Genomic DNA, 132,373 nt, shown 5'->3' with positions numbered 1-132,373 from the left:
CAATTCCATGTAAATTTTAAAATCAGCTTGTTAATTTCTACAAAGAAGCCAGCTGGAATTCTGGTAGGGATTGTGCTCAATCTGTAGATCAATCTGGGGAGTACTGCCATCTTAGTAATATTAAGTTTTTGACCCATGAATGTGAGATGCTTTCCCACTGACTTAGATCTACGTTAGTGTTTCAACCATGTTTTTGTAATTTTCAGAGTATAAATTTTGCACTTCTTTAGTCAAATTTATTCCCAAATATTTTATTCTTTTGATGTTATTGTAAATGGAATTGTTTTCTTAATTTCATTGCTAATGTATAGGACTTTTTAATATTGATCTTGTATCCTGCAACCTTGCTGAACTCCTTTATTAATTTTAATAGCTTTTTCATGAACTCCTTTGGATTTTCTGTATAAAATATCATGTCATCTGCAAATATAGTTTTTTTTTTAAATTTTTACTGGAGCATGGTTGATTTACAATGTTGTGTTAGTTTCAGGTGTACAGTAAAGAGAATCAGTTATAATATACATATATCCACTCTTTTTTAGATTCTTTTCCCATACAGGCCATTATAGAGTATTGAGTAGAGTTCCCTGTGCTATATAGTAGGTCCTTATTAGTTATATATCTTGTATATAATAGTGTGTATATGTCAATCCCAATCTTCCGATTTATCTCTACCCCAATTACCCCCGGTAACCATAAGTTTGCTTTCTACCTCTGTAAGTTTGTTTCTGTTTTGTAGATAAGTTCATTTGTACCTTTTTTTTAGATTCCACATGTAAACACTATCATATGATATTTGTCTTTCTCTGTCTGACTTACTTCACTCAGTATGACAATCTCTAGGTCCACCCATGTTGCTGCAAATGGCATTATTCTGTTCTTATTTTATGGCTGAGTAATATTCCATTGCATATATGTACCACAACTTCTTTATCCATTCTTCTGTCGATGGACATTTAGGTTGCTTCCATGTCAAACAGAGACAGTTTTAATTCTTCCTTTCCAGCCTAGATGCTTTTTGTTTCTTCTTGTCTAACTGCCCTAGCTAGAACCTCCAGTATAATGTTGAATGGAGGTGGTAAGGTGGATATCCTTGTCTTATTCTTGATATTAGGAGAAAAACATCCAGTCTTTCACCATTAAGTATGATGTTAGCTGTGGGTTTTTCATAGCTGCCCTATCAGGTTAAGGACGTTCCATTCTTTTTTTTTTTTTTTTTTTTAAGATTTTTTGATGTGGACCATTTTTTTTTTCTAAATTTACTTTTTAAAAATTTTCATACTTTTTAATGGCTGAGTATTTATTCCATTATATATATGAATAATAATTATATATACTTTATTCCATTATATATATAATGGATCTTTTTTAAAAAAATAAATTTATTTATTTATTTTTGGCTGGGTTGGGTCTTTGTTGCTGCGTGTGGGCTTTCTCTACTTGCGGTGAGCCGGGGCAACTCTTCGTGTGGTATGCATGCTTCTCATTGTGGTGGCTTCTCTTGTTGCAGAGCACAGGCTCTAGGTGCGCGGGCTTCAGTAGTTGTGGCTCAAAGGCTCTAGAGCACAGGCTCCGTAGTTGTGGCGCATGGGCTTAGTTGCTCCACAGCATGTGGGACCTTCCCAGATCAGGGATCGAAACCATGCCCTCTGCACTGGCAGGCAGATTCTCTTTTTTTTTTTCTGGCAGGCGGATTCTTAACCACTGTGCCACCAAGGACGTCCTGATGTGGACCATTTTTAAAGTCTTTATTGAATTTGTTACAATACTGCTTCTGTTTTTATGTTTTGGTTTTTTGGCCCCGAGGTATGTGGGCTTTTACCCCCTGTGTTGGAAGGCAAAGTCTTAACCACTGGACCACCAGGGAAGTCCCAAGGAAGTTCCATTCTATTCCTAGTTTGTTGAGTATTTTTATCATGAAAGTGTGTTCGATTTTTATCAAATGCTTTTTCTGCATCTATTGAGAGGATCATTTTTTTTTGGTTTGTTTTTTTATTCCATTAATATGGTGCATTACATTAATTGATTATCAGATGTTAAACCAACTTTTCATTCTTAGGATAAATCCTACTTGATCATGGCACATAATTATATATATAATATATGTATATTTATTATATTATATAATATATAATTATATATAATATATATAATATATGTTGCTGGATTTGGTTTACTGGTTTGGAGAGTTTGCATCCATATTCATAAGAGATTTTGGTCTGTAGTTTTCTCGTGATGTTTTTTCCGGTTTGGGTATAGGGTAGTAGTGACTACAGAGAATGAGTTGGGAAGTGTTCCCTCTTCTATTTTTTGGAAGTGTTTGTAAAGAATTAACATTCTTTTTAAAATGTTTGGTAGTAGTCACCAGTGAAATCATCTGGGCCTGGGCTTTTTTTTTTTTTTTTTTTTTTTGCGGTACGCGGGCCTCTCACTGTTGTGGCCTCTCCCCTTGCGGAGCACAGGCTCCGGATGCGTAGGCTCAGGGGCCGTGGCTCACGGGCTCAGCCGCTCCGCGGCATGTGGGATCTTCCCGGACCGGGGCACGAACCCGTGTCCCCTGCATCGGCAGGCGGACTCTCAACCACTGTGCCACCAGGGAAGCCCTGGACTTTCCTTTGCATGTAGTTTTTTGGGTTTTGTTTGTTTGTTTACTTTTTGGCCACACTGTGCAGCTTGTGGGATCTTAGTTCCCTGACCAGGGATCGAAGCCGCGTCCCCTGCATTGGAAGTATGGAGTCTTAACCACTGGACTACCAGGGAAGTCCTTGGTGTGTAGTTTTTTTGCTTCCTGTGTGGTGGCTTTTTTATTTATTTATTTTTTGATTGATTGCTAATTCAATCTCAACTTGTTATAGATCTATTCACATTGTTTCTTTCTTCTTGAGTCAATTTTGGGAGTTTGTATATTTCTAGAAATTTGTCCATTTCATCTAAGTTATCTAGTTTATTGGCATACAATTACTTATAGTGTTCCTTTATAATCCTTTTAATTGCTATGAAGTCATTAGTAAAGTTCCTTCTTTCACTCTGATTCTAGTAATTTGAGTCTTCTCTCATTTTTTTTCTCAGTCAACCTAGCTAAAGCTTTGTCAAGTTTACTGATATTTTCAAAGAACTAGATTTTGGTTTCATTATTTTTTCTCTATTGTTTTTCTATTTCATTAATTTCCACACTTTAAAAAATAATTGATTTTTTCCAGTTTTATTGAGAAATAGACTTAATTTTTTAAAGTTTCAGGTGTACAACATAATGATTCAATATTTGCATATATTGCAAAATGATCACCACAATAGTCCAGTTAACATCCATCACCATACATAGTTACAAAACATTATTTTCTTGTAATGAGCACTTTCAAGATCCACTCCCCTAGCTACTTTCAAATATGCAAGACAGTATTAGAAGCTGTAGTCACCATGCTGTACATTACCTCCCCATGTCTTATTCATTTTATAACTGGAAATTTGTACCTTTCAACCCCCTTCTACCAATTTGCCCACCCCACCCAATTTCCATTCTTAACTTTATTATTTCCTTCCTTCCACTTGCTGGAGGCTTAGTTTTCTCTTCTTTTTCTAGTGTTTTAAGATAGAAGTTTAGGTTATTGATTTGAGATGTTTCTTCTTTTTTAATATAGGCATTTATAGCAATAAATTTCCCTCTAAGCACTGCTTTGGCTGCATCCCATAAGTTTTGGTATGTTTTGTCTTCATTTTTTTTTTATTAATTTATTTTTTAGTTTTGGCTGTGTTGGGTCTTTGTTTCTGTGCGAGGGTTTTCTCTAGTTGTGGCAAGTGGGGGCCACTCTTCATCGCGGTGCACGGGCCTCTCACTATCGCGGCCTCTCTTGTTGCGGAGCACAGGCTCCAGACGTGCAGGCTCAGTAGTTGTGGCTCACGGGCCTAGTCGCTCTGCGGCATGTGGGATCTTCCCAGACCAGGGCTCGAACCCATGCCCCCTGCATTAGCAGGCAGATTCTCAACTACTGCACCACCAGGGAAGCCCTGTCTTCATCTCAAAATATTTTCTAGTTTCCCTTTTGATTCTTCCTTATTTAGGAGTTTGTTAGTTTTAATTTCTACATATTTAAATTTCCAAAATTTCTTTCTGTAACTCATTTCTAATTTCATTTGATTGTGTTCAGAGAACACACTTTATTTTTTTATTTTATTTTTTCAGAGAACACACTTTATTTTTTTTATTTTATTTTTTCAGAGAACACACTTTATATTATTTACATACTTTTAAATTTATCGAGGCTTATTTTTCAGCCTAGCATATACTTTATTCTGAACACTGTGCCATGTATATTTGAGAAGAATATATATTCTGCTGCATTGTATTTCTTTAATTTCAAGGACTCTTGTGATTACACTGGGCCCACCAGGAAAATCTAGCATAATCTATCTTTTTTTTTTTTTTAACATCTTTATTGGGGTATAATTGCTTTACAATGGTGGGTTAGTTTCTGCTTTATAGCAAAGTGAATCAGTTATACATATACATATGTTCCCATATCTCTTCCCTCTTGCGTCTCCCTCCCTCCCACCCTCCCTATCCCACCCCTCCAGGCGGTCACAAAACACGGAACCGATATCCCTGTGCCATGCAGCTGCTTCCCACTAGCTATCCACCTTACTAGCATAATCTATCTTAAGGTCAGGTGATTAGTAAGCTTAATTCCATCTACAACCTTAATTCCCCCTTTGTCAAGTAACATATTCACAGGTTTTGAGGATTAGGATATGGACATTTTTAGGGGGTCATTATTCTGCCTGCCACAACAGGCCAGAATCATGAACAGCTTCTTTTTTTAAAGCATTGTATTTACTAAACAAACAAGCATAAAAACAAAACAAAAACCACAGAACAATTTTTTGAAATGTAATAGTAATGAAGGCAAAGTAACTTTTACCTTAAGTTATTCTCATACAATTTTGCAGGCTTTTAAATTTTTACTTTTTTTTTTTTCTTTTTGACCACATCACGCAGCTTGCAGGATCTTTAGTTCCTCAACCAAGGATTGAACCCCAGCCCACAGCAGTGAAAGTGCCAAGTCCTAACCACTGGACCACCAGGGAATTCCCTAAATGTTTCTTTAATTATCAATTTTTAGACTTAGACTTAATTCTAAAATTAAATTTGGGTAACTGCCACATAAGATCCACCATTGTTTAATAGCAGTTTTTCTGTTTTCATGACTAAATCTCCTAAAATAAGTAGAAAAAACACAACTGATCATTTTATCCTGTGGTAAGTCATCAAGAAACAAAGCATGGACCACTAGCAAGTGGCTTTCAGAATCTTGCAGTGAGTTGAACAAGAAATATTTTTCCCTGAAGTCTTTGGAGCCCTGATAGCTAAACTTAAAGTTTTTATTTTATTGTAGGGAAATATACCTCAACTGGCAAAAGACAGGTGGAGGGAGGATTTTCCAAAGCATTCATACATGCATACATAGTATGTACATTTATATTATATATATGTTTTTATAATGAAAAATATATAATTACACATATATAATGAAATTACACATATACATATGTATGTGTGTAAGTATATATATACATATATAGTTTCCTGTTTACAAAAGGAATTCACTTATTGTGAAAACTTCAAACATCACATCAAAGAAATAAATATTATGTTGAACTGTATGAATTTACCAATATTTCGCTATTTTTGACATATAAAGACAGCAATTTCACTGTTCAATCTAATAATACAGCAAGGAGAACTCCCTGTAATCCCCATGTCCTGGAGGAAACCACTGCCGTTCGGTATGTATTCCTTCATGCTGGAGAGTATGTCTGTGCATATTTATGGTTGGTGGAGTTATTACCACAATGACATAACATGGATAATTTTGCAATCGGCTTTCTAAGCACTTTGTAGAGCAAAGCAAATCCTAGCACTGGTTGTGCTGCTTCCCCTCTACGGATCCTCCGTTTTCTCACCTGCAAAAGTGAAACTAATGATTCTGTGCCAGTTATTAATTTATTGACTCTCAGCTCCAAATTCATCATGTTTGCCCGCTTTGTGAATATGAATCCGGGCCCTTTAAATAATTTTCCTTTGCCAGATGGCACAATGTTAAATTTTACCAGTAGAGGGCGCTAACAGACACTGCTTGATGAAGGTTTTACTTCCGGGTTTGAAGGCGTTCCTCTCGGCGGGCTTCTGCAGCGCGGCCAGTTTCTCCACTCACCTCCCCAGGGCAGCTTTTCTAGCAACGGGTTCCTGCAGTGCAGGTGGCCAGCAGCCCTCAGCCCCCACCCTAGGAGAAGTGGACCGCTTCTAGTGAGTCACTTCCCCATGAACAGCTTTCCCCAGCACCCTAGAGGGTGGTTTTCCAGCAAGTTCCATGGGGTGTGCACAGCACTTGAGCAACTTCTCTCCTATCCACTGAGCCCCAGCCATTCCCTCTCCAGCCAAATCTGGATCTCAGACTTGGGGCAGGAGGCGGGCTCTATCTCAGCCCTAGGGTTGGGGGCTCTGTATACTTGTTATTCCCGTATTCTTTAGAGTTCTGTCTCTCTCTCTCTCTCTCTCTCTCTCTCTCTCTCTCTCTCTCTCTCTCTCTCTCTCTTTTTTAATACATCTTTTTCTTTTCTTTAAAAAATTTTTTAAAATTTTTATTTATTTTTATACAGCAGATTCTTATTCGTTATCTATTTTATACATACTGGTGTATATATGTCAATCCCAATCTCCCAATCTTTTTCTTTTTCTTTTGTTTTTTTTTCTTTTGGCCTCGCCATGGGGCATGCGGGACCTTAGTTCCCTGACCAGGGTTGGAATGCGTGCCCCCTGCAATGGGAAGTGTGGAGTCTTAACCACTGGACCACCAGGGAAGTCCCTAGAGTTCTCTGTACTTCTTACTAGCCAATTCCTTGTTATTCCAATCCTGTTACAGTTAATAATTCTTTACATTAGACTTTCCTTGTTCAAATCACTTTGTGGTTTCTCTCTGACTGGCGCAGAGCCCCCATATTGTTATGAAGATCAGACAAGATCCTGTAGGGAGAGCACCTAGCTCAGTGCCTGCCATGCAGGGGGCACTCAGAAAACAGCTGTAGTATCTCTACCATAATCATCATTTCTCCATGTCAGAACCTGTAGAGAAGCAGCCTCTTTCTTACCAACTGTTGTTGTGGTTCCATAGTATGGATGGAATTTTGAATCACTCCATTCCTGATGGACATTTGGATTTTTCTAGTTTTCCATGATTACGAACAGCCTTACGATCCACAGAAGAGATGTCATTTATTGAACACTTGCTGCATCCTAGGCACTGAAGCAATTACATATACTAACTCACGAATCCTCACAACATGCCTAAGTGTATTAGCTCCTACGGCTGCTCTAACAAATTGCCACAAACTTTGTGGCTTAAAACAACACACATTCATTATCTTACAGTCTGGATGTCAGAAGTCTAAAATGAAGGTGACAGCAGGGCTGTGTCCTTCTGGAGGCTGCAGGGGAGAATCTGTTTCCTTGTCTTTTTCAGCTTCTAGAGGCCACCTGCATTCCTTGGCTCATGACCCCTTCCTCCCATCATTCCACCCTCTTGCTCCCATTGTCCACCTCCTACTACTCACTGTGATCTTCCTGCCTTCCTCTTACAAGGACCCTTGTAACTACATCAGGCCCATCCAGATAATCCAGGATAATCTCCCCATTTCAAGACCCTTAACTTAATCAAAACAGTAAAGACCCTTTTACTATGTAAGGTAACATATTCACAGGTTCCAGGGATTAGGATGTGGATATCTTTGAGCATACCACACCTATGAACTAGATACTATTATTCCACCCATTTTACAGGTAAGAAAACTGAGGCACAAAGAGAGTAAGTAACTTGCCCAAAGTCACACAGCTCATAAGCAGAGAGCTAGGATACAGGAGGTCTGGCTTGATAATCCAGGCTCTAACAATTACATTGCTTTGTATAAATCTTTGCATACCTGAATGAGGGTTTGTGTAGGATACATTTCTAGAAGTGGAATGACTGGGGGAAACTGCTTAACAGGTATTGCCAACTTGTCCTTCACTACAGCTGTGCCAATTAATTCCCAGCAGCAGTGCCTGAAATCCCAAATTCTTCCTCATCCCAACTCTTGATGCTCTGAGGGCAGAATGTTACGTGAATACAAAGGATTTGTATTCAGAACCAAAGGATTTTGACTGCTTATCAACGTAGGAACTGAAAAATGTTTCTCTTCGTGAAATGAGAGGAACATTACTTACCTAATAATAAACAAAAAATTACAGTTGTAATAAAGAGCCATCAGTTTCCTGGAGAAAATAAAATCATTTCATTACCTTAATGTATTGCAAGACTGAAAACACTGGCCTAGCACTGACCGTGATTCCAGCTTCCTTTCCTCACCGAGACTTGTTGTCGGAGGCAACACTTCTGAGAGTTTTATTGATATTTTCCGCCTCCATGGGTTGTTTTCATCTCCCATGTCATCTCCTGAAGATCTCTGGTTAATAAATCACTTCCATCTTTGAGCCTTTCCAATCACCCTCTCTTCTTCTTGCATCCATGCCACAATTGTTGTTTACAGCTTCCTTTTCAAGGCTTTCCATTTCCCTTCCCAGTGTGCTATTTAGATGGGGCCGAATACTTCTACTCACCACAGTGGCAAACACTTACATAGTTACTTTTATAATCTTCATTTTACACATGAGGAAAAGAAGTGAAGTGACTGGCCCAAGATCTCACAGATATGGGATTCGAACTGAGGCATCTGCCTACAGGTTCTCCTGCTTGACATCCTACTGTATCTCCTCTGGAGCAACGGGCCTCCTGATGCACCCGTGAACCCCAGGCCTGCCTGCCCTGGGGCCTCCTAGGGTCATGGCAGGGCTGCAGGGCTGTGTGCGCTCGTCCTGGCAGGTGAGGGAAGCAGCCAGCAGCACTCAGGCACTGCCACTTCCTACTGCGTAAGCCTTCAGAGCCTCAGTTTCCTCATCTGTAAGGTGGGAACAACATTGGTCCCCCACATAGGGCAGTGATGAGGAACTGGTATTATCCTCATTTTCTAGTTGATGAAATGGAGGGCTCACAATGTGAGGACAGGCTCAAAGTGAGAACTTGGGAAAGGGATGCTGTTCCTTCCTAGGCTGCCAGCCTCTCTGCGCCAAGCTTTGCTGGAGAAGCAGGTTACTTAGAGAATCTGGGAGGCAAATCCCTTTCTGGCTCTTCATTTGTAACTATGCTTCCTGTTGTCCTCTGCCCAGTCTGTTTTACCTCCTCGCTGTTCTTCTGTGCACTGGGACTCCACGATCTCCCCCCAGCCCAGTGGCCCTGCCCTTCCTGCACTGGTTTCCTCTCCAGATGAGGCGCCCTGCTTGGCACAGGCCTAACATTTGGCAGGTGCATAGAGAATGTGCCACTAACTAAACACTACCACGTGAACCCTGTGTTCTTAAACCCTCCCCTCCAACCGTGATCTCTACCCCAAAGCATCACCCCGCCCCAGCCTGCCATGTTCCATCATTCCACACTCACAAACTCATAGCTCAGCCTTCGGTAGGGTAAAGTTCCAGACTCTGGGACTTCCCTGGCGGCCCGGTGGTTAAGACTCCACGCTTCCAGTACGGGGGGCACGGGTTCAATCCCTGGTCGGGGAACTAAGATCCCACAGGCCACGCGGTGAGGCCAAAAAGTAAAAAAAAACCAGAAAAACAGTTTCAGACTCTGTATTCTGGCATTCAAGCCCTCTGCTTGCCCCCCTCCCATGACAAGATGCTCCCCACGCTCCAACCTTGCAAATTCCATATTCACAGTGTTGTCAGCATCTTCCTAGCGAAGCCGCAGAAGAACCTCTAGTTACTATTTCTATTTGGCCCCGAGCAGCCAACACTGTGTCTGATCCTCCCTCTGAGTGTCCTGCACAGGTACTTGGACAAGAAAAGGGAGACTAAGTCTCCGCTGAGCAGCTGTTTTATGTTAGGTGAGGCACCCCAATTTATAGATAGAGGAACTGAGGCTCCCAGGTAAGGTGAGTTCTCACAGCTGGTGAGGGGGGCTGGGCTGGGATTCAAACCCAGCTCTACTGACTTTGGCATCCCTGCCCTTGAATCCACTCCCAAAGGCATCCCCACCAGACGTTTCATAATCAGTCCCAGAATCTATCCATGCTCCGTAGGGTGTGGTTGCGGGTCTGTCCCCAACCCTGGGTCCCCTGAGACCTTACCTGCAGAGGAGCCATTGCCAGCCCAGCAGCTTCTGGACATTGGGCTCTGTCCAGCTAAGGGGCTGGGTCTCCATCAGTAGGAATGGCATTTGAGCTTCTGACACCACTTTGCCACAGACAGCCCCTATCTGCACAGGCAACTGGGGGACCTGGAGGAGATTCTGGCCCTGAAGACCAGACAGCCAAGTCTGCTGGGCCCAGGAGAGCAGGGGCCCCTCCTGGCCCCCTGACTTCTTCTAGACTTGCTGGGCTGTTCCTCCTCTATCCTTCTCCTTTCCTGGGGTCACTGCTTTTTCCCTCCCCCAGGTCCCCTCCCCCATCCCAGGGTTCCTAGACTTTCCCAGGGCCTTTGCTTCACTCTCTGCTCCCCAACCACGCTCATTTTCCGGGGCTCTGCTTCCTTGTGCCTCTCTCCGCTGGTCACTTCCTCATTCCACCAACACGATGCCTCATCGGATCCTGGAGGTGCCCACTGGCTGGTGGGGTAGAGAGTCTGGCTTGGGTACAATCGCCCTCCCTAAGCCTTTTCCCCACTGAACAGTGCACCCCCTTCATGTCTGTCTGTCGACTTCGTCTTCCAGCTGTCTCCCTATCTCTCAGCTTCCTTGCCTCGGTTTCCCCATCCTCAGCCCCTTCTCAAGCTCTAATCCTTATATAACGCTGGGAGGTGGACTCTATTACCACCCACATTTTAGATTTAAGGACACAGAGGCGCTGAGAGTTTGTGTGACCTGCCAGGGCGCCAAAGCTGGTAACTGGCGGCTCCCAGCCCACCCGCTCTACCTAGGCCCGGTGGCCAGCCGAGGGGTGGTCTCCCGGCTCCCCTCCGCCCCTGCTCCGCCCACAGGCTCCGCCCCCACCGACCGTAGCCCCGCCCCCGATCCGGCCCCGCCCTCGCCCCGCCCCGCCCCGGCTCGGGCCGCCGGAGGACCAGGAGCTGAGGACCCCGATCCCGCGGCGGCGGCGGGGACGATGTGGTTCTTTGCTCGGGACCCGGTCCGGGATTTCCCGTTTGAGCTCAGCCCGGAACTCCCCGAGGGCGGCCCTCCCGGGCCCTGGGTCCTGCACCGCGGCCGTAAGAAGGTAAGAGCGACCCCGCTCCGCAGGCCGCAGCGGACCTCGGTCTCGCCTAGTCAGCGCCGCCGGCTCCGCCGCGTCGCGCCCGCCTGACGTGGCTGCGGAGCCTCTAGGGCTACGGGCCGGGCGGGGGGACGGGCAGTGCCGACGTGGCGGGCGGAAGGACCGAGGGACCGACAGGCGGACCCAACCAGGGTTACGTGGGCCCGACTCTGTCCCCAAGGGTTGACTTGGGGAGAGACCAGGCCGGCGGCCCTTCCTTTCCGGCACTGAACCAGCTCCGGGGACCATCTCGGAGGTGGAGTGGTCTGCCCAGGACCCGGCCCACACACCTGAGGCCGCTCCGCCCTCCCACAGGCCACAGGCAGCCCGGTGTCCATCTTCGTGTATGACGTGAAGCCCGGCGTCGAAGAGCAGACCCAGGTGGCCAAAGCTGCCTTCAAGCGCCTCAAAACTCTCCGGCACCCCAACATCCTGGCCTACATCGATGGGCTGGAGGTACCTACCTGCTGCTCAGTCTGCCCCGTCTCTGCCCCTCACCTTTTCCCAGTCTCCCACTCCTGGCTTCTGCCTTCCTGCCAGTTTCCAGCCCTTCTGCCCCAGCGCCCCCCAGATTTGACTTCCTCTTCTCCACCCCTCTCCCCATCATGTCTCTCATCTCGCCTTCCTCTCGCCCCATCCCTCCCTGATCCCCCGTGTCCCCTTCAGACAGACAGATGCCTCCACATAGTGACAGAGGCTGTGACTCCGCTGGGAGCGTACCTCAAGGCGCGAGCAGAGGCTGGTGACCTGAGGGAACTGGAGCTCTCCTGGGGGCTACACCAGATTGTGGTGAGGTGGGGGGCAGTGGTGATGAGAGCAGGGATGGGGGGCTGCAGCTACTGGGCTGTGATGGCTCCTTCTGCCCCCAGAAAGCCCTCAGCTTCCTGGTCAACGACTGCAGCCTCATCCACAACAATGTCTGCATGGCCGCTGTGTTCGTGGACCGCGCTGGCGAGTGGAAGCTTGGGGGCCTGGACTACATGTATTCCGCCCAGGGCAATGGCGGGGGACCTCCCCGCAAGGGGATCCCCGAGCTTGAGCAGTACGATCCCCCGGAGTTGGCCGATGGCAGTGGCAGAGCGGTCAGAGAGAAGTGGTGGGTGACTGTGGGGGGGTGGTGGTGGCATGCCCCACCCTGCCCTATTCTGGAAGCCCCTGCAGCCTCAGGACCCCTAGATTAGCTGGTACTCCCCTATCCCCTGCCACCTGACTGAGGAGGAAACTAGGGTCCTCAGGGTGGGGCCCACTCCTTGCTCCCAGGATCCTCGGGGAGGTAGGGCAGGATAAACACAGGCTTTGGGGTCAGGTGGTTCTGAATTTTAAAGTTGTGTGACCTGGGGTGGATGTCCTTGCTCTTCTGAGCCTCAGTTTCCTTATCTGTCAAATGGGGCTAATGAAACGTGCTTCTCGGGGCTGATGGGAGGATTAGCTGAGGAACACAGCCCAGGGTTTGCCATGCAGTGAGTGCCTAGTGCCCAGGGTAGATTGGAGGCCTATGCTGGCAGGTGGCAGGGCCTTGAGCAGCTCTGGTCACTGCCTCAGGTCAGCTGACATGTGGCGCTTGGGCTGCCTCATCTGGGAAGTCTTCAACGGGCCCCTACCTCGTGCAGCCGCCCTACGAAACCCTGGGAAGGTGAGTGTCTGACCCCACCCGGCCCCTCTCCACCAGCCAGCCAGCCCCTGCCCTGACCCTGACGCTTCTCCCACAGATCCCCAAGTCACTGGTGCCCCATTACTGTGAGCTGGTTGGAGCCAACCCCAAGGTACGTCCCAACCCAGCCCGCTTCCTGCAGAACTGCCGGGCACCTGGTGGCTTCATGAACAACCGCTTTGTGGAGACCAACCTCTTCCTGGAAGAGATTCAGGTGAGTCCCCTGCCCCACCCTGGGCTCTGGCCCTACGTTCCTCACCCCTGTGTCCCGTCCCCACTTTATAGGCTCCCTGATCATTAGACCCCAGGAGACAAGCACAGACTGTGGAGCTAGGCTGTCTGGGTTCAAACCCTGCCTCCAACTGTCATTTATGTGTGACTTCTCTTGGCTGAAGTTCAGTCCTAATAACAGCACCTACTTCAAAGGAGCAGGGTGAGGAGTCAGTGAGTTTGGCTTGCAGTGTAGTTTCTGGCACATAGTGGGGCTTAGTGGCTGCTCCGGCCACTCTGTTAACGGGCACTGGCCCTGAATGTTGGGCTGTGGTGTGGGTAGCAGGGTGGGGAGGGAGAGTCAGACCCAGATCCCTGCTCTCAAGGATCTAGTGGGGGGTAAATGGACCAGGCCCCCAGCCTTGGGGACTCTCACTGGGGGAAAGGGACAGAAAAACCCATAAATGAGGAAAGCTGTGCTTCCTGGAATGTGGATAAGTGCCGGGAAGGAAAACACTGAGGGTTGGGTGTTTAGGGAAGGGCTCTCTCAAGGGTGATGTTTGAGCTGTGACCTGAAGGGTGTGAAGGTGGGAGTCATGGGGATGGTAACTGGTGAAGAATGTTCCAGGCAGAGGGAACAGCAAATGGAAAGATGGTAAGGAGGGACCCCTCAGCTTAACCTCATTGAACCTCAGTTTCCATATCTGCCCAGTGAGAATAACTATAGTATCTGCTGACCCATAGCACTGTTGTAGGGAATGAAGGAGGGAGGCTCTGCCCTCGACACCCGTTCTGACCCGGCCTTGTGTGGGGCACACAGAGAGGTGACGGAGAATCCGGAATGGGGGAGGAGTGACAGACACTTCCACAGACCTCGATGGTCTGTGGAATCTTGACTCAGATAGGGGCTGGGAGGCCTTCCGAGGATGGGAACATGAGCTGAAGAAGGTGCTGGAAACGCTGAGCCCTGTTGCCTCCTGGGCAGTGTAGGGACAGCAGGAGCTCTGTTACGTGGAGTTCTTCTTCTCACATGGCTGGCTCTGCCGGGCTGCCCTTCTCCGTAATATGTGCCCCACAGGAAATAGGCTGTTTCTGGCAGGTCCCGATGAGAGCGTGGGAGGGCAGTGCCCAGTGGCCCCTCTTCCCATCATTGAGCGCAGCGGTGGAGAGAGCCCGGCTGTGACTCTCAGTATGCGACCTTGGATGCGGTTTGGCCTCTCTCTGGGCCTTTGCTCCCCTGAACCCTGTCGTCAGAGCACCAAGCCTGCCTCCCACACTAGATTGAGCTGCTCAAGGGCCAACCAGGTCCTCCCCAACCCCAGTTAGAGATCACCTCTTCTGGCCCAGGCAGCAGCTCTGGCGGTGCGGGTACAGCAGAGAGCACAGGGACTTTGGAAGCGTACAGGACAGGGTTATAATCCATGCCCTACCATTCCTGCCTGGTGACCTTGAGCCTCAGTCTCCTCCTTTGTAAATGGGGGGATGACAGCACTTCTTCACAGCCTGTAGCACAGCAGAGGTGCCACACCACCGGGTCATACCCTTCCTTGACGGCTTCTTAGCTGTGTAACTTTGGACAGGCTCCTTGCCCTCTCTGTGCCTCAGCTTCCTCATTGGATTATTTCATCCGAGTAAAGGTTTTAGCATGTAACCTGCCTGGCACGTAGTTTGTGCTCAGGAAGTGTGAGTTGTGGGTATTACAGCCTCGGGGAGGTTAGGAGGACTGAAGGAGACCATCGAGCTGACAGCCTGGCCTGTTCGGGCCCAGTGGGAGGACGAGCTCTGGGGGTAAACTGCACCTCATCCCTGCCTTTCCACAGCCTGCCACGACCTCCACCCACGGAGCTGCAGGTGTGCCCAACCCAGCCAGGCCCAGGGTGCCAGAGTGAGCCCCTTGGCCTCACTAAGCCTGCCTTGTCGTCTGTGCTTTGGGGTTAGTGGTGCTCACACCTTGTGTCGTCCTGAGGAGCAGAGGCGACGCTGATAAAGGGCTTGATCCCCCTAGTGGCTGCTTTCACAGCAGCAGGCCAGGTGGCAGTGACAATAATGACGCTCACTGACTGAGCGCCTCCAGTGTGCCGGGCAGCTTTCATGTGCGTTTTCTGGTTGAATCCTCGGCACGGTCCTGTGAGACGGTACAGTTAGTACCCCATTCTACAGGTGGGGGAACTCGCCTAAGGTCACACGGCTAATAAATGGGAGAGTTGGGATTTGAACCCAGCCCATCTGGCACCCCAAGCTTAAGTTTACCTTCGGGTTGGAGGTGACCCCCGTCCTTGCCCGTGGCTGACGAGACCGTGACCAGGCTGATTTCCCGTTCCCTGCATCCTGTCCATGCTCCACCAGATCAAAGAGCCAGCCGAGAAGCAAAAGTTCTTCCAAGAGCTGAGCAAGAGCCTAGACTCGTTCCCTGAGGATTTCTGCCGCCACAAGGTGCTGCCCCAGCTGTTGACCGCCTTCGAGTTTGGCAGCGCAGGGGCTGTTGTCCTCACGCCCCTGTTCAAGGTGAGTGGGGCCTGGAGCCTCAGGAACTGTGGGCCCAGAGACTGGCTGAGTAGGTCTGAAGGGCAGAAGAGAGGCCAAGGGCGTGGCCAGCCTCGCTGGTGTCCTGGCAGGGGCAGCCTGGTCAGGGAGATCCAAGCCCACGTGACGGGGAGCTTTTTTTTAATATATGTACTTTTTTTTTTTTTAATTTTATTTATTTTGGCTGTGTTGGGTCTTTGCTGCTGCGCGCGGGCTTTCTCTAGTTGCGGCGAGCGGGGGCTACTCTTCGTTGCGGTGCGCAGGCTTCTCACTGTGGTGTCTTCTCTTGTTGCGGAGCATGGGCTCTAGGCACACGGGCTTCAGTGGTGTGGCTCGCGGGCTCTAGAGCGCAGGCTCAGTAGTTGTGGTGCACACGGGCTCTAGAGCGCAGGCTCAGTAGTTGTGGCGCACGGGCTTAGTTGCTCCACGGTATGTGGGATCCTCCCGGACAGGGCTCGAACCCGTGTCCCCTGTATTGGCAGGCGGATTCTTAACTGCTTCCCACCAGGGAGGTCCGAGGAGGAGCTTTGACATCCAGTGGTTCAGCAAGTCAGGGTCACCTGACCAGCTGTCAGGGAGGTGGTGGGGACTTCTTGTCCCTGGGGAAGGGACACCCTGTGCCTCCAAAATTCTTTTTCCAAACACTCCTTCCTTCAGAGCCTATAGCCCTTCCTCCATTTCCTCAAGACAGCCTCCCTGGTCTGACCTGGGCACTCTGGTTCCCAGGGCCCAGGGGATCACCTGCTCACCACCTCACTTTCCTTCCTTCCTGACCACTCAGCGCTTAGCTCTCCTGCTTCTAGGGGCTGGATCCTCTCCCCCTCCTCAGACCCCAGCCCACTGTTACTGGGGCGCCTGCCATTTCCCGCTCGGTGGGAGAACCCTTTCCCCAAACGAACTTGGCATGCGGGAAGCGGGGAAGACGGCAAGTGAATCTTGTGGAGCTGAGAACCCCCAGAAATCACAGGCAGAATTCTGTGTGCATGTGGTGTCTAGGTGCTTGATTATACGGAAGGGCACAGAGCCTTTGTGAGCCTCCTAAGAAAGGCCTTGACGCAGAAGGGTTAAGGGCAGCGCTGACTGAGACGGAGTACGGGCAGAGGGGCTGCTGGGGATGTGCCTGCCCCACCCCACCGCCCTCACCCAGTTCCACCCTGGGAAATCAGCAGGGAGCCTGAGGGAGTTAAATGAGCCCAGTGAAGTCATCTCAGCCCTGTGGACGGAGCTGAGCCCCTCTTCCCGCGCCTTCTCTCAGGTGGGTAAGTTCCTCGGCGCTGCGGAGTATCAGCGGAAGATCATCCCTGTCGTGGTCAAGATGTTCTCATCGACTGACCGGGCCATGCGTATCCGCCTCTTACAACAGGTAGGGGCCACGGCACACCCTGCCTGCTTCCACCCCACCCGGACCCCACCCTGGCTGCACGGGAGGCCCCCTCCTCACCTCCAGCCCCAGGCAGGTAGCTCAAGCCCCTGCGCCGGCTACACAGGGACCCCAGAAACCCCTCCCTGAAACATACACACCGGTGAGGAACAAGCGGGGCTGTGCTCTCAGGAAGTCAAGATAATCACAGGGCTCGTTGGCAGCTTTGGGAATGCCCCGCCCGCCCGGGCTGCAGGGCTTAAACGCCTCCCCCTGCGCCGCCCAATCTCCTGGCTCGGTCCCCTCTAGAGTGGGGATAATGTCTCTCTTGCCAACCCCAGGGCAGCTGGGAGCATCATACAGGACTGATGGGATCGAGGGTGGGGGCCACCCGTGCTTCCAGGCAACATTCCCTCTCCGGTGCTCAACACACCAGCCTTTCTCACAGCGCTTCTCTGGACGGGGGTTGCACTCCTTTTTATAGACAGGCGGTGGAGGCTCTAAGAGGGGGTGTGACCAGTTAGCCTGCTGAGCAGGACCAGAGGCCAGGCCTTCCACCTCCCATTCCCAGGCTCTTCTCAGCACCCTCCTTGCAGCCTCACCAGTCCACATGGGCCTGAGGCCAGATGCGAGGTGGGGGCCTCAGGAGACTCCCCTGGCCAGCCAGTGCCTGCCAGGTGGAGAAACCATGTTAAGGCTGATCCCATGTCTCTGGTGAGGGGTAGAAGGGCTGACTGCCTTCTCATGCCCCAACCCGGACCACAGATGGAGCAGTTCATCCAGTACCTTGATGAGCCAACAGTCAACACCCAGATCTTTCCCCATGTCGTGCATGGCTTCCTGGACACCAACCCTGCCATCCGGGAGCAGACAGTCAAGGTGGGTGTAACCAGGCCCAGAGGGGCCACCCCTGGTTTTCTGAGGCTTAGAGGGGGCTCATCAGAGGACACACAGGCCTTGGTTTTGGCCTGTGGGTCGAGCAGGTTACGGGAGGGGCAAACACTGTTCTGCATGTAGGTCCAGGCTGTGGGTACAGCTCGGCAGGTGGTGGGGGCAACAGGATGGGCATGACCAATAGTCCTCCATTCAGCAGACACGCTTTGTGCCCGGCCCTGTGTCCCATGCTGGGGTGCAGTATGCACAGGCAGACCAAGCTCCCTGCCTTCTTGGAGCTTCTTTTCGAGGAGAGGGGGAGGGGGCTTGGCAGACAATAAACAGAATTAGAAAAAAGTATATTATGTTAGAAAGCAATGGAGAGTGTGAAGAGTTTGCAGTTCTAAAAACAGTGATCAGGGAAGACCTTGCAGAGGAGATGTTGTTTAAGGAAAAAAGGTGAAAAGGGGTGAAGGAGGAGATTTGGAGGAAATATGTTGCCTGCAGAAGGAACAACATGTGCAAAGGTCCTGAGGCTGGCGTGTACCTGGAGTGTAGGAGTAGCAGCAAGAGGTTCAGCATGGCTGAAGGGGCATGATTGTGGGCAGTGTAGTCTGAGAGGTCATGGTAGGGCCAGGGCCTCGTAGGGCATGGCAGGGACCTGTTGCATTCATGGGAGTGAGACAGGAACCCTGGGGGATTGAGCAGAGCACTGACCTGATCTGACCTGTTGCAAAACACTGTGTTGCTGTGTGGAGAACTAACTGTCAGGGCAAGGGTGGAAGCTGGGACACTGTTAAGTGCTATTACAGTGGCCCAAATGAAAGATGACAGTAGCTCAGACCTGAGTGGTAGCAGCAGGTGGAGAGAAGGGGCAGCATTGTGAAGGTGGAGCTGACAGTATTTGGTGATGGGTAGATATGGAGTCAAGGATGGCTCCAAGGTTTCTGGCCTGAGCAACTGGAAGGTTCAGTTGCCATTTACTGAGAAGACTGGGAGGAACAGTTTTTTTGTTTTGTTTCGTTTCGTTTTCTAAATACTTATTTATTTGGCTGTGTCGGGTCTTAGTTGTAGCATGCGGGATCTTTCGTTGCGGCGCATGGGCTTCTCTCTAGCTGTGGTGCGCGGGCTCCAGAGTTCACAGGCTCAGTAGTTGTGGCTTTTGGGCTTAGTTGCCCTGCGGCATGTGGGATCTTAGTTCTCCGACCAGTGATGGAACCCGCGTCCCCTGCATTGGAAGGCACATTCTTAACCACTGGACCACCAGGGAAGTCCCTGGGAGGAACAGTTTTGCGGGAGGAGGTCAGGCCCAGTCTTGGCATGTCTGTTAGCCAGGTGGACATGCACTGGTTATGTGTGTGTGAGGTTTAGGGGAGAAGTCTGGGCTGCAGGTGCGCATCTGGGCACGGTCAGCTAACAAGGGCATTCGAAGCCGTGAGATGGGTGAGCTCGCCTAGGCTGAGGTGTAAAAGATACGAGGCTTGAGGAGTAGCTCTGGGGTGTCTGAACAGTAAGATCTCAGCAAAAGGAGACTGAGAAGCAGCAGTAGGTGAGGTCAGAGAACCAGGAGAGGGCGGTGTCCTGGAAGAACAAGAGACCAAAGTTGCGAGGAGGAGGGAGAATTCGGGGCTGTCAAAGCTGCTGAGGGGTCAAGTTTGGTGAGGATGGAGAATTGGCCTTTGGATTTAGCAACATGGAGATCATTGGTGACCTCAACCCAAGCTAATTGGTAGAGAGTGTATGTGGAGGTGTTTTTGTGAAAGTCTGAGTAGAGTGCACGCAACAGAGAGCTGACGGAGAGGGATGGGAGACAGGAGTGCAAAGCAGTGGGGGTCACCTTCCTCAGCATTCTGGGTAGGGGCCAGGACCAGGTTGGGGGTCGGTTGGGGAGGGCTTTGGCGGGCTTTGTCTCCTCAGTGCCCAGGGCCACTGGTGGCCTCCAGAGTATGCCCGCTCCAGCCCACACTTTCCGCCGTCTCCCGCCCTGCAGTCCATGCTGCTCCTGGCCCCGAAGCTGAACGAGACCAACCTCAACGTGGAGCTGATGAAGCACTTCGCGCGGCTGCAGGCTAAGGATGAGCAGGGCCCCATCCGCTGCAACACCACCGTCTGCCTGGGCAAAATCGGCTCCTACCTCAGTGCCGGCGTGAGTGCCCTGCACGAGTGCCGGGAGCTCTGTCACCGTCACGGGACCACAGCCAGGTCCCCCAGAGCCAGGTCTCCTTGTGTGGGGCCTGTCATCCTCCCAGAGACCTAGGCCCTGGGTGCTCCAGCCCAGTGTCTGAGGGTGGAGTGAGTTGAACCGGGTCACACCGCCAGTAGGTGGTGGGTCTGGGAACCAAACCCAGGCCTGCTTGCCTCCACGGCCTTGCATCCCCTCCCCTCAGCCAGGGCCTGTGAATGCAGACGCCTGCAGCTCCCAAGCCCTTAACAGGAATGAATGAGTCGGTCTGCGGTGCAGGTGGGGAGGGAGGCACTGGCCTCAGCCCTGAGGCAGCTGCTGCTCTGGCCCCTGTCACTCTGAGGCAGCGTGAGCCCAGTGATTTGGGAGGAGAAGCCAAGGTCTAGAGGTTTAAGTAAATTCTCCCCATTTGTTAGTGATTAACTCCCATTTCTTAGACTCTGGAGACCCCGTGGATGGCCTCTGTTCTGGGAAGTAAGGCCTGTCAGTTCTGGGCCCCGCACTGATCCTATACTCAGGAGCCCTCTTCCCGCCCCACCCCAGACCAGACACAGGGTCCTCACCTCCGCCTTTAGCCGGGCCACTAAGGACCCGTTTGCACCATCCCGGGTCGCGGGTGTTTTGGGCTTCGCCGCCACCCACAACCTCTACTCGATGACTGATTGCGCCCACAAGATCCTGCCTGTGCTCTGCAGCCTCACTGTGGATCCTGAGAGATCCGTGCGGGACCAGGTAGGGCACAGCTGGGGCTGGGCCCTGGAGCTGGGGCTCTGGGGGATACCTGGGCCCTAGCTGGCCTGGCAGGCTCACGGGAACCTTGGAGGCCCCAGCTCTGCCCCTTGCTACTCCACAGGCCTTCAAGGCCATTCGAAGCTTCCTGTCCAAACTGGAGTCTGTGTCGGAGGACCCCACCCAGCTGGCCGAAGCCGGTGAGTGGCCCACACTCGTGTTCCCTGTGACTCTTGCCACATTCTTAACTGTCACCTGTCATGGTCCCCTTCTACCTCATTGGAGCGTCCGAAAGCTGGAAGAACCCTAGAGGACAGACTGTACATCACTCCCCCACCCCCATCTCACAGTTGGGAGAACACAGTACCTGGAGAAGGGGGACGCCCACTGCAGGTTGCTCTGTTTCAGTTCTTGCCCTCCTACCACCCTCCCCATGGAAGCCTGAGGTGTCCATACCTGTCTCTCCTGTCACTGCCCAGAGAAGGACGTCCATGCAGCCTCCAGCCCTGGAATGGGAGGAGCCGCAGCCAGCTGGGCAGGCTGGGCCGTGACAGGGGTCTCCTCACTCACCTCTAAGCTGATCCGTGCGCACCCCACGGCTGCCCCAGCTGAGACCAATGTTCCCCAGAGACCCGTGCCTGAGGGTGAGTGTCCCAGATCGGCTGTATCGGTGACTGAGAGGGCCTGGGGTTGCTGGCACCTAGGACCTGTTACTGATCGACTTCCCCCCGGGATGGTGATGGGGACATAGGAGACGGTACGGTCTAGTCCCCTTGTGAGCTTCCACTCTACACACCCCCAGCAACCTCGGCCCTGCTCTGAGACCTTCCTGGGGCCCGGTGTGTGGCAACTCTGTGGCCTCTGCTCCCCAGGACTTCCTGCCCCAGCCCCTGTCCCTGCCACACCCACGACCTCAGACCACTGGGAGACACAAGAGGAGAGCAAGGACACAGAAGAGGACAGCACTGCTGCCGACAGATGGGATGATGAAGACTGGGGTAGCTTGGAGGTAAGTGGGGCTGAGGAGGCCTACCCGGGCGACCCCAGCTTCAAGGTCACAGGCTTCCCTGCCATTCAAGGAACTCATGTGGGCTTGGCTGGAGTCAGACCTGTCCTCATCTGCACAGCATCCTGGGCAAGTAGGTGTCATGGAGCAGCCGTTGCGGGTTAGAGCTGACAGCTGAGCCCCCACTCAACTCCAGAGGCCAGGCTGCTGGTGATTGGCTCAGCCCACTGACCCTCCTTCCTCTCCTCCACTCCCCGTCCCTCCTATACCTGTTCTAGGGCCCACCCCACCCTGTGACCAGCAAGGAGAAGTCACTCCCAGGCCTGCAACCAACCAGTCCTCCCTGGGGCTGGGCTCAGCATGGGCTGAGGTTGGAGTGGGGCTGTTCTGAAGGGAATGGGGGCAGAGCTCTGGGTGAGACCCCTGAGGCCACAGGCAGGGGTGTGGAACTCTAGATCTCATTACCCAGCTTCATAGAGGAGTGATGACAGGCCAGGTTCAGCGTGTCCACTTTACTGATGGGAGACAGGGCCTAAGGAGAAAACGAGAGGGAAGGCAAAAGAAGAAAGGGTGGAGCCCATGGCTGGGCAGGGGCTAGGGGGCTTCCTTGCCCTTTTGGGTGGAGTACAGGGGGCCCTATGGTCATGCTCTCCTCCCCACACTGCAGCAGGAGGCCGAATCTGTGTTGGCCCAGCAGGACAACTGGAGTACTGGGGGCCAAGCCAGCTGGGCTGGGCAGGTGAGCTGGGTGGGACAGGGTACATGTATGTGGGGTGGAGCCCTGCCCCTCCCTCCCTGCCCCTCCCTGCCCCTCCCTCCCTTTCTCTGGCACTATCTCCTCCTTCTCTTTGCAGACCAGCAACCCTGGTCACAAATCCCAGGAGTCAGACTGGAGCAGCTGGGAAGCCGAGGACGCATGGGAGCAGGGCTGGCAGGAGCCAAGCCCCCCGGAGCCACCCCCTGAGGGCACACGGCTGGCCAGCGAGTATAACTGGGGTGGACCGGAGCCTAGTGACAAAGGCGACCCCTTTGCTGCCCTGTCAGTGCGTCGGGAGGCTGGTGCCCAGGTACTCGGCACCTGTCCAGTGGGAGGGTGCAGGCCTGGGGTGGACCTCAACTGAGAGTAGGCCTCCACTCCAGCCCACACTTCCCTTTCCAGCCGAGGCGGGACTCGTGGGGTGATGACAACTGGGAGGGCCTGGAGGCCGAGAGCCGTAAGTGTTTCCCCTGGGCTGGCTGGCTGATGGGCTAGGGCTACCCTCCTCTGGGGCAGGCATGGGCTGGGAAGCTGAGACTCAGGTTGTCCTGACGCCGTAGCCCTCCTCCCCTTCTTGTTCCCAGGACAGGCCAAGGCAGAGCTAGCCCGGAAGAAGCGCGAGGAGCGTAGGCGGGAGATGGAGGCGAAACGCGCTGAGAAAAAGACAGCCAAGGGCCCCATGAAGCTGGGAACCCGGAAGCTGGACTGAACCGCGGGTGTGGGCGCTTCCCAGCCTCGGAGAGCAGGCCCCGCAGATGTATTTATTGTACAAACCCTGGGAGCCCGGCCAGCCTGGCCAGGCACATTTCACATATACATAATCAGAGCCACAATAAATTCTATTTCGCACCCCCTGTGCTGGGCTCAGTCTAGCCCCTCCAAGGAGGCTGGGGTCTGGTGCTGCCCTTCGGAGACTGCGCCCACCACGGACATGAACATCAATTTACTTCGAAAACCCAGAGTAAAGAGGCACGATCTGATTTATCAGTTTCTGGGAAACGCCCTCTGGAAGGAAGGCCGGCAGCGCCAGAGAGACCCAACATCTGCCTATGAACCGGGTGGAGCTGGTATGGGCACCCTTGGAACACGGGGCTCGGGGAAGGGGTCTGCGGGCCCCGAAGGGTCCCTGGGTCCGAGCCCCGAGTCAGGGCACAAGCGAGAGGCGGAGCTCGCCCCAAGTGTCGGTCAGAAACTCCTCGGTGATTGCCGAGGTCCAGACCGAGGGTGGTGTCAGCGGCGGCGCTGGGGCACGCAAGCTCCATGTGGGCGGCTGCGCGCGAAGCCAGCTTTGCAGACGCAGCGGAAGGAACCGCTCGTGTTCACGCAGCGCTCGCTCTTGCATAGTAGCCCGCGCTGGTTCAGCTCTCGGCACTCGTCGATGTCTGGGTGTGGGGGTTAACAGGTGCGGACTTCGCGACGGAGCCGGAGCCGCGCGGCGCGCTGGGCTTCCGGTCCAGGCGGGGTTCTGCAGGGCCCCGCCCCGCCCCGCCCGCCCGCCTCTGGCCCCGCCCGCCTCTGGCCCCGCCCCTCCGCTGCCCCGCCCCTCGGCCCAGCTCACCGACGCAGCGCGCGCGGGAGGCGTCTAGCTGGAAGCCACCAGGACATTCGCACACTGCGCCGCCCGGCCGAGGCACACAGCGGCCGCTCACGCAGCGGCACTCGTCTGAATCCTCCTCCGAGCTGTCCTCTTCTGCGCCGGGAGAATGCAGACGTCAACACCAATCCCAGCGATGGCCGCGGACCCCGCCTCTGTCCCTCCCTTTACACTCACCTCGCGGGGGCTTTCCCAGCAGCAGGGGACTCGCGTCCCAGAAGGAATTGCTCTCACTCTGCGACGTCGGGCAGTGGGACCCTGAGAGGGCAGGGGGCGGTCAGACGTCTGCGGCGTCGATTCACCCCGGCTCCCGCCCCAAACTCCGTCCCGGGCAACCCCTCCCGGGCCGGCTCACCGGCGCCGCGCGGCGGGCACGGGCGGCACTGGGCTCCCCAACCTCGGCCCTGGCGACAGCAGCAGTCGTCGAAGGTGAGGGCGGGCCCGGCCAGGGGGCCCGCACACATGCCGTCCTCTCCGCGCTGGCTCCAGCACACGTCCCGCCGCTCCGGGGCACGCTCTGCGGAGGGGGACCCGGCGTCAGGGAGGAGCGCCCTCCCCCGCTCCAACCCACCCTCGGGGGAACCGCGGCCCCGGGTCTCCAGGCGGCGGACAGGGCTCTGGAGAGCCCAAGATGACCCTTGCCCTCACCGGCCGGGCTCTCGGGGAGCTGGCAGTCGCGGCCAGAGGGCCCGGGCACCCAGGGCGGGCGGCACTCGCAGCGGTAGGAGCCCGGCAGGTTGACGCAGCGGCCAGGGCGGCAGGCTGCGGGGTCCTGGCACTCGTCCACGTCTACGGGCAGCGAGGGTATGATGGGTGTGTAGGGGTGGAAGTCACAGCTCGGCTCGGCCAGCCTCCCTCCTATTTCCCCAGCTGGCCGACCCGAGCCTCACCCATCTCCTCTGGGCTCAGACACTGGCGCTGCGCCGGGCTGTACTCGGCCGGGGGCGTGCAGGCGCAGCGGTAGCCACCGCGCGTGTTCTCACACACTCCATTCCGGCAGTTAGACTCGTCCAAGCACTCGTCCACGTCTGAGGGGAGGAAAAGCGCGAGTGGTAGGAACCGGCCCCGAGTCGGGTGGTTGTGCGTGTCTCCCGGCTGCTTTCCCGCGGCCACGGGGGCCGGCTGCACTCACCCACGCATTCCAGCAGGTTCCCGTCGTAGTAGAAGCCTTGCTTGCAATAGCACTCGTAGCCGGGCTGCGTGTTCACGCACTTGCCCTCCTTGCAGATCTCCGCCCCAAACAATATGCATTCGTCGATGTCTGCGGAGTGACAGGCCGTGGGCGCCCTCGCCCTCTACCTGCGGGGCCACTTAGGCCCCGCAGCAGAGAACGTGTGGGTGGGGCTTACGGTGGAAGGGACGAAAACTCTGTACGAGGGGCTTTTCCGAACGCTGACGTAAGAGTGGTGGGGCGGGGCTTTGTGGAGGGGCGGGGCAGTCGGTGAGGGAGTGGGCGGGCCTTACCCCACTACCCGCCACTGACAAGCACTGGCGGGATCGGGGCAGTCCAAACCTCGGCGGGCGGAGCAGGGCATGCCAGGTGGGCGGAGCCGTGTTGGGGCTTACCACGGTGGGTTGGGATGCCGTAGTTGACAATGTTGTTGTCCTGGGTGTAGCCCTTCCCGTCCGGGCAAAGGCTGTGGAACTCAGCTACAGCGAGATAGTGGCCGTGGGGAAGGAAGGAGGCAGGATTGAGCGCGTGTGTGCTGGCTGTCGGGCACAGGTCAGAGCTCTCGCCTCATTTCCCACCTACCCAGGGAGGGGCTCTCTCCCCCAGTCCGTTTCCAAATGAAGAAACTAAGGCTCAGAAAAAGGAAAGGGCCTGCCCGGCTCCTGACCTGAGCTGTAGACTGGGCAGGGATAGATCTCGCAGTGGTCTCCCCAGCCAGCCCCCAGGGAGCAGCAGCACTCCTGCTGGGTGACATTGGTGGCCAGTACACTGTCGCAGAACACGGTGTCATCGAAGTTAAGGTAGCACTCCTTCTTGTGGTGGGGCTGCTCCACCTCTGAGGGGAGGGGAGAGCAGCTCAGGTTCCTGCAGAATGTCTTTGCCTGTCCATGCTGCCCACCAACCTCATCCCTCTATTCCCCCACATCCCCTGGCTCCCCTTAGCTGCACTGTGAAAGCCAAGCTCCATCCTCAATGTGGCATTCAGGGCCCTCCTGCGAGGTCTGGCCCCACCAGGCTCTCCCAGGCAAAAAGAGATTTCTTCCTGTTCACCACATTCCAGAGGGTGGGACCAGGATGCAACTCTGAGCCCCAGCTGCAGCTCAAGGGAGTTGTCTAGATTGAGGAGGAATCCGAGAGGGCACTCACCCTCACAGCCGTGCTGGTCCTGGGTGGGCATGAAGCCTTCATCGCAGACGCAAACGTAGGAGCCCTGCAGGTTCTCACAGGCCCCATGGGGAAGGCACAGACCCGGGTCCTGGCTGCACTCATCTATGTCTTCAGGGAGTGAGGTGAGCAGAAAGAATCACTCAGAGGGAAATGAGCCCCTCTTTCCCCGGGAGTATGCCTCAAGGGCCTCACACAAGATCAGAACCTGAATTTCCACTGTGACTTCAAAGTACACATGACAGGAAATCCACTCGCATCTGTCTGTGCATGTGGGTAGTTGTGTGCACACTCGATGTATTTTTCTTCATAAAACCTAACAGAATGAAGTCCTAACTCTCAGCTCAGCATTTGGGGACTTTCAGTTTGGTCTCCCAATATCTTTAAGTCTCATCACCCTTTACTCTAAACCACCAACACCCTCAGCTCTGTGTTTAGGGCATAGGTGTCTACTCTCCCTTAAAACACAACTAGTTTCTTCCGGATCTCTGTGCTTTGCAAATACTGTTCTTTGGGCCTGGAATACCATCCCATGCTTTTCTCTGCTTAGGGAATCTATTTATGCTTTAGGAAACCCTATTTATGCTTCAAGTTCCAATTCAACTGTTGGAATAAATCGCTAGTCCAGACCTCTTTTGGCACCCAGCACCCTGAACTGTAAGAATCAATTTACATGTCAGTCTCCCCTAGCTGGGAGCCCTGGGTCATTGCTCAATATCTAGTATATAGCACAGAACCTGGAAAATATTAGCTGCTCAGTAAACTCTTGTTGGATGAATGCATATAGAGGTGATTTGGCACATAGTAATAAGCACCGTTAATTACTGTCATTATCACTGTTGTTATTTTCAGTGAAAGAGTAGAAGGATGAGTGAGTGGATGGATGGATGGAAAGACAGATCAATAGTGTGTCTAGGAGATTACTGCTGCCTGCCATTGCTCCTCGGGAGCTCTCAGCCAATCCCCCCATACCTTGGCACTTCCGGCCGCCTACCAGCCGATGCCCCTGGGGACAGAGACATCGATAGGAGCCATTGGTGTTGATGCAATCACCCCCAATGCAGGCTGCGGGAAAGTCACACTCATCAATGTCTGTAGGGAACCAAAGAGGGGGAGAATCTCAGGGGCTAAGCCCAATCACACACAGCCTGAGGCTTCCAAGGCTTCCCAAAGAGCCCTGGGTAGGGCCCACACCCCAGGCCTCATCTTGCATCTGGATGGGGGCTGGCCATGGGAGTGCCTGGCTTGTTTACAGGTAGCCCCTGGGCTTGGGGCCTGGGCAGTGGAGGTCTTGGGGTAGGGAGGAACAGGTCAGCCCCCCAACTCAAGGGCCCCCTCACCCTCACAGTGGCTCCGGTCCCTTGACAGATGGTAGCCAGAGAGGCACTGACACTGGAAGGAGCCTGGCGTGTTGGTGCAGATGCCGTTGTCACACACGTCCCCAGCCTCACACTCATCCACATCTATGGGGCACAGGGGCTGTCAGAGGGCCAGGATGGGACGGTCTTGGGCCTCTGCTACCCTTTTCCCACTCCTGCCCATGGCCTGGAGCACCAGAGCTGAGGTGAGTGGAGCTGGAGAAAAGCATGGGACCCTCACTCTGCTCCTGTGTGGCACACTATGCCCTAACGACCAGACCAGGTGCTGCCAGGAACCCTGGGCCACGTATGATTTCAAAGAACTCAGGCCTCCCCATCCTTCATCTGTTCTCACCAAACAATCCCATTCTGTCCTGGGCTTCCTTTTGCCCCAACTGCTCTCACAGCTGCTCTTGCCCTTCCCCCACCTGCCATGGCTGCCTTCCTTCCCATGTAAATAAGCTCCCCTATATCTTTGGTCTCACAGAATAAACTTGTTCTGCTTGTGCAGTAAAGGGACTTGGCTCTGAGAGCATGCTTCTCTGCAGTCCTTTCTGGTGGAAGCTGGTCGTTGCCCACACCCCAGACCCCTTTCAAACCACACTCTTCCTCTGAGGTGCACTTGGCCCCCAAGCCAGCCTCTCTATTGCTGTCAGCACCCACCTTCCTAGCCCCTCTCCCTCTCTCTTCCTCCCCATCCTACGAGTTTTCAACGTCCATTTGGACAGCCAGGCCCAGCCTCTGACCTTACAGTCCTTCATCCCTCAGTTTCTGTGACCTTCACCTCAATGCCAGCCACTCACTCTCGGTCCAAGGGGCTGGGATCTGCCCCCTCTTGGACACCTCAGATGCAGCTGCCTCCGCTGTTCTCAAGCCCCCAACTCTACCTCCTCTAGCAAGGGCCCATGAACACCTCTCCTTCCTCCTCACTGGCCTGGCAAAGTCAGAGCCCTAGCCTGCTTCTCAGGATCCTGGGTGCTGAGCGGGGCTGGAGCCAGCCACCAAGCTGAGCACCCTGGGCCACTCCACTCCCTCTGGCCTCCAGCCCAGCCAGATCCTCAGCATGGCTAGCGCTACCCTCTCCTCCTCCTCTCAAGCCTTGACACTCGAAAGCCCCTAGGTAGCCCCTGTGCTCTTGGGCAGTTCCAAACCTCTACTGTTCTCCTCAGCCAACATCCTACACCCCACTCTGGTGATCCCAGGTCTCACTCCTCCTCACTTGCTGCCTGCATCTTCTGGCCTCCCGTCATGCCACGGAAGCTCCCCTGCCAAGGCCAACAAGGACCTTCTCGTCTCCCCAGCTAGTCCTTATTTTACAAGAAGCTCTCTGTTGCATTTACCTCATCCTCCTCTTCCCTGCATGCCTCCGCTCCCCAGCTTCTCAGCTAGTGCTCCCTGGGCCCTCCCACCACCTCTGCTCCGCCACCTCCTGCTCCGATTCCCCTGCCTTCTACCGACGTGGCAGTACACACAAGGCTCTGTCAAGGCTCCCCTCACCGGACCCACCATCCTTGACTGCACCCCAAGGCTCCACAGCTCTCCCCAGTGCCTACCCCGAGGCTCCATACACCCCCAGTGACACCTCAAGTCTCCGCAGCTCCTCCCAGGGCACACCCCCAAGGCTTCACACCCTCCCAGTGACACCCCAAGGATCCACACCCCCACAATACACAGTTCCAGTTGGGTGTGTCTGGCCCAAGGTTTCCAATCAGTATGGCCCACCCTCTGCTGGCATTGCCAGCTGAAAGGCCCACAGGGACCACCTGCTCAACTGTCCAACATGAAACTTAATGTCTTCCTTCTCAAACATGCCCCACCCCAGGGGACCCTATCCCGGTGAGCAGAACCCACTGACTCACCCAAACTGGAAACCTAAGGATCCCTTACTCCCCTCTCTCCTTCACCTTGACATCCAGTTCACAAGCAGCCCAGGTAACGCGTTCTAATATTTCTCTAATATCACATAACCTCATGACCATCCTTAGGCCTCTATTCTCATCAGGTCCACCACTGTCTCTGTCCTGAGTCCCCACCAGACCTCCAGCCACTCTCCACAATGGGCATCAGGGAACTTTCTAAAACAAATGGCCAGTCTTGCCATTCTTCCCCTTAAAATGCTTCAGGTGCCTCCTAATAACCTCAGGGTGAAGCTCAACCTCCTGGGCAGGGCTTAGGTGGGCCCTTCAGGGCGTGGGGACCTGCCCCTCACCGGCCAGCCTCAGCCCCCATCCCCTGCTTACACCTTACATTCCCTGTACACTCCGTGCTGGTGTTTGCCTCTGGCTTCGCTGGCGCTGCGCCTGGCATGCTCTTCCCTCTCACCTTTCTTCGCTTGGTTAACTCCTGTTGATCCTTTAAGAGCACTCAGACCTCCCCTTCTCCCAGCCCTGCTGAGGTTTCCCAGGAACACCCAAACTCCATCCAGTCCTACAGCCCTGCGCTCTACAGTTGGTGTCTACTGTTCTCCAGTTTCTCTGAATCCCAGCCCTCAGCCTTCCTCCTGATACATAAGAAATATTAGTGTCGGGGGGACTACTAACATCCCCTTTCTTTTATATCTTTTTTCCCCCCTCAAATTTAAGTAACGTGCTTTGCAAACGCAGCTTCAAGCTTTGCCTCCTAAGATCCTTCCTACGTAGAAATTCTGGTCGCCCCCTCCTCCGCCAGGTCCGCTGAGGAAAGTAGTGAGTGGATCAGTGAAGGGGCGGTGTCTGTGAATTAGCTACCTCCTGCCCACCCGTCCGACAGACGGGGTGACCCAGTCCCCAGCTTCGGCGTGTGAATGGGTGGCGGGTAGCAGGGCGGGGAGGGCTGGAGCTCACCCAGGCAACTGCGGCCGTCCGGCGCGGGCGCATAGCCCTGGGCGCACGTGCAGCGGAAGGAGCCCGGGAGGTTCTCGCACCAGCCGGGAGAGCAGGGGCTGCCCTCGGCGCACTCGTTCACGTCTGCAGCGGAGAAGGTTCGCCTCGGATTCCGCCCCACCGGATGATGCACTATGAGGGGGTGGGAGCCCCCTCCGCCCGGGATGGGGGGTGTCCTCTACTCCCAGGAAGGACGCCCAGTCTGGAGGTGACTTCCACCGCCATTACCCCCGCTCCATCACAGGAGCGACTCCCGAAGGGCCCCGTCCATTTGCTTTCGAGGCCCCGCCCCCTACCCTACCCCGAACCATGCCTCGCCCTTACCGCGGCAGGCCCCGCCCCCCTGGCTGCGGTAGCCAGGCAGACAGGCAATGCACTTGAAGCTCCCAGGTTTGTTCTCGCATTTGCCATCTGGGCAGGAACTAGGGTCTCGGCACTCGTCGATGTCTGCACAGTAGGAAGGAATAGGACTCGTTTGGGGACAACGTGGCCGGCCAGGCGCTCAGCGTCCTCGGCAGGGCCTCCCTTCGTCACAAATCGACAAGGCGAAGCAGGCCCTCTGGGCTCCGGACCGAAACCTCTGAGAGGCCCAGAGCTGGGCAGAGACGGGGGTGAGGCCCTCCGCCCCCACCCCAGGCCGAGGGACCGCTGAGGACCCCCGGCGGTCTGGATGGAGTCGTCCCCACCTTCGCACACGGGCGGTCGAGAGGTTTTGAGCCGGTAGCCGGAGTAGCAGTTGCACTTGTAGTGACCGGGAAAGTTGATGCAGAAGCCGCCGTCGCCGCACAGGTGGGGCTTGGCACACTCGTTCAGGTCTGAGCGGGAGGAAGGGGGCGCGAGGGGAGTGCAAGGTGGCGGAGGGGATTACTTGCGGTCGGGAGAGCCCCCCAGGTCCACCTAGCCCCAGCGCCACCCCCGGCCCGGCCGCGCTCACCCACGCACGAGCGCCCCCCGGCGCCAACGTGCAGGCGGTAGCCGCGGTTGCAGTGGCAGTTGTAGGAGCCGCCGGTGTTCATGCAGATTCCCCTCCCGGCGCCGCACGGCTCCGCCTCGCACTCGTTCACGTCTGAGAAGGGCGCGCGGGCGGGGAGGCATCAGAGGTCTGTCGGGAGCCAGGGCCGCCCCGCGCCACCCACTCGCCACGCTCACCCACGCAGTAGCGGTGCTGCGGATGCGACCGGTAGCCCGGGTTACAATGGCAAGAATAGTCCGAGGGTCCCGGGACGCACTCCCCGTGGCCACAGATGTTCTGGTTCAGTCGGCACTCGTCCGTCTCTGCCGGGGTTGGGGGGTGGGGCGGTAGGTCAGGGGTCCAGGCAGGGAGCATTCACTTTCTGCCACGTCCCCAGGGAGGACCTGGATAGCCCATTACTAACGACCCGGATACCTGGGCCGGGTCGCACCCTAAGCTCGGGTGCTCCAATCCTAGGATTCCCTACACCTCCATCACAGATAACCCCAACATCACAACCTCCGGCAGCCCCAAACCATGACCCCAGGTCCCTGACATCCCTATCTCCTCAACTCCAGGAAACCTTGATACTTCTATCCCCACTTATGATACCCTGACCCCAGTAACCTCAATACCTCAAACCCTGCAGCCTCACCCACACAAACATCCTCTAGATCAGTGAACCAACACCCTTTGCCTTAGGGACCTGCCCCCCCCATTCCAGAACAGTGGTTTTCCTCCCCCTCCCAAGGCAGAAAGGAGCTGGTTTCCTGGGAATCCTGGCTCGCACATGGTTGTGCATAAGTGGTCAGATCCAGGAATCCTCCTCACCCTATTTCCTACGATTCCTAGTACTTCGTGCCTCCACCTCTCCCCGTTGTGGTCCCTCCCCTGAGCCCTGCCCCATGCAGCCCAGGCCTTGATGCTGAACTCTACCCGTTCCCAAACACACCTGGCCAGTGGGCTCTTGCAGGCTGTTCTCTTTGAGATGCCTCTCCCTAGGCATCCTTAACACCCCCTCCTCTGAGAAACCTCAGCATGTGTCTCTTCCTCCATATTCCCACAGCCCCCAGACTGTCCCTGGGTGGTTCCTAGCCTGTGCAGACTTCCAGGGCAGTCACCTTCCACCAGGAGCTCATCTAACCTCCGGTTTTCAACCAGGCTGGTGGCTTCCTTGTGGCTTTGGAGTCCACAGAGACATGGGCTTGAATCTGGCTCAGCTGTGTGACCTGGGACCAGTCCCTGAACCTCCCTTAGCCGCAATTTTCTCATCTGGAAAACGAGGCTGACAGTGCCCACTTCACAGAGTATGAGAAGGGTAAACGGTATTTAGTATGTAAAACTCTTCAGTCAGTGCCTGGCCCAGGGCAACTGTTCAGCCATAACTAGCAATTATTACGATGCCCAAAACCCTGCAGACACTTCCCACAGCCTTTGGGATCAAACCCAAGCCTCTTAACAAGGCTCCCTGAGCCAGTCCTCCCCTAGTTCATAAACACTGATGTGTGTGTGTGGTTTCTCCCTGCTCCATGAAACCAGGGTTTCATGTTTCCATGCCTTTGCCCAAACTTCTGCCCAAACTGGAACGTCCTTTTTCCCAACCCGCCCATTTCTTTCCCACTTCTCGTTGTTAATTTCTAACAATCTTTAAAGCCCTTCTCAGAAAGCCTTCTCTCATTGCCACCGTGCATATTATCACCCCCACCCCCTCCGCCCAGACTTCCTTCCTTCTCTATTTTTTTTTTTCATAGCATTTATGAGACATACCAGATTTGGACTCATTGATCTGTTTGTTGTCTGTCTACTCCACGAGGATAGGGAACTTTTGTCTGTTTTGCTTATTACTGTATCCCCAGCACTTAAACAGTGCCTACACATAGTAGGTGCTCAATAAATAGTTGTAGAATATATGAATAAATGCCTTTGGCCTGGGCTGACCACCATAATACCCGGATCAGTTGAGGGCAGAGTGGGATCTCTGCTGCACACCGAGGCTTCCACAGCGCCCAGCCCAGGGCCTGGCACACAGTAAACCCTGGATGTTTTAGTGCTCGGGAATGATTGAAGGGGGTAAGGGAGGAGAAAAACTGTTAGGGGCGTGGCTTACCTCGGGCGTGGCCTAGGTGGGCGGGTCTTACCTGTGACCTGAGTAGGGGCGATCTCTACCGCACTTCGGGACGGGGGCAAGTCGGGCAGGAACCAGGGCGGCGAGGGCCGGGAGATCAGCTCTGCGGGCAGCAGGGCACACTCGTCAGCTGGTGAGGAAGCTGAGAGCGCCACCCCTCTCTCCGCAGGTCACCGGCTGGGAACTTCACACCCAGCTTCACCGCCCCCTGGTGCCTAGACTGTGAACTTCCCTGGCAGTGACAGCCCCTGAGGACTGGTTCCTACGGTGTCCAGCTCACCAGGGTAGGGCCGGGCAGGAGATGTGGTGACAGTCAGGTGGCTCTGCTGCGAGGACTGCTCTTCGATCACTGGCTGAGGGTGACAGCAACATGAGCCCTCTGTGTCTCCTTGGCCTCCCTGCCCCTCCCACCTGGGCTCTCATACTCACTGAGTCTGTGCTCACCCCTAGAAGGGAAGAAGATGGGGCCATTAAGTGTTGGGCTGGGAGAAGGGAGTCAGATCTGGGATTGGCACTTGGGTATTTGTGGTCAGGGTCCCTAAGAGTTCAGCGATCATGTCTGGATCAAGCATCAAGGGTTAGATCCTGAGGTCAAGGAGTGTTTCCATCACAGGTCAGTGAAGCAATGGTTGGACAAGGTCCTTGGCTTGGGAGGTTATAGCCAGGGTCAAATCCCTGGGGCAGCGGTCAGAAGGTCAGATCTAGGGGCAGCATTTGAGCTGCATTAGTGCCCTGGTCTGGAAATCAAAGGGGTCCTGGAGTCAGAGGATTGAATCTGGAGGGCAATAAATGGTCAAATTCTGTTGATCAGGGGTTAATTCTGGGGTTAGTTACAACATTGGTTAGGGGTCAGAGTATCAGCTCTGGGGGTCAGTGCTGGTCTGGGACTAGGACTTAGACGTTAGACTCAGGTCATATCTGTGGATCAAGGGTCAAGGTGTCAGACCTAGGGGCTCAGCAACTGTCAGGTAACAGGAGGGGTCAGGCCAGACCTCTCTCTTCCTCTGTGTCCTCAGGTGGTGGTGCCCGGCTGGGGCTCTCAGGGAGCTGCTGGGGCTTGGGTGGCCCATCAGGGTGCAGGAAAAGGGAGAAGTCACTTTCACCCTGAATGGTGAGCGTCTGGTGGGAGGTGAGGATGTGGTACCCCTTCCCAGCTGGACAGATCTCCTTGAAGGCAGCTGCGGCCAGAGCAAGGGGCAGAGAAGTGAGCATTTCCTGGATAGGCACACAGACAGCCCCCCAGCCACAAATGCCCCAGGCTCACCAGTGCCATCAGCTGGGCAGCGCTGGCACCTGGTGCCCCAGGCCTTGCCAACACTGCAGCAGCAGAGTTGGCGGGTGAGGCGCGTGGTCAGCGGGTGCTGGCACTGGTGCTCAGGGCTGACCAGGCGGAAGCATAGGCTCTTCTCCTCTGGCTTGTCCGCTGCAGGGGCCAGTGGTGGGCATGGGCATCTGGGCCTGAACACTGCCCACATCCCCCTTCCCGTCTGCTCCAGACCTTGCCTCTCTGGCCCAGACAACGCTTAATCCTCACGTGGCCCCTGATCGCACGTGACCCTGAATTCATATGACCCCTGAAACCTGTGTTATTCTGACCTCATGTAACACCTGAAACTTCGGTGACCACTGACCCCATTGACCCCTGATTCTAGCTGCTCTAGACTTTATTCCTCCCACTCATCAAGCCCATGGTCTCATATGACCTTGACTCCATATAATCCCTGACCCCATGTGACCTCTAACCCCAGATCTCATGCAACTCCTGAACCCACTGATCCCTGACCCTATCTGCTCTGGGCCTTGTTTCACCTGCAGTCAGCCCTTGACCTCACTCTGACTTCTGTGACCTCTGATCCTTACTGTTTGGAGGCTTAACCTCCCACCCATGCTTTGTGACCTCCAAGGATCCCCCAGTCTCACCAATGCACTGTGTGCGGGAGGGGCCCAAGCTATGGCCAGGTGGGCAGACACAGCGATAGGAGCCGGGGTTGTTGAGGCAGTCACCATGGCGACACATGCCTGGCATCGCGCACTCATTGATGTCTGTGGTTAAGTGAGAGTTTGGTCCCTCCAGTCTGGGGCCATAGGGTGACAGCAAGATGCTCCAAGAACCTCAGGGTTCTGCCCCTGCCCCACCCACCCCCGTCCACCGCAGGGCCTCCCCCAGTTACCCCTCCAGCCCACAGAGTCTCCAGCCGGCTGTACCCTGGCAGTGTGTGCTGTTGAGCCTCTTGTAGCCCTGGGGGCAGTCAGTGCCCACCTCCCCACGTACAGGCCCTGGCTTCTGCACCCCTGTGTCTGCAGAGAGAGGAGAGCATGGCAGGAGAGGACCTTGGGGGGCCTGCAGAGAGGGAAGGGAGGGCACTGGAGACAGGCAGGGTGGGACGCTGAGGGGAATTGGATGGGCAGTGAGAGGCTCAGGCTGCTTGGACTGGAGTCTCCCACTGCAGGGCTGAGAGGGGTGTGGGCGGAACCACCCTGTGGGGAGTGGGAGGGAGGTCTCACTGAGCCAAGGCACTCACACTGCAGCTGGGGGCACTTGTGGCACTTGCTCTGGCCCCAGGCTGTGCCGATGCTTCCACAGCAGTCTTCCTGCTTGGTGAGGCCGGGGAGGGGATTGCTGCCACACTAGGGAGAGGAGTGTGGACAGGGGTCACAGGGTGCCCAGCCCCGACCTGGCCTCCCTCCTGAGGTCCTTTTCCTCCTCCACTCAACCTGCAGGACACCCCCAGTTTTGAGCAATCCGGGTGGGTTGGAACAGGGCAGCCCTGAGAGACTGAAGGGCCGGTCCAGCGGCGACTGTGGATTCACTCACGGGTTGCTTGGGCAGCGTGTCCTGGAAGCAGCGGCCCAGGGGCTTCTGGGTGGGTGGCCGAGGATGCGGGGGCTTGGGGTGCGGCAGCAGGTGCTGGGAGGGGGCTGGGCCCTCGGCGTTGGGCCCTTCGATGCGGTGCACTTGGACGGAGGCCTCGGGCGGGTGGTGGACGCGCACGTTCACCACAGGGGGTGGGGCCTGCACTGGGGGGCGGGGCACAGCGGCTTCAGGGCTGCCCCGCAGGGCAGGTTGGCAGTGTGGCGGTCCTCCAGGGCTGGCTTCCGCCCGGGACCTGCCACCCTACTGCCCGCCCGCCTCGGCCTACCGGGGTCTGCCCGTTGCCTGGTACCTTCCGCTGAGATCTGTCCTGGCCCGAGGGGCACCAGGAAGGCTGCATGCTGGGCAGGGGGCCCCTCCCCGGGCCCCGGCGGATCGGCGATCACCTGGACCGCGTAGATGGCGTGCTTGCTGGCCACAGACTCGCCTTCCTGAGCCAGGGGAGGCAGCGCGCCTGTGGACAGGGCCCCAGCCCGACCAAGCCCAGGGCCTGAGCCGCCAGTGCCCCCGCCGGTTCCTCCAGCGGGCACCTGGCAGAAGCGACCGGTGAAGTCCGGAGGACACAGGCACTGGTTTCGGGAGGAGCACTGGCCGCCGTTCATGCAGGGCAGAGGGCACACCACTGGGGAGGAAAGGCGGATCAGGGCCCAGGCAGACCCCTGTCCCAGCCCCCAGGCCCAGTCCCTCACCCACATCCTGTCTCTTCCCCTCCTCCCTGCTTCCTTGCCACCCACCAGTTCTGTCCTCCCTGGGAAGCTGGTTTTTGTAACACATCACACACACACACACACACACACACACACACACACACACACACACACACTACCCTGTAAGTCCCCCAACATCCTTATACCCATGGGGCCACTGGAGTCTTAAGTCTTGGACTTAAATCCTAGATAGGAGGCCATGTGCCAACTGTGTGGCCCTGAGCAACTTACTTCCCCTCTCTGTGCCTCAGTGTCCTCATCTGTAGGACTGTCCTGTCTATTGAATGGGGCGATGCTTAGCGTAGTGCCTAATACACAGTGGGTCCTTAATAAGTAGTAGCAAATGATGATGATGATGATGATGACGACGGAATAGCCTTTCCCTCCCTTAGGCCTTTCCTGGAAATCCAATCTCTCTCTGGTGCTTCCTCCTTCTCACCCCTAAATTCTTCCCCTGATTCAGCCCTCTCTGGGCTCTCTCTCCCTCTTTGTCTTGCCATCCCAGGGCCCACACCTCACCATTGCCAACTTGAGCTATCCCTCTCCAGGACCTCTCTTAAGCACCTCCACCCAGGGGACTCTGTCAGAAATCAGCATCTTGCCTCCCCACCTCCACTTGGCCTTGAACAACCACTGGGAATCCCCACCTGCCCAGTCACTCATAACTGAGCCTTGATACTCCATCTCTCCTGCTCCCACTCGGGCCAGTTCTGGCCTCTGTAATAGCTCATAATCCATCGTCCCTCCTCCCCATGCCCTCTGCCACTCCCCTGCCTGTCAACATCCCAAGCGCCCCCAGAGAGACTTGCTTCAGGCAAAGCTCTGGCACAGCCACACCCCTGCTCACAGCTTGCTTCCTTGCTCTCCCGTGGCCCAGAAGGAACCTTCTTTCAGCCCACCCCCCCGCTCTTTCCATGTGCACCCTATGCTCCAGGACTCATGTCCCGTCCCCTACAAATGTACCACATCTTCTGCCTCCCTGACTTTAATCATGCCTTTCCCGCCCCCTCAGAGCCTTGTCCCCCATCTCTGCATATTCACATCTTATCCTTCCAGGCTCAGCTCCTCCCCCAGGAAGAGAGCCTTTCCTCAGATCCTACCCACCCTCTGCCTCAGCTCTGGGTGCCAGAGGAGGTGCTGGGGAATGAATGAAGGAGTGGCTCAGTGAGAGGATGGGGTCTCTGTCTTTCTGTCACACACTCATATCTGAAATCCAGCCTTGGGGACCTGAGCTCACACACCAGGCCCAGCCCCTCTCCTGCCTGCCACATAGCTGCCCTCACTTCCCAGGATGGGAAGGTGGGGCTGAGGCTCTCTGGACACCTCAAGGGCCTCAGAGGGATGGCCCACATGCATGGCCATCGGGGCCTGGCTAAGAGCATCCCAGCCCAGCCCAGCCCATCCTGCCCGGCCTCTTGGGGCCAGTCTCTCAGGGCAGAAGGGGTGTGCCCTGGGCCGGGGGAGGCAGGATCCTCTCCTTCCTGCCTCCCAGTGAGTCACCCATAGCGGTGAGGGTGACCTCCCTGTGACACCCGCCCACTGTGGCCTGGGCGCCGAGCCTGGGGGATGTGGGCAGCACGGATGGAGACAGCAGCCTGGGCAGGATGGCCAGGGGGCTTGGGAGGCCGGGCCCATGTATACTCACATGCACAGCCATCTCATCACACACACATGCACAGACTCATTCTGACACCAACACAGGCTTACATAAACACTCCCATAGTGATTGCAGACATGCACCCCAGACAACACAAAGAAACAAGTACTTGATCCCAGTGTGCCACTCCAAAGCCGGGCATACCCCCGTGGGTGTGTCACGTGCAAGCACGCACGTGCACACTCGCACACAGACAGACACACATGCACGTCTCATGAGAACCCCACATCTGTGGGGTTCCTCAGGTCTGAGTGGGTACATGAGTATAGGAATGTGTAAGAGGGGCTGTTTTGCTGGTACCATCCTGGGCCTGGCCTAATTACCCTGTCCGGGAGGGTAATTACTGCTGGGACACCTCCCCCAGCCTGGCCCACAGGGCCCTGAGGGAGGAGAGCTGAGCCCAGGCCTGGCCCTCTGCAGAGAGATGTTGGGGAAGGGGTGGACTCCAGGTGGAACTGGGAAGTTATCACGGCTTGTTGGGGGGAGACTCTGAGGCAGAGCTGTTAAGATTTATGGGGGAAGCATAGATGGGGCATCAGGAAGAGGAGAGGCTGAGGACCCAAACCAGCCCCTACCTCCAGGCCTGCTCCCCACTTGTTAGGCCTCAACACCCCTCCCCTCTAAGACCTTGCCAGTAACTAATTCCCTCACTCCCAGCCCTGACCTCAGCTCCTCCTCCCAGAGAACGCAGGTGTCTACCACTGGCAGGCCCTACTTTAGACAGTTTTTAAAGACTTTTCCTGTTTCTTCCAGCAAGACTGTTTCTCGGGGGAATACTTATCCCTTCTCTGAGACCTCCTGCCCCCGGCTCACATCCCTCAAAAGCCCCTGCTGCAGGCCCTGGCTCCCTCTCAGGACCCAGCACTTTCCTAGAGGCCTGTGTCATCCAGGACCCCAGCATCACCCCACACCTTAGGCCTCAACGCCAACCCACAGCTGTAAAGTCCAGGCTTCCATGCAGCCCTCCCAACTCTGGCCCCAGCACTCCAGCCTCCCAAGCCCCCTGAAGCCCCTGGGGCCCCAGGCCCTCAGGCTCAGCTCTCTCAACCCACGACCCCCAGGGTCACGTGGCCTACGTGGCTTACGCTGCCATGTACCCCGCATTTGTCCAGGTGCCTGCCTTCCCCGCTCCCCCTGCCCGTGTCCCCGGCCCTCACCCACGCGGAAGCCGGAGCCCGTGAGCGTATCGGTGCTGTGGCCGTTCTCTCCGATGAGCGTCATGTTGGAGCCCTGCTGACAACTGTCCCGACACTGGCCCTTGAGACAGGTCCGCTTGCAGATCACCGGCGCAAAGACCACCTTGAAGCGCTCGCGGGCCAGCGCCCCGCCCCCGCCAGCGCCCCTCTCGCCCGCCGGCCCCCCCTCGGCCCCGCCGCCCGGGCCCAGCAGCAGTAGCAGCAGCAGCAGCAGCAGCAGCGCCAGCAGCCCCGCCGCCCCGGCCCCGCGCATCTCAGGGGCCAGGCCGCCAGCAGCCCCACGGGGCCCGGGCATCCGGGGCCGCAGAACCCGGGGGGCGCGCCCGGGCAGGGGCGATGGTGCCGGCGCCCGAGGGCAACAGCAAGCCGGGAGCCCCGGGAGAGGAGTAGAGAGGGCAGCGAGGGAGAGGATGGGAGGAAGCGCGCGGGGAGGGGACAGCAGGCGCGGGCGCGGGCCCAGTGAGAGGCAAAGAGATGGAGGCTGGACTGCGGGGAGCCCAGAAACTTCCACCGCCCCGGGAAGAAGCCCAGCCACGAGACGGGGCCGAGGGCCTGCGGAGGCCCCAACCTGAGGCCGGAGCGAGGAGGCCGGAGCAAGTTGAAGCGGAGAGGAGGAGCGAGGGGAGAGGAAGGCCGGGCGGCCGGCCCGCTCCGCGCCTCCCCCGGCCGGGCTGGGCTCCCGCGGCCGCCGGGAAGCAGGGAGCGCGCGGGGCGGACTCAGGGAGAAGTGAGCAGTTGTTTTCCCTGGCTGGAGCACGGCGCGGCGGCGGCGAGGGGGGCTGGGATGCTGGCCCCGAGCCAGGGAGACAGTTTTTTTCTGTTTAAAGCGTCGTCGCTGCCGCCTGGGGGAGCGAGGGTGTGCGGGCGGGTGGAGGCTGGGGGGCGGTCCCCGCCCCAGATGCCCGCCCCGCCGGAACCCGCCGCCGCCGCCGCGCTGGGCCCGCTCCAGAGAGCCCTCACCTGGGACCGCTGGCCGCCCCGCCGGATTCCTCCGGGCGGGGCTGGAAGGCCCGCGCCCACCTCCGCCCGGCAGCATCAAAGTGGGAAACCGAGGCTGGGGTAGGAAGATGGGCCTTGCCCCAGGGTCGCGCGGATAGTGGGAGCAGGTGGGGCTGGAACCCACGCCCCTCAGCCCTGGCGCAGCCTCCCTTGCACATGTGGGGGTCTCACCACCCCGAAGTCACTTCTCATTAGTACTGGTCCACTCCCCCTGGAGGAGAGGACTCGAGGAGGGGGCACCCCTTAGCCAGGGCCCCAGCGGGGTCCCAGGAAGAAGCCCGCGGGGTCCAGAAAAGGAGCAGATGGAACAAAGCTTGAAATCCAGGTCCCCTGCCAACCCCCCTCTAAATGGCTTCCTGATGCCCACCCCGCCCCCGCCCCTTCGCCTTGTCTGGCCGGGCTGGCGGGGCTGGCTCTGGGCCTCAGACACTCTGGAATCGCCAAGGTCTGAGCTCAGGGCCTGGCCCCCTTCCCAGGCTAACAGCCGGGAGGAGGGGGGTGATGCTTGAGGGCCCCAGGGCTGGGGAGGGGCACAGAAGGGCCCCAGGGCAGGGCTTGGCAGGGGCTGGCGGGGGGCCTTGAGTTTGGTCAGGGCTGGAGAGGAGCCAGGCCTGTCCGCTAGTCTGGAAGGGAGGCCCTTGAGGGCTGCAGTGCCCTGGGGCCCAGGCCATATCCCGGGCACCTAGCCAGGAGACCCCAGGATTCAGTCTCTGACTCACAGAATTCAGCAGGGGGTGGGTGTGACCAGGGCACAACCAGAGTGGGACACAGCCAAGTCAGGGTGACACTCTCTCTCCGAGGGGAACGGGGGCTGCAGGCTGACTGAGGGAAAGGGAGTTCAGGGACGTGCCTCCAGGCACACCCGTGCAAGGAACTCATGGTTTTCACTTTGAGGGTGGGCTCATTTGGGGGAACTGAGGGAGACTCTTTGGTGGACCCCTGCCCGAATTGCTCAGTGGGCTCAGGCCCTGTTCACATAGACAGGTATTGCAGAGGTAGGATGGGGGCAATCCCATGTCCCCAGGGGGGCTGGGAGGGTGTGTAAGGGCTGCCCACACACTCCCTCGGGGCTCTGGTCCCACACTGAGGCAGGGAGTAGTACTGAGTGCTCACCACTTGCCACGTGTAGGGCTGAGCATTTTCTAGTCATTTTTCCCCCATACTCATCTGAACTTGGCCCTTGGAACACAGCATAAACAGACCAGGGTTAGAGTCCTAATCTCTCTGAGTCTCAGTTTTCTCACCTGTGAAATGGGGATCTATTCACTCAACAGACTAGGAACCTCCCGTGTGCTCCTGCTAACAAGTAGGACGAATCTCTGCCCTGCCGGAGCTTCTGTACTAGAGGAGACAGACATCTGACACATCAATTCATACGTGGCTGAGGCTGGGACAGAGACGACTAAGGAGCTGGGAACAAGAGAGGTGGTGGGACCTGGAGGTCCAGGAAGCCCTTCTGACGAAGGGACTTTTTTTTTTTTTTTGCAGTACGCGGGCCTCTCATTGCTGCGGCCTTTCCCATTGCGGAGCACAGGCTCCGGACGCGCAGGCTCAGCGGCCATGGCTCACGGGCCCAGCCACTCCGCGGCATGTGGGATCTTCCCGGACCGGGGCACGAACCCGTGTCCCCTGCATCGGCAGGCGGACTCTCAACCACTGCGCCACCAGGGAAGCCCGAAGGGACTTTTGAGCCAGGAGCTGGAGAAGGAGCAGGAGTTAACAGCCAGGCGGTGGGGAGAGCCTGTAGGACGCCCGAGGAGTCGAGGGGCCTGTGTTGAGGAGACAATTTACACAGGGGCATGCGGGGTGAAGGGTAGGAAAGAGATTCATTTCTTCTAGGAGCTGAGAGAAGGCCAGCGGAGCAACGGGGTGGGGAGGTGGAGAGAGGGCATCCGGAGGCGGAGGCGGGAGGCCACGGTGAGGAATCTGAGTTTTATTTTCATTGCCATGGGGCTGTATCAGAAAGAGGGGATGCTGATGCCATCGTCCGAGGAGAGAGGACTCGGCTTGGACGCGGTGGAGATGTGTTTGGGGAGTGGAATCTAGAGACTAGGTAAAGTGGAGGGTGCACAAGAGGCTGGTGGTGTGAATGGCTCCCAGGTGTTTGGCCTGAGCCCCTGGGTGGGTGAGGAAGGCGGCAGAAGAGAGGGAGACCTGGGGGAGAGTGTGGGGCTCTGTTTGCAACTTGCCGAGTTTGAGATGCTTGTGTCATCCACGTGGAGACGTCTCAATCCAGGGGTCTGGAGCTCAAACAGAATGTCTGCCCTGGAGACACAGACTTGGGGTCCTCCGCCTACAGGGGCATTTATGGCCATGGGAAAGGGTGGGCTCGGCTGGGGAGAGAAGAGGGCCCAAGGCGAACCAGGGAGGTCACCACTCCCAGATCAGAAAGAAGAGGCAGCGTCAGAAGTGACTTAGAAGGAGCAGCTGGAGGGAGCAGAGAGGAAAACCAGGAGTGTGATGCAGGAAGAACCCAGAGGAGCGAGTGTCTTGGGAGGAGGGCACGGCCAAGGCTGTCTGATGCTGCTGAGAGTAGGATGCGGGGAAGGCAGCCCTTGCTGGGGGGCTGTTGAGGGGACTGAGCCGCCGGGAGCCGTGAGGGCAAGCGGCACACAGTGAGTGCTCCTTGAGTTTACCTACTGTGGGTACCAAACTCCTCAGCTCATCAGGACCCCAGCAGTGGGCACCCTCCCACGGGTGATGAACATTAACCTAAGTCTGCAGCCACGGGAGCTGGAGCCGGAAGGGGGGCAGCCCTGGGGAGCGGCGGTCTTTAGCACAATCCGGTGGGACCTGTCCTCGTGCAGCCTGCGGGGAGGGAGCTGCGGAAATAAATATTACCCCCGGTCTCTTCCTGTCCAGCTGGGCCCCCCAGGGGCCGAACCCCAAAGGAAGCCTGCGGGCAGGGGGGGCTGGGGAGGGAACACAGCAGGCAAGGTGAGCCTCGGGGCATGAGGCAGGGCGGACAAGGATGCAGAGTGGATCCGCAGGGCTACTGCGACAGTCCAACGCAGGTAGTGTCCGTGGCCTGTGCACCTTTTCCCTCCGCATCTCCTGTGTCACCACACCCAGCCACCCCATCTTCCTTGAATCGACCAGCATGCCTCCTAGATGTAAGTTCTCCTGCAAGTCCAAGGAGACCATGACCTCTGTGGTCAGTCCAGATCACTTCTGTTGCCTAACGGGTCTCCCCATTGCCATTTCTGCCTGGTCCTGTCCCTCCTCCACCTGGTGCCAGAGTCACCTCTTAAAACCTAATTCCAGGGCTTCCCTGGTGGCGCAGGGGTTAAGAATCCACCTGCCAATGCAGGGGACACGGGTTCGATCCCTGGTCCGGGAAGATCCCACATGCCGCAGAGCAACTAAGCCTGTGCGCCACAACTACTGAGCCTGCACACCTAGAGCCCATGCTCCGCAGCAAGAGAAGCCACTGCAGTGAGAAACCCGCGCAGCGCAACGAAGGGTAGCCCCCGCTCGCTGCAACTAGAGAAAGCCTGCGTGCAGCAACAAAGACCCAATGCAGCCAAAAATAAAAACAAACAAACAACCCCCCTTAATTCCAGGGACTTCTCTGGTGACTCCCCCCTTAATTCCAGGGACTTCTCTGGTGGGGCAGTGGTTAAGACTCCGCACTCTCAATGCAGGGGGCCTGCGTTGGATCCCTGTTCAGGGAACTAGATTTCACATGCCACAACCAAGGAGCCCACCTGCTGCAACTATGAGCCAGTGCAACCAAATAAATAAATTAATTTAAAAAAAAAACAACAAAAACCTAATTCCAACCTTGATCCTTCTTGGCTTATAAAACCTCCAACAATTAATTTAAAAACAAAACAAAACAACAACAACAAAACCGTCCAGCAGCTTCTGTCTGCTCACCTGGGCCTGCAAGGTCCTCGGCGTGGCCTGATCCTTCATGTCTTGGGGTCCTGCCTCCAGAAGGCATTTCTCTAAAACAGCCGTCCCCGGCCCTTTGGGTCACATCCTCGCTTTGTCTCCTGCTGGTCTTCAGCACAGCCTGAAACATTCTTCTTTGTGGGCTTGGTTACTTACGGTGCGTCTCACCGCCCTCTCAGGGAGGTACAACCTTGCCTCCAGATCCTAGTACAGGGCCTGGCAGGCAGAGGGTGCTGAAGTTGGCTGATTGACTGATGGACTGAGACCACGGAACTCTGAAAGACGGAACAATTAGACTTGCATCATCTGGTGAGTAAGATGTGGGGATTGAACTTAAGCCGGCCTGATCCAAAACCTACACAGTGCTCCTGGGAGGGAGGAATGAGAGGGGTCCCACAAATGTCCTAAAGATAGGAGGGCAATGAGGGGCTTTGCTAGAATGTGGCAAGGAAGAGCCCTGGGACCCCAGCCCCGGGGAATGATCAGACGGCTTAAATGTTAGGGAAGGGTTCCTTTGTGCAGAGGGGTTCTTGATGCTCAGAGATGGCAAGGGACTTGGCCAAGGTTGCATGGCTGGTTAACGGCAGAGCCAGAACCCAAACCCAGGGCTCCCGATGCCTCCTTAGGGGAACTGGCTGGACGAGGCAGCAGCAGCCTGCGTAAGGGACGTTTCATTTCAGGAGGCAGCATAACATGGTGGTGGTTTTCTGGCATTCGATCTTCCTGCACCAGCTGTGTGCATTGGGGAAATTCTTCATCTCCTCTAGGCCTCCTTTCCTCATTTTTAGACAACGAAGCAAAGGAGCTAACATTCATGAAGCCTTGTTGGATGCTGGGCACATTGGCAAGTCCTCAGTGTATGTTAGCTCTTTTCACCATTATCTGGGTCTGGGGTCCACAGTGGGCTGTGGGTGGGAGCTGGCTGCCTGTGGGGAGGGGGAGAATAACATTGAAAGAGGGCTGACCATGCGCCAGGCTCTGTGTCACCTCTCTGAGTTCTGAATGTCTTTGGGAAGCTTCTAGACTCTGAAGAAAGAAATGGCTCTAAGGGTTGTAGGTTCTAAAGATGACGGTTGGAAGTTTCAGAAGCCTGGAGGGGACCATTCTGCCCTGAAGCATTTCTCTCCAAAAACACTTTACTGAAAGTGACTGTCACTGAGCCTCTCTGATGTGCCCCTGCTGTGATGAAGGGCACTGAGAGATGGGATTGGAAAACGCAATGAACCAGTCTTCATGCTTGATCAGTCAGAGAGGATCTTCAGCCCTGCCCCTCGTCTCCACCTTCCGAACCCAGGAAAAGTCCACTGGTGGGAATCCAGCTCTGGACGTGCGCTGACCAGATGGGGTCACAGCCCTGCCACATCCCAGCAGGGTGACTGTGACTAAATCTCTTAACCTGTCCAGGCTTCAGCTTCTCCATCTGCACATTGGGAGACATAACTCACAGACTGGTCCTGAGGATTAAAGGAGATAATTCAAGCTCTTAGTATAGTGCCCGGCCCCAAGAAAAAATACACCAAAAGGAGTATTATTATTATTTTGTTGCTGTTTCTTTTTTTTTTTTTTTTGCGGTACGCGGGCCTCTCACTGTTGTGGCCTCTCCCGTTGCGGAGCAACAGGCTCCGGACGCGCAGGCTCAGCGGCCATGGCTCACGGGCACAGCTGCTCCGCGGCATGCGGGATCTTCCCGGACCGGGGCACGAACACGTGTCCCCTGCATCGGCAGGCAGACTCTCAACCACTGCGCCACCAGGGAAGCCCGAGTATTATTATTTTTGCTATTGTATCATCTAGTCCTTTCTTGTTTCCCAGAAACGTCAGGTCAATTCACATTGCAGTGAAAGACAAGAAGAAAAGTCGACCCCTTCCGGAGGCCTGTTGCCGTGATGATAAAATAATGCCAGTTACGATTTTCAGAGCCTCGGCTACACAGCATAGGCCACTCGTTGTCACGTGAACCTGATTCACCAGATGAGGCAGTCAAGTGGGACCTGTAACTGAGCTGTGTGTGAATATGCTGCCGTGGGGTGTGCTGTTACTCAGGGACAGGCCTAACTACTGCCACATCCACTGTGCCACAGGTAGGGACAGATGTTGGGCTGGCTCACATGAGGGTAGGGAAGGGTCCCACACTTCCCAAACAGCTAGTCTACCCACCATTACTGGTCTGAATGGGCTTTACCACCAGCACTTCTGAGACCTTCTATGTGCTTGCTCCCTTGTCAAGGACTATGATGGGTCTGAGGTTTTTTGTTTAATTTTTTACATATTTATTTGGTTGCTCCAGGTCTTAGTTGCAGGAGGCAGGTTCCTTAGTTGTGGCTTGTGGGCTCCTTAGTTGCAGCATGGGAACTCTTAGTTGCGACATGCATGTGGGATCTAGTTCCCCGACCAGCGATCGAACCCGGGCCCCATGCATTAGGAGTGTGGAGTCTTTTTTTTTTTTTTTAATTAATTTATTTTGGCTGCGTTGGATCTTCGTTGCTGTGCACGGGCTTTCTCAGTTGCGGAAAGCGGGGACTACCCTTCGTTGCGGTGCGCTGACTTCTCATTGCGGTGGCTTCTCTTTGTTGCGGAGCACAGGCTCTAGGCACATAGGCTTCAGTAGTTGAGGCATACGGGCTCAATAGTTGTGGCGCAGGGGCTTAGTTGCTCCGTGGCATGTGGGATCTTCCTGGACCAGGGCTCGAACCTGTATCCCCTGCATTGGCAGGTGGATTCTTAACCACTGCGCCACCAGGGAAGTCCCGGGTCTGAGGTTTTACCTTACTTGCAAACACAAGTGAGCCTGCCACAGGTTCGTGCATGCTGGCAGAAGACAGGAGATTCCTGGGTCAGAGACAAAGGACCATTATTCATGGCACAGTAAATAGCATGATCATCAGCATATTAACATCAGTCCTCTTGTCCCCAGGTCCCGTGGGGGTGGCACCAATGACCTAGATAGACTCCTGCACACAGTGGACTGTGGTATGGAAGAGGATGCTAAACTCAAGAACGCAAGTCTTTTCTAATGACTGCCCTTTGCACTGGAGGGAGATTCTGTCTCGATCTTCCATGGCTATTCACTGTACCAATATCCTTGAGAAGAGAGTCCAGGACAAAGGCAGTCAGTTGCCTCGCTTGCAAAATGCTCAGAAACTCAAGAGATCCCTGGAGAATTGTCTTACAGTAATATCCACCCCTCATTTCTACACTATCTTGGCTTTGGGCGAATTTTCCCATGAGTTCACCACTCTGTTGGCAAATCTGATCGACAGAGGCTAGGACCAAATCTGTTCAATTTGTGTCATACAGCATTTAATTAAAGCTACTACCAACAGAACTACAAGCAGCAGGATGAAGCCAAGTTGCAGTACTGACCTCAACTATGCCTCCCAGATGAACAAATCCATAGAGCATCATACCTACCTTAGAAAGCCAGGTGGCTCGCTCCTTAGTTCTCTGCATCAACCTTTCCTTGGCTCAGAAGGCATTCAGGAGAGCCTCAATTCACTGACCAAGGTTGCTATGGGTGATGGATTTCTCCTGTACTTCCTTGCAGACTAGAGTCTGTGCAATCAATATATCTGCTGTACCTGGATTAATGCTTCCAGCCATGAGTAAGAAGGTCCTTTTTCTCTGACTCAGGAGTCTCCTATCTTCTGCCAGCATGCATGAACCTGTGGCAGGCTCATGTGTTAGTTTGCAAGTAGGCTAAAGTCAAGGATAAATTTCAAGTCACTCTGTTTTCTGGAGAGAGACAAGTTAATGTGTGACTTCCACGTCAATCATGCAGTCTCAAGGGTACTAGTGGTGCTTCTGGGAAAAAACATGGCGCCCCCAAGTGGGACTTACATCAGCTAGAGGGGGCCCAGGTTGACAGTGCCTCCCTTCAAGTCCATAGGCCTTAGGGCTTCCAGCCCAATCCAAATAATTAAGTCTAGTCCTTGTTTTTGGAGGGCTTGGCTAAGGGCAGTTAGTCCTGTTTGCCCATGCCACCAGCCAGATGCCATTCATCTACTCCATGGCATGACTGAGTGGTGATAGCTTCAGGATTGGGCCTGGGATCTGTATCTGGAGGTGATGTTGTTGACAGGTATTTTATGTAGGAGGTACAGGAGCTGAGGCTACCCGCTGCTGCTTCCAATCTCTTGGTGAGGTTAAGCAGAATGGCAGTCGAATCCAGGTCAGAACTGTCTAGTGGAGCATGGCAGACTCAGCAGTCAGTTAAATTTAAGTCACTTGAAATAGTTTGGGCAAGTTGGACCAAGATGTTGTCCTCAGTGAAGAAGGCTCCAAGTGGTTTGGAAAGACAAAGACTATAAGTGTCTTTCTTTCCCCCATTTCTCCCAGGGTCTGAGGTGTCCCCTCCCCAAGTGCCAAGGTTGTTATTCTCCCTCCAGTGTCACAAAATCGATGTGTTCTATTCTAGTAGTTAGAACTTCACCTTTTTTCCAATCACCTCCTACTTACACTTTTCATCTGGAAGGGTCAGGTGCAAGAAGGACAAGGACATTTTTATAAAACATACAGGAGCCCACTATGTCCCCCACTCTACGTGTAGGCCACTGTTCGGGGACTCAGAGAGAGAGGTGTGCGTGCCAAGCGCTCCAGGTATTCTCATGATCTAGGACCGTGTCAGTCAAATAAGAGAATCCAGGTAGTTGAGAATCCCCTAGGCCCCTTTCTGACTGGGCTATCTCCCGGAGTTGCACCAATCAGGCTGACCTGGGGTTGCTGTTAAGGGAAAGAGAGAAGCATTATGTCCAGGAATGGTGAACGTGGAACCCTAAATTTTCAAAACTGGTCTATATAAACCCCACCCCTCTCATCTCAATCATTATGAAGGACATGGCCTAGATGAGATGGTCCCATCCTGGGGACAGCCACATTCAGTTATTTAACTGCTGTACTAAGGTGTGTGGACCAGGAGGGAGAGCCAGAAATCTCTTTGAGCTAATTTTTGAGGAGCTATTTCAGTGCTCAACAGTACCACATGCTTGTGGATGACAGGGAGGATAGAAGGATCACCAAATACCTAGACTATCAGCCCACTGTTGAGTGGCCTGAGATGAAAGGTGCACCATTGTTAGACTTCAATTGGTCCAGAAAGCCAAAAACATGACACAGATTCGTCTCAAGAACCACAATGGGGTGACCAAAGTTGGCTGATTGGCCTGAAACAGCACCACTGTAACCTGAAAAAGTGTGAGACACCATCCATAGCCCCAGGAAGGAGTCAAAGGTCCCATGCATTCAATCTCTCAGGAGTGGGCAGGGGCAATGCCACATACACTGTAGCCTCCTCTTCACAGGACAAACAGATGAACTTTTGACCGGGATCACAAATCTGGCATGGAGTGGTGGCTTCTGCATCAGCAGCATAGAGTCCTTCACTTCGTGCCCACTCCTTGATGGTGGACGTGTTGCCATATCTGGTATCATGATGGGTCCAGGCAGAAATGGAGACAATCTGGGCAGTGCAGGCTCGAACAACAGCTTGATTCATGTCAGTCTCATCAGAGAATGGGCCTTTAGCATGGGCATCTGCATAAGTGATCTAGAGAGTTTGATCAGCCACGATTTGTTTCCACAGTTAGCTGAGAACATTGCCGTCCAAAGCCCTCTATTAGGCGGCAGGGTCCTGACATTATCTATCTCACATTTGGGGACTCCTTGACTCAGCAACCACAGCAACATTGCTTTCCAGCTGGAGCGGCAAGGTTCACACCCTTTGGCTGACCTGGGCTTGAGTTGGTCAGTCTTGCTAATGGTTTGGCAATTTTGTTGATCTTCTAAAGAACTAACTTGTAGGTGAGTTGATTTTCTCTAATCTATTTTAGTCTTCCTTCTGCTTGCTTTGGGTTTAGTTTGCTCTTTTTTCTAGTTTCTTAAGGTGGAAGATTAGGTTACTGAATTGGGACTTTTTTTTCTTTTAAATATAAGAATATACAACTATAAATTGCCCTCTAAGCACTGCTTTGGCTGTATCTCACAAGTTTTGTTATGCTGTGTTTTCATTAATCTCCAAGCAGTTTCTAATTTCCCATGTGTTTTCTTCTATGACCCATTAGTTATTTAAGAGGGTGTTGTCTAATTTCCACATATTTGTGAATTTCCCAAATTTCCTTCTTTTACTGATTGCTAATTTCATTCCACTGTGATCTGAGAACATACTTTGTATTATTTCAACCCTTTTAAGTGTGTTGAGACTTGCTTTATGGTCTAACATATAGTTAGACCATGTATATTTGAGAAGACCATGTATATTTGAGAAGAATATGACCTGCTGTTGTTGGGTGGAGCGTTCTATAGATGTCTGTCAGGACTTGGGCTTGACTTGCACAGCCGTGACTTTTATTAAAAGGAGACTACCTTGATAGAGGGTATTTCTGTCCCCGTCATAATAATGTCTCATTTTTGCCTTGTTTTAATAGAAGGGCTAGGAGAGTTTTCTAGGGCAGTGGAGCTGATCACAAGAATTTATCTAGATTTCTTTGGGGCACCTGTAGCAGTACTGTAAACCTAAAGTAAGACAATAGGAGCCCAAAGAGTAATAAGTGCCTCATCTATGGTTTCCTATGGGAGTTTGTCTCAAGGAAATTTCCCGGAAGAGGGACAAAGCTCCCTTATAGCAGCCAAGACCCATTAGGGGGGAAAAGCTGAGACCTTTTACTGTCATCTCAGAATAGATATAAGATTCGCATGATAGCCTGTAGAAAGGGCTGAGCTGTAAGATGACCCAGCTATTGCCATTCTTCCTTACCAAGCATCACATGCCCTGCCCCTCCTCTCCCAAGTGAGCCAGCAAAGTTCTAATGATTCATCTATTTTCTTGTCCATAGCAGTAATGAATTTCCCTCCATTCATGTTTAATATGTGTGTGCATCTCTGTAAATGCTGCCTGAAAGGAGGTGGAAACTTCTGTACTCCCAGGATGAGTATTTTTTTTTTCTTTTTTTGGCTGCATTGGGTCTTTGTTGCTGCACGTCAGGATGAGTCATTGGTTGTTACAATGGGGCAGACCTGGACTGTGAGGCGCTACCTTTCCACTCCCAAACCCCACCCAGAAGAGAGTAGTTGTCATGAGGAATAAATGAAAGGGAGTAAATGGGAGGATGAGTGTAAGGATCTTGGTGTCAGACAGGATAAGCTGCTGAGTGGATATGGGCCATTATGATGACACAGAAGGGTGCATCGAGAAATTCGGTGGGGGGTGGGGCGTGCTGGGAGCTGAAGATAGTAAGGACCCGAAGGGTCTGTGCATATAGGCTAGAGGCCAAGAGTGCCTAGTCATTTTGGCAGAACTGACCTGGTGTCAGGCCCTGAGTCAGGTACACTGCTGCCCAAGAGGCTGCTGGTAGATGGACAGAGTGACGTGGGGCACAGGGCTCTCCAAGGAAGCAGGAGGCAGGAAGAGTCAGAAAATGTAAGTTCCAGGGAGTCTATGTAGGAGGAAGATGGAGCCAGGAGGAGGGTACTCTATCTTCAGGTAAAACTGAAAGCATGTGCTGCCAGTCAGAGAAGGAGATTGCCGATGAGATTACGGGAGTCTAAGTCCTAGCTCCTTCTCAACTGACCTGGTGTACTGCCTTGAGGCACTGCAGGCTGCACATCTGGGGACTGCTGCCTGCTCCACCTGGCTTCTTCAAACCTACTAAGGGAGAGGAGGTGTATGGAAAAAGAACAAAGAGGAAAAAAAAAACCCACCAAGTCCAATAGTCAGGGAGCACTAGTAATTTTAACAGCAACGCACTCAAGAAGAGCATAACGGTCACAGGCATGTGTAATAAACCCCTCATCCCCACCCTCCAGCATGTATCACTCAGTTGCGGCTGGAACCGAAACTGCGCATGCCCAGCACAGCAATTTCCACCCCCACCCGCGGTCAGCTGGCTTTTCGAGGGTTCAAACTTCAACAAAACAAAATGTCTTCTTAAGGGCTGACTTTGAATCAGTCCCAGGCCTTTGGGTGGGGAAGACAGGGGGTGGGCAGACTGTAACACCGAACGTGCAGAAGGGGAGGGGTCTTGAAATAAGCTGAAAGGCAGCGAGAACGATCGCCGCCTGGCCTGCCTTGCCAGTTGAAGTGAGAAGGGAAGGACTGAGGCCCGAGGAGGCTCCACGCACGCGTAAGGGGCCGTTTGTTATCAAGGGTGTTGTGATGTTGCCACTGCCCCGCCTGCCCCGGGTCCTGCCAGTGCGGAAAGGGAAACTCCAGGGGAGGCGGAGGCCAGCGGAGATTTCTCAAGCCAACCGGTCCGCCCCCTCCGCGGCGGGCAGGAAGAGCGACTCTGAGCAGCCACTTCCGGGCCCTGCGACTTTGAGCTGCATTATCACGGAGACGCCCCTCCTGAGGCCCGGCCAGTCGAAAGTTCTTGTCCACAGGCTCCCACCGAGGGGCGCACCAATGGGACAGGGTCTAGTCTGCGGCAGGCACGCCCCACTCTGGGCATCGCGACGTCGGAGCACACAGAGCGTCATTTCCGCCCTCATCCTCGGCCCCACACGGAGGGGGCGGAGCCAAGCGGAAGGCGCGCTGCTTGTGCGTCACTTCCGGTGAGTCTAGCGGCGACAACGGTAACATGGCCCTGAACGGCTCTGGTGAGGACTTGGGCTGCGGGGGTTTGTGGCTGCGGGTTGCGGGATGCAGCCTGCTTCGGCAAGACCCCCTGGCCCCTTGTGCCTCTCTTCCCCCAGAAGTGGACGACTTTTCTTGGGAGCCCCCGACCGAAGCGGAGACGAAGGTGCTGCAAGCGCGGCGGGAGCGGCAGGATCGCATCTCCCGGCTCATGGGCGACTACCTGCTGCGTGGTTACCGCATGCTGGGCGAGACGTGCGCGGACTGCGGGGTGAGGAGAGACTCGGGACGTGGGATCCAGGATGGGGCCGCGGACCAGGCCACACGGCCCTTGACCAGCGCTCCCCTCTGGACCCCATCGCCCGGCGTCTCACCCCTGCCCCGTGTGCTTTCTGGTCCCTAGACGATCCTCCTCCAAGACAAACAGCGGAAAATCTACTGCGTGGCTTGCCAGGAGCTCGACTCAGACGTGGACAAAGATAATCCGGGTGAGGTGTCGAGTGTGCTTGGTGAAGAAGTGTGGTGAGAGAGGCTCAGGAACAGTAGGTGGGAGGTGACAGTGGTATTTGGGGGTGAGGCGGGGGTGAGTTGCTTTCTCCTTTCAGCTCTGGAAAGGACCATTCATTCAGTAAGAGCACCAAGCACCTACCGTGTGCCAGAGATCATGGAGGGTCTAGCTTATCCGGCATAGTTCTGATGAGAGAGATGAAGCAAGGGCATAAATAACTCTGATACAAAGAAGAAAATGGATAAATTGCCTTATACTGGGGCAGGGAAAACATCTCAACTAGAGAGAGAGTAGAACAGTAAAGAGTAGGGAAGTGGCTCAGGGCTGAGGTGAGCCAGGTATCCTGACCATTCCACCGGCTTTTTCCTCTTTTAGCTCTGAATGCCCAGGCTGCCCTCTCCCAAGCTCGGGAGCACCAGCTCGCCTCTGCTTCGGAGCCCCCCTTGGGCTCTCGGCCTGCCCCTCAGCCCCCAGTACCCCGTCCAGAGCACTGTGAGGGAGCTGCAGCAGGGCTCAAGGCAGTCCAGGGGCCGCCCCCTCCTGCTGTGCCTCCAAATGCAGATGTCGTGGTCTGCACACAAGAGGCTCTCCTGCAGAAACTGACCTGGGCCTCAGCAGAGCTGGGCTCTAGCACCTCCCTGGAGACTAGCATCCAGCTGTGTAGCCTTATCCGGGCTTGTGCTGAAGCTCTGCGCAGCCTGCAGCAGCTGCAACACTAAAGAACCCCTCCTGAGAAAATCCCTGTAGAAAAACAGCTGTTCCTCTTGTGTGATTTTTTCTTTTCTTGGTTCTGAGTGTGCATGTAAGCCCCAGCTCTGCTCGTCTTTTTCCTACTTTTGGCCTCTCATGCTGTCACAGTCTGGTCTCCTTGATGCCCTGAGAGATGAGTTGGGCTTGTTTCTGCTCAGTTTCCCCACTCAAAGGATGAGGCGGGAGAGGACTATGTGATACTTTTATTCTGATGAGGAGGCCACAGCCTCCTCAAAAGCAGAAACAGGCGTCGCTCTCTAAAGGAACCCTGCAACCTCCTCAGCCATCCAGTGCTCATTCCCCACCCTTGAGTGAGATTTGGGGTTCCAGTCCCCTTGGTAGCTTCCCCTCCTTCCCCCGAGCATCCCGACACCACCATCCTATCCCACCTCAGGCCCAGACCAGGTACTCAGATACTGACAGGGTGTCAGTCAATTAGGGATCAATTATGGACTTATCCTCGGTCTCCTGACCACCCCCCCCCCTTTTTAGATCCTTGAGAGTTATAATAAGGCAGAATAAATAAAGTGTTGTGTGTGGGGGTGGAGAGCCGCGAAAGAACCGCACGCTCCGCTTTTGCCCTCTTCCCTCACCCCTTTTTCCTGTTCCCCTTCTATTGGTGGCCAATTGCCTGTTCTCTGCTCTCTGCGACCTGGGGCAACGTGGGCGCATCAGCCGTTGCCCTTTTAAGAGAGGCCCTGCCCACACGGAGGGGTGGGCAGGGGGCGGAGTCGGAGGAATCGGGTAGGAACAAAGCACTCCCTGCGGGCGGCGGCCGGGCTCGGCTGGCGGGGCCGCGGGGTGCGGGGCCTGCGGGCGGCGGCCCGGGCGGAGCGTTGGAGGGAAGGAGGCGGCATCCTCCTCTGCCAGTCCGGCCATGAATGGGCTGCCTTCGGCCGAGGCGCCAAGCGGCGCGGGCTGCGCCCTGACCGGTCTTCCGCCGTTACCGCGCGGCCTCAGCGGTCTTCTCAACGCGAGCGGGGGCTCGTGGAGGGAGCTGGAGCGCGTCTACAGCCAGCGCAGCCGCATCCACGATGAGCTGAGCCGGGCCGCCCGCGTACCGGACGGGCCCCGTAACGCCGCCGGCGCCGCCAACGCGGGAACTGCCGCGGGTCCCCCCGGCCCGCGTCGCCCTGTTAACCTCGACTCGGCGCTAGCGGCGCTGCGCAAGGAGATGGTGAGTAGCCCTGCCTCGGTCAGCTGGGCATTGCGGGGTGATGGGGGCTGCCGCCGAGCTTGAGGGTCCTGGGGCGGGGCGGAGTACGTAAGGCAGCGCGCTATCTGGGTCTAGAGGATTGGCAGAAGCCGGTTGGGTCAGAGGGGATATGGTAACAATAATTAGTTACCGTTTATGGTAATAGTTACTATGTATTTTAAAATGCCTTACTAGTGTTATTTCATTCTATTCTGCTAGATAACTGTTGGCCCCATCTTGCAGATGAGGGTCAGTGGCTTTGCCTACAGATTCACAGCTTGTAGATGGCATCTGATGTCCACAAAAACCTGTGCTTGGGAAGACTGGCTAGGGGGGTGGCTTCGACCCCAACCCCAGCCCACTCTCAGTCTTTTGCAGGTGGGCCTGCGGCAGCTGGACATGTCCCTGCTGTGCCAGCTGTGGGGCCTGTATGAGTCGATCCAGGACTATAAGCACCTGTGCCAAGACTTGAGCCTGTGCCAGGACCTGTCATCCTCCCTGCATTCAGACAGTTCCTACCCACCTGATGCTGGCCTATCTGACGATGACGAGCCTCCTGATGCTAGCCTGCCCCCAGACCCGCCACCCCTCACTGTGCCCCAGACGCACAATGCCCGAGACCAGTGGCTGCAGGATGCCTTCCACATCAGCCTCTGAAGAGCTAGGGTGGTAGGGGGCATGTACCCATGCAAAAGGCTCAGAAACTCACCCCTCAGCAAGTATTCAGACTATAGTGCCTGCTTTCCCCCATACCACCTCACCTCACGGGAGGAGGGCAAGGCCTGGGCCCCCGGGAGCCAAACTGCCTACCCTTTCTCTCCTGTCTTGGGTTAGCTGGCCCTGGGGCAGGTACCTGCGCTACAGCCTCTGCCCATGGCACTGGACCTTCACTCCTCCAGCTTGGCCGACCTTCAGTCTGGCGGTGGGGTCCAAAGCATCTAGCACTCCCCTTGGCGTCTCTGTGACTGGGATGAGTGCCTGGCTCTTGTCTCTTCACCTTTTGCTGCTATTGGCAGCTGCTGGCTCAGGGGCATCCCACCTTTGGTCCCTGGGTTCCACGGCCCTAGACAAGGGCTCTCCAGGACCCATTCCTGCACCACCCACGGCCGGGAGGGCCAAGGCTCCGCGCTGGATATTTAAGTTTAGGGGCCAGCCTCCTGGGCGCATAGATAAATAAATAACTGTCTCAGCATTGTTGTGTTTTGACTGCCTGGCTCAGGGGCGGGAAGATAAGCAGTGATTCTGTAAAGTGCTGCCCCGCGCTCCGCCAGCAGGTGGTGCCCGAGACCCCGAGTTGGAAGAGGCTCGGCGGTGCCAGGGTGCGAACCCTCGCTCCCCGGGCAGAGTCGCCGATCTGCCGATCGTTCCAAGCTGCCGCAGCTTGGTCCCGCGGTTGGTTGTGTGAGTGCGGGCGAGTCACTTCCCCTCTCTGGCCGGAGGCCTGGAGCTCAACGCCCCTCCCCACTCGCTTTGGGCTTTCCTGGCCGGCCGGGAAGGGAAGAGAAGGAGCCGCCCTTCTCGAGGAGAGAAACTTTCCACCCCGAGGGGGGGCGGGGTTGGGGCGGCACAGGAAATGGGTGGGCCTGGGCTGGCGGGCCGGGCCGAGGGGCCCTAGGCGAGAGAGGGGAGGGCGCCTCCTGGAAGGGCCTGGGACGAATGAGTGACCTATAGGCGGGAGAAAAGAGTTGCGGAGGCAGAAGGGGGGTGAAGTCGCAGTGCTCCAGGGCTCCCCAGAGGCCAGACAAGCCCCGGAGGGGAGATGGGGGCAAGCCTCTGGGCTTGGATGCATGAGGCTCCCAGCGGCGTCAACACCCTCATTCTATGCCTGGCTTCCCCTCAACAGCACCTGGGACCTTCAGGGTTGTATGTAAAAGGCTTTCTCTTACAGAGGAAACGGAGAACCGCGATGCTGGGTCTAGGAGCTAAACCCGGTGTCAGGTTCCCTCCCCTCCCCCAAAGAAGCCTGAACATTTGCGAATGGTGGGTGCTAAGGCTTCCACACACACGCACAATATCCCACAGCTTCCTGAAACGAAGAGAAGAGGAGAGGACCTCAAAGTTGCGCACTTAGGCTTACCGGCTGCTCATCCCCATGCCTCCTGGACACAACTCAACTGACACTCCTGGCAGATCAGACGTCCTGTTCAAACCGAGTATTTATCAAGGACCAGGCTTCTGTCCATTCACAAACCTAGCAGAGCGTTCACACTGGCAGACGGAACAGGCTGATGTGCTGCTCTATGGCAGTTCTTGTAACTCTGCGCCTGACACCTGCAGCGGCTCATTACCAAGCAGGCAGCCGGGCGGGCTGGCGATAAGGGCTCTAATCTAGGTGTGAACAGAGCGGTTAACGCCCCGGGGCAGGCTTCCCAGGGGAGGGAGAGTAAACACACACACACTCCCGTCCATGATAACGGATTTCAATAAAACCGGCAAAATCAGCCAGGTTCTACACTAATGCTTTCCAAGCTTTCATTCTCAATGATGTTGTAAAAGATGGAACTATAATTATCCCTATTTCACTGAGGTGAAAACTGAGGCTCAGAGCGTTAGTACTTTGCCCAAGGTCACACGCTTGTTGGAAGTCATCTGCTTGTGGGATGTTGGCACCACCTTCCCACTTGACAGCTGGAGAGTCAGGTTCTGAAACTGGCAAGTGGGTGCTGCCCACAGGTAAGGCTACCCGGGTTGGCCGCTGACCCTGCTCCTTCCTGCTCTGGTTAATTCGTGGGTGGCAGCAGGAGTCTGCCTCTCCCCAGTGTTGAGGCCAGTTGGCTCTGGCTCAGCGCACTGTGATCCTTCACGTTTCTTCTCCTTTCTGGGTCTCTCTTTCCCCAGCCTGTGAAATGGGGCCACCAGTACGTACCTCCCAGGGCTGCGGTCAGGAAGGGAGGCGGCCGGGGCAGGGCTCGCGAGGGCGGTACCAATTGCTGATGGCTCCCTGCCCCGGCCCGCGCGCCCCCCACCCGGCCCGCGCCTCCACACCGCCTCGGCGCGCAACAAGCGGGCGCTGCGGTCCAGGCGCCCCCGTCGCCCCTCTCTCTCCCTCCCGCGCGAGGCCCCGGAAGCCGGGCCGCCCCGCCCCCGCGCTCTCACCCCGGCCCCCGCCCCCCGCCGGAGCCCCGCCCGCCTTCCGACGGGGGTGCAGCTCCAGGAAACGGCGCGCTCGCCGCTCAGCGCTCCAGCGACACGACGCGCCCCGGACGACCCCGCCGACGCAGCCAGACCACCCAGCGGGCCCCAGCGGCGGCGGCGGCAAGAGCGGCTCCGGGTCCCGCGCCTCGGACCCCTCCCCACGGACGGGGCGGGCGGTGCCGATAGGAGCCCGGAGGCCATGGGGACCTGGGCCAGGCCAGCGATCGCGGGCCAGCGGGAGCCCCGGGTCTGAGGAACGGGCGGCGGAGGCGGCAGGGCCATGACCTCGGTGTGGAAGCGCTTGCAGCGCGTGGGCAAGCGGGCCGCCAAGTTCCAGTTTGTGGCCTGTTACCACGAGCTGGTGGTGGAGTGCACCAAGAAATGGTGAGTGGGAGGGAGGCCTGGGGCACTCCCCAGACTGGCGGGGACCCCATCCGGCCTTGGGGCCTGAGAATCCTGCCCCCAGTCCAGTGACCAAAGACGCCGCCTACCCCAGCTTAGGCCCTGGTGACCCGGGCACAGAGAAGTGCCGCTGCAGCTGTGGCATCCCCGGAGCTGAGGGTGTGGGCAGCCTTTGGGGAGCGGAGGGCAGAACTTGCGACCGGAGAATCTGTCTGGGCCCACACTTGCCTCAACTGCACTCAGGGCTGGGGGAAGGGAGGCCTCCTGGTTTTGGCCAGAGGGATGGTTCAAGGTGGCATCAGAAAAGGGAGCAAGTTTTGCCGGTCTTCGGTCTTCGGGTGGAGGGGCTGGGACGGCAAACACCATGGCCCTAGTCCAGCTCAGAACAAGGATGTTGCCCCTTCCTCCGCTGCCCATTTGTTGAACCAGAGGAACCACCCGCCCCTTCAGCCGGAGTGGGCGCTGGGAGGCTGGATCCGTCTCCACAATATCCTTAAAAGGGGAAACTGAGCGCTGGGAGGGATGAGGAGGGAGGCGGGGAGCAGCTTAAAAGGGCCTGAGGACTTAGGAGGTTGTGGGTCGTGGAGGAGAGAGCCTGGGGAAGGCAAGGTGGTGGGGTGCAGGGAAATAGGTGAGGGGGTGCAGGACCCCCCAGCCCAGACTGCCAAAGGACCTGGGGCATCTCGTTCACATTCCCCCACCCGCAGCTGCCTGGGCCCCTGCGTCACACCCTAAATATACGTGCTTGCTAGTGTCAGCTTCCCCTGGCTGGATTAGGGCACAGCTGTGGGGGCCTCAGCCGCCAGGCGGGGCTAAATTTAGGCTCCCAAGTGAAAGCACAGGAAGGGACCAGGGGGTCCAAAGGGAGGGGAGTGAGCAGGAGGCCTGGGGTCCTTTGGGCAGCTGTCATATCCCTGACGTTGCCTGGGCCAGCCAGAGGGTGGTTCACACCACTCAGCAAGGCCCAGAAAGGACGGGCCGGCTGGGGTAACACAGCACAGGACTGGAACTTGAACTCTGGCCTATGGCTTCTGCCTTCTGCCACAGCATCCTGGGTGAAGACAGGGGGACGCTGGGCACGGTCCGGAGAGGTGGCTGAGGGTGTGGGCACTGTCAACGTGTCTGAGTCACAGGCGGTGGGCAGGGCCTCCTGAGCTTTTTCGCCTGGAGCCCTGGCTAGGAAGCTGCCTCTGCCCAGGTCACGGCTCCCCAGGAGGGCGTGCCCAGCCTGAGTCAGGCTGCCTAGCCAGGCCCTGCCCTCCCTAGGCTCTCACTGTCTTCTTCCCCTTTCTGGGAAGTCCCCATGGCTGCCCTTAGCCATCGCCTGCAGTCTGGGGTCCAGGAGAGGCACTTGGCTCCAGGCTGGAGGGCTCTAGACTCAGCTGTGTGCCCTTGCCTGGCCCCTAACCTCTCTGGGTCTCGGCATCCTCAGGGGCTGACAGGAGAGCCAGTTATCCTGGCTCGGCCTCCAGAGGGGCAGTGCGCTGGGTGAACCTGAACGTCCTGGCAAGGGACAGGGTACAGGCAAGGAGGACTCTTACGTTGCCATCTGCCTGATGATCCTCTAACCATCCCCACCCTCCTGGGCAGCAGTCGGCCCCTCCAACGCAAAGGGGCCCTCTTCCTTCCAGGCCCAGCCACGTGTCTGGGACTCGGCCCCGCGCAGCTGACACTCTCCTCTCGCTTTGTCTCTGTCTCCCCACATCTCTGCCTCTCCTCTGAGTCTGCCCTGGCATATGCTGTTTCGGCTTAGATGCCACCTTCTAGAAGTCTTCCCTGGTGCCCCTTGCGAGAATCGGGGGCCCTGCAAAGCAAAGGGCTGGGCGTGGAAGGTCCTGGGAGGGTATCGAATGACAAGCTGACCCTATGCCTCTCTGCCTACTTCCCAACCTGCCCTCCCCTCCCGACCTTACACCCACACCCCCATCCTGGGACCCTGGCACTTGCCATCCTCTCTGCCTGGAGCCTTCCTTCTCCAGACCCTCCTGACATGACCCATTCCCTGCCCCAGAAAGGTCTTGCCTCTCCTTTGCTTGGCTCTGCCCCCAAATTGGGCTGGGGTAATAGTATGCACTCTACAAATATTTGTGAGTGAATGGGTTTCTTTTACTCTGAGGCTGTCTCTCTGTGTCTCTGAGTCTGTGTTTCTTGCAGGGTACTTATGTTTCTGTTTGTCTCTGTGTGTGCCTGTCTCTCTGTATGACTTTTTTCATACTTCCTGCTGACCCACAGGCCTTTGCCCTCTGGCCCAGGCCTCACCCTGCCTCAGCAGCCCCACCCTACTCCCTGTGGCCCCAGATAAGGGGCTGTCTGGGCCCTGTCCTGGGGGAGGGGGATGTGGGCAGAAGGGAGACTGGAGGAGATAGAAAGGCCGGGTGGGCCTGACTGAGTAGCCCCCTCTCCCCGCTCCGCCTCCCAGGCAACCGGATAAGCTGGTGGTAGTGTGGACCCGGCGGAACCGACGCATCTGCTCCAAGGTGAGGGAGGATGTCAGCTGGGGGTCCAGGTTGGGGGTGGGGCCAGTTGGGGGGGGTAAGTGGGTCAGGGCTGAGGGGTGAGTGGAGTCAGGTTCAGGTTCAGATCAGAATCCATAGAAGGGAGAGAAAGATGGGGTCAAGGTTGGAGATAAGGGCAAGGGGTGAGGGGGAGAGTTAGGATTGGGGGGAGGACTCAGACTGCTCATTGTAGGCCCACAGCTGGCAGCCGGGCATCCAGAACCCATACCGGGGCACCGTGTTGTGGATGGTACCTGAGAATGTGGACATCTCTGTGACCCTATACAGGGTAAGTCTCTAGCCCTCCTGCACAGATGGGAATGAGCCGGTGATTGCGACCCTGGGCAGCCACAGGAGGCCCCTGGTGCGTTATCCATCCAAATAGAAAAGAACAGAGGGGTGAGACCAAGAATCATGGCAGGGGGCCTATTCAGTGTGAGTGGCCCAGGAGGTCTCCTTGGAGGAGGTAGCATTTAGCCACCACATGAAGAGAGCTGGGATCAGGAGAAGCCGGGAGCATACCTGCCAGGAGGGCTCAACATGTGTGAAGGCCCCACACAATCACCTCCGGAGCCAGCACAGGCTCTTCTCCCTGCCCTGTCCCCGCCGCAGCAGCCTCTGTACTCACCGGTGCCCCCTTTTCCCAGGACCCACACGTGGACCAGTATGAGGCCAAAGAGTGGACGTTTGTTATTGAGAATGTGAGTGGCTGGGGCGGGCTGGAGCCTGGGGTCTCGGGGACTCTGGGGCAGCACTGATGCTCCTTCTTCCTGCCCCCAGGAGTCCAAGGGGCAGCGGAAGGTGCTGGCCACAGCCGAGGTGGACCTGGCCCGCCATGCCGGGCCTGTGCCTGCCCAAGCCTCACTGCGGCTGCGGCTGAAGCCCAAGTCGGTGAAGGTGGTGCAGGCCGAGCTGAGCCTCACTCTCTCTGGGGTGCTGCTGCGGGAGGGCCGCGCCACGTGAGTGTCCAGCTGCCCTCCTGGGCCCTAGTCTATAACCTCTGACCGTAGCCCTCACCCCTGATCTCTGACCCCCAGGGATGATGACATGCAGAGTCTTGCGAGCCTCATGAGCATGAAGCCTAGTGACGTGGGCAACTTGGAAGACTTTGCTGAGAGCGATGAGGAGGACGCTAATGGCCCAGGGGGCCCGGACGCGAGGGTTCGTGTCCTCCAGCCAGGTGGGCTCACAGCTGTGGACTGAGATCGCCAAGACCTAGGGAGGGTGGAGGATGACCCGGGCCAAAATCCACTTGCTCTTTTGGGGCAGGGCCAGCTTGTGCACGCCCAGTGGTCGGAGCGCACTATTGCCAGGTGGTCCCAACCTGCCCAGCAGCCCTGATTGTCCTGCAGAATGGGTTTCCAGTACCTCCCTGTGCCCCTGGCCCTCTCCTCACCCCTGCCCACGTACCTGCCCCGAGACAGCTGGGCCAAAAGCGCAGAGAGGGGCTGCAGTCCAGGCTTGCCACCCCTCACTACCCAACCTCGTCCCTCCCTTTTGCTTGTTAAGGCTTTTTTTTCCATCTGTCCTTGTTGGTCCTGTCTCTCTTTTCCTCTGCACCTGTGGGCCTGTCTCTTCTCGTAGGCCGGGGCGGTTCCCTGAGGCTGGGGCGTTTCCCAGGTAGGCCCAGCATTCTAGTTGTGGGGAGGGGGTCAGACCTGCAGGGCCCTTCCCTGGGCTGACCTGCCCCCAACGCCCCACCCCCAGATACTTCTCGGGAGCTGAAGACACTCTGTGAGGAGGAGGAAGAGGGCCGATTTCGGCCCCGGCAGGCAGGTGAGGCCCAGGCTGGGGTTGGGACGGTGGAGACTGGACCTCCAGTCACAGGGCCCAGGCCTCAGCATCCCCCTTCCTTCCCCCCAGCTGCCAGCCCTTCTAGTGCCGAGGATACCAGCCCAGCCCCTGTGAGTGCCCCTGTGCCCCCAGCCAGGGCCTGCCGGGGCCAGGGGTCAGAACCAGCTCCTGTAGCAGGGGGCCAGGTGGGGCCCAAGGCCCCAAGGGCCCCCGGAACCCCACCAGAGACAAGGTGAGCTTTGGGGTCAGCCCCAGCACCCCGCCCTGTCTACTCTTAAGAAGTTGCACACCCCTTGCCAACCTGCCTTTCCAGGGTCCCAGCAATCTGAGAGGTGGGGGGCGCTGAGAGCGGGGGGCCAAACGAGCCCCTGCAACGCACCCTCCTGCTCTCTCCTCAGGTCCTCAAGACAGCCAGGCCAGGACGCGGCCCCCAGCCCGGCCCCTCGGCTCCGGAAAGGCTCTGATGCCCCCTGGCCCCCAGTCCCCCAAGGGGGAGATGAGGCCCCCAACGCCTCAGGGGCTCCCCCAACAGGCGTGAATTCTGCTGTGGAGACCCAGGCCTGGGCAAGCCCTCAGAAAGGGACAGAGGCCCAGGGAACCGGGCTGGGCCCAGGCATTGAGGACAGAGATTCCAGCAACTCTTTGGAAGGGCAGAAACCCAAGGTTGAAGAGGGGGGCATTGGGGACAGGCCAGAGGCTAGTGGGGCGGACACTGAGCATGGGTCAGGAGTCAGAGAGGTGAACAGTAAGAGGTCAGAGGTCAGAGCTGGGGAGGCTGAAGAGAGTTTAGAAGTTGGTCAGGTGGATGCTGAGCAGAGGTCAAAGGTGAGACATGTGGACACTAAGGGACCAGAGGCTACAGGGGTGACATCTGAGGCAAGATTCAAGGGAACTCCTGAGGCTCCTCCAAGGGGCTCTCAGGGGAGGACAGGGGTCAGGACCAGGGAAGAGGCTCCCACCATCCTGAGCTCACCCCCAGCGGAGCCGGCAGGGCAATCCAGGCATCTCAGTGACCTCAAGGGGGCCAGGGCTGCTGCGGGCCAGGAGAGAGAGGGTGCAGAGGTGAGGGGTGGAGCCCCTGGTGTTGGGGGGACAGGCCTGGAGCAGGGCCCCTCTGCTGGAGCAGCAAGCGCCAGGCCCCAGGTGAGCCAGTACCAGGGGGCCCCACCAGCAGCTGACCAGGGGGCGATGTCCAGGGATATGAGGGTCCGGGAAGTAGAAACTGGGGATTTGAGGGACCTGGGAACAGAAACTGGTGTGACAGAATCAGAGTTATTGGGGACCCAGAGAACAGAAGTGGGTGGGTCAGGGTTCCCCGAGATAGAGACTGAGACAGCAGAAGTGGAGATACTGGGGACCCAGGAGACAGAGGCAGTGAGATCAGGGGTCCTGGAGTCAGAGGCTGCTGAGATGGCAGAGTCTGAGGAACTAGGGACCCAGAAAACAGAAGTCAGCGTTTTAGGGGTCCCAGGGGCAGAGGCCGGGATGGCAGAGTGTGAGGTACTGGGGACCCAGGAGACAGAGGCTGTGGGTACAGGAGTTCTGGGGACGAAGACTAGGATATCAGAGATTGAGATACTAGGGATCCAGGAGATATCTGGGGGTTCACGGGTACTGAAGATAGAAGCTGATACAGCAGAATCTGAAATATTGGGGGCCCAGGAGACAGAGATGGGGTGTTCAGGGGTCTCAGAGATAAAATTTAAGATAACAGGGATGCAGGAGACAGAATTATGGGGTTCTGAGGTCCCAGGGATCGAGACTGAGACGGCAGAAGCTGAGATACTGGAGACCCAGGAGATGGCAGCTGGGGGTTCACGGGTCCCAGGGATGGAGACTGAGACACTGGGGACCCAGGAGACAGAGGTTGGGGGTTCAGGGGCCCCAGGGACAGAGACTGAGACATTGGGGACCCAGGAGACAGAGGTAGGGGGTTCAGGGGCCCCAGGGACAGAGACTGAGACATTGGGGACCCAGGAGACAGAGGTAGGGGGTTCAGGGGCCCCAGGGACAGAGACTGAGACATTGGGGACCCAGGAGACAGAGGTGGAAGATTCGCAGTTCTCAGGGCCAGAGGCTAGAATGGCAAAGGCTCAGACTTCTGGGGCCCAGAGGGCAGAGACTGGACTCTGGGAGACCCTCAGATATGAGGCTTTAGGGGCCCCAGTCACAAAGCATGGAATTTTAGGGTCCCAGGGAGCAGAGGCAGAAACTACAGTTTTGAGGGGCCAGGAGGTGGAGGCTGGGACTTTGGGAGTTTCAGAGGCCATGTCTGGGGTTTGGGGGGCCGAGGAAGCAGAGACGGAGGTTTCGGGGGCTTCAGAGAACCAATCTGGTATTTTTGAGGCCCAGGAAGCAGAGGCTGGGGTCTCAGGAACCGAGAAGGGAAAAGAAGCTGAGGGAAACCTCCCAGAGGCCAGCCTGATGGAGGCGCAGGTGGCCAGTGGGGCAGGGGCTGGGGTGCCCAGGCCCTCGGGGGCCTCTTCCCCAGAGGAGCCTGAAGAGGACAGGAGGCTGCCGGGCAGCCAGGTAGGGATGGGGGCCGCCGAGGGCCCAGTCTGCTGCTTCCCACTAACCTGGGCTGAGCTAACGGCGGCTCTGCATGGACCCACCTGGCCGACTGGGGTGGGGTGGGACAGGAGCTCAGCTTCAAGGAGCCCCTCACCCCCTCCTCTCCGAGGGTGCCCTGGCTCCCCCGCCCTGTCTTCCCTGGGTTGCATGGAGCGGGATGCCCCGAAAGCTGAGTTTCTGGGCTGACCTTGAGGTGTGGCTGCTGGGGGGCCTCTGATATCGCCTGGGGGCCACTGACCTTTTAGGTGACCTTGGTAGATAACACTGGAGCTGGAAACCCTTTTGCCTGACCCTAAGGCCCTGGCCAGTGGTCCGTGGTGACTCCTGCAAACCCAGAGCTGGAGCTGTTTTGTGCCCGAGGGGCAGAGGGCACAAGTCCCACGTCCACATTCCCTAAGCCCATCCCTGTGTCCCCAGGCACCACCCGCCCCGGTCAGCTTCAGTCAGTCCCTGCTGGAGTGGTGCCAGGAAGTCACCGCCGGCTACCGTGGCGTCCGCATCACCAACTTCACGACATCCTGGCGCAACGGCTTGGCCTTCTGTGCCATCCTGCACCGATTCCACCCGGACAAGATGTGAGCTGCCAGAGGGAGTGGAAATGAATGGGGGAGGCTGCCAGGAGGGGAGGGTGGTGTGAATCCAGCCTCTGATCAGCGCTCTCTCTGCAGCGACTTTGCCTCCCTGGACCCACTCAACATCAAACAGAACAACAAGCAGGTGAGACAGGGTGGGAGTGGTGCCTGGAGGGAAGGAGGATCCAGAGCCAGGCCTAAGCTAAGATTAAGTTCCTTGTCCCGTCTGTGTGTAGGAGAGGAATCTGTGGGCTTCATGGCCCCAGCTGTGGCTTTTGGAAGTTCTGCCACTTAGTTACCCTTTTGGTCTTTATATTTTTCGTTTTCCTGAGTTTAGCTTTGTTTTTTTTAAGCATATTTCCACCAGATGGTTTTTCCCAAAAGCACCCCGTTTGGTGTGCAGTTGCTGGGTAACGCAGGGGCGGGCCATGTTGCTAGATTTCCCCCAATAGGAAGGTGAAGGCGTTGGCAAACCCAGGCGTGCCAGTCGCAGGGACCTCCTCGTCGTTCCGGGGCGGGGCGGCAGGGTCGCTGGCTGACCCGCCGCCGATGACCCGAACGAACGCACCGTCCCTAGGCCTTTGATGGCTTCGCGGCCCTGGGCGTGTCGCGGCTTCTGGAGCCGGCGGACATGGTGCTGCTGTCGGTGCCCGACAAGCTCATCGTCATGACGTACCTGTGCCAGATCCGCGCCTTCTGCACGGGGCAGGAGCTGCAGCTGGTGCAGCTGGAGGGCGGCGGCGGCGCCGGCACGTACCGCGTGGCCAGCTCCCAGTCGAGCCCGCCCGACGAACTGGACACCGGCGGCCTGGCGCAGCGGCTGCGCGAGCACTGGGCCCAGGAGCCCCAGGAGGCCGCGACCCGCGCGGACGGGACGGCCCCCGAGGCGGCCTCCAAGGACCGCGGGGCCGAGGCGGCCTCCAAGGACAGCGGGGCCGAGGCGGCCTCCAAGGACCGCGGGGCCGAGGCGGCCTCCAAGGACCGCGGGGCCGAGGCCGCCCAGGAGCCGCGCTCCGTGGAGGCCCCGGCAGACGGCCCTGGAGCCCGGGCATCCGTGCCCCCGACAGAGGGGCTGGTGAACGGGATGGAGGCGCCGGGCGCCGCGGGCGGCGTGAGGCTGCGGCGGCCGTCGGTCAACGCGGAGGCCGGGCCCGTGCCCCCGCCCCGCGCGCACGGCTCCTTCTCCCACGTGCGCGACGCTGACCTGCTGAAGAAGAGGCGCTCGCGGCTGCGGAACAGCAGCTCCTTCTCGGGGGACGACCCGGACTCGGGAGCCGCGGGAGCTGCCGGAGCGGCGGCGGTGAGTGCCCTCCAGCGGCGCGGGGGTCGGGGGAGCAGGGCAGAGCAGGGGCGGGTCTTGAGGGACCCCAAGGGCAGGGCTGGCGCGGGGCGGGGGGCGGTGGCTTCAGGGCGGCCGGCCTCTGCAAGATGCGGGTAGGCGTCTGATTTGAGGCACCGGTGCTGCGGAAGTCCCGCTCGAGGACGAGATAGCTCTGCCAACTCCTCAGCGGGGGCTGAGTGCCCAGGCCGGCGACCCGGCGCCAATTTTTTTTTTTAAATGAATTTGTCTATTTATTTATTTTTGGCTGAGTTGGGTCTTTGTTGCTGCGCGTGGGAGCAGTGCGCGGGCTTCTCATTGCGGTGGCTTCTCTTGCTGCGGAGCACGGACTTCAGTAGTTATGGCTCGCGCGCTCTAGAGCGCAGGCTCAGTAGTTGTGGTGCACGGGCTTAGTTGCTACGTGGCACGTGGGATCTTCCTGGACCTGGGCTCGAACCTGTGTGCCCTACCCTGGCAGGCGGATTCTTAACCACTGCGCCACCAGGGAAGTCGTGCCGCTGGCTTTTGCTGCCAGCCTTGGCCAAGATGCAGGCTAGTGATTTTTAACGCACGGCAACCAGTTAGTGGAATCAGGCTGTAGCAGGAAGTTCCTAGAAGGTTCCGTGTAGTCAGCGCTCTTTATGGACTGTTAAGTGGGTTGGAGCGTTTCTTTCCCTGCTGGTGGCGCGGGGTCTACCGGCAGCCACCACTTTCCTGTAAGCTGGGAACAGGGTTTCTATACTCAAGGGAGCTCTCCAGGGCCTTCCAACCCCAAGATACTCTGACTCGGATCCTTCACTCCAGACACTGGAAACCAGTTTCCTCTCTTCTCTGATAATGTAAAGTTGGAGATGGGAGACTCTGCTGGGTGCCCATGTTCCCCCATCCCTTGCAGGTCTCAGGTCAGCCTCCCAGGGTGTCTCATGGTCAATACACTAAAGAGGAGATGGTTCCAGAGAGGGCAGGGATTTGCTCAAGGACTCACAGCCACTGAAGTCCCGGCCATGGGCTTTCCAGCAGCACCGTCCTGGACAGCAGGGGCAGCTCTGTCAGGCTGCTTCAAGCCTTCAGCTGTCCAGGCATGACCCCTAAGTTCTAAGGAAAAGAGGGAATAAATTGGGAGAGGCTTTTTGGAAGAAGCAGCCACTTGAGCCAGGCTGATAAGATGGGCAGCTTTTCCCAGGTGAAGAATCGGAGGGCTGGTTCTCAAGAGGTGGGACCTCACAAGTAAAAATGTGGCAGCAGGAAAGCTCAGGTCTCATTTAGGGAACTGCCAGCCACCTCCCTTAAGGTCCGCAGGCGGTGATGAGGCTGGCCTGGAGAGCAGGACCCCTGAGTGCAGGGTCAGAGGTGCAGCATTGAGCCTATGAATGAGAAACAGGAAGGGCATGAGAGGCTCCCATAGGAGCTGTGCTTTCCTGGCCTGTGTTGGCCTCTGGCCAAAGCTGCCTTAATGTGTCTCAGTGGCTCTTTATATGTTAAAACAGGAGGCTCCATCTTTCTGGGCCCAAGTCCCAGCGTCTGGTCCTTCCAAGCCAGGCCCCCCTCCAACCCTTGTCCCACAGGAGATATATGACCCATGGGGCTGGAGGGGATGCTTCCTCATTGGCCACTCCCATCCCCCATGCGTACAGTAGGAGGACGTAGGGCCTGCCCCTGGCCTTGCGAGCTCCCAGAGACCTGGATGGGATGAAGTCAGTCACCTTGAAGCTGGGGCAGGGCTGAAGCAATGCCATGAGGAGGGCAGGGTGCCTCTGCTGTGGCCCAGCAAGGCTTCCTGGAGGAGGGGCCACACATGAGGGTGTAGAAAGGGGAATTTGGGTTAGACATGAGGAAGCGTTGGAATTCCCATCAAGGCTGCCATGAGTAAGCTTAGTTGCTGCTGAGGTTGGGGCTTCTCCACTCCTGCATCCGCCTGCCCTATTGGTTGAGCACTTGCTTCATGCCTGGTCTGCCCCCTCAACCCCTCAGCAACTGCTCCTTCTAGGAAGGAACAGTTACCCCCTTTTGCAGGTGGGAATGTTGAGGCTCAGGGATATGAAAAGATAAAGGGAGTTGATACTGGTGTGAACCCCGGTTCCGACACTGAACTCTAAAATGGCGCCCTCTACTGGGCCCAGCACTATGAACTGGCTGTGTGACCTTGCACGAGCCACTTAATCTCTCTGTGCTCTTTTCCTGCGGATGAGAAGTAAAGACATGAAAGCTTTTTGCAAAGTGGCATTGAGGTACTCCTGCAGGGTGTTGTCAAAAGAGGGGAACTGTGAGGGACTTCCCTGGCAGTCCAGTAGTTAAGAATCCGCACTTCCACGGCAGGGGGCCCGGGTTCGATCCCTGATCGGGGAACGAAGATCCCACATGCCGCACGGTGCAGCCGAAACAAACAAACAGACAAACAAGCAAACAACAAAAAAGAGGGGTACCCCAACCTGAGTGTACTCTGTTAAAAAATTTTCTTTTAAAAAGGGGGGGGACTGTTTTTCCCCAGATGTCTTTCTGGAGCCCTGTGTCCTTTACGTACAAGGACACAGGCCCAGTGCGTGTGACTGGGCCAGAGGCAAACAGCAAATTGGTGGCCAAGCTTGGGAACAAACTTTTGGATTAGACAGCCCTAGGCCTGGGCCGGCCCTGTTTGAGTGTCATTTCTGACCCTCTGTTTCCTCATCTGTAAAGTGGGGATGGTAACCTTCCCCGCCTCACAGTGTTCTTGGGAAAACTAAATGAGTCGATGCACGTACAGCACCCAACACACAAATAGATGCTTAATGCACATCAGCCGTTACAGTTAACCGGTGCGCCCTGAGTGCATTCTCTGGACCCCAACCTGTCTGCAGGGGCCGCTGCTGCTTAGGGAGACAGGCGTAACCCACAGCTGTGACGAGGGAGGCCCTGGGGGCTAGGGTGGGAGTCGGGGAGGCTTCAGGAGGCCTGAAAGTTAGGGAGGGAGGAAGAAAGCCCCGTGAAGGGGCCCCTGGAGGAGGTGGGGCCGAGCTGGGTCAGGAAGGTCGACTTGGCGTCCAGCTGCCCAAGACAGAGCCCGCTCCAGGCTGAGGAAACAATTTGGGGAAGCGAAAGTCCACCACTGGGGCCGGAGGGTGGCATCTGGGTGGGGCCCGGGGCAGTAGGAGTTGAGGCTGGATCTGCCACCAGGCCGTGGCAACGAGGCTGGGGGCTGAGAGGGGGTGTGAAGAGAGTGACACCATCGGGGGCGAAGGTTTAGGGAGACCCTTCAGTTGTGGCTTGAGGGTAAAGTCAGCAGGCAGGGCGTGAGGGGAGGCTGGTGAAGAGGCCGCCACCTACCCAGGCCAGAGAGGAGGGCCCCTGAGCAGGGGACGTCCAGGGCTGCCTCTCAGAGTTGCAGGGTGGGGTGGACTCAACACTTTCTCCCCACCTCGTGACCTGGAAAGGTGGCCAGAGCAGAGCCATCAAGGGGGCCTGGCTATTAGCTGAGCTGAAACTTGGGGGCCCCCAGGGCTGACAGTGCCAGCAAGTTGCCAGGGGCGGGGCACATGAGGGGCCAGCGCTGCCCTTCCCGGCTGAAATTGGTAGGTGCAGCTGCCTGTTCTGCTCCAAGTGTTATTCGGCGAGCACAGCATTCTCTAGGTGTGGGGACTGAGAAGGTGGGAGGGTGCCCCGTTTGGCCAGGAGACGGAGGTACTGGTTGCCACGTCAGCTCAGCTCAGTGTCACTGTGCGGGGCCCTGGCCATGATGGGGATGCTGCCACTAGGTGACAGAGTCTGAGGTGACCTGAGGGAGATTCATGGGGGAGGGGGCAGAAGGGGGAAGGAGAGGCCCCAGCTGGGCCCCTCACAGCCTTTCACCCCCGACTCACAAAAGCCCTGTGAGGCCCCAGAAACGAGGACTGCGAGGCTCGGCCAGTGGGAGAGGACTGGCCCAGGACCACAGGGCCAGGGGTGGTGAAGGCCTTTGCTCTAGGAGGTGCTTCCCCAGAAGGGATGGAGGTAGAGTTCTGTGCATGCAGGACCTCGAAGCTGCAGGGCCTGGAACTGAGGTCCCCCCCTCCCCTGTGTGAGTGGGGCTCCGGCTGGCCCCAGGGCGGGCTGTTGGGGAGCCTCCAAGCCCTTACTGGCCTCCTCCTCCACAGGAAGTCGTGAGCCCTGACCCCAGCCCTGCCCCACAGCAGGCCCCTGGTGAGTAGTTTTGAAGGGGTGGCGACTCAGCTGAACTCAGGCTGCTCACAGATCCTGAGCTGGGGACCTTCTGGGGACAGATGTCAGTTGGGGGTGCCTTAGCCTGGTATCTGTCCACAGGTGGGAGTCCCCCATCGGAGGAGCTACCCCCAAGCCCAGCGGAGGAGGCTGGGCTGGTAAGGAGGGCTGAGGTGGGAGGAGTGACGGGTGGGCTTCCTAGGCAGGGCTTGGGCTCAGCCCACCCTGTCCCTTGCCCCCGCTTTCCACCCCAGCAACGGTTCCAGGACACAAGTCAGTATGTGTGCGCAGAGCTACAGGCCCTGGAGCAGGAACAGAGGCAGATAGATGGGCGGGCGGCCGAGGTGGAGACGCAGCTGAGGAGCCTCATGGAATCAGGTGGGGCGGGCATCTGGAGTCCACACCCCAGCACGTGCCACCACGGCTACCCCACCCTGCAGCTCTTTCTGACCCTGGGAGGAGTGGGAGGAGACAAGGCTGGGGTCATCTCCCCATTTACAGCCGGGCACCCTGAGGCCCCCCGGCCGGGAAGCAGCTTGCTGGAGGCGCACAGCTCAGGTTTCTGAGATGCCACAAGGGAGCAGACACCATCCCCCACCCCCAGCCTCCCTGCTGCTGACACAGGGGTCAGTGGCAGGCCTGGTGACTGCCCTGGCCCGATTCAGGTGCCAACAGGCTGCAGGAGGAGGTACTGATCCAGGAGTGGTTCACACTGGTCAACAAGAAGAACGCTCTCATCCGGAGGCAGGACCAGCTGCAGCTGCTGTGAGTGTTGGTGCTTCCCTGTCCAGGCCCCACCCCTGCCCACCCAGGGCCGGCAGAGCAGATGGAATCTTAACTACTCTAATTAGAACTGTTCACTGCTCTCTTCTTTCTCTGAATTTTTTTTTGAAGAAATTGCTCAACCATCTTAATTTTTTCCATAATTTCCTGTATAAAGTGTATACTTCTTAAATTGGTACTGTTTTTATGAATAAGAAAATCGAGGCCCAAAGAAAAATGTGGCAGGTCAGTGCTGAGTGCCCCAGCTGGACCCTGTTCCTTTACAGGAAGGAACACTGAGCCTGAGAGACAGCTGAGCTGCTTTCCTGGGTGGGCTCAGGAGCAGTTCTGGGCTTCATGGCCTTTGTAGCCCCGCGTGGTGGAAGTGGTTTTGCCTCCCTTTTACATCTTGGGTCATTTTTCAGAATAATTTTAGTCCAATACTTGCTGCTTATGAATAATATCCATCTGAATAATCCTTCTGGGTTGTTTCTTATTTGTTGAAAAGGGGGTGGGATGAGGGGAGGAGACAATATAAACTCCCAGCAGCTGGGGAACAGGTGAAACAAGAGGGACTTCCCTAGCGGTCCAGTGGTTAGGACTCCGTGCTTCCACTGCAGCGGGCCGGGCCGGGGTCTGATCCCTGTTGAGGGAACTAAGATCCCGCCTGCTGCCCAAAAACCAAAAACAGAAGAGATGATTCCAAGCTGGGACTAGGGTATAGCTCTGACCTCCGTCCAGCCATCTATGGGAACTGGCGGTGAGGTGGGGGGCGGGGGTGCCAGGGAGCGGTCCGAACCCTGGGCGCTCCCTGCCATTCCTCTCTCCCTGACCTGGCACCCCCCCCCCGGCCCCCAGCATCGAAGAGCAGGACTTGGAGCGGAGGTTCGAGCTGCTGAGCCGGGAGCTACGGGCCATGTTGGCCATTGAAGGTGGGAGATGGGGCCCGGGGGCCGGGGACCAGGACCGGGCAGGGGCTGGCGCCTCCTGACCCTCAGCCTCCTCTGCCCTCAGACTGGTTGAAAACGGCCGCGCAGCAGCACCGGGAGCAGCTCCTGCTGGAGGAGCTGGTGTCGCTGGTGAACCAGCGCGACGAGCTGGTCCGGAACCTGGACCAGAAGGAGCGGACGTGAGTGGGGCCGGGATGCGCTGGGAGCTGGGAGGCTCCAGGGGGGCTCTTGGAGGCGCGCTTGGTCTGGACCCCGGGGGTGGGCTGCCTGTGGGGCCCGACGCTGGGGCTGACTTGAACCCGTTCCCTCCCAGAGCCCTGGAGGAGGACGAGCGCCTGGAGCGCGGCCTGGAGCAGCGGCGCCGCAAGCTGAGCCGGCAGCTGAGCCGGCGCGAACGCTGTCTGCTGAGCTGAGGCCGCGAGGGCCCGGACGTTTTCGCCCCTCCCGGTCCGTCCAGACCGCAGCTTTTCTCCCCGTCGCGCCCGGTCACTGCTTCGGGCCTGCGCTCCGGAGGACCGGACCCTCCCCGATGCCGCGCGTGGCCAGTAGGGGCCGTCGTCACCCTTTACCAGGAGGGGACGCGCGGCCCTTCAGGCCCCGACGGACAGGGGCGGCTGGGCGGCCGCGCCGCCCGGGCGTATTTATTAGTCCGTGTGAGTGTGTGTGCGTGTGTTCGAGGTGGGCTGGGGGGTCCCAGGCACGGCCCCCAGAGCCCCTCCCCGAGGGCAGGACCCGGCCGGCCAGCACCGAGGGAGAGGGACGGCTCTTGAACTGCCACATCCCCGCCCTCCCCCTTCTTCCTGTTCCTCGCGAGCAATAAAGTTAGAAAAGGCCAAGCCAGTGCTCCGGGGCTTTCTCAGGACGACTGGGGCTTTCAATAGACGGAAGGGGGTGGGGTCTCGGCGGATAAGATTGTCTGCGATCCTTACTGGGGCTGTGTGGAGTTGAGGTTCTCAGATGCTGGAGAAGGCGAGACCAGAGGCTTGAACTCTGCCTTCGAAGGGTGATGGGGTTTGGGTTGTTGATCACTGTAGGGAAGTCCCATTTCGAAAGGAGACGAAAACAGTCGGAGGTGTTGCCCGTTTTATTTTTTATTAACACATTCCCTGAGGTCCTTACATCCATCCCTTCCCCTCCCACCCCCAGAGGCTTCCCCAGCCACTCCCGATGGCTTCCTCCTCAGGCTTCTCCACCTGAAAGGAGCTCAACTCCATCACTGACATCTGTCAGCAAGCTGGGGCCCGTTCTGGGGCTGCTGCTGAGGGTGGCAGGGTGCTCAGAGCCAGTTCATCCTGGCCTAGGATGCCACCTTCGTCCTCAGCGTTCAGAGGGCCCCTGGACCTGAAGAACTTCACCATGGCACGGACCTGGGGCAGCTCCAAGAACGTCTCCACGGTCAGCAGCATGGCCAGGAGCCCCAGGAGCAAGTACCCTGGGGAGGAGAGGTTACTAGGGCGGCGCTCAGGGTGCTGACGATGCTCCCCACTCCCCTCCCAGCAAGTGACCAGCCCTCACAATTCTCTTAGCACTTTGGACTAAACCTCCCACACCCTGCCCTGGGGCAGGGTCCTTCCAACCCGTGAGGCTCAGCCTCCCCAGTGGCTTATGGGAGTTGTAGTCCAGGCTCCTCTTCCCTCCTCTCCTCCCTGTCACGCTCCTTGGCAGCTGGACTCACCCAGAAGTGCGAACTGGCCAAGGTAGTAAAACACTGGGTGCAGGCCATTGTCATGGCCAGGCAGCAGGTCCCCCAGGCCGATGGTGCTGAGTGAGCTGAAGCAGAAGTAGATGGCCTCCAGCAGGCTGCAGTCGCCCTGCAGACCCCACAGCACCAGTGCTGGCAGCAGCACGAAGATACCAGCCACTAGCAGGCCCAGCCCAGATGCCTGCAGTAGCGCAGCCCTGGCCGGCGTCAGCTGCCAATGGATGGCTACCCAGGCACCCGGGCGGCTGAGCAGAGGCAGCAGGCAGTGGCGCAGTGCAGCCACAAGTGCTAAGGAGGCTGGCAGCCCCAGGGCCGTGTAAACCACACAGAAGGCCTTTCCACCTGCCGATAGTGGGGCCATGTGGCCGTAACCTGGAGAGGAGGGAGACAAGGGTAAAGAGCACCTGAGTGGGATGCCTGCCGGGTACCCACTTCCTCCAGCCTCCCTCCGGTAGAAGGCTGCCCTCTGGTGGCTGAGATTGCTGGAACTGTTCAGGCAGGGGCTCTGTCTGCCTCTGCTCTTCATTCACTTGGGGTCTTACTCAAGTCCCTTAACCTCTCTGGGCCACTCTTTTATTTTCTGGAACAAGAAAGGATTAAAAGAGACAGTCCCCTCAGGCCTCTTGTAGCTGGGACAGTTCTGAGAGCTGCTGTCCTACCCCAAGGCAGCCTGGCTTCCTGAGAGGTTCCTCAGCTCTGCCCTTGACTTCCACTTCCAAACCCACCAGGTGAAATGTTACCCCTTCTTTCATTCCCCAAAGGTATATCAAGTTATCCTGGGTGCCAGGCCTTGTGCTGGAATCAGAGTCTGCCCAGGCTCCAGTGGGGAAGGCAGGCAGGAAAAACAGTCAGGACACCTGACACGAAGGGCTGCAAAAGAGGCAGCGCACATGAGAGAAGGCATTCAAGGCTGGAAAAGTGTGTGCAAAGGCAGGGAGAGGTGAAAGAGCGGGGCATGCTGGGGGAACAGGGTCGGCTGGTCCAGGGCTGTAAACACAAATACCTAGAGGAGTCAGAAGTAAGACAAAAAGGAGTGGTGGGGACTGGGGTGGGCTGGAGAGCATGTGCTCTGCCCCCAGGGCAGGCCCTGTTCTACTCCACAAGGATTCTGGCTCAGTGCAAATAGGTTTCCCAATTTTTCCAAAAGAAGATAGATAGAAAATGGGGCTTCCCTGGTGGCTCAATGGTTAAGAGTCCTCCTGCCAATGCAGGGGGCACAGGTTTGAGCCCTGGTCTGGGAAGATCCCACATGCTGCGGAGCAACTAAGCCCATGCACCACAACTACTGAGCCTGTGCTCTAGGGCCTGTGAGCCAGAGCTACTGAGCCCACGTGCCACAACTACTGAAGCTCACACGCCTAGAGCCCGTGCCCTGCAGCAAGAGAAGCCACCGCAGTGAGAAGCCTGCGCCCCACAATGAAGAGTAGCCCCCGCTTGCTGCAATTAGAGAAAGCCTGCGCACGGCCAACGAAGATCCAACGCAGCCAAAAATAAATAAATTTTTTAAAAAGATGGAAAATGGCCTTTAAAAAATATTCAGACACTTTGCAGGACAAATCCCCCCAGGGCTGTGGGTCCCATTGCTTTATTCCTCTGGGCCTTCACACATGCTGTTCCCTCTGCCAGGAATTCCTTCGTGTCTATCTCTGTGCCCTCTTGCTTTGGCTACCATCTCATGGGGACTTCCTCCCCCGGGAGCCTTCCCTCACACTCCTTCTGGGATGGTGGTCCTGTATCCCCTGGGTTCACTCCATTTCCCTCCATCCAAGAATCCATCCCATAATTCATGTTCCCGGTCTTGCCTCAGGCCCGCAGGGTCTGGGCACCTCTCCTGGGTCTCAAAGGGTGCCTGGGGGTGGGACTGAGGAGCCCACACCCCTCCTGGCAGTTGAAGTTGAGGCACTAGTTGGGGTGTGTTGGTGTGGGGAGCCCCAGCTGTGATGACAGGGCTAATAAGGCCTGGGCTCTGTCTAGCACTTTGGGGCTGGGGGAAGGGCTGCACCCCCAGGGACCCCAGGTAGCAATGGCCTCAAGCGCCCCTTCCTGCCCGGCCTCCTGGCGGCCTTACCTGTGGTGGTGAGGAGGCTGGCAGTGAAGAGTAGGGCTGAGGGCAGATCCCAGTTCCTGGCCTGGGAGCCATTGCCCAGGCTGGAAACCCCGTGGGCCTGGGCTGCCAGGGCGGTGCCCAGCAGCTCTTCCAGTGCCCTGGGTGGCAGGCAGGCCCTGTACTCCGCCTGGAAAGTGGCCAGCTCGGCCCTGAGGTTGGCCTGGAGCTGGAGTGCTGGAGGCCCCTCCAGGGCCTGGAGCACTGCAGCCCCAAGTCCCAGGGCTAGCAGGTGGGCCACAACCAGTAGCCCGTATCGGGCCCAGGGCCTCAGAGCCCACATGGTGTGCCGCCCAGAGTCCATCAGAGGTGCCCTGGGAGCCGACTGCTCCACCACAGGCACCTGGGAGGGGCCGGGCAGGGTGGGGCTGGGAGGAGGTGCAGCGTGGGTGGCTGGCGAGGGAGGGAAGCCTGGGAGAGCAGCTGGGGTGAGTGGGGCTGGGAGGGTGAGGCGAGGAGGTGAGCTGGATAACTCCTCCCCATTTCTGGGGCAAGAAGTTTTTTGCCCAGTTCGCCAAAGCTGGGTGGTCGGGTGGTGGGTGGTCCGGGGCGGGATGGAGGAAGGCGAGACCCCGAGAGGTAACTTGACCGGCTCCCAGTCACACCGTGGTGGTTTATTCAGGGATGAGCTCACTCAGTCACAGACCCCATTCACCCGCTCAGCAGGTGCCCGGACCCAGAGGACGTTAGGGGAGAGGACAGACCAGGTCCCTGCCCTCCTGGTGTTCCCACAAGAAGCCTGTTGGCAAGGACGCAGGACAAGTTCACATCATCACAAGCTCCCTGAGGGAAACGCCCCGGGTGTTGGGGGAGAGTTCCGGGGGAGCATCACCTGGAAAGCTCCTCTGAGGAGCGGCATTTCAGCTGGGGAAGAGAAGAGGCCAGGCCAGGTGGGAAAGAGCTAGGGTGGTGAGAAAAACAGAGGCCTGCTGGGGTGGGGCGGAGTTGGGGGTCAGGACACAGGGCCTTGAGGACATGTGGCTCAGGGGACCTATGGAGGGGGCTAGTGCAGGCATCCCGGATGGAAAGGTGGCGGCCTGGGCTGTGGAGTGGGAGAGGGCAGGTGGGGCAGGGTGGCGAGGCGAGGACAGGAGTGGAGGATGCCCGGAGCTCCCTGGACAGATGATGCTCCCTCCACTCTCAGTGCTTCCTGAGAACCCTTCATGCCCAGCCCTCCTGAGTCCCCACCCCGGTGAACACTGGAGTCACAGTAGGTCTGGCTGCCATGGAGTGCGCAGGGGACGGGGAGAGGGAGCCTGGACCCCGCCTCCCATAAACCATGGAGGGGCTGAGCCCAGGGCCCCTGCCCTAGGGCGTGGTGTGGGAGGGGTAGTCCGCAGAACCCCATGGCATTAAGAGAAGCTTGAGTGGAGCCGGGTGTCAGGGTGGGGGCCCCCTCTTGTATCCAGACCACGGGATAGAAACAAACCCAGGACAAACCACCAAGATGCCACCCGGAGGGCTGTGGGCTCCTGAGTTCAGCGAGCTGCCTGGGGTGGGAGCAGCATAGCTGGGAGGGCATCCCAGGGGAGGTGATGTTGTTGCTGGGCCTTAAGGATGAGCCGGGACCACCCAGCAACAGGAAGAATCAGAGCAAACACAGTTGCTTGAAATGGTGGGAAAGGCTTAGTGAGGGTGGGAGAAGATGGGTGAGGCCCGAGCGTGTGGGTGCCAGGGAGGCTGAGAAGGGCCTTGAATGCCTGGTGATGAAGCGGACTTGATCCCAGGAGAGGGATGTGGTACAGAGCATCCCAGCCTAGGCCCATGCTGAGGGCATGAGGTCCCCAGGGTCATGTGACGGTTTGGATCCCCTGGTTACCTCCAAGAAAGTGACAGGCTGTGCATGGGGAGACAGCTTGGGGAGTTTATTTGGCTTCATTGGATCCCGAGGCCATGGCCCCAACCCTGGCCGGGGCAGCAGGAAGGCACCCAGAGAGCCCCGGCCCCAAATGACCCCCGGGGCAGGGGGGCCCAGGCACGAAGCCCTGGGGCAGGGGCCACAGTAGCAGGACTTGGTCAAAAGTGCTGGTGACAGCTAAGGCCGGCCCCTCTCCCCTGCACCTCCCCTCCTCCCTGCACCACCCCTGGGGGCAATTCCCTGAGTCAGGCTCTGGTCCTCCCAACCAGCTGGGTACAGTGTTGGGCCCCAGTGGGGCGGGTAAGTCGGGGGACCTGCACGTTGCAGGTGTGGAGGGGTGCAGGCCCCCCGTCCAGTGTGAAGGCTTCCTGTGCAGTGTAGTGTTCCTGACCCCCGGGGGGGGCGGGGTCCCTGGGCGAAACCAAGGCAGCTACAGAGGCATGACCGGCTCCTATTCCAGTGTATGCTGAGGCTCCTGGAGGGCGGTGGGCGCGTGGGGAGCAGCCCGGCCCACTCAGGGCCCTGCCTCTGGTGCCCACGGGGCCTGGGCACCCACGTCTTTGGTCTGCGCCCTGCAGTCCTGAGGGCCCCCTCGGAAGGGGTTGGCGGGTGGAGAGTCCCAGAAGGGGTCTGAGTCTGGGAACAAGGTCCAGGGTGCCCGGCGGGGTGCAGGCTGTGGCGAGGGCAGGGGTGAAGGCCGTGGCCCGGCTGACACAAAGCTCCATGGGTCGATGCGGCTGCGAAGGGGTGAGGGCCGAGGTCGACTGATGAGGCCCAGAGGCGGTGAGCGTGGGGTACCTGGGGTGCCAGGAGCAGAGCGTGATATCCCTGGTGGGGGCGAGACGGCGCTTCCTATGAAGGGAGGGGGAGAGGGCCGAGGTCAGGCAGTCACCACCTCCTGGGTGTCCCCGGGAGGCACTGCCCTGCTCTGGGCCTCAGCTTCCTCATCTGTACAGTGAGTTACGGGACTCATAGCTTCCACGGCCCTTCATGCTTAGGGGCGCATCTGTTTACTACGTAGCAGTTAAGAGTGAGGAGTCCTCTGGAGCAGAGGGACCTGGGCTTGGATCCCAGCTCGGCCACTTACTAGTGGGAGCCTGGAGTCCCTCGATATTTCATCTGAAAAACAGGTATAACCAGAGTACCTAGTTCACAGCCTTGTTTCCATAACTGAATGAGGCAACCTCTGTAAAGCACTAGCAACAGTGCCCGGCACAAGTAAGCAACCTGTAGGAGTTCGCTAGCGTCATCATCTTCATTTCTATTATCTCACAACTGGCCTGGCCTGGCCCCTGCCCCGCCATGGATGGCTGAACCGGGAACTCAGTTCCCTATGGTGCATCCTCATCGCCCTGAGGGGGCAGTCAGCAGACAGCTGTGGCCCCGGCTGTACTGCCCTGCGCGTCCCCACCAGTCCCTCCTCCCCTCTGTCACCAGGCAGAGGCCACTCACCGCGCCTCTCCTCTTCGCGCCGGGGACTCTTGGCTGATGGCTGGCCGGCGGGGACACCCAGTTCCAGCAGCAGGGGCGCGGGGGAGGGCGAGCCGGGGGCGTCGGGGCTCAGCGGGGAGGCCTGGGCGTCCGGCATCTCGGGGGAGAAGCGGATGAGCGGGGAGGGGGGCGGCTCGGCGGGGGACGGTGTGGACAGCGGGGCGCGGGGCGTTGGCGGGGGCTCCCCGCGCTCGCGGCCGGGTCCACCCGGGGGCTGCAGGTCGCGGCCGAGGCCCAGCGAGGCGAGCAGGGCGGTGCCGCGCAGCAACGCGCGCTGGATCAGCTTGGGCGTCCCGGAGCCGCTGCCGCGCTCCGCCGGGCCCGGCCGCCGCGGCTCCTCGGGCTCCGGGCTCGGCCGCGGGGGGTTACCTGGTGGCGGGTACACAGGTTAGGCCGATTTCGGGGGGACCCCTCGGCGGCCCTGGAGCAAGGGCTGGCTTCTGCTCCCCTCTGACGGCCAGCCCAACTCCTCCCAGGCCGCCGCGCCTCCCCCAGCAGACACACTTTCTGGCCTTTCAGAAGGGGCGGGGCCGGGCAGGGTGCGGTGGGCATCGCAGTTTGAGGAACCAGCAGGAGCAAAGCCTGGGAGGCAACCAGGTGTCCTGGAGCCCAGAGATGGAGGGTGGGCTGGAGGGCAGGCAGGGGATCCACCAGCAAGCAAGCTGAGGCCAGATCGGGGCCTCAGTGGCCTCAGTGGATATCTGGAGGGGTCCGGGGACAGGTCTGGGACCCGTGCTCTGTGCCCACCTCCTTCCTGGCTGGGCAGCCCTGGTCCTTCTGCTCGCCCGCCCCCCTCCAGCGGGAGCACACAGGTCAATTCCAATGTACACAACAGCCCTGAGAGGCACGCATCACTGTCCCTATTCCAGAAATGAGGAAGTTGAGGCTCAGAGAGATGAGCTGTTTGCGTCAGGCCTGAGCTGAATGATTTAGGGGCATTATGTTGTCTGATCCTCATGGCCCAGGCTTGGAGAAGTTAAGGGCTCAGCTAAGCCTGAACTGCCCTGGATTTCAGGACATCTGTGTCCTAACCTGTGGGCCTAGGGTTGGCCCGACTCCATTCTAGACCACCTGGGGTGGGTCTGAGGAACCTGTCATTGAGGACGTAGGGCAGTCTGTGATGGCTTCCCACAAACCCCAATTTTGTCAGGTCCTCCTTAGCTCTAGAACCTGCCATGGCTTTCCACTGCCACTAGAAGAAAGTCTAAGCTCCTTGTCTGGGTTTCAAAGCCTTCTCTCTCTTCCTTGGGCCTGCCTGGAGTGGAGCGCTGGGCTGGGTGTCCAGAGGAAGAAATGCAAAGCTGGGAAAAGTGAGTTTCTGCTATGAACCAGGACTTTGCTTGGGGTCCCTGTCCTCAGCCACAACCCTTACCTCATCTTTCTCTATTTTCTTTTTTTGGCCACACCATGCGGTGTGCGGGATCTTAGTTCCCTAACCAGGGACTGAACCCGCGCCCTTGCCAGTGAGAGCACAGGGGTCCTAACCACTGGACCGCCAGGGAATTACCCCCATCTCTCTGACTCTTATCCCCCCACCCCACCCCACCCCTGCAGTGACCACTGCCTTCTAAAATGCAAATCTGCTAAAGACAAGTCTGCTTCAAAAGTCCCCCATCAATTTCCAGGCCCTTCCTGAACTGGCTCCTGCCTGCCTTTCCACCTTCACTCATTCATTCAACAAACATCTGCTGGCCCATGTGCTGGGGCTGCACTGGGCTCCACAGACCGAGGGGATGCAGGCCTGAACCCCACTTGCTGCTTCAGGCCTGTGAGTCCCTGGCTCTCAGCTCTCCCTCCGAGTTCCAACCTGGATTCCTCTTCCTCAGGTGTGGTGGGCCCCACGGCTGTACACACACTATTCCCTCCGCTCAGCACACCTTCCCCACCTCGGCTCTCAGTGATCCCTTATTTACCATTCAAGACCCAGCTGAGATGTCACATCCTCTGTGAAGCTATGACATTCTGATTTATAAAAAAGTATATATTTTGTCTTCATCTCATACCTGGTACAGGACTCCCCAAACCCTTGGAATTTCCTAAGTGTTAGAATGATAAAGGTGAAAGGAGTGCCTTTTGTTATTCATAAGGAGATCTTTTAACCACATCTGAGTTCATATTGATGCAGTCATTTTTGGAAAGCTCCTAAGGATGGGGTCTGGTTGCCAAGGGAACGAACTATATGATTAGAGGGTTAGAACTTTCAACCTCCACCTGCACTGGGAAGGGGAGGAGCTGGAGATTGAATCCCATCACCAATGGCCAAGAATTTAAGCAATCAATCGTGTCCATGTAATGAGGCCTCCATAAAAACCCAGCCAAAGCGTTCCAAGCACTTCTGGGTGGTGAACCAGTGGAGGTGCTGGGAAAGTAGCGTGCCTGGAGAGGGCGTGGACACTCTGTGTCCTCCCACATACTCTGCCCTACACATCTCTTCCATCTGGTTGTTCTTGACCTGTAACCTTTTTAATAAACTGGTAATCTGGTAAGTAAATGGCTTTCCTGAGCTTTGTGAGCTGTTCTAGCAAATCATCAGATCTGAGGAGGGGGTCGTGGGGACCTCTGATTTATAGCTGGTTGGTGGGGAGCACAGGTGACAACCCGAACGTACAACTGGTGTCTGAAGTGGGGAGGAGCAGTCCTGTGGGCCTGAACCCTTAACCTGTGGGGTCTGACACAAACTAACTCCAGGTAGGCAGTGTTAGAATTGGATTGGATTGTAGGACCCACAGCTGGTGTCCCAGAATTGGTCGGTGTGGGGAAAACCCCCAGGCATCTAGTGTCAGAAGTGAAGTGAGTAGAATGGAGAGGAAAACAAGAGGTTTTTCCTCATTTAGAAGCTTTGCCAGAATCCCCTGTAACCTGTGCGGTTCTTGCTCACGTTATGCCTTGTACAGCCCTCGCCCCACCACGTACTACTCCCTACTGTCCTTGTTTATTTCTGAGTCTGCTTTTCCGCCAGACTAGGCCCTCCCCAAGGTCAGGGCAGCGTTGATCTCTAGCACACTGATGCCTGGCTCATAATATATGTCAATACATGTTTGATGGAAGAGTCCATTCTTACAATCCTTGTGACAACCATGTAAGGTGACTGCTGTTACGCTACTTTACAGGTGAGGAAACTGATCATTTACAGTGAGTTTAAACAGAACAGGGGAAAAACATGTTTAAAACAGGCAAGAAAAATGGAACAAAGTGAAGTGAAGCTGGAGGTCAGCACACAAACTAAGAATGGAAAGAAGTTCCTGAGGCCGATATTCTGAGAAACCGAGGTTCCCAAAAGTAAGCGACTTGCCCCAGGTAACTCGGCAAGGATTTTAATTTGCCTCTAAGCTCCCTGGCAGTAAGAGTTGGCAACCCTGTTGTTAAGGAGAAAGAGAAAAAACATGCTTGACCCAGAGACGAAGGTGAAATCGCTTCTGTGGGGCCTCACAGAGAGGACACGGCCACGTGGTAGTTAGCGGCTCCAGGGCAACAAGCTTCAGGCGGCAGTTGCTGTCAGTGCAGGCTGACTGCGCCCACCAATCTGCCACTCATTGCAACCAGTTCCCCAGGGGCCAGAACACCCAGGTGCGGACAAGGGGTGGGAGCTGGGGCTCCCCGGTGGTGTGGCTAATGCCTGGGACAGTCTCACAGGGTCTTTCATTCTTAGCCAGGTTTTTCACTCTGTGGGTGGTTGGGAGGTCAAGGTCATGCACTCGTAGGTGGGCCCAAGATGGCTGGAGGGTGGGCTTGCACCAGGGGAACCAAGTGCTCAGCCAGCAGCTGGGCTGGGACAGGTGATATCCTTTTAGGTAAGAGGGCAAGCCAGAGAAAGATGGGGTCCAGGCCATTGTGTCGCTGCTCCTGGGAGCTCAGGGAGAGTAAGGCCAAATGGATCTGCAGAATATGGTCAGGGGCTCCTTCAGACCACACACCCAGGTTGACAGGACCTCAAGTTCTCCATTGACCCTTCTGGCCTGGGGCGTTCTAGAGCAGGTGACTACAAGCAGCCCCCTTGGCCTTCCAATTCTCAGTTCAGTGCCTGCAGCACAGCCAGCTTGGGCAATGCAACTGCTGGAGCAGAAAATGGTGTGGCAGACGGGGCTCCAGGGCCCTGCCTCTGGAGTCAGACCTGGGCTCAAATCCCTGTTCTGCTGTATGCCCTATTTCAAACCACTTAACCTCTCTGTGCCTCAGTTTCCTCCTCTATAAAATGGCACACAGGAAGGACCCAATAAACGTTTGCTGTTATTGTTACTGTGAAATGTAGCTCAGGTAATGGTGGAGGTGACGCGCTGGGTGGGGTGAGAGGAGTGAGTCTAACTTGTTTGCTGAATAGGACTCTGGTCTGATAACAGTTAAGCCAGGTCCTATATTCTGGCTGCGAGAAGCAGGTACAGCTGGGGGCTCTAAAGGGACCCACGGGCAAGGGAGGCTGCAACTTTCTAGTCCCTGCCAATGCTGGGCAGTGCTGAGCTGAGCCCTTGTCCCTCTGACACAGGAGCCCCAGTTTCTGCTAACCCCCTAGCTTCCCAAGTAGTTTGTATGTGAGAAACCCTTTCTTCAAGTGAAAGTTTCTGGGAAAGCTCACTACGAGCATGAGAGTCAAAGTCTCCCTGGGTTCAAATCCTTAGCTGGGGGATTTAGGCAGATTACTTTACCTCGCAGAGCCTCTGTTTTCTCATCTCTCAAATGGGTATAATAATCCCTCGTGAGATTGTTGCTTGGATGGAATGCCTGACACACAGTAAGTGCTATTGCCATTATGGAAAACAGAAAAGTCCAGAACTGCCCCAGATGCAGTGAGTCGGCCCTAGATCCCCACCCGTTCAGATTTCTTATCCTCTTCTCCACCTACAGGCTCCCCAGAAGGGACTCTGAGAAGCACAGTGTGGCAGCCACTTTTCTAGCTCCACCCCACATGCACAGTTTCCTTCTCTTGTCTCGGCCCAGCTTCCCCTGGGTCCCAAATGCGGGGCACCGTTCCTTGTTTTCCTGTCTTCCCTAGAGCTTGCTGAGGGCACAGCAGCTGCCACAGGGCCAGGGGAGAGCCCTCTTGCAGGCCAGCCCTGAATAGGGTCCCTGAGGCCTAGGCTGGATCCAGCTCAGTTGTGGGCTGATGGGTCAGACCTGGGTTCTAGGAATGGCCTGCCTTGCAGGCTGGCTTCTTGTAGCCTGCCCATAGGACCCACAGGAGTGCAGCAACAGTCTGCTGGGGGGAGACAAGGCCACTCACCATTGAGCATGGGGGGTGTGGAAGGAGATCCTAAGGGGGATGAGTCATCTGAATCCAGGTACCACGTGGCTTCGTCCATGCGGGACCTTCTCCTGGTGAGGGGACGAGAGGGGAGTTGTGCTTCGTGAATCTCAGGACTGTTGGGAGGCAGAAGACACTCGGTGGGTGGCACTCAGGTACTCACCTCCCGTTCTGGGCTTCTCCGGGCTTGGGGGAACTGGGCCCCCAGGCCCAGCATGCTCGCCGCTCTCCATTGCTTGAGTCCTCTAGACGTCTTGGGGACTGTCGGCCCCATGCCTGGCCTGGTTCTGCAGGCTCCACTGTGGCGGGCAGGGGGAGGGGGGAATGGAAGGAGTCTGAGCTGAGGTCAAGAACCCTGATCCTTGTCCTCCCATCATGAGAATCAAGCTCCAGGGGCAACTTCTTGGAGGATTGGGGTGGGGTGTGGGTCAGGCTGGGCCCCATCCCATTCCCAGGGTGAGCTTTGGGCCACAGAGAATCTGAACAGAACTGGGGTAGGCGGGTGTGGGGTCCTGGGACTGGCAGTGAGGCATCTCATCTAGTCCTTCTTCACCCGGCATTTGCTGCTTAGTAGTTAGTACAGCCACTACAGCAAACTGCGTGGGTTTGAATTCTGACTCTGCCACTTGCTAGCTGTGCAACATTAGGCAGTTACTTTTCTCATCAGTAAAACTTATATAATAACAAGGACATCTACCTCACAGGGTCTTCGTGAGAAATTAATATTAGCAAAGTGTTTAGGAAAATGAATGGGACATAGTGTCATACAATTGCTAGACTGAAAAAAGTTGTAAAATGCATGCTGCTTGGGGAACTTAGAGGTACCAGTTTAGACAGATAGGGGAGGGCGCCTGGGAGCAAGGGAGAAGAGGAGGAGACAGTGTGTGGGATCTACTTCCAAGGATAAGGTTTGACTGACAAAAGGATAAGGTCTGGGGGTAAGGGCATGGGCAAGGGGAGGCGAAGTTTCTTACACTGGATGGCCCGGAACCGGGGGAAGGTGGGCGAGTCCCCAGCCCCGACCTCGAAGACGTTTCTCCTCCTGTCCAGGCCGGGAGAGGCCTGCACGGTGATGCGGTGTTTGAAGTCTGGGGTTGGGGGGGAAGCAGGGCGCAGGTTTGTGGTGAAGGAGAGACTGGATCCTAACCTGCAGGGCCCCTCGGCAGTTCCCAGGCCACGCAGGCAGTGCTGGAACAGGGCCTGGCACAGTGGCTGGGTGACTGGGGTCGGCCTCACTGCCTTCCTGGGCCCCAGGCTCTCCGTAAGGAAAGCAGACCTCTCACGCGGAGAAGCGCAGCGGAGTCGGAGATTCCCAGGAGGCGGCCCCACCCCACTCCCTCGGCTTTCTCAGAACTTTCATGAGCCCCGCCCCTTCCCGGCCGTAGCCATTCCCAGGCCGACATGCAAATATTCCCGCCAAAACCCGCCCACAAACGAAAACACACTCCGGGCCCCTCCCCTTCCAGCCTCGTCTTACAGGCCCACCCACCAACGCCCTAGACCAATCCCGGTGTGGCCAGCACACCCGTCTGACCCCACCCCTCCGCCCACGAAGCCAATGGCGGGCGGCGTGCTGGGACCCGCCCCTTACCGAGCGGCATGCTGATGCGCTCGCCGCCGTCGCGCGCGCGGAGTTTGCTGCGCTTGAAGGTTCCGCGGCGGCGGCGAACGTGTGGCCGTTCGCGATCAACTTGCTGCAATAGAAGCGTCAACTCGCGCTCGAACACCTCCAGCTCCCACTGGGCCAGCAGGTGCTCGCGCCGCCGCAGCTGCTCTGCCTGTGAACGCTGCTCACGCGCCGCGCGGGTCAGCTCCTCCTCGCGGCTCAGTAGTTCCTGTGCCCGGGACAATGGAGGCGGTGGAGTCAGTCGGGTACGGTCTCAGACGCTCACCCCCACCTTCTGCCCCATGGAACCCGGGGAGACATTCCTTCCCGGCGTCCCCTTCCAACCCTGGGACCCCGACTCCTCCCACCTTTTCTTTGGCCCGCAGCTCGTCAAAGAGGCCTTGGATCTCGCGCTTCCAGCCTTCCTGCATGGAATGGAAGGAGTCCCGCGGCATTTCCCGCAGGACCTGCGCCTCTAGTGCCTCCAACTGCTGAAGGATGGAGGCGAAGTCGGGCCTGCGGTGGGGATCCTGCGCCCAGCAATCTGGGGAAACGGAGTGGAGGGGGGACAGGATAAGAAGGGGTCTGTGAGTGGATATGTCCTGGGCCAAGGAGCTCTGCCCCTCACCCTCCTGCCCCATCCCCTTACCGGCCATGAGCTGTGCGAAGGGCTCGGGGCAGGTGGATGGGATGGGCAGTGTGAGCTTGTTAACGGCCACTCCATAGGCTACAGCAAGGCAGTCGATGCCACGGTAGGGCACCTCCCCAGTCAGCAGTTCCCACAGGAGCACCCCAAAACTGTGGGTGAGACAAAGGGTCTATGTCCCCTCCTCTACTTATTCGTTGCCATTTCATCCCAAGGCAACCAAGAGCTCAGTGGTCTGTGTCCCTCCCTCTGGGCTCTGCTTGTCTGCCCAGCCCTAGATTTTGGCAGCCACCTCTGCCCTCTGCAGCCCCATATCTGTCCAGCCTCCACCCAGCCGCACCTCCAGACATCGCTGCCCTTAGAGAAGGTGGAGGCCTTGATAACCTCAGGAGCCATCCAGGCATAGGTGCCTGCAGCACTCATTTGCGTGGTTTTGTGCCACTCGCGGGCCAGGCCGAAGTCAGTGATCTTCAGGGTCTTGTGCTCCATGTCGTCACCTTCAATGGGCTGCAGCAGCAGAACTGGGGAAGAGAGGAAGGGCTGTGGTGCTCCAGGCTCAGGTGGTGGGGACAAGGGAGGAGCTGGGAGCAAACTGTCATCTGACAGACATCCTGGCTGGGTACTGGGGGCACCGAGGTGAACTGGTCTCAATCTTGCCCTGGAGAGCTCATAGCTGGGGTTGGGGTAGAATCAGACAATAAGCACAAGGCTGGGAAACATTTACCAAGGGGTTACCAGAGGCCAGGCATTTTACACTCAGCATTAGCACTCACAAAAATAAAAGTCTATGAGGTAGACATCATTATCCCCATTTTGCAGAAGAGGAGACTGAGCAATAATTTGATTTAACCTAGGGCATATGCAAATAAAGCAGATGCCACGACCTGGTCTGTGTGCTTCCAAAGCCAGTGCTCTAACTTTCTCCTAACACTGCACGGAATAGAAATGGGCAATATGGGGACCTTCCTGGTGGTCCAGTGGTTAAGACTCCACGCTTCCACTGCAGAAGGCACGGTTCAATCCCTGGTTGGGGAACTAATATCCCGCATGCCACGGTGTGGCCAAAAAAAAAAAAAAGAAAGAAAGAAGTGGGCAATATGGCAGCCTCTCAGCATTTGTAACTTTGATTTCAAGAGAAACCTGTGTCTTGTCATTTTGCTGAGGCAGGAGTGTGAATCAGAACCTGCCTCGGGGTGGGGAGCAGGAGGGAACCCCCTCGTGAGAAAGGAAGCCCAGCAGGCATTACAGACCCCTGGTGTCCATGTCCCATTGTGGCTAGCGCACCCGCTCCCAGGGGAAAGATTCCAAAAGATATCCACTGATGCAGCTGGATGTGAAGAGAGAGAAAGGGGTCTAAGAAAGTGGTGGTTCTTGGCTAGAAAGGAGTTTGGGACAAATGTAGTAGTGGATACACGTGGCAAGGGCTGATGGCTTTGTCCCATATGGGGCCACCATACTCTGTACAGAGAGGAGAAGCAGCAGCTTGCAAATCTCTCACCAGGAAAAGCATGGCTCAAAGGAGAGAAGTTTTAGAGGAATAAAAAGAGGACAAAATTATAGAATTTTCAAGGTTCTGAAGAGGCCTCTCTACTTTTCTGGTTATAGCCAACTGCATTGTAGAGAAGTGACATCCAAGCCAATGACATTTCTGAACACACGTCCTTTCAGGGCACACCTCTCAGCAATCCTGCCCAGAGTGACAGCACCATAGTGGGGGCAGAGGACACGGGCACCTAATACAGCCCAGCGAGTCAGGGAAGACTTCTCAGAGGAGGTGACAGAAGCAGGGTATTCGCTTTTCTAGGTCTAAAGCCACAACTCCTGATCCTGCTGCTGGCCGAGCTCTCTGGGCCTCCTGGGGGCATCTGGCACTGCTGCTCAACCCCTCCCTGCTGTCCTTGGCTCCCAGGACCTCTGGCTGCTATTGCTGTTTCCTTCAGGGCCTCCCCACCCTTAGCCTTTTCAATGCTGGCGTTCCTCAGAGCCTGGCCTCCCCTTGACCTTGGCCCACTGCCCCCAGGCTGTCCTGGACTCTCCCAGGTGCCAGCTGCCCCCTCCTCACTGGCAGCTCCCACATTGGGAGCTCCAGTTCAGAAGTCGATCCAGCTGCCTATCAGCTGCCCTACCTGACGTCTTTATGCCCTCAACAACCATCTTCATCCTTCCACCATGCCTGGCAAATCTTCCCACAATTTCTCAAAATTCAGAGAATGATCCTGCAATCTACCCTCTCCTCTTAGCTAAACTGGGGCTGAGTACTGAACAGTTAAAGCTAGGCATGACGACAAAACCCATCTCAGAGGGTCATCATGAGTATTAAACAAGATCACCTTTTTTTTTTTTTTTTAGCGGCACCAAGCGGCATGTGGGAACCTAGTTCCCCAGCCAGGGGTGGAACCCGTGCCACCTGTAGAGAGGAAGCGCAGAGTCTTAACCACTGAGCCGCCAGGCAAGTCCAGCGAGATCACGCTTCTTAAAGCTTTAGCGCGGGATCTGACAGTTGTCCTAAAGATTCTGCTGCTAATCTCTCTCACATTGACTTTCTCCTCCAACCTCTAACATCTTACTCCCAGCTTCACAACAGCCTCCGGCCCGGCTGCTGAAGACTCAGAACTGGACCATTCAGTAAGCTCTGCGAAAGTTCATTCCAGAGAAGAGCCGCCGCAGGCTGGGGCAGGCAGCTGGAGAGGGACCAGGCAAAGGGATCCATGTACTGGGGCTGGGGGGAGGGACTCCCGCCTCCTCTGGTGCCAGGACCCACCCATCCTCTTGACGGCTGCTTCTCAGTCGGGTCTCTAGCCACTTGTGGTACCTCACAGACTGGTGAATCACCTTCTGCGCCAGTATCTCAAGCTGGGAGGCCAGCCTCCCTTTTTCGGTCAGGTAATCTGAAGTCCAGAGAGGGGCAGCAACTCACTCGAAGTCTCAGGACTTCTTTCTATTGGTGGCCTTTCTGCCGCCTCCTACCCCCCAGCTTGACCTGACACCTGTGAAGCCTTATCCTCACCTCCGTGTCCCCTGCTTTTCTCCAAGTGCCTTGAATTTGTTCCAACCCAAGTTGCTCTTCTGGTGTCTGATGTAGACCTTGGGGATGGGGCGGTCAGGGGTCACTCAGAGGAGAAGGGGCTAGAGATCCCCCTCCCAGCATCCCCTTAGGGCTCCCTGCCTCTGAAAGGGACCTGGCCCCCAGCCCCCTTCCTGGGCTGCCTCTGTGAAGCTCGGGAGTGGCCTAGGCAGCTTACGCCTCTTCCGCTTCCCTCCCATGGTCCCTACTTCTCCTTTCTGGGAGGCCTGGCTCAGGTCTCCAATGGGGGCGGGGGTCCTTTGGTGGAGAATTGGGGGAGGTCAGGCCCAGGCTGGGCTGGCTGGTCAGTCCTGTGACTCGTGGGCCTAGAGAATTCCCCCTCCTCTCCCTGCCAGGCTTCCTCACAAGGCCCCCATTGTCCAGGAAAATCACGCCATTGTTTCCTGCCTGCGCCCCCCCCATCCCAGGGACTCCCCCCGCCAATGCCGCAGACAGCAGCCCGGGCCTAGAACTGGGGTCTGCGAGGTGGGAGGCCAGGCTCAGCAAGGCTAAGGGCACCCTGCCTGCCTTTCACCACCACCCAGACTCTGGGAGGGAACTGGGGGGGAGTAGGGGCGCAATCCCTGGCTCCTTCCTCTCCCACAAACCCCCTACCCCCAGCTCTTTCCTCCCCTGCAGGCAGCTGGGCTGGGGAGAGAGCAGAGGCTGGAGCAGGGGCAGGAAGCCGGCTCAGGGGCAGCAGGAAACGCAGGAAGCGGTGGGGAGGGTGGGGAGCAGGAGCCTGGGCTATTGTTCCATTTTTTCTGGAAAGAAAACTGGAGGAAAAACAGAAGACGGGAGTCCCCTCCCCCCAGGCCTTCGGGGAATCCCCCTCAGGCTGGGGCAGGGAGTGGGGGTCCCTAGATGGCTAGGGCCCAGGAGGGAGGCTGAGAGGTGGGATCTGCCCCCTACTGTGGATGAGAGGAGTGGGTGGGGTCGCTGGCAGGCCTCCCCAGGCCCCTCTGGCCCTGGCAAGGACTTGGATATCACTGGGCCCTGGTGTTCTGCTCCCCACAAGCCGCTTATCCATGCTCAGCCCAGGCCAGGAGGCTCAAAATATCCATGCTCACCCCTCCAAGAGCCACCCGTGCCTCTCCAGTGACCTCACCGGCCCTTCCTTTTGCTCTACAGCTGCACCTCAGCCCCCAGCAGGCCCAGCCCAGGTACCCACTACCGTGCTGCGGCCTGCCTCCTTGCCTTTGCTCTTGTCAGGCCCTGCATCCAACTGGGTCCCTCCTGAACACTCCCTGCTTTGGGCTTGGTGTGAAGCTCGTCTGCTTCAGAAAGCCCTCCCAACCTGCCACTTGCTTGTCTTGGGCCCAGGCTGGGCAGCGTGTAGGACCTGAAATGGCTGGAGATGGAGTGCCTTACCGCTTGAGTCTTTCTTAGCCCCGCCACGCCCACTCCCAAGTGCTGATTCCAGGCAAAGCCCTCTTGGTGATCCAGCCTTCAAACATCCACACCCATGGCTGAGGACCCACTGTGTACCGGGCATCGGATGCCCAGCCTGTTAAGCCGTTTCACCCTCCCGATCACTCCCTTTTTACCGAGTCTGAAATCGAGGTTCTGAGTTGAAATAACCAGCTAGAGATCATGCAGCCAGGGGGGGAGGGGTGGGGCCAGAATTCCATCCCTGGCCCCAGCTTTGACCACCACGGGGCAGGGGAAGAGGGTGGTTTTTCCCCCTTTGAGATTTCTGTTCTGGAGGAGCTGCCCACCACAAGTGGAGGGGGGAGGAGGCACCAACAGGACAACGGTGAACTTCAGGGGAGTTCCCTGCAGATGAGGGGGCGCCAGCACCCAGCACTCCTCCTTCCTTGAGGTAGTGGCCACGGTTAGGCAAGCTGCTTACGGCCCACGTGAGAGGTTCCAATTTTTTTAACTTGGCAGCTGTGGGCTGGGATCAAGGACTCTTTTTGGGGATGGGGCGTGAAGGACTCTGTGGGGTGCCTGGAACTCCTGCTTTGGGGCTAGTGTGAGCCCACGGGCACCCCGGTCAACTCAGATTCCCCTAGGGGAGGAACTCCTGCCTCTAGTAGATCCCCAGGTAGGCTCAGCTAAGCGTTGTTAGTAGGTGTGTACTTGGGCCATGCCAACCTCCACCCATGCTCCCCAAAACTCACTGTTGTTGGACTTGAGGTCTCGGTGGATGACAGGCACCAGGGCCTCGCAGTGCAGGTAGTGCATCCCACGAGCAATTTGCACGGCCCAGTTGACGAGCACATGGGGGGGCACACGCCGCCCAGCCAGGGCGCGGCTGAGGGGCCCGCCGGCAGCATACTCCATCACCAGGCACAGGTTGGGCTCCTCCAGGCACACGGCCTTGAGGGCAATGATGTTGGGGTGTGCCAGCATGGCGAAAAGCCGGGCCTCCTGTCGCACGCTCTCAGCTGTCACGCTGATGTCTTCATCGGGGTCCTGGCGAGCTGCCTTCACAGCCACCAGCTCGCCTCGCCAGCTGCCGCGGTAGACCTTGCCGAAGCCACCGATGCCGATCACCTCCTCCAGCCGCAGCTCCTGGAAGCTGGCCATCTCGCAGGGGGGCGGGCCGCCGCCCCGAGACACATAGTTGGACGGAAAGATGCCCACCTGGCCTCCCACCTGGCCCGCCCACCAGCCCTCATCGCCTGAGATAGCTGCATCCCGGGACAGCACCTCCACACGGTCGCCCTTCCGCAGGGCCAGCTCGTCCTGCCCATTGGGCTCGTAGTCAAACAGGGCTGTCCACACAGGGTTGGCATAAGCTGCCGCCTTCGGGGATCCCTCTGGCCAACCTCCGCCGCCTCCCCCACTGCCCCCACTGCCACCGCTGTTCCATGACCCCAGCGGGCTCTTGAGGAAGAGGTTCTTCAAGGGCTCCATGGCTGGGAGCTGGCGTTGGTGGGTGTGGGGGACCTTCCCTGGGTGCCCCTGGTCCCCACCCTTGCTGACTGCCGAGGCCCTAGTCCCGGAACCTGGGCATCCGGGCCCTGGCCCTCAGCCCCAGACCCACGCCTCTCTGGGGAGCCAGGAGTGTCGCCTCCCGGCCCCCCGCATCTCGGGCTTCCGGGGGAAGGCGACCTAGGGCAGTGTGGTCAGGCTCGGGGGGTGGGCCCCCGGGGCCTCCGGCGTCTCACCATCGCTGGCACAGACGGGCCCGGGCGTCCCTCAGTCTGGAGCAGTCCTGGGAGTCTGGCTCCGGCACCCGCCAAGTGTAAGGTGGGGCCAGCAAGGGGCAGCGCCTGGACTCCGGTTGGGTCTCTTTGCGCAGGGGGTGGCTGGAGTGTCTCTAGCTGGGCCAAGCTGCCTCTTCCCGGCCGGGCTCTCTCAACCCGATGGCTCCAACCCCGTTCCCTTCTTCCTCCTCCCTTTGTACTTTGGCCCCGGGGGCGGGAGGCAGAGGTGGAGGGTGGAGTTTCACTTTTTTCCGCTGTTCTCCCTCCTGCAGGAAACAGCATCAGATGACGCGGGCGGGTAGCACCGCTCCCCTCCCAGAGGCTGCGGGGCGACTGGGCCTGGGAGTTCCCGGGTAGGCGGGCAATGAGAGGCAGAAGGTGGGGAAGGGTAGCCCCGATCCCCCATGACAGCAGGTTTAGGGTCCAAGTTGGTTTCTACTAAGGACGGGCCATCCCCACTCTCTACATCCGCATCAGCAAAATTGGGGCAAAGAACCGGGCTTGGGAGAGGGGCAAACCCGAGTTTGATCTTGGCTCCGAAGTTGCAGGGCTGTGTGACCCATCCTCTCTACGCCTCATTCTCTTCGTATGTGAAACTGGGGCCTGAAGCTCAGCTTTGCAGAGCTAGTGGGATGGGGGTGCGTAAGACAAGGAGGACGGAACTGGCTGCACCTCGAGCTCTTGGAACGAGTTGTCTAAGGCTCTCCTCTTTCCCTCACCTGGGAAACAATCCACTTATTCATGCCTCTTCCCCATGAAGGGGCGGAAACCTGAAACTGCGGTCAAGAAATTTGCTCAGTGATTGGATTCAGAATAGCTAAACCGCCCTTGTAACTGCTGGATTGACCCCAATTGCCTTGAGCCTGTCACTTTAAGAAAAACGACGCTATCCTACTTCGACTATTCCTGCCTGTTCTTGGAGGATCGCTCTCTACAATCTTAAGTCTGAGCTCTGACCTGGAAGTAGAGGTAGCACGTGAGGTTTCAGGTCCATCGCTAATAAGGGCGGACCTAGAGGGGCGTGCTCTCGTAGCGAACTGTCGCTTTAGCCAAGGGAGATCCGCGCCTCCATCCTCTACCCCGCCTCTTGTAACTCAGTGGGAGAATTTTGCGCCAGTTAACTCCGCCGTTACTCGATGGCCCCTCAACTATCCCTTGGGTTCCGCCCAGTGGTCTCCGCTAGATTGGCAACGTTTAGGTGTGCGCATGCGCCCAAGCGCTTCTGCCTTTCGGACCGTCCCTTCCCTTAGACCTGAACTTTGCGCACGCCCAAAGGACTCTCCCGCTTCTTAGCGCTCCACCACTTCCCTGCGCTTGCGCATTCAAGCCGCCAGGTTTTCCTTTTCCGGGTCCCAACTGGGCTCGTTGGGCGCATGCGCCACTGCAGGTTGGCGGCTCGCGGCTCCTTTTTCCGGCCTCCCCCTTGGGCCGGCTCCCGCAGAAGCGGGGCGAGCGCGGAGCCCAAAACGAGTGACCTGTGACCCCGGAAGTGGACCTCAGGGTACCAGGGCTTTCCCCGGGCCGGAACCGAGGGAGCCGTCGCCTGCACCCCCAGAGCATCCACCCCACGCCCACCTCTGGATGCCGCCGACGGGTGCCCGGCCCTTGCCCTGCGCCTGCCTGCCGGCCCGGCCCTTGGGAGCAGATCTGGGCCGGGGGTGGGGGCCCGGACCCCGCCTCTGATGCGTCTCCACCCCCGCGCCTGGGTCTCGCACCGCTGACTGCCCGGGCCGGCCCCGCCCCCTGCTCGCACCCTAGCCCCACCGACCTCTCTTCTCCGCTGGGGGAGGCCATGGCGTGAGCGCGAGGCCGGGCCCCGGGGCCCTCGGGCGCCACGCGGGGCATGGGCCGGGGGCCGCCCCCATGAGGGTCCCGGGAGGAGGGCGCGCGCAGCAGCGGCGGGGCCATGGGGTCGCAGGTATTGCAGATCCTGCGCCAGGGGGTGTGGGCTTCGCTCACCGGCGGTTGGTTCTTCGACCCGCACCAGAGCACCTTCTCCAACTGCTTCCACCTCTATGTCTGGATCTTCCTGCTCACCTTTCCTTTCTTGCTGTACATGGTGAGACGCTGCCGCCACCTGTAACTCCCGCCGGGGAAAGGGAGGGCAGATGTCACGGAGGGGTGCAACCTGGCAGGGATTCTGGGCTGTGGCTTGGGCACTAGGATGTAGGAAGAGGACTCAGTGCAGAGTTTGGAGTGTGTGGAGGAGAGGCCAAAATTTTCTGGCCTGGGTGACCTTGAGACCCTCACTTCGTTTCTTTCCAGTTAGAAAGAAGACAGGGCCCTCCGGCAGGGCTTTCTTACTAGTTGTGTGCAGGGGCGATGAAGTCCTGTTGTGAATTTGTGAATCCTAGCTTTGACTGTGGCGTTAGGTCCACCCCACGGGGGCAGGGCTGTGTGAAGAGGGACCTGACTTGCTGCCACCTCCAGGTCCTGCCCCCCAGCTTGATGGTGGCTGGTGTGTACTGCCTTGTGGTGGCTGTCATCTTCGCTGCCATCAAGACTGTGAACTATCGGCTGCATGCTATGTTCGACCAGGGCGAGATTGTGGAGAAGCGCAGCTCTACCATGGGGGAGCCAGAGGAAGAGCCTGCCCAGGGGGACGGCAGTCTGCCCAGGTGGGGCGAGGCAGGGCCTGTGTTGGAAATGGAGGGTCCTTGGTGCCTGGGCCTGAGCTCTGGAGGATGGAGAAGGGGCTTAGGGAACATTGGGTCCAAGAACGGTTGAACGTTCTATGGTTGGCCCTGGATTCATCAGGGGGATCTTTGTGGAGAGTAGAGCGATGGGGATGTTGGGAGAAGTACTATATGAAGAGGGGGGGTTAGCTGAAAGCTACTGTTCTTTTCCACTGCTAGGGATCCTGGAGTGGAAATGACAGTATTTCGAAAAGTGAGTTCCACACCCCCCGTACGCTGTAGTTCTCAGCATTCCGTGTTTGGCTTCAACCAGGTCTCGGTGAGTGGTCCTGGCCCTCTCCCTTCCCCACTCCTCTCCTGAGAGCCTGTCCCCAACATGGGTATGTCCTGAACCTACTTTTTGCCCTGTTTGCTCTTTCGTACTTTTTTTTCTATTGCTCAGGAGTTGCTGCCCCGGATGGAGGACTCTGGGCCCCTCAGAGGTAGGTGGCTGCTGTTCAGAGCTGAAGGTGGTGGTGTGGAGTAGGGGATGGCGCGTGGAGGCCTTGAGGTCCTGCTGACGCCTCTGGGGCTGTGGTTGCAGACATCAAGGAGCTGGTGCGGGAGCAGGGCAGCAACAACGTGATCATGACCTCTGCCGATCGAGAGATGCTGAAGCTAAGCTCACAGGAGAAGCTGAGTGAGTGGGCATGTTGGCGAGAGCCTGGGGAGAAGACTATCTGTCTTGTCTTTGAGTCACCCCAACTTTTACTTCCCTGGGCTCTCTGTGTTCTCTCAGATTGGATCTCCTCAGTGTCTTGCCCCACTGGGTTCTCAGAAAGTGGGGCCATAGGACCCCTTCAGCCACCGGTCCCTTTTGTAGAATGCCATTCTGTCGTCTTCTGTCTTCTTGTGTTCTGATAGTTGGAGACCTCCCCCAGACGCCTCCAGGGGCTGCCCCAGACCCATCTCTCCCCAGCACGGACTCCTCAGAACGTTCTCCCCTGGCTGGAGATGGCGCCCCCTGGAGTGGGAGCAGCGTGGCTGACACTCCCATGAGCCCCCTGCTGAAGGGGAGCCTCAGCCAGGAGCTGAGCAAGAGCTTCCTGACGCTGACCCGGCCCGACCGGGCCCTGGTGAGGACCAGCAGTCGACGGGAACACCGCCGCGGAGCGAGCGGCTACCAGCCCCTGGACCGGCGGGGCTCGGGTGAGCCCACACCCCAGAAAGCCGGCTCCTCAGATTCCTGCTTCAGTGGCACTGACAGGGAAACGTTGAGCAGCTTCAAGAGCGAGAAGACCAACTCGACCCACCTGGACAGCCCCCCCGGTGGGCAAGCCCCCGAGGGCAGCGACACAGACCCACCCTCGGAGGCAGAGCTGCCCGCTTCACCAGATGCTGGGGTCCCGTCAGATGACACACTGCGTTCCTTTGACACAGTCGTAGGAGCAGGGACGCCTCCGGGCCCGGCTGAGCCGCTCCTCGTTGTACGGCCCAAGGACTTGGCCCTGCTGCGGCCTAGCAAACGGCGGCCACCTGTGAGAAGACACTCCCCCGCTGGCCGTGCCCCTCGGCGGCCGCTGCTGGAAGGCGGGGGCTTCTTCGAGGACGATGACACCAGCGAGGGCAGTGAACTGAGCCCGGCCTCCAGCCTCCGGTCCCAGCGCCGCTACAGCACCGACAGCTCCTCGTCCACTTCCTGCTATTCCCCTGAGAGTTCTCGGGGTGCGGCGGGGGGGCCCCGGAAACGACGGGCCCCCCACGGGGCTGAGGAGGGGACGGCTGTGCCTCCCAAGCGGCCCTATGGGACCCAGCGGACGCCTAGTACCGCCAGCGCCAAAACGCACGCCCGCGTGCTGAGCATGGACGGGGCAGGGGGTGATGGCCTGAGGGGCCCCCTGGCTGGCTCCAAGGCTGAGCTGGAGGTCCAGGCGGGGGTGGAGCTGGCAGCCGGTGAGCCCGCTGTGCTGCCCGCCGAGGCCCGCCGGGGACCTGCGGCCAACCAGCCTGGCTGGCGGGGGGAGCTGCAGGAGGATGGTGCTGTGGGGGGAGGTGAGTGCCGGCTCCAGAGCTGGGGGGAGGCGAGCTCGGTAGGGACGTGGGTTTGGGCCAGGGGCAGCTGGAGTGGACCTGGTCAGCCTCTGTCTCAGGCAGCAGATGGACAAGGACGCAGCGACCTAGTGACGTTGGCTGCCAGGCGCCTCAGATGAGCAAGGCTGGAGTGGTGAGGAGATCGAGGCAGAGACCTCAGGCACCTGGCTCCAGGTCCTGCAGGTAGCACCTGGGCCTCTGCTCTTTGAGGACTCTGAGGAGCCACGCTCATCCTCCCGGGTCGCCAGTGGGGCAGAGCAGATCATGTCCTTGTTTCCGCATGTGGAAACTGAGGCCCGCGTGGTTAGGTGACCTGGCTGGGCCACAGAGGTGGGATGCGGTTGGACTAGGCCTGACCTTTAGCTCCATCCATGCAGGGGCATCTGTCTCCCCTCCTCCCCCAACCCTCCCTCAGGCTCTGTCCAAGCCTCTGTCACTTATGCTCGGGGGGCCTCTCTCTCTGGTCAGCTGCCGAGGAGACTGGCAAGCGGGACCGCTCAAGCAGCGTGAGGCGGGCACAGGCCATCCGGAGGCGTCACAATGCCGGCAGCAACCCTACCCCCCCCGCCTCGCTCATGGGCTCGCCGCCCAGGTGAGCACCTGCCGGCTGCTTGGACGGGAGTGGGGGCCGGCTGGCTCTAAGGGGTGCTGACCATGAGCCGACCCCTCCCCAGCAGCCTGCAGGAAGCTCAACGGGGCCGGGCTGCCTCCCATTCCCGGGCGCTGACGCTGCCCTCTGCCCTGCACTTCGCCTCCTCGCTGCTGCTCACTCGGGCCGGTGCCAACGTGCACGAGGCCTGCACCTTTGACGACACTTCCGAGGGTGCTGTGCACTACTTCTATGACGAGAGCGGTGAGCCCCTCCCCCGGTCCGTGGCCAAGCCTCTTTCTCTTCCGCTGAGGGTCGTGGTCCCAGCAGCTGTGCTCTTGGTGCCCAGGGGCTGGGCTGCCATCCAGGGGAACCCAGCAGAGGGTTTTCCTCACTTGATGGCCCTGGTGCCCACTTGGGTTGGGCCTCGGTGCTCCTGTCCCTGACAGGCTGCCTTGTGTCCCACACTTGTGCCCCAGGCGTGCGGCGTTCCTACACCTTTGGCCTGGCTGGAGGTGGCTACGAGAACCCTGTAGGGCAGCAGGGGGAGCAGGCAGCCAATGGTGCCTGGTGAGTCTCCAAGCTTGGGCTCTCCCGACCCAGCAGCCAATGGGCTGCCATTTCTGGGGAATTTTCTGTCTTCCTTCTTTGGGCTGGGCAGGGGCAGCTCAGACCTCTAGGAGGAGAGGAGGGTGGGCGGCGGTGAAGGGTGGACCTGCAGGGATCCCTGAGGTCTCTGGTTCCTCAGCACTTCCAAGCAGGAGGCTTCCAGGGTCTTCCAGGACCTGGGAGGGAGGCACTCCTGCCACCTGACTCCTCTGGACACCCCTGCGCTCCTGGGTATTGGAGCAGCTCCCTTGGGCCCCCAGTCATGGCCTGGCCTTGGCCTCGACCCCATTCCAGTCCCAGCCTCACCCACAGCCCCGACCCTCACGGCCGCTGTTCCCACAGGGACCGCCACTCGCATTCCTCCAGCTTCCACTCGGCTGATGTCCCAGAGGCGACAGGTGGCTTGAACCTGCTACAGCCGCGGCCCGTGGTCCTGCAGGGCATGCAGGTGCGCCGAGTGCCCCTGGAGATCCCAGAGGTGAGGAGCCAGCATCGGGGAAGGAGTTGCAGGGGGTGGGGTACAGACCACCAAGCATCCACCCAGGCACCAGGAGGGACAGGTCACCCTGAGTGAGGGCTCCAGGGGCCCTGAGATAGCTGTCTTGACCTTTGATGGCCAGCACAGGGTGCACAGGTCCTGGACCTGAATGGCTCAAGGAGTCGCTTATTTATTTACTCGTTCAACGTACATGCCTGGAATAGTTTTGTTTGCCCTGGAGGGGCCCACAGTTAGTGGGGACGGTGGGTGCTAGCAGTGGCACTTGCAGAAGGGGCAGTTGAGCTCGCCTGGCAGTGGCAGTGCTGCCTCCTGTGCTGGGCGCCTGACGTGGGGTGTCTTGAGACATGCTGTTCGAGCTTGTCCGTCTCAGCAGAGCTAGCAAGAGCGCCACCTTTTGTTCCTGAAAGCGTCCTGACGTGGGCAATAACTGATGTGGTTGGCCAGGGAATAACAGAAGTACTAGGGATGTGTGAGACACAGACTCAGAGTTAAACGACAGTCGTGAAAGTAGCACCCACACACCCAGGGCCACAGAGAGGCCACGGGCAGCGCCCAGAAGCCCCACGTGCCCCTTCCTGACGTGATTATTCTCCTGACGGTCACGTGGGATAGCAGTGTTATCCTTCCACAGCCGAGGGTCTCCACCAGAGGCAGGGGCCCTGCTGCTGGGCTCTCCAGAGCCCAGCACAGGGACAGGCTCGTAGTTGTATCCCGTAAACACTTGTTGAATTAAAGACACGAGAAGCCCAAAGAGGTTAAGAAGTTGGTCCGGGGCCTCGCAGTGCTGGCACCGGCACCGAGGCCCGTCCTCAGGGCTGGCGCTCCGTGTGCTCCAGGGTGGGGGGTCTGAGTGACCCTGAGGGCTCTGTCTGGGAGGAGGGTAGTGTTTGTGCTGGCTCCTGAAGGATAAGGTGGATTTCTCTGAGCCCAGGAAGAGACGGGAGATGCTGCCTGAGTGGGGAAGACAGACGCAGGAGCTAGTAATCCTGGCGTCCAGCAGCCCTGGAAGCCCCCACGGCCACTGAGCCCCGTCCTGGGAAGCTGTAGGAAGGAGTAGGCCCTTGGATGGAGGGTCAGGGCAGGCCGCGGGGCTGCTACATGGTGGGGACTTTCTGTGGTGACCAGCCAGTGTGTGCTGGGGGGTGGCAGTGGACCACGGGGGCGGGGGGTGCGGGGCTGATGGCCGCGGCCATGGGGACCGCAGTTTGACCTGCTGGACCAGGACTCCCTGCACGAATCCCAGGAGCAGACACTGATGGAGGAGGCGCCGCCCCGGGCCCAGCACAGCTACAAGTACTGGCTTCTTCCCGGCCGCTGGACCTCTGTGCGCTACGAGCGGCTCGCCCTGCTGGCCCTGCTGGACCGGTGAGCACCCACCCCCTCATCCCCCAGTCCTTGATCGTCCCTGGCCCCTGGCCTTCCAGACTCTGAACGTGTGGAGGCTGTCATGGCAACAGAGAACCTACCTGCTGGGGTCGCTGAGGGTGTGTGGAGAGCTGGAGTCTGCAGTGGGGTTTCTTCAGGTGCTTCTGGGTGCAGAGGGGCGGCCGAGGGGGTGGTGCTCTGGTCGCTCCTCTCCCAGAGCTTTGCTGGAGACGTTGTTCCTGTTCAATGTGTCGTTTTTTATTTGCTTCCGGGTGAGTGTCAAGTAAATTGAATCCTGTACCCTGAAAGAGCTAACGAACCATCTGTCTTAGCTTTCCGTGTTTTCGGGAGGAAACTGAGGCCCAGAAAGCGAGAGAGATCAGATGGCGTTTGTTGTCGGGGTGGATGGTTTGGGCCTGGAACCTGTCCCGGCTCCCTGTGTTCTGGGTTTCTCCCGGCGCTGTGACCGGTGTTTGGGGGGCATCGTCTGTGTGCGTAGCATAGCGAGTGGGAGCCGGAGATGGGCAGATGCCAGAGTGGTGGCACCTGAGGCCTCAGGGTCTGGAGGGGGCAAAGACTGGGATCGGGATGCGGGATAGCAGTGGAGTGGCTTCCTGGAGCGGGTGCCGCCTGGCCCTGGCCCTGAGAGGGCATAGCTTCACATACTCAGGATGGCGGCTGGCGTGGACACCGGCCTGGACATGGGCCTCTGTGGCTGGCTCCTGTTTCCCCCATCCCCTAACCCCATGCCCCACCAGCAGGTGAGGAGGTGGGTGTGCTCTGACCCTGCTGTCTCTCCAGGACTCGGGGGCTGGTGGAGAACATTCTCGGTGTCGGTCTGAGCAGCCTCGTCGCCTTCCTGGGCTACCTGCTTTTGCTCAAGGGCTTCTTCACCGACATCTGGGTCTTCCAGTTCTGCCTGGTCATCGCCTCCTGCCAGTATTCCCTGCTGAAGGTCAGGCCTGGCTTCCTGGGTCTCTTCCCTGCCATCTCTTCCCAGATGCACCCCCCTTCCCAGGACCCCTCTTGAGCGGGTTGAGCTTGAAACCCGCTCGAAAGCAGTTAAGATGCTTCAGATCCCCTGTAGCCACCCCCCATCCTACAAATGAGAGAACTGAAGCTCAGGACGGTTCAGGGGCCTGCCCTGGTCATTCATAAGGGCCCAGAAGTGGAATCAAACAGATCCTGGGGCCTCTGACCCTCCCGTGGGCGCTGGCTCTCATCAGCAGTGTCGCTCTTGTCTCTTCCAGAGTGTCCAGCCTGACGCAGCATCCCCCATGCACGTGAGTACCAGCAGAGCAGCACCTTTCCCCGCCAGGCTCAGGCCTGGGTCCTGGGCGGGACTGAGACCAGGTGGGGAGGGGGTCGGGTGGGGGAGAGGCAGGGCTCCCTCAACCACCCCCATCACCCCTAGCTCCTTGGTCCTTCTGCCCCCAGCATGCCAAGCTTTCTATCTTGGACCCAGGGCCAGGCACGGGACACATGAGCGTGCGTGTGTGCACGTACAAGTAGGGTGTTCAGTGGGGGAGGCCTGGCTCCTCACAGGCCCCCCCTCCCCAGGGCCACAACTGGGTGATCGCATACAGCCGGCCTGTCTACTTCTGCATCTGCTGTCTGCTCATCTGGCTGCTGGACGCCCTGGCCTCAGCTCAGCCTTTCCCGCCCGTCTCCCTCTACGGCCTCACGCTCTTCTCCGCCTCCTTCTTCTTCTGCGCCCGTGATGTAGCCACTGGTAAGGCCGGGCAGGGTTGAGGTTGCCCAGGGAGCGAGGTCCCAGGGGTGGGCCGAGGGGCAGCCTGCAGGCTGACCGGGCCTCCGCTTCCCCTCCCCGCCAGTGTTCACCTTGTGCTTCCCGTTCGTCTTCCTCCTGGGCCTCCTGCCCCAGGTGAACACCTGTCTCATGTACCTGCTGGAGCAGATAGATATGCACGGCTTTGGGGGCACAGGTATGGGGCCCACGGGTGGCTCGGGGGTGTGGGGGCCGTGCGGGGCCCAGGAGGGGCTGTGGATTGTGGCTGCGGCTCTGGCCGCTCACTGAGCCTTCTCCCGCGGCGACATGGTGGATTCCGAGAGCCCATCTCTTCCCCTCCCCTCCCCTCCCCTCCCCTCCCCTCCCCTCTTGTCTCCTCCGCAGGCAAGTGGTTTAAACCCAAGAATGCCAGGGGTTCCGAAGGCCTCTCCGGGCTGGGGGGAGCCGAGAACAGTGGGCTGGGGACGGGGTCTGGGGGAGTTGAGGGGCAGCGGGGGGCAGTGGGGTGGGCGGCCGGCAGGTGGGAGCTGGGCTTTACTAAAGGCTGTCGCTCACCTCGCAGCCGCCACCAGCCCCCTCACTGCGGTCTTCAGCCTCTCGCGCAGCTTGCTGGCTGCTGCCCTGCTCTACGGCTTCTGCCTCGGAGCCATCAAGGTAGGGAAGCCCAGGGGGTTGGTGGCGGGCATACTGGAGCCCAGGGCGTTGTTGGGACAGGGCTGTGAACTGGGCTCAGCAGTGGCTTCTCCCACGGTTGGGGGACCGCCCTCCGCCACCACGCATATCCTCATCCCCTCTGACCAGCATGGGTTCTCTTCCCAGACTCCTTGGCCAGAACAGCACGTCCCCGTCCTTTTCTCTGTCTTCTGTGGCCTCCTGGTGGCGCTGTCCTACCACCTAAGCCGGCAGAGCAGTGACCCCACCGTGCTCTGGTGGGTGCCCGCATGTACCTGTCCGTGTGCGCACGTGTATACGTGTTTGCGTGCGTCTGTGCGTGTGTGTCTGTGCATGTGCCTGTCACCACCTGACATGGCAGGGGTTGGGGGGGTGTCTGTGGGAGGAGGGGCAGCCTCCCCAGACCCAGGCCCCTGACTCTTCTCATGCCCCCCAGGTCTCTGATCCGGAGCAGGCTCTTCCCTGAGCTGGAGGAGCGGAGCTTGGAGACGGCCCGCGCCGAGCCCCCAGACCCACTGCCAGACAAGATGCGTCAGTCAGTGGTGAGGACCGGCAGCGTCAGGGTCTAGTCTTGGGGTGCGGGGGTGTGGTCAGCCACTGGGTGGCGGGGACACCCAAGCTGGTGTTTCCTGACCCTGCAGCGCGAGGTCCTGCACTCTGACCTGGTGATGTGTGTGGTGATTGCTGTGCTCACCTTTGCCATCAGCGCCAGCACCGTCTTCATTGCCCTGAAGGTTCGTGTGCCGCAGGCCACCCCTCCCCCTCCCCCACCTCAGTTTCCGCCCCTGAGGGCCTGGGCAGCCGTGGCCTCACGTCCTTCTCTGCCCCTGGCTGACCTGCACCAGGTGGCTCCGTGGCCCTGTGGCCTGGTTCCCTTGGCTGAGCCTTCCGCCTCTCCCTCTTGCAGTCCGTGCTGGGTTTTGTGTTGTATGCGCTGGCTGGGGCCGTGGGCTTCTTCACCCATTACCTGCTGCCGCAACTCCGCAAACAGCTGCCCTGGTTCTGCCTGTCACAGCCCGTGCTGAAGCCGCTGGAGTACAGCCAGTATGAAGTGCGCGGTGAGTGCCCCCCGCCCCGGGCTGGGACCCCTCCACCCCTCCTGCCCTGATTTCCAGTGGCCCTGCAGCCTGATGGTAGCACAGGCCTCGCAGCTCAGAGTGCCGGCAGGGGGCAGCCTCTGCCCACACCTCCCCGTCCGCTCTGGCACTGGCCCTGCGGCCCCTTCACTGCCCTCTGTACCCGCTCCTGCGCCCGCATCAGCCCATGCCTCACTTTCACCCTGCCTGCTTTGCCCTTTTCCTACCTGCCTCGCAGTCTCTGAGGAGATGGGAGAAGTAGAACTCCAGGACCTTAAAGGGACACGTTGTCGAGAATTACAAGCTGGCTACCAACGAACTACATCAGCCTGGCATGCGTTTTTACTTGGATTCTGCAACACAAACACCCCTGAGCCTATATTTAAACACCTGGATTTGTTTACTCTTTTTTTTTTTCTTTAATATTTATTTGTGTATTATTTTCGCTGCTCCGGGTCTTAGTTGCGGCACACGGGATCTTCACTGCGGCTTGTGGGATCTTTAGTTGCAGCATGCAGACTCTTAGTTGCGGCATGCATGTGGGATCTAGTTACCCGACCAGGGATCAAACCTGGGCCCCCTGCATTGGGAGCGCAGAGTCTTACCCACTGGACCGACAGGGAAGGCCATAAACATCTGGATTTGTTATGCAAAGGTCCACGTGCCTTTGTTTTCATAGACAATGAAGGATTTTGCCCACTGGGCCAGCATCTCCATGTGGCTGAAGTCAGCTCGAGCCAAGTGGCAGGGGCCCCTTCAGAAGGGCCCTGAGGCTGAGGATCACTGTGCACTTGGGCCTCACCCTGCCCGCCCTGGCTCCGGTGGGCACCTGGGGTGTCGTCATCAGCCTTTATTTCACAGACAGCCGACTGGGCAGAGCACCTGCCCTGAGCCCCCAACACACCCGACCTGGGCCTCATCGGCCTCATTGCCCTCATCTGGGCTGCCAGAGATCAACCACCTGCCCCGCAACCGCTCAGAGTCTTTAGGGACCCAGAATGCCACATCCCCACGTCCTGGGGTGTGCCGTCTGTCCAGGTTCCTTTGGAGAGCACACCTATCCTGCCCCGTGGTTGGAGGGGAATGCGGAGGACCCGGTGCTAGACAGCAGTCCCACTTTTCCACCTTCCGTTGCAGGTGCTGCCCAGGTGATGTGGTTTGAGAAGCTGTACGCCGGCCTGCAGTGTGTGGAGAAGTACCTCATCTACCCTGCTGTGGTGCTCAACGCCCTCACAGTGGACGCCCACACGGTCGTCAGCCACCCGGACAAGTTCTGTCTCTAGTGAGGACCGCCAGCCCCCTGCCATCCCACTGTCTACATCTCCGTGTGACACAGGGGGAAACTGAGGCCCAGAGAGGGAAGGACACCTGCCTCAGTTGCCCAGCAAGCTTAAGTAGGCCCCCAGCTCCTGACACCCTTTCCGGTGAAGCAGCTGCCTCTTCAAGAGCAGATGTGTCTCTCCAGTGTGTCTGAAGGGGGTGACCTCTTTAGAGAGCAGAGATGAAGAGGCACCGGCCCAGAAGAGCAGGGGCCTGCCCAGCAGAGCCCAGGCCAGGGCCAGCAAGGGATGGGCACCCACACCCACCGTGCCGAGTCTCCGCCCAGTGCCTAACGCCCACCCCTCGCCCACAGCTGCCGGGCGCTGCTGATGACCGTGGCTGGGCTGAAGCTGCTGCGCTCAGCTTTCTGCTGCCCACCCCAGCAGTACCTGACCCTGGCCTTCACTGTCCTGCTGTTCCACTTCGACTACCCGCGCCTCTCCCAGGGCTTCCTGCTCGACTACTTCCTCATGTCCCTGCTCTGCAGCAAGGTGAGACTGTGCAGCAAGACTCCAGGCTGTGCAGCGGGAGCAGGCCTCTCGTGCCTCGGTGCGGGAGACCTTCCCCAGCCCACGTTAGCCACGCTGGGGGCCTTCGCAGCGGCTCCTGGCGGGGCAGCGAGCATGCTGAGGTTTAAAGTGGGTAAGTGATTTGCCTCAGGTCTCCTGGAGCATTGGTGGTCAGCTGGGATTTGAAAAGGACCGTTCCCCGGCTCTGTGCTGGAGTCTGCAGTGGTGCCTGCAGGGCGACCCCAGCGCAGGCCTGAGCTTTCAGCTCACTCATGTGGGCGTTCTAGTCTGGTTTCTGGCCTGACCCAGGATGGTGGCGATCCAGACTGTGTCCCCCTCTGAGGGCAGGGCCTGTGACTGGCTCTTAACTCTTCGTACCACAGTTGAGGCCCAGCCTCATTGCTGAGAGTGGCGTGGCCTGAGCAAGTCTGCTCTACCTTCTCGAATCTCAGTTTTCCCATCTGAGAAATGGGACAGCAGTAGGGGGCTCCCGGAGTGGTTCTACGAATTAAATGGCTAACGCCCCCTTGGTTGCTTTGTCTGGAGCTGCTGATGGTATCAGGGGCTTTGAGGCAGGTCCAGAGTGTAAGAGCTGGGAGTGATCTTGAGCTTGACTCCCATGTAGGCAGCAAGTGGCGTAGCCCCAAGGCTCTGAGTGGGTACTTGGTGGACCCCCCCTCTCTGTGAGTGATCTGCGTATCTTTTACCTTCCCCCCTTCCAACCCTGCAGCTGTGGGACCTGCTGTACAAGCTGCGTTTTGTGCTGACCTACATCGCGCCCTGGCAGATCACGTGGGGCTCGGCTTTCCACGCTTTTGCCCAGCCATTCGCCGTGCCACGTACCCAGCCTGCCGCCTGCTGCCTGGGCGCGGGTGTGCAGGGAGGACCGTGGCCTGGATGGGGCTGGGGGCCGCCAGGCGGGTTGGCACGGGGTGGGGGGCTAGTGAGGGAGGCCGGGGAGGGTCCTGCGTGCCTGCCACCTCCTTGACTCGTGCCCAGACTCGGCCATGCTGTTCGTTCAGGCCCTGCTCTCCGCGCTCTTCTCCACGCCGCTCAACCCCCTGCTGGGTAGCGCCGTCTTCATCATGTCCTACGCACGGCCCCTCAAGTTCTGGGAGCGCGACTACAAGTGAGTCTCGTGGGCCACAGAAGCGAGTGCCGGGGGCGTCCCTGAGAGGGACTTGACAGGGGAGCGGGATGGCTGCACCGGGGGGCAGGTTGCTGGGAGACGGGAAGGAGTTTGGAGCCCAGGCTGGGTGGGGTGCCGTGGGCTTCGGCGAGGTGGCTGACCCAAACGAGGCAAAACTCGAGCCAGGCCGAGGCCTCGGGCTCACACCCTGCTTCCTGGCTGTGTGGTCCCGGGTGAGTCCCCTCATGTCCCTGAGCCTCAGCCTCCCCCTCTGTCACGGGGCTGTCGTGGCGTCTGCCTCGGGGTGCAGGGGTGCGGGTTCGGGGGGGAGGTGCTTGGGGCTGGCGGCAGCAGTCGTTAGCCCTGGGCAGCGTCGCCCTCTCGGCCACGCGTGGTGTCGCTCTCTCTGAACAGCACTAAACGTGTGGATCATTCCAACACCCGCCTGGTCACGCAGCTGGACCGGAACCCTGGTGTGTACCCGCCATCGGGGGCTTTCGGGCGGGGCCTTCCTGGAGGGAGCCTTGCTCACGTGTCACGGTGTCCATCTGTCCGTCCATTCTGGGTTCCAGGAGCTGATGACAACAACCTCAACTCGATCTTCTACGAGCACTTGACTCGCTCGCTGCAGCACACGCTGTGTGGGGACCTGGTGCTGGGCCGCTGGGGCAACTACGGCCCCGGCGACTGCTTTGTTCTGGCCTCCGACTATCTCAACGCCCTGGTGCACCTCATCGAGGTGGGCAATGGCCTCGTCACCTTCCAGCTGCGTGGCCTCGAGTTCCGGGGTGAGTCGCGGGGCCGAGTTTGACAGCGTGTCGGGGCTGGACTCTAGCCCTGCTCTGCTCCGGTTTGCTGGGGCCCTTGAGCAAGGGGCTCTCCCCGCCGGGCCTGGGTTTCCTAGTCCGAGCAGTGAGGTGGCAGGCTGTCTCCGGCCCAGCCCCGTCCCTGCCCTGACTGCGGCAGGTCTGTAGCGACCCAGTTCCACCCATCGCGGCCACTGGGAGTCAGGAGGAGAAAGGGGCTTGTTTGTTAACCGGTTCACTTAATAATGGTTACTTGCGTCGCATCTCGGGGAGGTGCCTGGGCACTGTCTGGGGAGGAGGTAGGCTGGGGTGTCCCTGTGGCCCCCTGACTGGAGCCCCCCCTTCCCCGCAGGTACGTACTGCCAGCAGCGTGAGGTGGAGGCCATCACAGAGGGCGTGGAGGAGGATGAGGGCTGCTGCTGCTGCGAGCCTGGCCACCTGCCGAGGGTCCTGTCCTTCAATGCCGCCTTCGGGCAGCGCTGGCTGGCCTGGGAAGTGACGGCCAGCAAGTACGTGCTGGAGGGCTACAGCATCAGCGACAACAACGCTGCCTCCATGCTGCAGGTCTTCGACCTCCGCAAGATCCTCATCACCTACTACGTCAGGGTACGGGGGCAGGTGGCTGGGGGGCAGGGGTCCCCACCGGTGACTGCCCACTGGCCAGGAGCATCCCGAAGGCCATCTTCTGGATCCCTGGGGGAAGCAGAGGCCTCAGAGAGTTTAATCAGCCTCCAAAGTGTCAGTGTGGGACAGGGGGCCTCAGAGGCCCATGTGACTCTCTGACGGTGGGGAGCCCGGGGCGGCGGGCCCCCTGTCACCCTCCTCCAGGAGGCTCACGTGGGGCGGTGAGTCCTGGGGGCCGGTGGGCAGCACGTGCACAGATCCTCTCTCTGGGAGGGGCATTGCTGATGCCAGCCTTCAAGACCACCAGCCCCGCCCCACGCCCCCCCAGTACAGAGTGACGATAACAGGAGCAGCGGTGGCGGGAACGACAGTCGTAGGAGCAGCCGCCAAGCAGCGGTGCTCACTGAGGGCTGGGCTCTGCCAGGCACCTCTCCTGGGCTGCGTGGAGCCCGCCACACCCTCCAGGAGAGGTCCCGCTGCCTCAGGTGCGGACAGCGACTTGCCTGAGGCCCTAGAATCAGGAGAAAGTGCCAGAGCTAGGCTTAGCCCAGGCCTGGTCCTCGCTGTCTCAGCCTGGGCACGCCAAGCCAGGCCTGGTCCTCGCTGTCTCAGCCTGGGCACGCCAAGCCAGGCCTGGTCCTCGCTGTCTCAGCCTGGGCACGCCAAGCCAGGCCTGGTCCTCGCTGTCTCAGCCTGGGCACGCCAAGCCAGGCCTGGTCCTCGCTGTCTCAGCCTGGGCACGCCAAACCAGGCCTGGTCCTCGCTGTCTCAGCCTGGGCACGCCAAGCCAGGCCTGGTCCTCGCTGTCTCAGCCTGGGCACGCCAAGCCAGGCCTGGTCCTCGCTGTCTCAGCCTGGGCACGCCAAGCCAGGCCTGGTCCTCGCTGTCTCAGCCTGGGCACGCCAAGCCAGGCCTGGTCCTCGCTGTCTCAGCCTGGGCACGCCAAGCCAGGCCTGAGGGTCTCGAGGCCTATGGTGATGTGGCAGGGGGTTGGTGAGGCACGGTGTGGGGTCCGAAGGCAGCCGTGGATTGGGTTCTGGGAAGCTTAAAGTATCGCCTTCTTTGCTGTGCCTGTCAACCCCCTTGAGAAGTGGGGATTCTCGCAGTTCTGTGAGGTGGCAGGGATGATGAGGGCGCTACAGGAGTGGGGTGAGTAGGGGCTCATAGGTCCCCTCACGCTCTCTTAGCATCTTCCCTGGGGCTTGTCGTGGGCCCAGACGGGGTGGCCTGTTGGAGTCCAGGTGAGCCTGCCCACCTGAGGTTCTCTCTAGGGCAGTCCTGTGCATCCCCTAGCTGTCCTTCACTGCCAGTGGGCACCCCATCTGTGTCGCTTGTCAGAGAAACTGCACTTTCTCTGCTGTGGATGTTTCCACCTGTCCACTCCTAGGGAAGGGCTTGTGAGCCTGCCCCATACTTGTCGTCACCAAGAAAGAGGCTGTGGTCCAGAAAAAGGCATTCCCAGCCGCAGGTCACCCAGGGGTTACGGTCCTGTCCACCTTCCTCTCCCCATCTCCTGAGAGGTGCTCCTGCCCAGGTCTCCCCACTTCCTCCCTCTCGGCCAGTGTAGGCTTCTCGTGGCGGTGCAGCAGACCCCAGCCAGGCCCCCGGCTAGCAGGCTGAGATGAGCGCCGCCCCTGTCCAGCTTCTTGAGGGGAAGCCGACTTGCCGCAGCTGCCTCAAAGGCTGGGCAGAATCACGGCCGTGTGGAGGCGCCTGGAGGACCCAGGGAAGGCTCTGCCCAGGATGGAGTGTGGGCTGAAGTTTGGAAGGATGAATGGGGGCTGCTGAGGCGGGGCCTGGGGGGAGGCAGGTGTGCAGGGCAGCCCCACGGGCCTGGGGCAGTTCAGGGATGTGTCCCATCCAGCCCTGGGCTTGGCAGACCAGGCGGAGCCTTCCTGTGCAGATTTAGCCCCCCTTGGCGCCTCCTACCTTGTCCTTCGTGGAAGTCACTGAGTGCAGTTGCGTGAGAGATTCAGTGCAACTCCCGTGGCCACGGAGACACTGGCCCTCACATCCACCTGCAGCCAAGCCTTGGGGTACTCTTAGCATTTCCAAGCCCAGGCACATTCATTCTGCTGTTTGATTCTTTTTTTTTTTTTTTTTGCGGTACGCGGGCCTCTCACTGTTGTGGCCTCTCCCGTTGCGGAGCACAGGCTCCGGACGCGCAGGCTCAGCGGCCATGGCTCACGGGCCCAGCCGCTCCGCGGCATGTGGGATCTTCCCGGGCCAGGGCACGAACCCGTGTCCCCTGCATCGGCAGGCGGACTCCCAACTGCTGCGCCACCAGGGAAGCCCCTGTTTGATTCTTTTAGTAACTCTTGGAAGAGGCAAGGTCAGTGTAACAGGTCCCTTTCACAGTTGAGAAAACTGAGGCTCACAGACCCATCCTTGCAGTTAGGTGGGATGAAGGCAGAAAAGGTGCCACAGTCGTGATGCTTATGAGGATTCAGTGAGCTGCCCCACGTGAGACACGGAGCAGAGCCACTGAGCTGCCAGCAAATGCTTGCAGGCGGGCGCTGTTACTCCTGAGAACCACCCTCAGGGCTGGGCCCCAGGATTGCTGGTTCCGTAGAACACCACGTGGTTGTGCAAGTGAATGGAGCACTTCTGTGTGCCAGGCCAGCTCCTCCCCCAGTCCCCAAAGTTTTTTTTTCTGGTTCTTCTTGGGGGCTGCGGAGATGCCCTCTGAGCAAGAAGGTCAGTCTGGAGCCAGTCTGCCTGGAGCCCAAGCTGCCCCACAGCCCTCCTGCCCCCATTCACCCCGTTAGGCTCCTGGTGCCCCTTCCTCTTGGTAAGGGGGCCACCCAGCCTTCCCCAGACTGCCCACTTACCTGCCACAGCCGAGGCAATGCTGGGGCCAGGCTCCCAGCTACCAGGCAAGCTGCTGTATGCCGGGAACCGAACTGGTGAGGCTCCACCTATAGCCATGGCCTCCAGGTGTCCCCACCATCACCACCCAGGGAGCTATCTGAGGCCCTTGGCTCTTCCTGGCTTGTACTGTGGCCGTTTTGCCCAGGCTCTTAGCCTTTCCATGTCCTACCAGAGCCACCCTGCTGGACTCCCGTACTGCCTAGGTGCCCTCTGTTCATGGCCAGCTGCGCCAGCCTCCCCAGCTCTGGACTTCCCACCCTTTCCCCAGGCAGAAGCCCATCCCGTTGGCTCCATCCCAGGGCAGCACACAGAATCCCAGTAACCTCACTGGCTGCCAGCTGCCGGCCTCACACTGCCCATCCATGCTGGCTGTGTCAGCTGCCTACTTCCAAGAGCTCCTCTGCATTTGCCCAAACCCCTGCTTAGAAGCCAGCAGAATCTCTTAAAGGGTCCAGGAGCCCCGGACTTTGGGCACAGATGCCGTGCCTCTGGCTTTTTTCTGAGGGGAAGCCCTGTGGCCGTCACACTTAAGCTGCCTCAAGGGGCCCAAGACCTAGGGGCACTTAGGCCCCACTGGCCTGCAGGCAGCCCCATGACCTTAGGCTGACCTTCCGGGGCCTCTGAGGTCTGGATGCCACAGCATCGTGGTATTGTGGTGCTGGCCAGCTCACCCTGCCCTGCTGTGTAATTGCGGGCAAGTCTGTCGTCTGTCTGGGCCTCAGTTCCCCTTACAAACAGGTCAGGAGGGAAGGGCAAGCGTCCGAGCACTTGCCACAGTGCACCACCCTCCAGGGGACGCTCCGTGAGGAGGACTGCTTCCTGTCAACTTTCCCCTTCCCCCTCCCTGGCCGAGAGAAGGGCAGCAGACTTGCCTGTGGGTCTTCAGGGAGCTGAGATGGGACACAGGATGGGCGTCCCGGGAAGCTGACTTCAGCTCAGTCTAAGGGAGAAACCTCTTTTTTTTTTGGCCACTCCGCATGCCTTCTGGGGTCCTGATTCCCTGACCCGAGATCGAACCCCTGGCTTTGGCAGCGAAAGCATGGAGCCCTAATCACTGGACCGCCAGGGAATTCCCGCGGAGAAGCCTCTTCACCCTGACGCTGTCTCCTTCAGTGGCCGGGGCAAGGGCGCTCCCCCAGGCACTGACCCCAGCCCTCTCCTCCCAGAGCATCATCTACTATGTGAGCCGCTCGCCAAAGCTGGACGCCTGGCTGAGCCACGAGGGCATCGCGACAGCCCTGCGTCCTGTGCGGGCACCTGGCTATGCTGACTCAGACCCCACCTTCTCACTGAGCGTGGATGAGGACTACGACCTTCGCCTCTCTGGCCTCTCGCTGCCCTCCTTCTGCGCCGTGCACCTGGAGTGGATCCAGTACTGCGCTTCTCGGCGCGGCCAGGTCCGGCCACCGCTACCCTGGGGCTGCCTTCTCCCCTCGGCCTCCCCCCTCCCCGTGCAGGTTCTTCTCACCCTCAGCCTCCCTTGGCCTGGGCCCCAGCCCCCACCCCAGGTTCCCTGTCCCAGGTCTGAGCTGGGCTCTGGGGACGGGGGTCCTTGTGCCGCAGCCTGTGGACCAGGATTGGAACTCGCCGCTGGTCACGCTGTGTTTTGGCCTGTGTGTGCTGGGCCGCCGGGCCCTGGGGACAGCTTCGCACAGCATGTCGGCCAGGTGAGTGCCCGCAAGTCCAGCCGGGCCTGTCGCTCTCCCCTCCTCTACCTCCATGAAGAGCTCTGGGCCTCTGGCCTCAGCCCCCAGGGGCCGCATCAGTCCTTCCTTCAGTGGTCTTTTATCCATGGTGACTTCGCCTGCTCCTCACCGCCCTGTGAGGGACATGGGCAGAGGTTGACCTCGTCAAGATGGCGAAACCAAGGCCCAGCATAAAGAGCCGACTCCGCTCTGACCACTGCACATAGAGGCAGAGCTCAGGAAGCCAGGAGCCCCCTGTGCATTCACCTCCCCCCCACCTTCCCCAGCCTGGAGCCCTTCCTCTACGGCCTGCACGCCCTGTTTAAGGGGGACTTCCGTATCACCTCCCCGCGCGACGAGTGGGTCTTTGCCGACATGGACCTGCTTCACCGCGTGGTGGCACCTGGGGTTCGCATGGCCCTCAAGCTTCACCAGGTAGGGAGAGGTGTGCCCAGGCAGGGTGGGGCGAGGTCTCTGCCCAGGCCAGGGGCCGCCGGCCTCAGCCCTCCGTCCTCCCCGCAGGACCACTTCACGTCCCCAGATGAGTATGAGGAGCCGGCCGCTCTGTATGATGCCATCGCAGCCAACGAGGAGCGGCTGGTCATCTCACACGAAGGCGACCCGGCCTGGCGCAGCGCCATCCTCAGCAACACGCCCTCGCTCTTGGCGCTGCGGCATGTCTTGGACGACGCCTCCGACGAGTACAAGATCATCATGCTCAACCGGCGCCACCTCAGCTTCCGTGTCATCAAGGTGGGGACGGCCGCTCGCCCGACCCGGCCCCCTTCCTGGCGCGGCCTCCTGACCCCCGCGTGTGGCCTCCGCAGGTGAACCGCGAGTGCGTGCGCGGCCTGTGGGCTGGGCAGCAGCAGGAGCTGGTGTTCCTGCGCAACCGCAACCCCGAGCGAGGCAGCATCCAGAATGCCAAGCAGGCGCTCCGCAACATGATCAACTCCTCCTGCGACCAGCCGCTGGGCTACCCCATCTACGTGTCGCCCCTCACCACCTCGCTGGCCGGCAGCCACCCCCAGCTGCGGGCATTGTGGGGCGGCCCCATCAGCCTGGGCACCATCGCCCGCTGGCTTCTGCGCAGCTGGGAGAGGTGAGCTCCGACCCCCCGCCTCTAGCCTGCAAGGCCGGGGTCACGGGGCAGGAAGCCGGGGCTCGGAGAGAGGAAGCGGCTCTCTCTGGGGTCTGACTGAGAAAGTGCTGGAGCCAGGATTGAGCCCCGAGAGCTGACCCCTTCCCCGAGCTGACCCCTTCCCCCGAGCTGACTCAACCGCACACCCCGCCCCCTCAGCCAGAGCTGAATGTGGCCTTTAGCCTGAAGCACCGTTGATGATGCTTCCCTTTTTTTTTTTTTTTTAAGGTTTATTTATTTATTTTATTTGTCTTTGGCTGTGTCGGGTCTTAGTTGTGGCACGTGCGATCTTCGTTGAGGAATGCGGGATCTTTTGTTGCAGCGTGTGGGCTTCTCTCTAGTTGTGGCGAGCGGGTTTTTCTTCTCTAGTTGTGACGCGCAGGCTCCGGGGCCCATGGGCTCTGTAGTTTGCGGCACTCGGGCTCTAGTTGAGGCGCGCGAGCTCAGTAGTTGTGGCACATGGGCTTAGTCGCCCTGCGGCATGTGGGATCTTAGTTCCCTGACCAGGGATCGAACCCGTGTCCCCTGCGTTGTAAGGTGGAATCTTTACTACTGGACCATCAGGGGAGTCCCCGATAAGCCCTCCCTTAAAAGCCCTGTAGGGACTTCCCTGGTGGTTCGGTGGTTAAGACTCTGTGCTTCCGCTGCAGGCGGTGCGGGTTCGATCCCTGGTCAGGGAATTAAGATCCCACATGCCACGCAGTACGGCCTTAAGGGGAAAAAAAAAAAAGCCCTGTGAAGCAGATGGCAAAAACCTTTTAGAAATAGGACTCTGGGTTCTGATATGGTAGGTGACCTGTCTTGGGTTGGGGACTTGTGCTTGTGAGGTCTTTGTATCTCCCACCCCCTACCAACCTCTTGTCCGCCTCCCATCCCCCAGGCTTCATAAGGGCTGTGGTGCCGGCTGCAACAGCGGCGGGAATGTGGATGACTCGGACTGTGGTGGAGGCGGAGGCTTGACCTCCCTCAGCAATAACCCCCCCTTGGCACACCCCACACCTGAGAACACAGCAGGTGAGCAGGCAGGGCCGCGCTGAACCGCTGAGTGGAGAGGGCAGCCTAGCCGACTGAAGTCTCTGCCTTCTTATCTGTCTCCCACAGGCGGTGGTGACCAGCCCCTCCCACCAGGCCCTGCCTGGGGCCCGAGGCCCTCCCTGAGTGGCTCTGGTGATGGGCGCCCCCCTCCTCTGCTGCAGTGGCCACCCCCTCGGCTCCCTGGACCATCCCCCGCTTCTCCTGCCCCCACTGAGGGTCCCAGGCCCTCAAGGCCCCCTGGCCCTGGCCTCCTTAGTTCTGAGGGTCCCAGTGGGAAGTGGAGCCTGGGGGGTCGGAAGGGGCTAGGGGGATCCGAGGGGGAGCCAGCCTCAGGGAGCCCTAAAGGAAGCACCCCCAAATCTCAGGTACGGTTCTTATGGGAAGGTCGGGTCCTGGGCAGCTCAGGTCTGCTCTCCTACCAACCTATCTCCCCTCCCTCAGGTGCCCCTAGACCTCAGCCTCAGCCCGGACATCAGCACCGATGCCTCGCCCCCCAGAGCAGTGCAGGATATTCCGTGCTTGGATAGCAGTGCTCCTGAGAGTGGCACGCCCACTGGGGCCCTGGGCGACTGGCCTGCCCCCGCTGAAGAGCGTGAGAGCCCAGCTGCCCAGCCCCTGCTGGAGCATCAGTACTGAGTGGCCTGGTGCCCTCTGGGTCCCAGCCCAGGATTCAGAAACTTGGACCCCCAGCCTTTGGCCCTTTCTGCTGGACCACAGAACTGAGTGGCTTTGGCTCCCACATGTGAACCCTGACCTCTGGCTGCCTTAGCCAGAGCACCAGAACTGAGTATCCCAGACCTCTGACCTTGGCCCCTGATCTCTCATCCTAATTCAGGGCCTGGGCTCCCCAAACTGAGGCAGGCAGCCTCCCAGCTGGGCCCTAAGAGCCAAACCCATGGGCTGGTCCTGCTTCAAGCCCATGGCCAGGACTGACTTGGCCCCTCGGCCTGCACTGCCTGCTGGGGTAGCCCCTTGGCCTTGGACTTGGGGCTGAAATGTGGGGAGGGGGGTTTCTTTTTCTTTTTTTTCTTTTTCTTTTTTTTTTTCGTGCTTCGGAGACACCAGAATTAATAACACTATTTTTGATTTTGGTTGGTAGTTTCTTCTTCCATCTGGGGGTGTTTGGGTGGAGGGTATATGAGCACAGAGAGGGGAATGGGCTATGATGAAGATCAAGGTTAGACCAGGGTGGGGTTCAAGTAGGACTGGATCCTCTTTCTCACAAGCCTGTTGCCTTTTCTATCCTTGATCTGAGGTTTGCAGTTGTTCCGTTTCTCACACCCAAGTGTTCAAAGACTTCTAGCTCCAGTGGCAGGTTCCTACAATTGTTAGCCTTGACCTTGGCCAAAGCCTTTCTCTGAACCTCAGTTTCTCCAGTTATAAGTAAGAGATGATACCTGTCTAAGGTGTTCTAAGAATACACGAGAGCGTGTGTAGGGCAGGGCCCAGTGCTTAGGAGCAGAGTGCTTGTAAATAGCGGCACTTCCTGAGCACTTGCTCTGTTCCGGGATGGAGCTGAGCACTAGTTGTCCCGGTCTAGCCCTCCCAGTTGGTTTGGAAGGCAGGTACATTTGTTCCTGTTTCTCAGCCAAGGACTGGAGGCCCGACAGTTTACTGGGCTGGGCCGGGCCTGTCGTGGGGCAGCCGTTCAGACTGCCCGCCGCCAGGCTTCCAGTCCCCGCCCGGCTTCCAGTCCCCGCCCGCTGCGCTTCCCGCCGACGGAGACTCCCGGGCCGGCCCCGCCCCCTCGCTGCAGTTCCGCCCCCGGCATAGCCCCGCCCCCAGGCGGAGCCGGCGCCCGGAGCTGTAGCGGGAGAGGAGGCAGCTGGACCCCATCGCGGGAGGAGGCGGCAGAGGTACCGGCGGGAGAGGGGGGAGCGGAGGCACCGCGGTCGGGCGGAACAGGGAAGAAAGTGGCCTGGCGTGGGCCCGGGTGGTGTGTGGGTGGGAGGGGTCCTCGCCGCGTTCGCCGTCTGCACGCTCCCAACCTCCCGTTGGGCTCCAATCTCAAGTCAGCACGTCCAGTCCCCTGCCTCTGGCCGGTGCTGCCCCCTACCTCCTTTGCGGGACGGCCTGGCCCGCCCGGTGTGCGGGTGAGCGGATGCGGTGCCTCCCGACTCCTCTCAGCGGCACTGGCGACTGCCCTTCTGCCTGTCGGCTGTGTGCTCCCCTTATTCTGGGTCTCCCCTTCTCCCTGGGCGGCCTCCAACCCAGCCTTTGCACACCGCCCCCTGGTCCCGGGCCTGGCCTGGGAGGAAACATCTGTCGCGCCCCCTGGCAGCAGAAACGGGGTCATGACCTCCAGATGTGCTGGGAAGTATCCAGCGCCTCCTCCTGGGGCAGCCAGGCCTTCCGGATCTGTGGGAGCGGGCCGGCCCCCTCCTCCCCAGTGACACAGGCCGTGAGGAATGTCCCGGCCTCAATGGACCTTGTGTGAAGCTGCCGGGTGGGGGGCAGAGCCCAAGAACATCCCCCAAGGCAGGCCAGAGCCCGGCACTGGGCCAGAGCAAGAGGCAGCCCATGGGCTGTGCACGCACAGATACACAGAGCTCAACCCACACGGAGCAGGGGTCTGCGCAGACCCCTTCCCTCATGTCCCCTGTCACCCCCATCACACACACTTCACACACACCACAGCCAAGGCCCTGGAGCTTGGCACATGGAGCCAGGGCCTGCATCTGACACCACACACTTAACACAAGGCCAGCTTCGCTCGCTTCACCTTCCTTTCGGTCTTCCAGCAGTGTTGGGAGGGGACAGGGATAGTTAACCCCATTTTAGAGGTGAAAGAACAGAGACTCAGGGTCAGTGTCACGAACTTGTCCCAGGAGAAGCCAAGGGAGGAGGCACTCTGAGCCTTACTGGGTCCTGGAGCTTTAGCTGAGGGGTGCAGAGCCTCTGCTCCCATCCCCTCCTCGCCCAGCCCTACACAGTGTCACCGGATGATGCACAAAGACTCACCAGCAGGTGCCTGCACCCCTAGTGGGTCACCCACATCCCTGTCCCAGCCACCCACTCCATCCTGGGTTCACCTGAGGGTGACTCCCCCTCACGTTCTCATACCACCCTTTGCACCTGCCCCTGGTCTCGACACATTTTTCACACTTAAGCTGGTCCCTGGGGCCTTGGGTGTCTCACTCTTACATCCTGTGAGACCTCGAGCCTTAGCCCAACCCCCCACCTGCCCCACACCTACTCACACAGTGTTAGGAGTGGGGAGGTACAGCACTGTTTAGGCCCTGGAGATTGGCAGGCCCAGGTTCAAATCCTAGCTGATATGGAATTGCTTCAGTCAAGAGCATCCCCTTATCTGGACCTCAGTTTGTTTGTCATATGGGGTTCAGATTCTCCTCTCAGCATCAGTGGGGCCAGGTAGGCAGAAGTCCCCATGGGTCCCAGTTCCAGCAAAGGGGCCTGGTCAGCATGACTCCCTCCCGTACCCCCAGGTATGGCTACAGAGGCCTGCAAGAGGGTGAGCCCAGGCCTGTCCTTCAGGTTAGGTTGACTTAGGTCCCATGACTGAGCTAATGTGATCCCAGCACCTTCCTCAGGATGTGGGGCCGGGCAGGGGACTGGGCCCAGAGTTGGGGCCACTTCCCGTGCTGAAGGAAGTGCTCTTGCTGTTCCTGCTGCCCCGCCAGTGCCCCCTGGGAACCCCTGTGTCCTTGAGGTACTGAGGCCGTGAGGGCCAGGGCATTGAGACCCAGCCTCTGGGTGCTCAGCTCCTCTGGGATCCTGGAGGAAGTGGGAGGAGCAGGGAGGAAGGTCTCTGGGGACAGGACGTCCTCCCTTTGTCAAGTGGACAGGACCCAGACACCAGTAGCCCCATGGGTTTTCCGTCGGAGCGGAGACAAATCATCTGTCCGGTTGGGCCAGGTCTTGGTGGGGACTCTCACTCTGGGCCCAGACCAAAGCCAAGGTGTGTGAGTGGGGACTGGGGAGCCCTGGCAGTCCCAGGGCCGCCCAGGCTCCAAGACCCTCAGGGCCAAGGCCCCGACAGCCCTGCCCAGCACTAAGCTGGAGGAGGGGGCTGGAAACTTCAGCCCCAGGCAGACGAGGAAGTGGCCAGGAAAGCGGAAGCGGCTTTGATGGTCGTGGAGGGGGCCGGAAGTCAACCCGCATGGTGGACCAGGCTGGGGGCCCGGGTTCCTGTTTTCTCCCCAGGCTCCTCTGAGCAGACCCCTCCTCCCTCAGGGCAGGAACCGGGCTGCCGGCTGGGCACCAACCACCCGTGCCTGCCAATGCGGCCCGGCACCCGGAGAGCCAAGTCCCCAGGTCCGAGGCACGCCCATGTGGGCCGGCGGCGTGGGGAGTCCTCGGCGGGGCCCAGCCCCTGAGCCCACCGATGACCTCTTCGCCCGCAAGCTGCGCCAGCCGGCGCGGCCCCCGCTGACGCCACACACCTTCGAGCCCAGGCCAGCCCGCGGCCCGCTCCTGCGCAGCGGCAGCGATGCGGGCGAGGCCCGGCCCCCGACACCGGCCAGCCCTCGCGCCCGCGCCCACAGCCACGAGGAGACCGGCCGCCCCCCCGCGCCCCCCGCCCGCTTCTTCTCCGACCCGCTGGCGCTGCTGGGGCTGCCGGTCGAGGAGCCGGAGCCCGAGTTCCCGCCCGTGCCCGAGCCCCGCTGGTTCGCCCACTATGACGTGCAGAGCCTGCTCTTTGACTGGGCTCCGAGGCCCCGGGGGACGGGGGGCCACGCAGAGGCGGGCTCTGGGACCCCCGCCTCGTCTCAGGACCAGACTGCCCGCTCCGACCTGCTGCTTGAGGCGCCTGGCTTCGTGAGTGAGCTCGGGGGTGAGGGCGAGCTGGGACTGGGTGGACTGGTGTCTCCACCTGTGCCCCCCTCACTGCCCAACGCGGCCGTGTCCGTCCTGGAGGAACCACAGAACCGAACCTCGGCCTACAGCCTGGAGCATGCAGACCTGGGCGCTGGCTACTACCGCAAGTACTTCTACGGCAAAGGTGAGGGGAGGGCCGCTGGGGAGGGGCCAAGGTCCCTGTCACCTGTGGTGAGCTGTCCTTTCCCTGTCAAGTCCCTGGCCACGTGAAGGGTCAGGCTCTGTCTCTGGGCCGAGGCTGCCCAGCTTTACCCACCTCCCTAAGACCAAGCCCAGCCTCCACCCAGCCAGGCATGCTCCGCTGCCCCCATCTGGTTCATCCTTTTGCTCCTCCCGGCTGGGGAGAGATTTCCTATGGACATTTCTGTGAGGTGAAAACTGAACCCCTGCACCCGGCAACCTTGTTCTCATCAGTGCCCACAAGGGAGGGCCCCAGACATCCTGGGGAAGAATATGGGCATGGTGGGCGAGGCCATGCAGGATCTAGGTTTTGGAGCAGGCAGGCATGGCCCCCCTGGGTCTGGGGCAAGATATATCATCGGTGAGGCTGCAGAAGGGGTGAGGCCTAGGGCCAAGGGTATAGGTGCCGACAGGAGTCAGGATCTGGGTTGGTAGAACGTGGGCAGGGCTGACGAGGGGACTGGACTTAATCTAGGATCTGAACTAGTGTTGTGGTGGGACCTGGAGCGGGGACTTTGGTGGACGTGGTCGAGCGAGGGTGGGACTGCTCAGGGGGGTGGATCTGGTCACCCACCGCCTGCTTCCCCCAGAACACCAGAACTTCTTCGGACTGGACGAGGTGCTGGGCCCGGTGGCAGTGAGCCTGCGGCGGGAGGAGAAGGAGAGCAGCGGAGGGGGCACTCTGCACAGCTACCGCATCATCGTGCGGACCACGCAGGTAGGCCGAGGTCATGGGAATTAGACCGTGGATTGCCTTCTGAACGGCCTGCACGTATCCTGAGCGCCCCTTATCCCCTCCTTAGCTCCGGACCCTCCGTGGCACCATCTCGGAGGACGCGCTGCCGCCAGGGCCCCCGAGAGGCCTGTCCCCAAGGAAGCTTCTAGAGCACGTGGCATCGCGGCTGAGCCCGACCTGCCTGCGCCTGGGCTCAGCTTCACCGAAGGTGCCCCGCACGCTGCTTACGCTGGACGAGCAAGTGGTAAGTGGGTGGGACAGCCCTGCCCTACAGCTAGACCTGGTCTGAACCCAGCCTGCCCAGCTCCTAGCCACCTAGCCTTGATCCTGATCCTGGACTGGACGGGGACCCCAGGAGAGCTGCCTTTTCAAAAGGAGGGCATCAGAGGTCATCTGGAGACTTGCCTCTCAAAGTAAGGTCTGTAGACCAGCAACGTCCGTAGCTTGTTAGAAATGCAGATTCTCGGGCTCCACCCCAGACCTACTGAATCTCAGAGCCCACACTTTAAGAAGATCCCAAGGTAATTCCTATGTACATTTCAGCTGAGGAGCGCTGATCTGACTGCCACCCCCTCTTCCTGCAAGTCCCTCTCCTTCCCTGTCAGTTTTCCCTGCAACGCCCTGCTTGGTCTCCTGCCAGTCTGGGGTGCTCACTCCTTCCTGGGGCTGCCCATTCCACTGTGGGACCACTCAAGCCCGCTGAAGGTCCTTCCCTACCCTGTGCTGAAAGCTGCCTGTGGGCCCCGATTCTCCTCCTCTGTCATTCAGTCTGTTAGTCATTCAACAAACATTTCCTCATACCTTGGTACCAGGCCCCAGACTGGATGTTGGAGACCTGTCTAGACCAGATGCTGTCCTTGAGTAGCTCACAGACAGGTGTGGGAGAGAGACTGCAGAGAATCATGGATAATGATGGAGCAGGATAACAGGGACAGGGCAATGTTGAGGGCTCTATGGGGCACCAAGGTAGCGCTGACAGCCCTTCCTTGGTTCAGCATCATGGAGGAAATGCAAGAGCCCAAACCAGGAAGAGCAGGCATTTTCCGGACAGAAGGAACAACTTGGGTGAAGCTTAGAGACTAAAAACTGTCACGTCAGGGTCCTGTGGGCAGTTCAGCATGACTGGAGTAGGACTTGGGGGGAAGGGGTGGGAAAGGCTGGCCTTTGGTCCTGAGGGCACCGTGGAGCTGTGGAAGATCTGAGAGGTTGAGCAGCCCTCTGGCTGCAGTGTGGGGGCTAGACTGGAGGCCAGGCTGAAGGCTGTCGCAGTGATCCCAGCCAGATGTGGTGGTGACGATGGCAGAGGTGAAGAGGAGGTGACAGTCCAGGGACAGAGTGGATAGCCTTCGTGGCCGACTGGAACGGTGGGGGTGTTGTGAGATTGCCCTGCTTCTCGGCCGCTGGGAGCGGTAGTTTATGGAGGCAGGGACCCTGGAGGACGAGTGGTGTGGGGGGGGGAGTCATAGTGAGGAGGTGAGGTGCCAGGGGCTGGAAGGACATCTGGGCAGCTGCAGCTCGGGAGAGGGGTCTGGGCTGGAGGCAGAGTTGGGGGTATCATTCCGTGGAGATGGCTGCTGTGGCCACTGAAGGTGAAGGGCGTGGCTGGGGAAGAGGCCCAGACATGAGAGGGTGAGGTCCCTGGGGTCTCAGGCAGAGTGAAGTTCCAGTTGTCCCAAGTGCCAACTAAGGTGAGAGGGTGCCAGGATGAGGCCGTGCCCGTGGCCGTAAGAGGGGCTTGGGGTTTAGGAGCTGGGGTGGAAGTGGGGCTGTAGTGTGAGGAGGGATGAAATGAAAGTGGGGACTGTGGGTGTAGACGCGCTTAGCAGGAAGACGGGAGGCCAGAGCTGGAGGGGCCCTGGGCTTGTTTGCATGGTGGCAGAGCGCCCTGAGCTGTGCACAGTTAACCCCAGATGCAAAGGAGCCACAGGAGCCGGGGGCAGAGAGTAAGCAGAGGTGGTGCAGGGCTCCAGGCCTCCAGAGGCTGGGCTCAGGGTGCCTGGCATTTGAGGGAGGGGAGGACAGGCTGGCCTTGAGATAAGGAGGATGACAATGTGGCCATTAATTGGGATCGAGCGCACTCTGTGCAGGGTCCTTTCCGTGAATCACGTCCTCTGTGGTCATATGACAACCAGCCCCCTCCCGGTTCCTTCTCACCTTGATCTCCTCTGCCCTCCTGAGCGCTGGGAGCAGGAGAGACAGAACCCACTTGATAAGCAAGGACACAGAAGTGGCTTAGAGAGGGCAGAGCTCAGGCCACACACGGAGGCAGTTCTGCCCCCAGGCCAGTGTCCCGGTCCATTCCCCAAGGCCCAGGGGTGCTGCTGGGCGACTGAGGCCTGTGCCTTCTGCCTGTGCCCTCCCCCGCAGCTGAGCTTCCAGCGCAAGGTGGGCATCCTGTACTGCCGGGCGGGCCAGGGCTCGGAGGAGGAGATGTACAACAACCAGGACGCAGGACCCTCCTTCATGCAGTTCCTCACCCTGCTGGGTGACGTGGTGCGGCTCAAAGGCTTTGAGAGCTACAGGGCCCAGCTGGACACCAAAAGTGAGGCCCAGGGGGCCCGGGGTGGGGGCAGACCCACGCTGAGGGGCAGGCTGCCTTGGTGAAAACCAGCTGCCTGCTCGCTTTTCTGTCCCATCTTGTCCTGGGTCTGGGGCCGGGGGTGGAGAGTTCTTTGGGTAGGCTGAGGACGTGGGTCTGGGGCTGCAAAGGCCAAGCCATGGCTGGGAGGAGGGGCTGGGACTATCCCCCAAGGCCCCGGTGCCCTACTGTCTGAGCGGGGTCAAGGGGGTTTGTAGGTACCACCCTCGCCATCAAACACACATATTCCACCAGCCCAGACTCTGCCTCCCTGGTTGGAAAGGTCCCAGGGTCCCTGGAAGATGTTTTTATCCAGCACCTCCTGCCTGCCTTCCACTCTCTCAGCTGCTCCACACATGCTGGTGCCTGGGCCAACATCTGTCTTCTCCTGGGACATCCGCCCCCGACTCCCTGTTAGCAGGCCATCTCTCATTTCTGTCTTCATTCTATCTCAGCATCCCCCCATCCCAATCCCAGGCTGGAGGCTGGATTCTGTGGGGGGAGGGGAAGGGGAGCAGCCAAGGCTGAGGCCCTTGGAGCTCATGGCCTGGACCTTGGCTGGTGGCGGAAAGGGGTTGTCCACCTGCTGGCTGGGGGTACAGAGGCTCCAGACTGCAAGCAGGATGGCAGGTTCAAGCCATCCAGATTCCCCTTGCTCTCCCTCGGTGTCCCCAATTAACTGGCCACAGCGGATTCCACGGGCACGCACTCCCTCTACACCACGTACCAGGACCATGAGATCATGTTCCACGTGTCCACGATGCTGCCTTACACCCCCAATAACCAGCAGCAGGTGTGAGGGGGCCCTGGGGATGGGGGCTGGCTATGGGCTTCTGGGGACCATGGAGGGGTGCTTTGTGGGTGGCAGTGTTTGAACCTTGGTCTGAACTCTGCTGACCCCTAACTACGCTCCAGGCTAGTGTCCCTCCCCAAAGACAAACACCCCAGGCCTTCACCAGGGGCAGGTGGGGGGAGCCACTGGTGCCCAGGCTCTTAGGTCTCACTCACATCCCCCACCTTCTAACCCCCAGCTCCTGCGGAAGCGCCACATTGGCAACAACATTGTGACCATCGTGTTCCAGGAACCCGGCAGCAAGCCCTTCTGCCCCACCACCATACGCTCGCACTTCCAGCACGTATTCCTAGTCGTGCGGGCCCACGCGCCCTGCACTCCGCACACCTCCTACAGGTGGGCGCCCGGAGTTCCAGTTCTGCCAAGGGTAGGTCTTCCTGGGCCCTCCCTTTGCCCCTGACTACCGCCTCCTTCCCCATAGGGTGGCTGTGAGCCGCACCCAGGACACTCCGGCCTTTGGGCCAGCTCTGCCCCCTGGCGGAGGCCCCTTTGCGGCCAACGCCGACTTCCGGGCCCTCCTGTTGGCCAAGGCGCTCAATGGCGAGCAGGCGGCGGGCCACGCACGCCAGTTCCACGCCATGGCCACGCGCACGCGCCAGCAGTATCTGCAGGACCTGGCCACCAACGAGGTGACCACCACGTCGCTGGACTCGGCTTCCCGTTTCGGCCTGCCTTCCCTGGGTGGGAGGCGGCGGGCGTCCCCCCGGGGCCCGGGCGCTGAGCTGCAGGCGGCAGGGGCGCTGGTGTGGGGCGTACGCGCGGCGCCCGGGGCGCGGGGCGCGACCGGAGCCGAGGAGGGCGGCCCTGACGGCGCAGAGGTGCCATGCCTGCTGGGCATCTCGGCCGAGGCGCTGGTGCTGGTGGCGCCGCGCGACGGCCGTGTAGTCTTCAACTGCGCCTGTCGCGACGTGCTGGCCTGGACCTTCTCCGAGCAGCAGCTCGACCTGTACCATGGCCGCGGGGAGGCGATCATGCTGCGGTTCGACGGGCCCCCCGGCCAAGCCGTTGGCGAGGTCGTGACGCGCCTGCAGGTGAGGCGCGGGAGTAAGGTTGGGGTGCAAGGTCCTTGCGCGCGCGCGCAGCGGGGAAGGAGCCTGCTTTGGAACCCCTCGTTCCCGCCACCTCTCCTGCGAAAGGGGAAGTCGGGGTGGTGGGGCACACCGGGAGCCTCGCAGGGATGGAACTGGGGGTCCCCAGGCCCTCTTTTGCGGGGTGGGTGGCTAATACCCTCCTTGGGCGTGTAGAAGGGCCCATGTGACCTGGGACGGTCCCCGGGGCTGGCGCTGGGGCGGCCCCTCCTCCGTTAGCCCCCGCTCACTCCCCGCCCCGCCCCGCTCCGCCCCAGCTGGTGAGCCGCGGCTGCGAGACCCGCGAGCTGGCGCTGCCCCGCGACGGCCAAGGCCGCCTGGGCTTCGAGGTGGACGCCGAGGGCTTCGTCACGCACGTGGAGCGCTTCACGTTCGCGGAGACGACGGGGCTGCGGCCCGGGGCGCGCCTGCTGCGCGTGTGCGGCCAGACGCTGCCCAGTCTCGGCCCCGAGGCCGCTGCCCAGCTGCTGCGCTCGGCGCCCAAGGTCTGCGTCACCGTCCTGACCCCCGACGAGAGCGGCCGGCCCCGCAGGTCAGGACGTTGGGACGCAGGGAGGTGGGAGGACCGGGCAGCTGGCCACCACCTAGCCCGTGCCTCCCGTGTGGCCATTAGCGACAGGAACCTCGCGGGGAGGCCTTTCCTTCTTGAGAGAATCCCGCGTCTCTTAATCTCTCTGAACTGCACTATCTTTATGGGTAGAATGAAGACTATTAAGCTCGCGTCTTCACCGCCCAAAAGATCCAAGAGCAGCCCCCGCTGTATTTCTCACAGACACCCAATACACACTATTGGTTACTTACTGCATTAAACCAGGGATATGCGGACTCTTTATGTAAAGAGCCAGAGAGTAAATATTTCAGGTTTTCTGGGCTATCTGGTCTCTGCTGCAGCCACTCGGCTCCATCACGGGAGCACAAGAGCATCCAGAGGTGACATTTAAATGATGACTATGGCCTCGTGCCATGAAAACGAGTTATGGACCCTGCAACGTGAATTTTATGTGACTTTCACATGTCATAAAATATTCTTTTTATTTCTTTCAACTGTTTAAGACTGTAAAAGCCAACCTTAGCTTTCAGTACAAAAACAGGCACATCTGCTAAGAAAGAAAAGACAAAGGCAGAGGCTGGATTTGCCCCCAGGCAGTACTTTTTGGATCTCGATGCTAAGTGGTTTTCCCACGTTATTTAAATCCTCACAGCAAACTAGGAGATCAGTACTATTATCCCCATTTCACAGATGGAGAAATTGACATTCAGCGTCATTTGCTTAGGATTCACAAGGGCAGCACTGCGATGTGAACTGAGGTCTGGACAAATGGCCAGTAGCCAGGCAAATATTTTTCAGTGTTGTCAGAGTTTGGAGAGCTCTCTTCCTCCTGGAAGCGAGCCTTGGGCACAGCTGGGAGTGGGGCTGGTGATGCTGGTGTTCCTGCCTGACCTACTCCTTCCTCCCCCCAGGAGCTTTTCGGAGCTGTACATGCTGTCTCTGCAGGAGCCCAGCCGGCGGGGGGCTCCCGAGCCAGTGCAGGATGAGGCCCCAGCAGTGGCCCTACTGGCCACCACGAAGCAGCTGCTGCAAGTGTGCCTGAAAGATGGCAGTGGTCCTCCAGGGCCCGGGGACCTGGCCGAGGAGAGAACCGAGTTCCTGCACAGCCAGAACCCTCCATCACCCTGCAGGTACGCCCGCTCGGCCTTCCCTCTCTTCTAGCCCACGAGGCTGGACGGGAAGGCCTCTGCAAGCAGGGTCCACGGGTGGGGGCAGCTTGCAGTGCTGAGCCGTCCCTGCTCTCCCCAGCTCCCTGTCCGACGAGGCCCCAGTCCTGCCCAACACCACCCCGGACCTCCTCCTTGCCACCACAGCCAAGCCGGCAGCACCCAGTGCTGGCAGGGAGACACCCCCCACCCAGGTGAGCAGAAGCAACTCTCTGGAGCCCAACCAGCAGGGGTGGGCACCGTGGTGATGGTGGGCATCACTGCATCTATACCCACTTCTGCCCCCCAGGACGGGCCAGGCAGCCCCAGTGGCTGTGAGGACAGGGGTGACCCAGCCCCGGAACTGAGGGCCTCCTTCTTGCCACGAACCTTGTCTCTGAGGAACTCCATCAGCAAAAGTGAGTCTGGAGCAAGGTGGGGGTCTAGGAGCGGGGCAGGAGGAGGCCTGGCCTGCGCTTCCCTAGCTGAGCCCAGCTCCGGTGCCCACAGTCATGTCAGAGGCGGGCAGCGAGACCCTGGAAGATGAGTGGCAGTCCATCTCAGAGATCGCCTCCACCTGCAACACCATCCTGGAGTCGCTCTCCCGGGAGGGTGAGGCCACCAGGGCGCTGCGGGCGGAGCCAGGGTGGGGCTTTCTCCCTTTACCTCCCTGCCCAGACGGTCCCTCTGTCCCCACAGGGCCACCCATCCCAGAGAGCAGAGATGCCAAGGGAACTCCAAAATCTGACGCTGAGTAAGCCTCACATCCGATCTACCCCTTCACCCCATGCCCAGTGTTCGTGCCCACCCATTGGAATGAAGCTCTGTCCCAGGGCTCTGCTGTAATGTACACCCCAGTCAGAAGACAGGGGGTGGGCTCCTCTCAGGCGGGTGGGTCTGGGAACCAGCCCATGGTGCCGCACCCTGCCCTGGTCTCACTGAGTTCTGAATCCCATGTTCTCAGGCCAGAACCCGGGAGCCTGTCTGAGAAGGTCTCTCACCTGGAGTCCATGCTCAGGAAGCTGCAGGATGACCTGCAGAAGGTGACACGGTGGCTGCGGGTCATGGGGAGTCACAGGGCTGGCCACGCTGGCTGGCCACGCTGACTCCCGCCTCGCTCCACCTCCCCCCAGGAGAAGGCAGACAGGGCGGCCCTGGAGGAGGAGGTGCGGAGCCTGCGACACAACAACCGGCGGCTGCAGGCCGAGTCCGAGAGCGCGGCCACCCGCCTGCTCCTGGCCTCCAAGCAGCTGGGCTCCCCCACCAGCGACCTGGCCTGAAGCTGTCGGGTCCAGCCTCAGCCTGGCTGCGGACCTGCTGGAACTGCCCGGTCGCTCGCTCGGGGCACCTGGGCCATACCAGGCCCTGGGCCCTCCTCAGGGACTATCCCTGCGCGAGGCGCATCTTAGCACTGCCCCCGCTCCCCGGCCCATTATTTGGTGGCATTTTGGTGGCGAAGTTGCCCCTCTACCCCATCCCCGTTTGTAAATATTCTGTGGAGAAAAGGGGACTTCAGGGAATAAAGAAGCCACCGTTATTTGTGTCCACACAGGTGTTCATGACGTGATGGGGGAAGGGGCTTTGCCCCTCAGGCCCCGGCCAAGCTCCCGGGACAGTGGCTCAGAGTTGGGCTGGCACAAACTGAGGGGTTCTCCGAGGCTAGGCCACCCTTGGCTTCTGTCCCACAAACATTGGTTTGGTCTGTTGGGAAGCAGGTGGCCACACCCTGTACCTATTCTGCTTAATCGTTGGAGCCAGGCCCCTGCCCTAGAACCAGACCTGCGGGGCTGAGATCAGAGGCAGAGCCCCTCTGGGCGGGAGAGGAAAGGCGCTTAGGGGCCAAGGGGCACCTGCCCATGCCCTCTTTAAAGGCCCTGTCCCCAGTACAGGCCCCGCTCTCCTCTCTGTAGACACTGAGCCCCCAAGCCTGGCACTCCCTCAGTCACCTGGCCAGATCTGGCAGGCCCCAATTCCAGAGGTAGTAGCTTCTCTGCCTTAGTTGCCCGAGAGGTGTTTCCATGTCCCAGAGGAAATCAGCCCTTGACCCACTTCTCTCCTCACCAGCCCATGACCCCTTGTTCCTCAGCAGGCTGGGCCCTTTCCTGTGAGTGGCATCAGCAGGTCCAAACTTGAATCGTGTCTAAACTGTTTTCTGGATCTGAGGCCCAGACAGGGCACTGACTTGCGCAGCATCACATGCCTAGTTCAGCCCTGCTGAGACTCGGGCCCTGGGGTCCATAAACTCAGGCTTTGGCAGGATGAGCTTGGCTCTGAGAAACAGCTTCAGGGGCTCAAGCTTCGTGGAGGAGGTAATGTGAGGGCTGAGGGTTCTTTTGTTTTTTATTTGTCTGCCCTGGGTCTTAGTTGAGGCACGCGGGATCTTCATTGTGGTGTGTGGGATCTTTAGTTGCGGCATGCAGGATCTCGTTCCCTGACCAGGGATCGAACCCAGGCCCCCTGCATTGGGAACATGGAGTTTTAAACCACTGGACCACCAGTGAAGTCCTGGAGCTGAGTTTTAAAGGTTCAATGTGGGGACATTCGATCCCTGGTCAGGGAACTAAGATCCCATGTGCCGCAAGGTGTGGCCAAAATGTAAAAATAAAATCAAGGCTCAGTGTCCTGTTCACCAGGTAGAGAAGGCAAAGGGATCCTGGGTAAAACCAGTCTGGGGGGCCTGTTGGACTGGAGTCAGCCTACGTAGGGACCCAGGGTCAAGGAGGCTGGAGCTGAATCAGAAAGGGCTGTGAATGGGTGCACTAGAGCTCCTGGACTAGCAGTTCCCAGCACTGTGTC

The 132,373-nt window shown here is 58.6% G+C and overlaps 9 protein-coding genes and 1 long non-coding RNA gene across 53 annotated transcripts; 7 read left to right on the top strand and 3 right to left on the bottom strand.

The window, feature by feature from the left end:
- Window positions 1–11,113: 11,113 nt before the first annotated feature.
- On the top strand, window positions 11,114–23,471 carry SCYL1 (SCY1 like pseudokinase 1). 3 transcript variants are annotated; one of them, XM_060158669.1, is made up of 18 exons: window positions 11,114–11,295; window positions 11,647–11,787; window positions 11,998–12,120; window positions 12,201–12,427; window positions 12,874–12,964; window positions 13,041–13,196; window positions 15,539–15,697; window positions 16,971–17,078; window positions 17,841–17,954; window positions 19,939–20,094; window positions 20,674–20,862; window positions 20,984–21,059; window positions 21,339–21,503; window positions 21,732–21,868; window positions 22,533–22,604; window positions 22,720–22,932; window positions 23,025–23,079; window positions 23,207–23,471. In XM_060158669.1, the coding sequence occupies exons 1-18, from the start codon at window positions 11,185–11,187 to the stop codon at window positions 23,329–23,331; spliced, it is 2,418 nt and encodes an 805-aa protein (XP_060014652.1). In that variant the 5' UTR covers window positions 11,114–11,184; the 3' UTR covers window positions 23,332–23,471. The 3 variants fall into 3 exon arrangements, with proteins under 3 accessions (XP_060014652.1, XP_060014653.1, XP_060014655.1); XM_060158670.1 differs by lacking the exon at window positions 22,533–22,604; XM_060158672.1 differs by lacking the exon at window positions 23,025–23,079.
- LTBP3 (latent transforming growth factor beta binding protein 3) lies at window positions 23,324–41,036 on the bottom strand. Of its 7 annotated transcripts, none has more exons than XM_060158662.1 (28): window positions 40,241–41,036; window positions 36,988–37,341; window positions 36,663–36,865; window positions 36,370–36,475; window positions 36,053–36,145; window positions 35,768–35,890; window positions 35,112–35,270; window positions 34,840–35,025; window positions 34,277–34,293; window positions 34,128–34,200; window positions 33,861–33,950; window positions 31,920–32,045; window positions 31,705–31,836; window positions 31,457–31,585; window positions 31,095–31,217; window positions 30,732–30,854; window positions 27,892–28,014; window positions 27,524–27,643; window positions 26,534–26,662; window positions 26,055–26,222; window positions 25,783–25,866; window positions 25,349–25,477; window positions 25,107–25,244; window positions 24,865–25,005; window positions 24,572–24,733; window positions 24,394–24,474; window positions 24,181–24,312; window positions 23,324–24,004 (listed from the first exon to the last, which is right to left on the bottom strand). In XM_060158662.1, exons 1-28 carry the CDS (start codon window positions 40,572–40,574, stop codon window positions 23,853–23,855), a joined length of 3,930 nt encoding a protein of 1,309 aa, XP_060014645.1. In that variant the 5' UTR covers window positions 40,575–41,036; the 3' UTR covers window positions 23,324–23,852. The 7 variants fall into 7 exon arrangements, with proteins under 7 accessions (XP_060014645.1, XP_060014647.1, XP_060014651.1 ...); XM_060158664.1 differs by having other exon boundaries at window positions 37,012–37,341; window positions 40,241–40,709; XM_060158668.1 differs by having other exon boundaries at window positions 40,245–40,358.
- A 158-nt stretch (window positions 41,037–41,194) lies between these two features.
- LOC132525645 (uncharacterized) lies at window positions 41,195–46,692 on the top strand. Of its 2 annotated transcripts, none has more exons than XR_009542326.1 (3): window positions 41,195–41,338; window positions 45,355–45,484; window positions 45,964–46,692. It is a non-coding gene; the product is annotated as an uncharacterized LOC132525645 (long non-coding RNA). The 2 variants fall into 2 exon arrangements; XR_009542325.1 differs by having other exon boundaries at window positions 45,943–46,692.
- Window positions 46,693–52,385: 5,693 nt separating this feature from the next.
- Window positions 52,386–55,013, top strand: ZNRD2 (zinc ribbon domain containing 2). Of its 2 annotated transcripts, XM_060158659.1 has the most exons (4): window positions 52,389–53,761; window positions 53,858–54,009; window positions 54,142–54,226; window positions 54,622–55,013. In XM_060158659.1, the coding sequence occupies exons 1-4, from the start codon at window positions 53,743–53,745 to the stop codon at window positions 54,963–54,965; spliced, it is 600 nt and encodes a 199-aa protein (XP_060014642.1). In that variant the 5' UTR covers window positions 52,389–53,742; the 3' UTR covers window positions 54,966–55,013. The 2 variants fall into 2 exon arrangements, with proteins under 2 accessions (XP_060014641.1, XP_060014642.1); XM_060158658.1 differs by having other exon boundaries at window positions 52,386–54,009.
- FAM89B (family with sequence similarity 89 member B) lies at window positions 55,013–57,383 on the top strand. The gene is made up of 2 exons (XM_060158660.1): window positions 55,013–56,173; window positions 56,570–57,383. The coding sequence occupies exons 1-2, from the start codon at window positions 55,874–55,876 to the stop codon at window positions 56,846–56,848; spliced, it is 579 nt and encodes a 192-aa protein (XP_060014643.1). The 5' UTR covers window positions 55,013–55,873; the 3' UTR covers window positions 56,849–57,383.
- A 1,945-nt stretch (window positions 57,384–59,328) lies between these two features.
- Window positions 59,329–75,196, top strand: EHBP1L1 (EH domain binding protein 1 like 1). 22 transcript variants are annotated; one of them, XM_060158635.1, is made up of 21 exons: window positions 59,336–59,710; window positions 62,148–62,205; window positions 62,417–62,512; window positions 62,871–62,924; window positions 63,004–63,182; window positions 63,261–63,403; window positions 63,808–63,843; window positions 63,931–63,999; window positions 64,087–64,249; window positions 64,416–66,546; window positions 67,006–67,163; window positions 67,257–67,305; window positions 67,738–68,078; window positions 68,133–68,460; window positions 72,585–72,630; window positions 72,751–72,806; window positions 72,903–73,026; window positions 73,314–73,413; window positions 74,269–74,342; window positions 74,425–74,539; window positions 74,674–74,905. In XM_060158635.1, the coding sequence occupies exons 1-21, from the start codon at window positions 59,607–59,609 to the stop codon at window positions 74,771–74,773; spliced, it is 4,524 nt and encodes a 1,507-aa protein (XP_060014618.1). In that variant the 5' UTR covers window positions 59,336–59,606; the 3' UTR covers window positions 74,774–74,905. The 22 variants fall into 22 exon arrangements, 17 of the variants coding, with proteins under 17 accessions (XP_060014618.1, XP_060014631.1, XP_060014616.1 ...); XM_060158638.1 differs by lacking the exon at window positions 74,269–74,342 and having other exon boundaries at window positions 59,340–59,710; window positions 64,416–65,160; window positions 66,370–66,546; window positions 74,674–75,196; XM_060158637.1 differs by lacking the exon at window positions 74,269–74,342 and having other exon boundaries at window positions 59,340–59,710; window positions 64,416–65,160; window positions 66,364–66,546; window positions 74,674–75,196.
- Window positions 75,197–75,447: 251 nt separating this feature from the next.
- On the bottom strand, window positions 75,448–79,871 carry KCNK7 (potassium two pore domain channel subfamily K member 7). The gene is made up of 3 exons (XM_060158657.1): window positions 78,131–79,871; window positions 76,036–76,434; window positions 75,448–75,792 (listed from the first exon to the last, which is right to left on the bottom strand). The coding sequence occupies exons 1-3, from the start codon at window positions 78,468–78,470 to the stop codon at window positions 75,587–75,589; spliced, it is 945 nt and encodes a 314-aa protein (XP_060014640.1). The 5' UTR covers window positions 78,471–79,871; the 3' UTR covers window positions 75,448–75,586.
- A 139-nt stretch (window positions 79,872–80,010) lies between these two features.
- Window positions 80,011–95,474, bottom strand: MAP3K11 (mitogen-activated protein kinase kinase kinase 11). Of its 3 annotated transcripts, none has more exons than XM_060158654.1 (10): window positions 94,191–95,456; window positions 89,344–89,524; window positions 89,007–89,155; window positions 88,726–88,901; window positions 88,343–88,586; window positions 87,726–87,839; window positions 86,915–87,086; window positions 86,731–86,822; window positions 81,477–81,884; window positions 80,011–80,876 (listed from the first exon to the last, which is right to left on the bottom strand). In XM_060158654.1, exons 1-10 carry the CDS (start codon window positions 94,927–94,929, stop codon window positions 80,539–80,541), a joined length of 2,613 nt encoding a protein of 870 aa, XP_060014637.1. In that variant the 5' UTR covers window positions 94,930–95,456; the 3' UTR covers window positions 80,011–80,538. The 3 variants fall into 3 exon arrangements, with proteins under 3 accessions (XP_060014637.1, XP_060014638.1, XP_060014639.1); XM_060158655.1 differs by having other exon boundaries at window positions 86,915–87,050; window positions 94,191–95,448; XM_060158656.1 differs by lacking the exon at window positions 80,011–80,876 and adding an exon at window positions 80,977–81,143 and having other exon boundaries at window positions 94,191–95,474.
- Window positions 95,475–95,622: 148 nt separating this feature from the next.
- PCNX3 (pecanex 3) lies at window positions 95,623–118,699 on the top strand. Of its 10 annotated transcripts, none has more exons than XM_060158626.1 (35): window positions 96,114–97,281; window positions 97,653–97,840; window positions 98,078–98,177; window positions 98,301–98,340; window positions 98,442–98,537; window positions 98,762–99,889; window positions 100,397–100,520; window positions 100,603–100,781; window positions 100,997–101,087; window positions 101,469–101,604; window positions 102,848–102,990; window positions 103,792–103,945; window positions 104,241–104,273; window positions 104,551–104,722; window positions 104,826–104,936; window positions 105,303–105,394; window positions 105,560–105,669; window positions 105,849–105,954; window positions 106,054–106,146; window positions 106,320–106,470; window positions 107,626–107,770; window positions 108,122–108,299; window positions 109,048–109,156; window positions 109,317–109,446; window positions 109,861–109,919; window positions 110,019–110,234; window positions 110,605–110,858; window positions 114,914–115,144; window positions 115,311–115,414; window positions 115,720–115,867; window positions 115,955–116,185; window positions 116,260–116,534; window positions 117,454–117,587; window positions 117,675–117,973; window positions 118,050–118,699. In XM_060158626.1, the coding sequence occupies exons 1-35, from the start codon at window positions 97,129–97,131 to the stop codon at window positions 118,242–118,244; spliced, it is 6,108 nt and encodes a 2,035-aa protein (XP_060014609.1). In that variant the 5' UTR covers window positions 96,114–97,128; the 3' UTR covers window positions 118,245–118,699. The 10 variants fall into 10 exon arrangements, 9 of the variants coding, with proteins under 9 accessions (XP_060014615.1, XP_060014609.1, XP_060014611.1 ...); XM_060158628.1 differs by having other exon boundaries at window positions 96,115–97,281; window positions 98,078–98,111; window positions 102,830–102,990; XM_060158625.1 differs by having other exon boundaries at window positions 96,115–97,281; window positions 100,606–100,781; window positions 102,830–102,990.
- A 138-nt stretch (window positions 118,700–118,837) lies between these two features.
- Window positions 118,838–131,114, top strand: SIPA1 (signal-induced proliferation-associated 1). Of its 2 annotated transcripts, XM_060158651.1 has the most exons (16): window positions 119,313–119,464; window positions 121,803–122,571; window positions 123,218–123,345; window positions 123,431–123,607; window positions 125,731–125,905; window positions 126,631–126,734; window positions 126,973–127,130; window positions 127,216–127,825; window positions 128,140–128,414; window positions 129,344–129,562; window positions 129,681–129,792; window positions 129,888–129,996; window positions 130,088–130,189; window positions 130,277–130,331; window positions 130,542–130,620; window positions 130,711–131,114. In XM_060158651.1, the coding sequence occupies exons 2-16, from the start codon at window positions 121,899–121,901 to the stop codon at window positions 130,855–130,857; spliced, it is 3,123 nt and encodes a 1,040-aa protein (XP_060014634.1). In that variant the 5' UTR covers window positions 119,313–119,464; window positions 121,803–121,898; the 3' UTR covers window positions 130,858–131,114. The 2 variants fall into 2 exon arrangements, with proteins under 2 accessions (XP_060014636.1, XP_060014634.1); XM_060158653.1 differs by lacking the exon at window positions 130,088–130,189 and having other exon boundaries at window positions 118,838–119,464.
- The last annotated feature ends 1,259 nt before the right edge of the window (window positions 131,115–132,373 follow it).

The sequence above is a fragment of the Lagenorhynchus albirostris genome, chromosome 9 (assembly GCF_949774975.1).
Source record: "Lagenorhynchus albirostris chromosome 9, mLagAlb1.1, whole genome shotgun sequence".
In the NCBI taxonomy this organism is placed as follows: domain Eukaryota; kingdom Metazoa; phylum Chordata; class Mammalia; order Artiodactyla; family Delphinidae; genus Lagenorhynchus; species Lagenorhynchus albirostris.
The sequence above is the reverse complement of the archived record's forward strand: the minus strand, read 5'-3'. Positions and strand labels throughout refer to the sequence as shown.

Excerpts from the sequence above, each read along its gene's own strand:
- MAP3K11 (XM_060158654.1), bottom strand. The coding sequence starts at position 94,929 with ATGGAGCCCTTGAAGAACCTCTTCCTCAAGAGCCCGCTGGGGTCATGG. Across the intron at positions 88,902-89,006 it reads CTTCGCACAGCTCATGGCCG|ATTGCTGGGCGCAGGATCCC; the intron begins GTAAGGGGATGG and ends CCGTTTCCCCAG. Across the intron at positions 88,587-88,725 it reads AGCTGCGGGCCAAAGAAAAG|GAACTACTGAGCCGCGAGGA; the intron begins GTGGGAGGAGTC and ends TCCCGGGCACAG.
- KCNK7 (XM_060158657.1), bottom strand. The coding sequence starts at position 78,470 with ATGGACTCTGGGCGGCACACCATGTGGGCTCTGAGGCCCTGGGCCCGA. Across the intron at positions 76,435-78,130 it reads CAGCCTCCTCACCACCACAG|GTTACGGCCACATGGCCCCA; the intron begins GTAAGGCCGCCA and ends CCTCCTCTCCAG. Across the intron at positions 75,793-76,035 it reads TGGCCAGTTCGCACTTCTGG|GGTACTTGCTCCTGGGGCTC; the intron begins GTGAGTCCAGCT and ends TCTCCTCCCCAG.
- SCYL1 (XM_060158669.1), top strand. The coding sequence starts at position 11,185 with ATGTGGTTCTTTGCTCGGGACCCGGTCCGGGATTTCCCGTTTGAGCTC. Across the intron at positions 17,955-19,938 it reads TCCGGGAGCAGACAGTCAAG|TCCATGCTGCTCCTGGCCCC; the intron begins GTGGGTGTAACC and ends CCCGCCCTGCAG. Across the intron at positions 21,504-21,731 it reads CCAGAGACCCGTGCCTGAGG|GACTTCCTGCCCCAGCCCCT; the intron begins GTGAGTGTCCCA and ends TCTGCTCCCCAG.
- FAM89B (XM_060158660.1), top strand. The coding sequence starts at position 55,874 with ATGAATGGGCTGCCTTCGGCCGAGGCGCCAAGCGGCGCGGGCTGCGCC. Across the intron at positions 56,174-56,569 it reads CGGCGCTGCGCAAGGAGATG|GTGGGCCTGCGGCAGCTGGA; the intron begins GTGAGTAGCCCT and ends AGTCTTTTGCAG.
- LTBP3 (XM_060158662.1), bottom strand. The coding sequence starts at position 40,574 with ATGCCCGGGCCCCGTGGGGCTGCTGGCGGCCTGGCCCCTGAGATGCGC. Across the intron at positions 37,342-40,240 it reads GGGCTCCGGCTTCCGCGTGG|TGGTGTGCCCTCTGCCCTGC; the intron begins GTGAGGGCCGGG and ends TTTCCTCCCCAG. Across the intron at positions 35,026-35,111 it reads CTGCCCAGCTGATGGCACTG|CTGCCTTCAAGGAGATCTGT; the intron begins GTGAGCCTGGGG and ends CTCTGGCCGCAG.
- PCNX3 (XM_060158623.1), top strand. The coding sequence starts at position 97,129 with ATGGGGTCGCAGGTATTGCAGATCCTGCGCCAGGGGGTGTGGGCTTCG. Across the intron at positions 106,471-107,625 it reads CAGCCAGTATGAAGTGCGCG|GTGCTGCCCAGGTGATGTGG; the intron begins GTGAGTGCCCCC and ends CTTCCGTTGCAG. Across the intron at positions 109,920-110,018 it reads GCAGCTGGACCGGAACCCTG|GAGCTGATGACAACAACCTC; the intron begins GTGTGTACCCGC and ends TCTGGGTTCCAG.
- ZNRD2 (XM_060158658.1), top strand. The coding sequence starts at position 53,743 with ATGGCCCTGAACGGCTCTGGTGAGGACTTGGGCTGCGGGGGTTTGTGG. Across the intron at positions 54,010-54,141 it reads AGACGTGCGCGGACTGCGGG|ACGATCCTCCTCCAAGACAA; the intron begins GTGAGGAGAGAC and ends TCTGGTCCCTAG. Across the intron at positions 54,227-54,621 it reads CGTGGACAAAGATAATCCGG|CTCTGAATGCCCAGGCTGCC; the intron begins GTGAGGTGTCGA and ends TTCCTCTTTTAG.
- EHBP1L1 (XM_060158633.1), top strand. The coding sequence starts at position 59,607 with ATGACCTCGGTGTGGAAGCGCTTGCAGCGCGTGGGCAAGCGGGCCGCC. Across the intron at positions 59,711-62,147 it reads GTGGAGTGCACCAAGAAATG|GCAACCGGATAAGCTGGTGG; the intron begins GTGAGTGGGAGG and ends TCCGCCTCCCAG. Across the intron at positions 73,027-73,313 it reads GAGGAGCCTCATGGAATCAG|GTGCCAACAGGCTGCAGGAG; the intron begins GTGGGGCGGGCA and ends GGCCCGATTCAG.
- SIPA1 (XM_060158651.1), top strand. The coding sequence starts at position 121,899 with ATGTGGGCCGGCGGCGTGGGGAGTCCTCGGCGGGGCCCAGCCCCTGAG. Across the intron at positions 125,906-126,630 it reads GGCCCAGCTGGACACCAAAA|CGGATTCCACGGGCACGCAC; the intron begins GTGAGGCCCAGG and ends AACTGGCCACAG. Across the intron at positions 130,190-130,276 it reads GGAGTCGCTCTCCCGGGAGG|GGCCACCCATCCCAGAGAGC; the intron begins GTGAGGCCACCA and ends CTGTCCCCACAG.